Genomic DNA, 144,179 nt, shown 5'->3' with positions numbered 1-144,179 from the left:
GTAACTGTGTTTATCAAAATCAGTTACATGCCAAAAAAACAGACTCACTACTTCCAGGAAATAGCATGATGCTAGACACTAAAAAAATGAACTCGCTATTTCTTGGAAAAAGGTACAATTAAGTAAAGAATTATTATTTTTTATAATGTTTGCTTAAATAAACGAATGCTGGTTGCATATATATATACAGTAGCGTCCAAAAGTTAAGGGCTAGTAGTTTCAAGACAAGTTTAAGTACTTTTTAAGAAAAACCGTTCATTTAAAATACTTAATATGCATATATACTTATAGATATACTCATCACTCATGTCTCGCCTAAATTTCATAAGCATCCGTTGGCTATTTTTGAAGTTATGACTAATAACACAAAAGTTTGTCCAAATTCTCATGGTCCAAAAGTTAAGGGCTAGGCGGTATAATCTTTAATTATTATAACAGTAAGGTACTGTATAGGTGGACAGGAGTTATCGCCCCTAAACATACTTTACATAAGTGGAGTTTCCAACGGGTAAGAGTTATCGCCCCTGGCTCATAACTTTACATTTGTGGACTTCGCTCTCCTATAAAAAGAGAGAGAAACGTCCATCTTCATTTTGAAATCGACACACGTCGTTTCGCTGTCAGACAGGTACTATGAATAATCTTACTTCAAATATTTACTAAAGAACATTAAAATTATTGTAATTGGGTAAAAGAAATGAGTGTTTGTATCGCACTAGTACAACATGGCAGCAAAACAACGTCGTCCCGTTTCTGTCGAAGAAAAACAGATCATTATTCATCTTCATAGTAATGGCAAGAAAACTTCTGAGATTGTTGACACCGTAGGAAGGTCTCCTAGTGTAGTAAAGCGTATTGTGGCACATTTCAAGCAGTCAGGATCAGTGGCAGCTGCCCCAAAATCTGGTAGACCTCAAATCACAACTGCTCGACAGGATCGTCTTATTGTCAAAATGTCACTTAAAGACAGATTAAACACTGCTTCTAAAATATCTCGAGAACTAAAGCAAAGGTCTATTGTTCAAGCGTCTCGGCAAACTGTTACACGCCGGTTGCACGCTTCTGGATTGCAATCTCGAGTGCCAGCAAGGAAGCCTCTTATCTCCAAAAAGAATCAGAAACTCCGCCTCGCTTTTGCCCAAGAACACGTTGTGTGGACAACCGAAAACTGGTCCCGTGTGCACTATAGTGATGAATCGAAGTTTAACGTTATCGGATCTGATGGCAACACGTATCTCCGGCGAAGAACTGGTGAGAGATTGGAGGTTAAGTGCGTGAAAAAAACTGGAAATTTGGAGGAGGAAGTATAATGGTTTGGGGCGTTATGTCAACTGCAGGCTGTGGACCACTGATTCGTCTGTAAGGTGGAATAAATGCAGAAGTTTATAAGCAGATTCTACGGCAGCATGCAGTTCCTAGTCTTCGGTCGTCGCTCTATCAACCTGCAATTTTCATGCAGGATAACGCTCCTTGTCACACTGCTAAGAAAGTAAAAACATTTTTAGACAAGGAAGAAGTTGAAACGATGCGTTGGCCCCCTCAGAGTCCAGATCTTAATCCTATTGAGAATATCTGGAAAATAGTTATTGAACGTGCTCAACTTCAGTGCCCAAAAAATCAAGAAGAACTCTGGCAGTGCTTACATGCTGAATGGAGTGCGATAACGCCAGCGTTTTGCAAGAAGTTGGTGGATTCCTGTGCCAAGAAGTGTCAAGAAGTCATAAATAGCAAGGGTTTATTTACCAAATACTAGTTAGTTGGTAATTTCAGCCATTCACAGCAAGGACAAAAGCCGCAATCGTGTTAGCCCTTAACTTTTGGACACACAAATTTTGAACAATTTTATTTAAAATGGTAGTTATTCAAAAAATACTTAGTGTAGGCTAACGAAATTATGACCCATTGAAGATATACATGTTATCTATATAATTGTGAAGTAATTTTTTGTTGTTCGTGTGTATTTGTTTCAAATACATGGCTAAACTTGCTGAGGTTTTACTAGCCCTTAACTTTTGGACGCTACTGTATATATATTAGCTAATTCAAAAGAGTTTTTCCCAAAGTCAAACTCTTCTGATGAATTTAAAATTATTTTGCTACATATCTGATCCAGCAGATCAAAGCAGATGTTAATATTATTTAAACAAAAAAAAAAATCCAACTATTTTTCTCATCCAAACAAAAAAAAAAAAAAAAAAACTATTCAAATTTATATGTATGAAAGAAATTTCTTAGATCATAAATATAAACTTTGCAACTTGAAAAATTTGTTTTTCTTTTAAATATTTATAAATTATTGAACATTTCATTGCATTAATCTCTCCGTTTCTTTTATTTATAATATATATGTAATTATATATTTTATATTTACAGACAAGCGCTTGTTTATAAGTAATCTACTATTATATAAAAGTCACTTTGTGTGTGTGAGTTCCTTCCTCATAGGTTACGGAACGGCTGAGCCTATCTTTTGCAAATTTCACACAAAGCTAATTTATGTCTGGCAGTGTTCTTAGATATGTTTCGTACAGAAATTCATCCAACAAGTATCGAAAATCAAAAAAATCCGATCTTGAAATGACCTTTTCACTCTTATATGTAAAAAAGAATAATTTTTACAGGGGAATAGTTTACATTACACCGGTCAAGGGAGATAATAAATAATAAGCTGATCATTTCTTCTTAAAAAACAGATTTATTATAATTTGGAGATATAGCTTAGTGGTAGAGTATTCGACCACACATCGAATGATCTCACCATTTTATTTTAATTGTTGTTTATTAATGAATTCAATTTACAATAAAAGAAGAGGCACCATTTTAAATTACCACAAATCATTTCTTTGTCTGTATATTTTAAAACGAAACATTAACCGGCATTCATCATCAAGGCCAAGTATCAGCTGATGTGATATTGTCAACAGACGCAGACGAAATTTAATGAATGACATTTTTTTTTTATTTTATTGCGAATTAATCCTCATAATATATGATAATCAACAGAGAATATAATAATACATGCATACATACATACATACACAATCTGCATAAATTAAAATATGTTTAAGTGTATTGTATGACTGGGCAATGCTGGGATGCCAGCTAGTATATATATAATCAAATATGAATTTTTATAACACAAAGTTTTTGTTTTTTTTTTCTTTTCAAATAATTCAACAGTGTAGGACCAGGGTTATAAATACTTTTATATCATATGAATTACCAGGGAACAGACTCATACAAATTCACCAAAAACTCATTTGCTATTCATAATATACAATTGATTAGACCTACCACCAAAATATTTATGATGTTCACAATATATGATGTATTTATCTTTTTCTTGTTGTTAAAGCCATCCTCAGAGATCATGCAAACAAATAAAATGGCAACCCTCCACACATACAATAACGTAATAAATTCTTTAAAGTTACAAAATAAACATTTGTAACTGTATATTCTAGATTGCGATTATTGTAATTAAGTTTATTCTAATTTATTTACCTACACACAAGAGCAGAGTTAGAAAATAGATGGGCTTTTAATGTGGAGAAAATCCAGCTCCCACAAAAAGGCATTGTGAAATAGGACAAATTATAAAAAAAAAAAAAAAAGCTGTTTTTGATTGAATTAAAGAATGCTTTTAAGTGATGAGGTTTTGTAGAACTGAAAGTGTATCCACATTTTTTTTATTATTATTACTCATATTCAACCCAAACAAGGCACATTGCCACTTAAACGCAAGGTGCTAGTGCATATTAGAGACAGTCAGGAGTTGAGCTATGAGATATGCATTACATTTAAATTTTTGCATGATAGCACAATCAAGGAAGCTGGGAAGAAGAGAAGGATTTGAAAGTCTAGCAGTTTGAGGGAAGAAAAAATTAGGATAATATATAAATTAGTTTGAGGGAAGAAAAAATTAGGATAATATATAAATTAGTTTGAGGGAAGAAAAAATTAGAAAACTTTCCAACATCTGTGGATTTTGCTGCTTATTTGATTAATCTGGGATTTTTATGTGAAGGCCACCAGTACAGCAAGTTAAATGCCGCACATTCCAATAAAGTGCTTGTAAAACAAACACACAATAATGCAACATACTGAAGTGATGAGACAGGACAGAGCTTGGTTGAAGACTCCTTTTTCTTTTTTTTTCTTTTAAATAGAGACTAGTGGTAGATATACCAGCCCATATGTAGTAACAATATTCCACTCGTGAGCAGATGGTGGCCTTGTACAGGTATAAGATATTGGGAAGTGTGAGTAGTTTCTAGAACGGTAGAGGGAACCTACCGTGTTTGCAGCAGATTAGAAAATGTATCTGTCTACTTGTATCAAGAAGAATCTAATTATATCAAGTATTCATCCAGTAATGCAATACATTTAATTTTCATAAGACTTCTGCAAGACCTTGTCAAAGGCCTTGGATATATTAAATGCTACTGCCCTAGCTTTTCTTGACTTGTCCAATGCATGATATGTGCGTTCTCAGATGATCATTAAGATATCTGCTGTAGAATGAGCTTGCCTAAAGCCTGTCTGACAGAAAGTTTAGCATTTACAAAGTTGTGGATTATTGACAAAACAATTTTAATGAAGAAAGGGAGGAGACTAGTGGGGCGATATTTGAGCAGGTTAGTTCTTTCATGAACATTCTTGAAGACCACAGAGGCAATTTTTCAGCTATCAGAGAAAGAAGATTTTGCAAGGGGCACTTCAGACGACAAGCAATGAACTTGGCCCATCTGAAAACCAGGTGGTAAGGACTATGAGGCTGAACCTACTGAATGATACCCAAGCGGCATATCTCAGTTTGACAGGTACTGGGCCAATTCCCGGCCCCACACCTGACAGGCTGAGTGTCAAGAATGAATTCTTGATGAGTAATTTCTACCCAGTCTCCAAAGCTGCAAGAAGACTCATCCCACCATGAATAATATTGGTATGCTCTCTCAGAGTTGGGAGATTCTATTTATAAACACTGCTGCTAGGAACTGATGAATCAAATTAATTCACATTCTGCTCAATCAGAAACCAGAATTGTTCCATAAAAATTCAACCTTTCAGCAACCTTGCACACATTTTTTTTTTCGTGTCAACACGAGAAGGATCTTTTGCTCTTTGGCTGCAAAATTATAAAGTCCGGAACTTGTACAGAACAGCTGCCCACTGATAAATTGTCATCTCCAGGACTTGTATTGAATAATTACCTACCGGAAACTCTTCTGAAACTATAAACATTTCTTACGACTTAAGGAATATTGACAAATTTGTCTTGAATACTTTGTTTAAAGAACTAAGCAATGTGCCTAAAAGCAGGTTAAGTCTTAGGACGTCTAGGCAGGAAATGAGGAAGAATTCTGATCTTAATTCTAGACCACATGTTATGAGGATTGCTATAGGATCTGATGTTCATGAAAAAAATTTGGGACTACCATTTTTTACTTAGGGATATTACGCCCTTTTGACTAAGGGGTATAACTCTAGGTTAGGAAATAATTTCTCTACAAAGGGAGATGACTGGTTCTTACATCAGTTTATATATGTATTTTTTTTTTTTTTTTTTTTTTTTTTTTTTTTTACACAGTGATCACCACTTATCAAGGCCCGGAAGCCACTCAGGGATAAGGGTTATTGCAATTTGAATGGCTTAAGGTGTTTCCATTACTTTATGAGCGAAAATTGCATGTATTGTTTTTGCTATTAAGCATGACAAAGATGGAGCACTCACACAAGAAATATTGTGAGTTATTCTGATTCTTTAAATAATTTTGGAAATTAATGATAATTACCTCCACCAAGATTATTTTTTAGCCAAGTTTGTTTGTGTACAATTGTCACCAGGCTTGTTGAATATATCAAAGTTTGACTTAAAACCGATTTAATTTTTGGATATTTACATCAAGGAAAAGGTAAAAGTTATACTTTTGGGAATAACTTCTTGTTCATCGTAGAGACTTGCTACTAGTCAATGAAATTCTGCATCTTATTTCATCTTGACCTTTGACTTTACCTAGAAATGTTTGGTCTTTGTTGAATTTTTTTTCAACTTTGATGTATGGATCTAGTGCTCTTTAATAACAATAATTGCCATACAAAATTTTAACATGATCAGATAAATAGTTTCCATGGAATAACTTTGAGAATACTTCGTATAATATGGAGAAATAAGGCCCAGTTAAGACTTTGGCTCATCATTGTATTGTCAGGTGGAGGCATGAACTTTCATAATTGACTTTTCTCCCTATTTTATTTGTTTTCATCAACTAAAATTTTTGAATCTTTTGAACAAATCTTAACACATTTGTTACACACGAATAGTTTGTGTCAAACACATTTGTTTAAACACAAAACTCTTTGTGAAGGGATTAAGATTTCAATTTTAAAAATTGGAGATGGCTGTTCATAAGAAAAATAAAGAACATGTAGGTACATGACGTCATGATATGACCACCGCACACATAAAACAAAAGGAACTATGTTATGCTCCCTCACGTAGAAATACAGTGAACAGGCTGGAATGTTCGAGAAGGCTTGTATATAAAGTTTTGCCTGCCAAAAACCAAATCTGTTTCCTCTTCAATTTCTCAAGAACAGGAGCTATTCAGGATAACTCCCTCTGTGGGAGACGTTAAAACCTCCATCCTGAATTTACACGTAATGCACATGAACTTTAATTCCCATCATGGAAAGTTACCACATCAAACGAGAATTAAAATTTTTTTTAAACAATTTTATTTCAAACTACTGTATGAACACACACATACGCATTTACTTATATGATTTTCAAACTGTTCTTCTCAAAACTAGCCACATGTACATTTAAGCCTATGTGTGGCACTCTGATCATAGAAAATTAGTAATTTCAAACCTTGTGCTATTCTCACAAAAATCCTCACTTCATTAATCCTTCATTATGAACATTCCACTCAAGAAAACACTTATGTTGGAACAATTTAAACTAATATTTCTAACATGTAAATGTTTTTTTCATGTTAATACAGTGATTTTGTGTTCTTTGTCGAGTGTAGTTAATTCACATGAAACCAAGATGAATGAATTAAAAAAATAGCTGTTAACTTAATGCTGAGTTATCTATCCCTGACCTGAGCTCTCCATAAGTGGAGGAGAGGAGTGCACTATCATGGCGGAGTCAATAAAAGATTTTATGTGCATCGTAAATGAATAACCAAACGTTTGTGTCCTGTTATTTCATTGTTATGTAATGTTCCTATATCATAACTATGCATGGTGTCAGAAGTCTGATTAAAACAAAAATGAAAGGAAGATACAACTTATTCGCATTTAGGAACAAAAAAAATGTAACAAAGCCAAATGATGCATATTCACACCACAAGATAAATTTTAATAATATCTCAAAATGTCTAACCCAAACAAACCTCCAAGGCACATTGAAGTTGACCCGATGAGTTTCATGTTGTTTCAGCTTGGTAATGCAAGAAGAAATTACAAACCATCTCAAAATATTAGTTGAGGCATCAGAGACTTCTCATCACCGATGGATATTACAGGATATAGATCTTTGGTCTGATCAACCAAGTTTCATATGCATTTGCCCAGGGACCAGTCATGTCACCTTCCAGAAAACTTCTGAAACATAACAGCAAGTTTTACTGGGATGATATATTAGAACAATTCTTTCAACAGTCCAAGGATAAAAATCCAAGACAGCATCCAGGACGGCATTCAAAATAAATCACTTAACATGCCTGACCACAGATTGGAGTCAAACAGGAATAGGATTTACTCTACTTCAAAAACATTGTGGATGCCCATCTACAATGGACCATCTTTGTGGGCCAAGTCACTGGAAGGTTATATATGCTGGCTCCCGATTCACTAGACCTGCTGAAAGGTGTTACACAATAATTGAGGGAGAAGCTTGAAAAGCTGCAAAATGTTTGTTTTGGGCGGCACCTACCTGATACTATCAATCGCAAACACCTTGTGCCGATATTCAACAAGCGTAGCTTAGACGAAATTAAAAATCCCAGATCCTGACGTACCAATTCAAGGCCATATCAATATCAAGTAACACCAATGGTGGGGCAAATGCCATATACCTGCACCTACCATTATTAAGGTATTGCAAAGATTGCGTTTTGTTTTCATGTACATAATTGATTAACATTTAAATCTCGCCTAAGATAATTGGACTTTATGGTTCAAAAATTCTATGAAATGTGAATTTGATGAAAAATTATTGAACTTTATAAGACATCAGATTGATAGCTCAGGAAAAATTCTGTTAAGTGTTGAGACATTATGTTGAACAGAGTGCAGTCTTGATACTGAGTGTGAAGTAATTTCCAGTAATTTGAGGTACGCCACCTGGGTAATACCTAGGAGGTCCATCCTCCCAGGCCTTGCCACTGGAGTAAGTTCATTGCTTACTGCCTGAGGCGCCCCGACCGGGGAATGCCGACGGGGTTACTCAGGCAATTTTTACAATTGCAGGAGTGCCCCTCCTTTAGGGGAGCCTGCTGGATCCCCACTTTCCGTCTTGTGCCACATTTTGTCGAGGTGGGCAGCAAATAAATAACTTCCCTCATTAGTTCGTCTGATGGGGGAAGGTCTCCTGGCGTATTTGGCTGCAGGCAGAGAGGGTAGAAGTACTTATCAATGATCGACAGGTGAGGGACTGGGAACTGACCCAGCACCTGTCGGACTGAGGTACACCCTCCCAGGCCGGTGGGGTAAGTTAATTGCTTGTTGCCTGGGGCGCTCCTACTGGGGAATGCCGACGGGGGTGCCCAGGCAATTTTTGTTGAGGCGAGAGTGCCCCTTCTTTAAGGGAGCTCGCCTGTTCTCCACCTTCCGGCCTTGTGCCACATTTTGCTGTGGTGGGCAGCAAATAAATATCCACCCCCAGTAGGAGTCAAAAACATTTTACACACCCCCTTTTTTGATATAATGGAAAAATCCTTTCGGATTCAATTTTGGTTTGACTTGTGAAAAAGGAAAGAAAAATAAATAAAAATAAACAAATAAATGAACAACTAAAAATAAACCAATAAAATAATTGTTTTTTTGGGGGAGGGGATTTGTCTTTATTCTCATTCGTCAAAAAGAATTAATATATTGGTATAATGTGGGCAAAAAGAAGCCATTTTTTTTTTGTAAATCACATTGAGTTTTTTTTTCTTTTTGATACATATAAAAATAAACACTTTTCAAATATATATACAAACATACAAATAGAATCCTATTCAAATACATATAAACATATATGCACAAAAATTCACAAATATACATTTTTTTTTTTTTCAACAAAAACTGGAAACATTATGTTAAGTATTAGTTGGTTAATAAGATAGAAATGGTCACAGTTTAACGTCGTTCCTGGGACAGTTTACAATTTTTTTATTTTTATTTTTGGTATGATTTCGACTGTTCATGCTTCTCTTTTTGAGTTTCTGAAAAGAGATTTATTCATAATTAGATTCCAAAAAGTTCGGTTATAAAATGTTTTAATTTTATTCTTTTTATAGGTTTAGTGAAAATGTCGGCTATATTATTTTCAGACGTCACATAAGTAAGAGTAATAGATTTTTTACTCATTTCATCCCTTATAAAATGATATCTGATATCAATATGCTTTGACCTTTGATGAATTATAGAATTATTTGCTAATAAGATGCTGCTCTGATTGTCACAATGAATTACTAAAGGTTTTTTACTTAGATCAGGTTTTAAAATAGATTTTAGAAGGGTGTTCAGAAAAATTGCCTCCTGCGCGGAATGGGTGAGTGCCACAAATTCTTCTTCACAAGTAGAAAGGCCAACAATTTGTTGCTTTTTAGTTTTCCAAGAGACCATAGGTCCAGTTTTTGATAAGCTAAAACAATACCCCGCTATACTCTTTCTATCCTCAGAGTTACTGCAATCTGAATCTCCTTCTAAATTTAGAGGATATGTAGACTTTTTAAATCTTAAAGATTGTTCCTTGGTCCCTTTTAGATAACGAAGGATTTGTTTTGCACCATTAAAGTCCTTAATTGTTGGTCTCGATAAGTGTTTAGATAGCTTTGTTACAGTGTAACATATGTCAGGCCAAGTTGCAGTCATCAAATAGATGAGGCTTCCAACCATTTCTCTATATAATCGATTATCTATGGATTTTGTTTCGGTCTCTATATTTTTATTTATGTCCATTTCGACGGGAGTTATACGCGATTTGCAATCTTGCATTCCGAACTTGAGAAGTTTTTCAATGTATTGTGATTGGTTCATAGTTATAGTTTCATTTTCACAGGTAAATTTTATACCGAGGAACCATGACAGTCGTCCAAGATCGGCCATTTTTTATTTTTTATTTAATTTATTTTTAACATCTTTTAAAGTGTTGTCACAGTTTGAGGCGAGTAATATATCATCAACCAAAAAAAAAAAAAAAAAAAAAAAAATCAACAATTTATTACCTACATTTTTGGTATACATGCGTGCGTCTACGGGACATTGCTTGAATTCCTGTTCTATTAAATAATTATGGAGTGTTAAATTCCAATTGTGAGCACTTTGTCTTAGTCCATATAACGATTTATTCAGTTTCCACACGCAATTTTTATTTTTCATTTTAAATCCCTCTGAAAGGTAAATATAGATTTCACAGTGAATCGGAGTATTTAAATAAGTATTTTTTACATTCATTTGATGTATTTTTAAATTGTATTGAGCGGCAAGTTGTAATAAAATTCTAATTGCCGTTAAATTTCTCATTGGTGAAAATGTTGCAAAATATTCCACTCCAGAAATTTGTGTAAAAAACCTTTTGCAACAAATCTTGCTTTAAAAGTTTCATTGCCAGAAGCTGTGATTTTTTTTTAAAAAACCAAGCGTGAAGAAATTATATTTTTATCTGTTGGTTTTGCCACTATTTCGTATGTGTTATTTTCAGATAAAGCTTTCAATTTGGATATCATAGCTTGTTTCCATTCTTGGTGATTTTCTGAATTAATCACCTCATTATAACTTTCCAGTGTGCTTTTCAATGAGTAACAGTAATCCACTGCGTAGTCTTGTATCTTTTCAACTTGTAAGAAGTCTGGGCTTTTTCGTTTCCTTATTGGGTATCAACGTGTCTGGTTAATATTTTTGTCAGTAGTTCTACTGTAATTATCATCATTATTAATATTTTCATTGTGATCGATTAAGATGCTAGGTGATATTTCTTCACGTTTTTCATCCACTGGATCGGCATTTTTAAAATTTAATGCATCATTGATTTTTACACATCTAACCCTTTTTATGGCATTTTGGCCTGGAAAGTAGATTAAATATGCTGGACTGTTTTTATCGTAACCTACGAAAATACCTTTTTCGCTTTTAGTATACTGGTATTTTCTATAAATACAAAACAATCAGAACCAAATAGATGCATTCGGTTCATTTTAGGTTTTACACCGCAAAATGCTTCATACGGTGTTTTGCCTAATCTTGCATTGAACGATCTATTTCTGATATGCTTTTAATGGCAGCAGCATATAAGTCCATAAACTATGCACTAATTTCGATTCAATAAGTAGGCATCTTGTCATTTCAAAAAGGGTTCGCCATGCCCTTTCAGCGGTGCCATTTTGAAAGAGGGAATATGGTGCAGATTTCGTGTTTAATACAGTGGTTAATTAATAGAAGTTCAAAATCTTTACTAGTAAATTCAGTCCCATTGTCTGAGCGAATACATTTTACCGAGCCGTACAGGGCCATATCAGCTAAATATTTCTTAATAGCGAGGATAGTGTCGGATTTGTTTTTTATAAAATAAACTATAATTAAACCGGAAAAATCATCAATAAAGTTCAAAACGTACCTTAGATTATTTCTCCCCATCGGGCTGATCGGACCTGCTAAGTTACAATGCACAAGTGAGAGAATTTTCATGGCCTTCTTTTCTGGCGTTCTGCTTATATCTTCTTGTCATTTTCCTCTGTGCACACACATCACAATTTGGGAGATCGTTGGAAGGTATTATTTTCATGCCTTTGACTACATTTGGTAATTTTTTAATATCAGCTGTATTGCAGTGTCCTAGAATTTTATGCCAGGTTTCCAAGTCATGACAGGCAGTTTTGAGGGAACAATACTTTTTAAATAATATAGTTGGCCATGTTCTTTAATGTCAAATACAGTTCCATTGGAGTATGTCAATTTTGATGTATTTTGACCAAATTGTATATTCGCGTCTTGTTTAATTGCAGCCTGCACGGAAAATATGTCTTGCTTAAATGTAGGTATGAACAGAGCATTTTTTAGAATACAGTTACAGATTTCGCCTTTATTATTCTTTAGAGATATTTTAGCATCGCCTCTTTTCAAGACTATATCATTTATTTGACTACCGTCGGCACGTTCGACAAAATGACTTTAAGATTAAAATTTAAGTCAAAATTAATAAAATCAGATTCCTTGGTGATAACGTGTGCAGTAGCATCACAGTCTACAAGGAGATTTTTACCGTTTGTGATATTGTCAAATTACATGTGAATAGAAATGTATGTTCTTCCTCAAAGTTCTCCACGTTTTTTATGGAGTCCATTTTAGAGCATTTATATCGACATGGGAAACTTTTGTGGTTGGGTCGTTCACAATTATAGCAGATAATTTTATTCTTTTTCTTGGGAAAATTACTTTTGGGGAATACATTGCGGTGAGTTGCGTAATTTGGTGGTGTCTGCTTTCGAGAAGCATTTTTGAACTTCATAATATTGCTGGAGTTATTATTGTCCACGAGCATACGATTAGTCTCTTCGTAACTGCGCAATGTCACTTTAAATTCGCTGAAATTTATGGGTTTATCTTTCTGAGTTATAACAGTTGTAAATGGTTTAAAATCGGCTGGAAGTCCCTTGAGGGTCATTGATATCAACAAGCTATCGCTTATTATTTCATCTGAGAGTTTTAAGGCATTGGCGGTTGTTTCTGCCCTTATAACGTAGTCGATAATCGTTTCATCCTCGTTACATTTCAAAGAGGTTAATTCTGTATATAGGGATATTATTTTCGGTTTCCCTTTTGATAAATAATGTTCTCGTAATATGTTCAATGCTTTCTGTGTCATCCAATGCATCTCTTATAATCAGAGACAGACTTCTATCGTCTAAACATTGAATCAGTTCTGCAAAAACAGTCGCATTTTTTTCGAGAAATTCGGGGTCGTTTGGATTCTCTGTTGTAGATTGTATGACTGTAGTTTTCGAATCCTTAGATATCCCAGAAATTTTACTTGCCACAATTCGAATTTAGATTCCGATCCGTCAGAGAAAAGACAGTGGCTGGGCGCATAACCTGTTAAGTTTTGAGACATTGTGTTGAACAAAGATGGCGGCGTAGTTCAGATCAGTAATCAAGATGGCGGTGAACAATTAAATGCGGTCCGTAACGTAGAAAATGGCGAACTGATTGAATCCAAAATTCGACGATTATTATAATAATTTTGCGACGTTTTGAATACAGCCGTTGGTTATAAAAATGATTGGCGAATCCATTCGTCTCATATCCCCATTAGAAGTCAAAAACATTTTACAGCAATAAATACATTACCACTAAAATGCAATAAATACATTATCATTAAAATGCAATAAATACATTACCATTAAAATGCGATAAATACATTACCATTAAAATGCGATAAATACATTACCACTAAAATGCGATAAATACATTACCACTAAAATGCGATAAATACATTACCACTAAAATGCAATAAATACATTATCATTAATATGCAATAAATACATTATCATTAATATGCAATAAATACATTACCATTAAAATGCAATAAATACATTACCACTAAAATGCAATAAATACATTATCATTAAAATGCAATAAATACATTATCATTAAAATGCAATAAATACATTATCATTAAAATGCAATAAATACATTACCATTAAAATGCAATAAATACATTACCACTAAAATGCAATAAATACATTACCACTAAAATGCAATAAATACATTACCACTAAAATGCAATAAATACATTATCATTAATATGCAATAAATACATTACCACTAAAATGCAATAAATACATTATCATTAAAATGCAATAAATACATTATCATTAATATGCAATAAATACATTATCATTAAAATGCAATAAATACATTATCATTAAAATGCAATAAATACATTATCATTAAAATGCAATAAATACATTATCATTAATATGCAATAAATACATTACCACTAAAATGCAATAAATACATTATCATTAAAATGCAATAAATACATTACCACTAAAATGCAATAAATACATTATCATTAAAATGCAATAAATACATTATCATTAAAATGCAATAAATACATTACCACTAAAATGCAATAAATACATTATCATTAAAATGCAATAAATACATTATCATTAAAATGCAATAAATACATTATCATTTAAAAGCAATAAATACATTATCATTTAAAAGCAATAAATACATTATCATTAAAATGCAATAAATACATTACCACTAAAATGCAATAAATACATTATCATTAATACGCAATAAATACATTACCACTAAAATGCAATAAATACATTATCATTAATATGCAATAAATACATTACCACTAAAATGCGATAAATACATTATCATTAAAATGCAATAAATACATTATTAAAATGCAATAAATACATTATTAAAATGCGATAAATACATTATTAAAATGCGATAAATACATTATCATTAAAATGCGATAAATACATTATCATTAAAATGCGATAAATACATTATCATTAAAATGCGATAAATACATTACCATTAAAATGCGATAAATACATTACCACTAAAATGCAATAAATACATTATCATTAAAATGCAATAAATACATTATCATTAAAATGCAATAAATACATTACCACTAAAATGCAATAAATACATTATCATTAAAATGCAATAAATACATTATCATTAAAATGCAATAAATACATTACCACTAAAAAGCAATAAGTATATTACCACTAAAAAGCAATAAATACATTACCATTAAAAGTCAAAAAGCACATTACCACCCAAATGCAATACATATATTACCATTAAAATGCAAAAAGCACATTACCACCCAAATGCAATACATATATTACCACTCAAAGGCAATAAATACATTACCACTAAAATGCAATAAATACATTACCACTGAAATGTAAAAAGGGCATTACCACCCAAATGTAATAAATATATTATCACTACAATGCAATAAATACATTACCACTAAAATGCAAAAAGCACATTACCACTCGAATGCAATAAATATATTACCACTAAAAAGCAATAAATATATTACCATTAAGATGCAATAAATATATTACCATTAAGATGCAATAAATATATTACCATTAAGATGCAATAAATACATTGCCACTAAAATGTAATAAGTATATTACCACTAAAATTCAATAAATTCATTGCCACTAAAATGCAATAAATATATTACCATTAAAATCCAATAAATATATTACCACTAAAATGTAATAAATATATTATAACTAAAATGCAATAAGTACATTATCACTAACATGGAATAAATACATTACAATTAAAATGCGGTTGGTAGACGTTGAATCTTTATGGTTCTAGGTGAGAATTGTCTGAAGGTAGCGGTTTCAATCCTACCCAAAGCCAGCCAGTGTCTTACTTGACCAAAAACGTGGTGAGACTACAACAACTATGGAATGCTGTAATTGCAGGGAATGCACTCAGGAGATTCAGAGTTCCTATCCATCACGGTTACCACCTGACGAAGACCAGAGGAATAGTTGGCCAAAAAGATGAGAATTATAGTCCGCAATAAATAAAAAAATTAATAATTAATACTCATCTAAATTAATTGTAGTGGAGTCGGGAAAGATGAAAGTAGGAAAACACGATGACTGGTGAGAATACAAAGAACATTTATACCCAGAACAGGGTTAGTGATACAGGAAGATTAGTAAGTGCGTGGAGGAGTCGTCTCTGCACGACATCCGGATAGCTCTCATTAAGCGGTCTATACTTGCTGCTTATATGGCTAATGGATAAGTCCACCTTAGTGATTATAAGGGTGTGTATGTTCCCACAACACCCCCCTTCCACGCTTTTTTGTTCCGGGGGAAAAAAACGTCGTCACTAATAAAAAATCTATATGATTCTTATTAAGTACTAACCTTCAAATCGCACATATCGAAATTTGAGCCGAATCGGATTATTAGATTACAAATTACAAATATTTAAGTGAAACTACTGTTTCAAATTTTAAAAACAATGGGAAGAAAACTGAATTTCATGTGTTGCTTTGTAGGAAAACAATAACGGTTAAGATGTGCTATACTAGTTGTAGTGGAGTCGGGAAAGTTTAAAGTAGGAAAACACGACGACTGGTTATATCCAGAACAGGGTTAGTGATGCAGGAAGATTAGTAAGTCCGTGGGGAGTCGTCTATGTACGACATCCGGATAGCTCTCATTGAGCAGTCTATACTTGCTGCTTATATGGCTAATGGATAAGTCCATCTTAGTGATTATAAGGGTGTGTATGTCCCCACAACAATAATACAAATTATAATAATACGAAGAAAAATAATACAAATTACGATGATACAACACCCTCCTCCCACGCTTTTTTGTTCCGGGGGAAAAAACGTTCATATTTCTTCCTTTTTGGATCGATGATAAAGGGTTCAGTAACCTTTCTCTTCCTTGTCGATCGGCACTGTTCTAAGTTTGCTTCGGGAGGCTCGATATAGAACATATCATATAACATATCGCCAGCTTCTTCCTTGATTTGAAGTGAGTCTTTGCCATCGTTACGACGACGTCTAATTTGATTTATGTGTCTCTTGTGAGTGGTGGTAGGGCCTAGAACGATGTAGGTTGTGTTTCCAATTATTTTGTTAATTGTTCCCTGTTCCCAAAACGATGTATTGTTTCCGTATTCTTTAAAGAAAACTTTTTCACATGGGTTATACTTTTTTGTGGGAACGGTGGTAGTCCTACCTGAATTTGCTTGTTTTGGCAATAGTTTTTTGAATACTGGTCGTATTTTTCATGCAAACATGGTCTCTATAGGAGACGTTGCTTCAGGGGTATTCGGGTTTAGTGTGATCCTGTAAACCTGTAAGAACTATTGTAAGGCCTTATCTGAAAGTGTTCCTGAATCTTTCTTCAATGCTCTTTCCAAAGTGTCTGTGAAACGTTCTGCCTGTCCATTTGATTTTGGATGATACGGAGGTATATTAATGTGTTTTATTTGAAAACTGTCGCAGAATTCCTTAAAATCAGTTGATGTGAACTGTGTCCCATTGTCGCTAACTAAGCAATCGACAATGCCAAATTGGGCAAAAATTTCATGGAGGAAAGAGATAGTGACCCCTGTGGTGGGTCTCTTGCACCTGAGTACTTCTGGCCATTTTGAATAGCTATCTACTACAATCAAGTAGTAAACATCCTCCACTGGTCCTGCGAAATCCACATGTATTCTCGACCAAGGTTGGTCTGTCTTTGGCCATGGTTTGTAAGTGATTGGTGGTGCTTTAGCTGCTAGAGAACAACCCTTGCAAGAATCCACCAAATTTGAGATGTCTAAATCCATATGCGGCCAGTATACATAACTCCGCATAAGGCTTTTCATCCTATTCTTCCCTGGATGTCCTGCGTGAAAATCTTAGTATTCGTTCTTGCAAATTCTTGGGTATAACCACCCTTTCACTATATACTAGTACGTTGTCACACAAGGAGAAAATTTCCGCTATCTGTCAATGTTTTTCCATGATTTTCTGTTTTGTGGATCAAATGAATTTGTCTTCTTGGGCTTCGCATTTTATTTCCTGTAGGGTAACTGGTAGTTCTTTAATCACGTTAAACATCAGATTTTTGATCTCGTCGTCGTTTTTTAAAGAAGTGATCACAGTGTCTTCTAGTGGTTTGCTTTGACTTGGAATTACCCTTGACAATCCGTCAGTATGACCAATTTTTTGTGAGGGTAGGTATTCTAACTTAAAGTTATAGTTAAGTAAGATCGTACCCCATCTCAGCATTCTGTTTGCTGTATACACAGGTAGTCCTTTCTTCGATCTGAAGACAGGAACGGTTTATGGTCAGTTTGCAAATTAAAAAATCTTCCATGCAAATAACGATGCTACTTTGTTACTGCGAATATTATTGCGAGGGATTCCTTCTGGATCTGCGAGTAATGTTTTTCCGAAGGTAATAACGTGCATGACGCATGTGCCACTGGTTTCTTGCTTCCATCCGGCATTCTGTGTAGTATGCAAGCGCCTATGCCATGAGATCTTGCGTCGCTTGCAACTATGATACCTAATTCTGGATTTTAATGTGTAAGAGATAGGTCGGACGTCAGTGCAGTTTTTATTTTGTTGAATACCTCCTGGCATTCAGATGTCCATTCCCAAGTACTGTCTTTCTTCAAAAGTTTGTTAAGTGGGGCCAGAAGATTATGCATGTTGGGAATAAATGACTGGTAATAGTTGCCCAGTCCTAGAAAGCGTTGTAGTTCGGTGACGTTCCCAGGAGTTGGCATGTTCTTTATTGCAGTTGTCCTGTCATGATCTGGTCTCCTTCCTTTGCCAATTATGTATCCTAGGTATTTAATTTCTTCTTGGAAAAATTCGCACTTTCCTTCCTTAACTTTGAAACCGAAATCCTGTATCCGTGAAAATACTTTTAGTATGTGCTCTCTATGTTGTTCCTTGGATTTGCTGATGATAATTATATCGTCCAAGTATGCAGTTGCGAAATCGAGTCAGTCTAGCATAATATCCATTATTTCTTGAAAAATCGCCGGAGCGACCTTAACTTCAAATGCTAATCTCTCAAATTTGTATAAACCCCTGTGGGTGTTTATGCAAAGTAGCTTTGAGCTATTTTCCACAACCGGAATCTGAAGATAAGCCTCACTGAGATCGATCTTAGAGAAGATCTTACTTCTGTTCAGTTTTGCAAAAATCTCCTCGGGACTAGGCAGTGTATAATGGAAGTCTTTCAAGACAGTGTTTAGCCCAGTCGAAAAGTCAGTGCAAACACGGATTTCCTTCGATTTCTTTTGACATACATGGTAGGAGCTGCCCATTGGCTGAATTCCACTTTTGATAAGATGCCGGTCTTGACTAGTCTATCAAGTTCCTCATTAATTTTCTCTAGCGAAGTGAATGGTACATTTTTTTTTTTTTCATATTAACTGGTTCTGCATTGGGTATCAGTTCAAATTTGGCTGTTGCTTGCCTACATTTACTCAAGCCCGCTGAAAAAATTTCAGGGAAAAGCTTTTTTAGATCCACTTTAAATTCTTGTTTTTCTGTAGAAAACGATTCTACTTTTTGGCAAAAGGTGTTGATCGGTACATCCCACAGATTAAATTCCTGAAACCAATTGGTCCCAAACAAATTTTCTGTGTTCTTAAGCACAAATAATTTAAGTTTTTTTCGTTGTACTATAACACCCTTCTTATGAAGTTTGCTAGGACCCCTTTGTCTTGGAAACTTTGGCTCGGATCGTCTGGTTCTTCTCAGACGGTCGTTACATTGAATCCTATATGCTGAAAGCGAATACCGAAGCCGCAGGCAGAAAGAAAAACAGTCACGTAGAATTTAATTCTACGAGAATTAATTCACGAAATATGTATAAATGTTTTTACAAATATCGTTCAGTTCTTAGTAAGTTTTCAAAAGTCACAGACAGCGTCAGACAGGTTTGGAGGAGGCGGGGGTCACGTCCCAGGGAGTGGTGTGATTACTTCGAGTTTCACGCACAAACTCTCGCTGGAACTGCTTCGAAACTGAGTAATTTTGCGTGACACTAGTATTAATATGAGTGTGGGTGGTCAAGGTGGAAGTTTCCCCAGCCAATCAGATCATGCCACGAAATTAGGGAAAACCCCCTAATCTTGCGGATGTGCAATTCAGTCTGCGATCTGAGATTCAAGTCAATATTAAATTCTCATGACCCCTAAGGTCACACTGTCAGTCCAACATCTGGCCTTGAGTTTATCGAGGCCAGACAATGTTATGTTATTGTTCTAAGTTTCCTGTCATCAATTTTAAATGCAAAATATATCTCTCTGACTTCCAAACAATATCTATTTTGACGGTGAAATAAAATATATTTTTATATCCCTCACTTTAAGTCTTCGGGATATCTGCTGTTACCCGGGATCGATTAAAGCTATCTTAGCATACCCGGTTCCCCAATGAGGGCAATTCGCTCCCTCAGGTCGATTACATTACAGTAAAATTACATAAAAGTGACATTCATAGTTCAAATTTATTTTTTCTCCAGTTACCGTTTTTGCTAACTTGCCAGTTTTATGCATCGTTGGCTTATTTAAATTTCTCCACGACTGTAAATTTATTATCGATAAGTCCGTCCCTGAGTCTAACTGTAATTTAACGTCCTTGTTTAAAATTATAACTAACTTTCGAGTGTTATTTTCGTCTTATTCATTCTCGTTTGTTGAACCCGAATTTTACTTTTCTTCTGCCATTTGCAGTGTGAGCTTTTTTGTCCTAGTTTTTTGCAATTGAAACATTCTTTGGTACGAAAAAGACAATCCTTTGACCAATGCAAGTTTCCACAACGAAAACAAGAGGTTGAAGGCTTTTGGGTACCTTGTCTTTCGTGCTTAAGTGGAAGATAGCGTCTAGTTTCCATTTTGTTTTTTGGAGAGTACCCCTTAGTTATTCTCTATGTTCTTTATGTGTGCAATACCAGCTTCTTCGATATTCTTTGAGTCTTTCTTGATACTAATGATTCTTTTGCAATCTTCCGCCAGCTTTTGCACAGTTAAGCCTGGTTCACTTTCCAGTCTTGACAAAACTCTTCGACAGATCTCAGAGTCTCTTGTCGAAGTTAACCTCTGGACGAATATGAGGCACTTGAAATCATCGGCACTCAATTCTGACAATTCAAAATCGTCACAGCGTTTGTTAACAATCGTCTTTTTTCGTTAGGTTTAAGCATGTCCACCGTCTATGGAACAGCGATGATTTCGAACTAAATAGTTCAGTTAGTCGTTTAATGGTTTCCATAAATGTCAGATGGCTAGTCTTTTCTGGCAAGATATAGTTGACGAATTTGTCGTGTTCCGTAGCCTCTAATTTGCTGAGTAACAAACGGAAAATTTTTTTGGTCTGCCCAATTTCCACAGTCGATATTGTACAGATCTTCATACCGTCTGAAAACGTTTCAAATGTTTGATTTTTCTTCAGGACAGTAGATGAAATTATTTATTGTACTTAGTACCGCACTCTGAGAAAACGCTGTATCGCTCTCTGTAGCTTGATTCTTATTCATTAAAACCTGGAGTAGTGCTTCAGTTCTCTCTTTCTGCTGTTTGCAATGCAAAAATATGTCATCAGCTCTCTTTTGCATTTGGATCATTTTTTCTTCTTCCTGCTGTAGTCTATCGTCAGCTCTTCTTTGCTGTTCCATTTGAAATTCAATTAGACGGGTTATCGTCTCTTTCACATCTTCCATTGTGTCTTTTTATTTTATTTTCTCGAAGAGAATTTTTTTTTTTTTAAATTCTTTTAAGGGTATTTGTAACTTAACGGAAGTCACAGCAAGGGAAAACTTTTATAATTTATGAAAAAGCATACTCTTCAGTAGAAGTGCAAAAATTATAGATTAATTTTGCATACACTTATTTTCTCGTTGACACGTGTTCCTTTTGTCTCTGATATGCCAATAGTTCAGAAATGGGGATGGATTTTTGTTTTACCGTAGAGAAAAAGGTAGTACAATATACTACATACACCATGCAATATACAACATGAAATATACAATGCAATATAAAATATACAATATTATACATGCAATATAAAATATACAATATTACACATGCAATATAAAATATACAAGTGGACTTGTGTTCAGCAAAGTTACGGTTTGAAAAAAAATTGTTCCGAGTTCCAGTTTTCAATAATAGATATCGTTATGAGAGCAGTATTTTCCTCACTCTGGCGAGAAAAAGTTTAACCAACCGAAAGAGAGTCTTTATTTTAAAGTGCTTTAAAAATTGGACAGGTGTAAAAAAAAAAAAAAAAAAAAAAAATAGAAGGTATCATTTCCTTTCAGTGTGCGTGCATGCCGTTGCAAAAAAAAAAAAAAAAAAAAAATGGCTTCCCAGCCCGTAAAAAGAATATTTGCCTTTTTCACACTGTCTCTTTTCCTTTTCCCCTCTCGGTATAGTTCAAACAAACAACTAGTCGGTCACAATAACCACTTTGTTATAAAACAAGAACTCATTTCCCGAAATTTCTGTGACAGGAAAAAAAAAAAATCTTCAACATAAAGTCCATATGTAATTTGCATAAACAATTGCATCGACCCGTTTTACAGCAAATTAAACCAAGGCTGCTTTTTCTTTCTTTCTTTTTTAGCAAGCATGAAAAAAAAATTCTACTTACAATTTCTTTGAATAGATAAATTTAAGTGTTTTCTTTTTTATGTTGCAATTTTTCGTCGTTGAACTTTTGAGATTTTGTGTTGTAACTTAGAGAGTTTGCAATTGACTATTTCGTTCAGTTGGAGAGTTGAAGTTTTTGTGCGTGAATTCTTTTTAAAAAAAAAAAATTTTTTTTTTTTTTTTACATCCTTGTCGCCATTGTAGTGGAGTCGGTAAAGGTGAAAGTAGGAAAACACAACGACTGGTGAGAATACGAAGAACATTTAAATCCAGAACAGAGTTAGTGATACAGGAAGATTAGTAAGTCCGTGGAGAGTCGTCTCTGTACGACATCCGAATAGCTCTCATTAAGCGGTCTATACTTGCTGCTTATATGGCTAATGGATACGTCCATCTTAGTGATTATAAGGGTGTGTATGTCCCCACAACATTAATTCCAATTAAAAAAAAAATATATATATATATATATATATATATATATATATATATATATATATATATATATATATATATATATATATATCATTCGGTACGGACTCGACCGTGGAAGATCAAATAATAAACATGCATTTATAAGACCAAAAAATTCAACCTTGATTGCCCTTCGAGGCCCGTGGCACAGTGGATAGAGACGTTGAATCTCTACGGTTCCAGGTGAGAATTGTCTGAAGATAGCGATCTCAATCCTACCCTAAGCCGGCCAGAGGCTTACTTTGGCCAAAAACGTGGTGAGACAACAACTATGGAAGGCAGTAATTGCAATGAATGCAGTCAGGAGGTTCAGAGTTCCTATCCATCGCGGTTACCACCTGACGAAGGCCAAAGGAATAGTTGGCCGAAACATCGTGAAACAACTAATAAAAGGTGAGGATAATAGTCCACAATAAATAAGGAATTAATAAATAATACTCATCTCAATGAATTCCAATTAAAAAAAATAATATGGTTTTTTTTTTCATTCTTTTTTTTCTATGTATTATGAACACTCAGCAGAGGTGGATGTGGGGTTGGAAGGGGAAGCCTGTGCTGCAGTAATTTTATCAGCAGTGAATCTTTTTTTTTTCGCACACAAACTAATCTTTGCTTTGTTTATGCAAAAATATATGTGGCGAAAATGTTTGCCTGTGAGCTAGAGCTATTAACAGCAGAATCTCAATTAAGACGTGGTCAGAGGCGTTTTTTTAGGAACTGGCTTCAACTGTACTAAACTGGCCTAGACTCTCAACGAACCTAAACTCTTATCTCTCCTCGTTTTAGTTAAAAACTGCCATTTTTCTTTGTTTTGGGTTGCCTCGTCAACCCAATAAATGGAGTCAGCAAGGTAATCGAGAATTGCTCGGAATTGTTCACATAAGAAAAGCTCTAACTTAACTCTATTTTATTATTTTAATTAATAAATTGTTCACATAAGAAAAGCTCTAACTTAACTCTATTTTATTATTTTAATTAATGAATTGTTCACATAAGAAAAGCTCTAACTTAACTCTATTTTATTATTTTAATTAATGAATTGTTCACATAAGAAAAGCTCTAACTTAACTCTATTTTATTATTTTAATTAATGAATTGTTCACATAAGAAAAGCTCTAACTTAACTCTATTTTATTATTTTAATTAATGAATTGTTCACATAAGAAAAGCTCTAACTTAACTCTATTTTATTATTTTAATTAATGAATTGTTCACATAAGAAAAGCTCTAACTTAACTCTATTTTATTATTTTAATTAATGAATTGTTCACATAAGAAAAGCTCTAACTTAACTCTATTTTATTATTTTAATTAATGAATTGTTCACATAAGAAAAGCTTTAACTTAACTCTATTTTATTATTTTAATTAATGAATTGTTCACATAAGAAAACTTAACTCTATTTTATTATTTTAATTAATGAATTGTTCACATAAGAAAACTTCACTCTATTTTATTATTTTAATTAATGAATTGTTCACATAAAAAAAGCTTTAACTTAACTCTATTTTATTATTTTAATTAATGAATTGTTCACATAAGAAAACTTAACTCTATTTTATTATTTTAATTAATGAATTGTTCACATAAGAAAACTTAACTCTATTTTATTATTTTAATTAATGAATTGTTCACATAAGAAAACTTAACTCTATTTTATTATTTTAATTAATGAATTGTTCACATAAGAAAAGCTTTAACTTAACTCTATTTTATTATTTTAATTAATGAATTGTTCACATAAGAAAACTTAACTCTATTTTATTATTTTAATTAATGAATTGTTCACATAAGAAAAGCTTTAACTTAACTCTATTTTATTATTTTAATTAATGAATTGTTCACATAAGAAAACTTAACTCTATTTCATTATTTTAATTAATGAATTGTTCACATAAGAAAACTTAACTCTATTTTATTATTTTAATTAATGAATTGTTCACATAAGAAAACTTAACTCTATTTTATTATTTTAATTAATGAATTGTTCATATAAGAAAACTTAACTCTATTTTATTATTTTAATTAATGAATTGTTCACATAAGAAAAGCCCTAACTTAACTCTATTTTATTATTTTAATTAATGAATTGTTCACATAAGAAAACTTAACTCTATTTTATTATTTTAATTAATGAATTGTTCACATAAGAAAAGCTTTAACTTAACTCTATTTTATTATTTTAATTAATGAATTGTTCACATAAGAAAACTTAACTCTATTTTATTATTTTAATTAATGAATTGTTCACATAAGAAAAGCTTTAACTTAACTCTATTTTATTATTTTAATTAATGAATTGTTCACATAAGAAAACTTAACTCTATTTTATTATTTTAATTAATGAATTGTTCACATAAGAAAAACTCTAACTTAACTCTATTTTATTATTTTAATTAATGAATTGTTCATATAAGAAAACTTAACTCTATTTTATTATTTTAATTAATGAATTGTTAACATAAGAAAAGCCCTAACTTAACTCTATTTTATTATTTTAATTAATGAATTGTTCACATAAGAAAACTTAACTCTATTTTATTATTTTAATTAATGAATTGTTCACATAAGAAAAGCTTTAACTTAACTCTATTTTATTATTTTAATTAATGAATTGTTCACATAAGAAAACTTAACTCTATTTTATTATTTTAATTAATGAATTGTTCACATAAGAAAACTTAACTCTATTTTATTATTTTAATTAATGAATTGTTCACATAAGAAAAGCTTTAACTTAACTCTATTTTATTATTTTAATTAATGAATTGTTCACATAAGAAAAGCTCAAACTTAACTCTATTATTTTAATTAATGAATGGTTCACATAAGAAAACTTAACTCTATTTTATTATTTTAATTAATGAATTGTTCACATAAGAAAACTTAACTCTATTTTATTATTTTAATTAATGAATTGTTCACATAAGAAAAGCTTTAACTTAACTCTATTTTATTATTTTAATTAATGAATTGTTCACATAAGAAAAGCTCTAACTTAACTCTATTTTATTATTTTAATTAATGAAATGTTCACATAAGAAAAGCTTTAACTTAACTCTATTTTATTATTTTAATTAATGAATTGTTCACATAAGAAAACTTAACTCTATTTTATTATTTTAATTAATGAATTGTTCACATAAGAAAACTTAACTCTATTTTATTATTTTAATTAATGAATTGTTCACATAAGAAAACTTAACTCTATTTTATTATTTTAATTAATGAATTGTTCACATAAGAAAACTTAACTCTATTTTATTATTTTAATTAATGAATTGTTCACATAAGAAAACTTAACTCTATTTTATTATTTTAATTAATGAATTGTTCACATAAGAAAAGCTTTAACTTAACTCTATTTTATTATTTTAATTAATGAATTGTTCACATAAGAAAACTTAACTCTATTTTATTATTTTAATTAATGAATTGTTCACATAAGAAAACTTAACTCTATTTTATTATTTTAATTAATGAATTGTTCACATAAGAAAACTTAACTCTATTTTATTATTTTAATTAATGAATTGTTCACATAAGAAAACTTAACTCTATTTTATTATTTTAATTAATGAATTGTTCACATAAGAAAACTTAACTCTATTTTATTATTTTAATTAATGAATTGTTCACATGAGAAAACTTAACTCTATTTTATTATTTTAATTAATGAATTGTTCACATAAGAAAAGCTCTAACTTAACTCTATTTTATTATTTTAATTAATGAATTGTTCACATAAGAAAAGCTCTAACTTAACTCTATTTTATTATTTTAATTAATGAATTGTTCACATAAGAAAACTTAACTCTATTTTATTATTTTAATTAATGAATTGTTCACATGAGAAAACTTAACTCTATTTTATTATTTTAATTAATGAATTGTTCACATAAGAAAAGCTCTAACTTAACTCTATTTTATTATTTTAATTAATGAATTGTTCACATAAGAAAAGCTCTAACTTAACTCTATTTTATTATTTTAATTAATGAATTGTTCACATAAGAAAACTTAACTCTATTTTATTATTTTAATTAATGAATTGTTCACATGAGAAAACTTAACTCTATTTTATTATTTTAATTAATGAATTGTTCACATAAGAAAAGCTCTAACTTAACTCTATTTTATTATTTTAATTAATGAATTGTTCACATAAGAAAAGCTTTAACTTAACTCTATTTTATTATTTTAATTAATGAATTGTTCACATAAGAAAAGCTCTAACTTAACTCTATTTTATTATTTTAATTAATGAATTGTTCACATAAGAAAACTTAACTCTATATTATTATTTTAATTAATGAATTGTTCACATAAGAAAAGCTTTAACTTAACTCTATTTTATTATTTTAATTAATGAATTGTTCACATAAGAAAAGCTTTAACTTAACTCTATTTTATTATTTTAATTAATGAATTGTTCACATAAGAAACGCTCTAACTTAACTCTATTTTATTATTTTAATTAATGAATTGTTCACATAAGAAAACTTAACTCTATTTTATTATTTTAATTAATGAATTGTTCACATAAGAAAAGCTTTAACTTAACTCTATTTTATTATTTTAATTAATGAATTGTTCACATGAGAAAACTTTACTCTATTTTATTATTTTAATTAATGAATTGTTCACATAAGAAAAGCTCTAACTTAACTCTATTTTATTATTTTAATTAATGAATTGTTCACATAAGAAAAGCTCTAACTTAACTCTATTTTATTATTTTAATTAATGAATTGTTCACATAAGAAAAGCTTTAACTTAACTCTATTTTATTATTTTAATTAATGAATTGTTCACATAAGAAAACTTAACTCTATTTTATTATTTTAATTAATGAATTGTTCACATAATAAAACCTAACCCTATTTTATTATTTTAATTAATGAATTGTTCACATAAGAAAACTTAACTCTATTTTATTATTTTAATTAATGAATTGTTCACATAAAAAAAGCTTTAACTTAACTCTATTTTATTATTTTAATTAATGAATTGTTCACATAAGAAAACTTAACTCTATTTTATTATTTTAATTAATGAATTGTTCACATAAGAAAACTTTACTCTATTTTATTATTTTAATTAATGAATTGTTCACATAAGAAAAGCTTTAACTTAACTCTATTTTATTATTTTAATTAATGAATTGTTCACATAAGAAAACTTAACTCTATTTTATTATTTTAATTAATGAATTGTTCACATAAGAAAACTTAACTCTATTTTATTATTTTAATTAATGAATTGTTCACATAAGAAAACTTAACTCTATTTTATTATTTTAATTAATGAATTGTTCACATAAGAAAACTTAACTCTATTTTATTATTTTAATTAATGAATTGTTCACATAAGAAAACTTAACTCTATTTTATTATTTTAATTAATGAATTGTTCATATAAGAAAACTTAACTCTATTTTATTATTTTAATTAATGAATTGTTCACATAAGAAAAGCTTTAACTTAACTCTATTTTATTATTTTAATTAATGAATTGTTCACATAAGAAAACTTAACTCTATTTTATTATTTTAATTAATGAATTGTTCACATAAGAAAAGCTTTAACTTAACTCTATTTTATTATTTTAATTAATGAATTGTTCACATAAGAAAACTTAACTCTATTTTATTATTTTAATTAATGAATTGTTCACATAAGAAAAGATCTTACTTAACTCTATTTTATTATTTTAGTTAATGAATTGTTCACATAAGAAAACTTAACTCTATTTTATTATTTTAATTAATGAATTGTTCACATAAGAAAAGCTTTAACTTAACTCTATTTTATTATTTTAATTAATGAATTGTTCACATAAGAAAAGCTTTAACTTAACTCTATTTTATTATTTTAATTAATGAATTGTTCACATAAGAAAAGCTTTAACTTAACTCTATTTTATTATTTTAATTAATGAATTGTTCACATAAGAAAAGCTCTAACTTCACTCTATTTTATTGTTTTATTATAAACGTTATTAATGAAAAATTCGACCACCATAGTTCGTTGGGTCACAAAGTCAAATTTATTTTGTTTTTCAATTTTTAGTCTGAAAGAAATTGTCAAAACCAGATTTAAAATGTAATCTCTATATATAAAAGGCAAAATGGGCGCGCATATTTTTGTATGTTTGTTAAAGGCTTTTATCGCCGGCGTTCTCAGGGGGGGGGGAACTATTTTCTACAACTTTTTATATACTCCCTAGATTATAATATCTACAATTTGCGAAGGAACGTCGTATCTACATTTATTTTGATTTACGTTTTTTAAAAAAAAAACTAGTTTCAGGTGTTTGTTTGTCTTTCTCATAAATAAAGTGAAAACTGAATCGAAAGAAAGCACGTCTTGAAGGCAATCAGTTTTGATCACTGTTGGGAATACCCTTCATATCAGACAATTGCTATTCATTAAGACACTACCAGAGTTCCCACTCTGGGGGGGGGCTGGTTTTCCCCAACATCAAGCTGAAAGCTTAACTGGCTGTAGGCCACTTTAGCTAAATTTCAATGCTTTACACTTCCGCTCCCATCTTGGCATAGTGGTAACATCTCACGTTTTCTTTCATTTTCTTTTCCACCTTCACGTCGCATGTTCGGGTTCGAGCCTACCTTCTATTTTCAAACACCCGGCCAACGCCGGGCACTCCACTAGTAATAACATAAAATTCTTTTTTGAAGTATTTTGATTTTATGGAATTCTATCTATGTACCCACCCTTCATATCTTTTGAACATTCTTTTCACTACCAGTAACATGTAAAAGGAAAAAGAAAGAACTGACATGAATGTCTTAGATAAATTATATAGATGTGTAAAATCAAATGCTCAAAAAACTAAGAAGAGGTGTTAACTTGTGATATATTTAATGACCGGTCTAAATTGATCAACATCAGACAAAGTTTTTATGTATCTGAGTGTTTTACCAATAAAAATGTTATTTCAATCATTTTATCAAAAGCGTGACATACATAGAAAGATAGGTTGATAGCTATATAGGTATCTGTCTTGTTCGATCAATGCAAGTTGTTTATATTAGCATCGAGCCTTATTATAGATGCTTTTCCAAAAATCTCAAGTTGTCTAATCCCAACATTGATATTCCTTGTTTATAAACTATACAATCGCTAGATTTCCTTAAATGTTTTATGATATCCTGAACGTTTGAATATACATGTTATATGTATAATCTATTTCTCTCTCAACTTAATTAGTTTTAAAATTACAAATGATTACTCTGGAATAATGAAAAGCAATATATCTACTGGTATGCAAATCCAGTGTATATCGGTCTTACAAAATATTTATACTTATTAAACTGTATTCTTTGTTAATTTTCAAGTATAAATATTTTTTATTGTTTGCAAACAATAAAAAAAAATTTATATTTGAAAATTAACCTTTTCAAATTATAAAATTTAAGTACCTAAATTATGATATATATTTCAGATATGTTGACGACACTTTTGCTCTTTTTCCATCGTAAAGTGAAGCGTCGATATTTTTTGAGAGGTTGAATTCTTTGCATGGAGCTCTAAAGTTCACTATGGAAAGTGAGAAGGACAATTCGCTTCCCTTCTTGGATGCTCTTGTCGGACGTTCAGGGGGGGGGGCTTTCTCACTACAATTTATAGGAAGCTGACATTTACTGGCCTATACGTGAACTGGTTGTCTTTTGTACCAAAATCACGTAAGGTCGGCTTAATTAATACTTTGGTACATAGATCCCTGATGATTTGTTCACCTAACAGATTGGACGCCGAACTCGATAAGATCAGGGAAATATTCATCAATAATGGTTATCCTGTTGACCTTATTGATGACAGTATTTTCAAAAAGGTTGCGGATTTTAAATCTCCTAAAAAGTTTGTACCTTTGAAATGCCCGGTTTATTTAAAATTACCGTGGATTGGGGAAAAGAGTAACAGACTTTCCAAACAGATTCGCAGAAGTATTTATGACTGCTTTTATTCAGTGTCCTTGCGTTTGGTATATACTACGAGACCTGCATTTCCTTCTTTTCGCAAGGATAGTTTGCCTTACATCCAAAATAGCAATATTGTATATCAATTCAAATGCCAATGCGATGCTGTTTATGTTGGGCGAACATCCTTGCATCTTTTGACTCGTATAAACCAGCATGTTCCATCGAAGATCAGACAAGGGAGGATGGGGTCTGGTAGTCTCCCTCCTTCTGCAGCCTTGGACTTTGCTATTGGCCAGCATTTGGTTGACAACCCGTGCTGTGCCGATAGATATAAAATTGAATGGTTTGAAGTGCTACATAGAGCGGATTCCAGAAACCATTTAAAGATTTTGGAGTCTGTCCCTATTGCGGTGCGGAAACCTTCTTTGTGCCGGCAGAAAGAAACATTTAACGCATTGTTTCTCTTTGGGGAACTGTGAATCTTTTCTCCCGTTGTTTTTTTTTTTTTTTCCTCGTTGTGCCATTGTTTTAATCGTTTTTTTAAATGTTAGTAAACTTTATTTTAGTGTCCCCGTAACTTTTGGCACATTCAATAGTTCCCCATCAGAACTCTTTACTTTCGACATAGTATTATTATTTTTACGCTATCGATTTTCTCCTGATGAGATGATAGCTGAAAGAGCTCTCCTCTCGAGAGACTTCCGCCCATTATATTTAAAACTTTATTTAAATTCTGTACCTCTAAACATTTATATATATATATATATATATATATATATATATATATATATATATATATTAAGTAATGTGATTGATAATTTAAAATTTAAAAATCAAATTATAATTAAGTTAAAAATCCGTTTCATTTTAATTTAATTATAATTTGATTTTTAAATTTTAAATTATCAATCACATTACTTAATATTGAATTAGCTCTAGGATATTTACCTATCGAGCTTACTATATATCTAAATTACAACGAGCACTTTCTCTTTCCTGTATTTTAATTAAACTAGTAATTTCACTGTTACATTGAAATACACTCAGCTCTTTAGACTATTGTTCTAATCTCCTTTAAATTATATATATATATATATATATATATATATATATATGCATTCAGTAGCGTCCAAAACTAAGGGACAACCTTTTAAACCTAATATTTGTTAGAAATAACAATTGTGAAAAACTGAAATTTTGACAACTGGTAGTCGTTATCATCCATAATAACATATTAAAATTTGAATCATTTGCAAAAGATAGAAAAAGAATTATAACAATTATTTATTTATTTTCAAAATAGAAACGTCAAAAAGTAAGGGACAAAATTGAGAAAAACAATGTAAACTGCCAAAAAACAATAAAAATAGATGTACAATCAATATTTAGTAAATGAGCCCTTGTTCTCAATGACAGCTGCACATCTTCGACTACAAAGACGAATCAGTTCTTGATAATCCTCGATACTAATTTTAGCCCATTCTTCTTGAAGCTTCACTCACAAATCCTCCGTGTTAGTGTGATTTCTTTCCATAATTTTCACTCCTAAGGTCTTTCAAAGATTTTCTATTGGATGTAAGTCAGAACTTTGCGGTGGCCAATCCATAATTTCGAAATCTTGCTCGCTAAGGTAACCCATTACCATCTTTGCCTTGTAGCATGGGGCATTATCTTGCATAAAGGTAGCCCTATCGAAACCTGAATTCTGTATGATTGGCACAACAGTATCTTGAACAATGTTTTTATAGATCTGCGCGTTTACACGAGTTTGTAACCGGACAAGAGACGTTGTACCTTGGCTAGAAAACATTCCAAATACCATGACGCTTCCGCCTCCAAACTTGACAGTTTTCTTGGTGCACTTTGCACTTAATCTTTCACCAATACGTCTCTTTACATTGTTTTTTTCCATCATTTCCAAATAAATTAAACTTGTTTTCATCACTGAAAAATACTTTTTCCCAATTTTCATATGTCCCCATTACATACCTGTTTGCAAACTCTAATCCCTTATTCTTCAAACTAACAAGTGATTTCTTTCCCGGGGTTCGATTAAACACCCCTATTTCTTGCAGTCGTCTAGAAACAGTCTGTCTTGACACTTAAACACATGAGATACTATTCATTATTCATAACCCTTTTAATTTCTGTGCAAGACTTAAAACGGTCCTTTAATGACATATACTGCATTATTCGATCTTCTCTAGTCAAAGTTTTGCGGGGTCTGCTGGTTTTAAAAGCAATAACTATTTTGCCAGTATCATCGTAGGATTTAACAACCCTGCCTACAACACTCTTGGAATGTTTCACTTTCTCTGAAATCTCTCTAATTTTTTATTTATTTTACTTTTGTTAGTTTGAAGAGATCAAGGGGCTCTTTCCTGGGGCTAACACTTGATTCTATTATATTTTAAATTTATATCCGAGAGCTCTTTTAAGAATAGACGCTGTTCCATTTATGGCTGCTATCTGTATTTCCTTATAGCTTGGTTTTCCAGGGATTGCTTCTAAGTATTTATGAAGGTTCTTTTTTATTAGGCCAGTCGCTCCTGTCACAACTGGTATGATGTTTATTACTTTCAGAGACCATGTTGTTTTTAGATCATTTTTTAGGTCCTGATATTTTGTTATCTTTTCCCGTTCTGCTCTATTAAAGCCAAAGTCGTTTGGAACTGTGACGTCGATAATGAGTGCAGTCCTTTCGGGCTTGTTCCATATTACTATATCTGACTTGATGGTCTTGTCTTTTATGTATCTGCCTGCCTGTATGTCTTTGTCGTAGAACACTGTCACTTTTTCATTTGATGTTATCGGTGGTGGTTCATGTTCCCAGGTGTTCGACGACCTATCTAGTTGCATCTCTCCACAGATCTTCCAATGTAAGTATCTACATACTTTGTTGTGGCGAGCAGTGTAATGACCATCGGCTAGAAGGATCTTGCATCCAGACACAAGGTGGCTTGGGCTTTCAACAACTGAGTGACAGAATCTGCATTGGTCTGTTTTTTGTAGACCAGCCATTTTCTTGAAAATCCATTTGTGAGTAAGCCTTGGTCTTGTGCAGCTATAATTAATCGTTCTTCATCAAATGGAAATTTGTCACTTTTAAGCCATTGTAGTGAAGCCTCCTTGTCAATGTAGTTTTGGTTCAGTTCTTCCATGAACCTGCCTGCTCTCTTATGTTGTTGCCATCCTTCTAGTCTTGTCTTCAGTTCCCTTTTAGTATACTCCTTTCTCTTCTTTCGGGTGATTAGGATTGCTGGGTTGTCAAATTCTTCTATTGTGGTGTTCAGTGTGTTACCACTGAAATTTTCACTGAGCTTTGTAGTTGCCGTCTGCTGGGGCAAACATTTGGTGTGATGTTCATTCACCATTTTTATTTTTGGGTCAGAAGAACATTTGATATATTGGCCTATGCTTACCATTGAAGCTCGGTATGCATGGTTAATTTCAGTGAGGCCTAAACCACCTTCTTTCCGTGATAAGTACAGCCTGTCCATGCACTGATGTTTGTAAATGACTTTATGAAGGGCCAGCATTTTCCGAGTTTTTACGTCAAGATTATTGATGCAGTTTTGTGGCCAATTGATTATGCCAAATCCATAAGAGACAATGGGTACTGCCAATTGATTGATGGCAGTAATTTTGTTTTTTGGTGATAGTTCTGATGAGAGAATTTTTTTAAGTCGCTTGAAGTATTCTCCCTTCAGTTTTTCTCTCATCTTTCCATGTTCAAGTGTCTCATTCTCCTCTACTCCCAGGTATTTATAGACAGCATCCTCTTCAAGGTCTTCAATAGAGCCATTGTCAAGATTAAGATGTTCTGATGCTGTCTTTCTTCCCTTCCTTATGCTGCACAGCGCATTTGTCGAATCCAAATTCCATGCAGATGTCCTCTGTATAATTTTTAACAATGTAATTTTTGTAATCAATCCAGGCCATTAACAGATTTCTTTGTCTTCTGCAGTCATCTAATATGGTTCTATTTACAAGGAGTTGGTCTTTTGTGCCTAGCTTTTTCCTCGTACACCCCCTCTGTTCACTTTCAAGGTAATCACCAGCAATGAGATGGTCGTATGTTGCATCGGCGATTATCCCTGTTAGGAGCTTGTAGGTTGTTGTGAGGCAGCAGATTGGTCTATATTTGCTAGCCATGTGCGTGTCCTCATTTTTGGGAATAAGTGATGTACTGCCTACAGTAAGCCACTCAGGCGGCTTTTCATCTCCACTAATGATGTTATTGAATGCGTTGGCATAGTGATGATGAAGTGCGCTCAGCTTTTTCAGCCAGAAATTTGGCATTTGGTCTATTCCTGGGGTCTTGAAATTACTGCATTGAGCTACCTTCTTGGAGACAGCTTCCTTGTTAATTTTTAGAGCTGGCATCTTTTTTTTCTCCTTGTTATCTTCTTTGATGGCATCTATCCAATTGTTTTCTTTATGTATTTTAGTGTCCTCATAGATTGGCCTCCAGAAGTTTTCAACTTCTTCTTGTGTTGGTGGGGAGCTCACCTCTATTTCGTCTTTAACGAGGCTCATATAGACAATTCTTGGGTTTGTTGCAAAAAGTTTATTTATCCTTTTTGCTTCAAAGCTTTTGGTTTTATTTTTTATTTGTGCAGCTAAGGCTTTTATCTCAGCCTGATGTTCTTCCATCTTAGCTCTTAGCTGTGCTTGGTCTTGGAGGGAATAGTAAGTTTTCAACTTATTCACCTTCTTATTTAGTTTTTTGCCTGGGGTTTCACAGGATAGGAATGCATATATCTGGGCAGTTTCCTTTTGGAGTCTATTTTCTGCTGGAGTTTTCGTTTCCAGACTGCGTTATATGATTTAGCCTTCATGTTCCCTCTTTTACTCTCTTGGTGTTTGGGTAAGAGTTTTAATTGAATAAACCATGCTGCCCCGTATGTTATATGATTTATTTCACTCAATGGTGCGTTAATTGGAGTGATTCTTTTGAGGGCATCGTTGACTTTTGAAACAAGCACCTTGAAGGCTTTGTTCATACTAATTTTTATCAGTCTGGGCCGATCCTCAACAGCCAGTGCTATTTCTATCCTGTTTGCCAGCTCTTCCTCTAGTTCCAATTGGTCTGCGTCCAATGTCACATGTTGAAGTGGGATATACTGTTGACATGTCTGCCCATGTTTAAATTGTGTTGGATCTGTTGGGGGTGATTCCTGGGGAGATGTTGCATTATTTGATGGAGTGGCATGTCGGGTATATTTCTGGTTTGTTTTTGGTAGACATCTAAGATTTGGATTTGTTGACATTGTCTCAGGGAGCTGTGTCAGGTGAGAATTTGTTGTAGTGTCTTTGTAGTAAAAAAAAAAAAAAAAAAAAAAAAAATCGTGCAAATCTTTTACCACTGGCAACGCCCGCTTCAGAGAGTGAAAGAAGAAAGAAGAAGAAGAGAATGGCCACTGCGTCTATTTATAGACTAGAGATCATGGGAAGAGTATGCAAATAACTTTGGACGGTTTTGTCCTATAAAAAGCCTGTATTTGGGAGAGAGAGAGTGTCTTTTTTGTTTGGCAGAAGCAATTGCTGTCAGAAGTGCATTGGACTGCAGGATTGAAGAGTGAAGATTGAGTTGTGGGGTCATTGTATTTAACCACAGTCTTCTTGTTTGGTTTGGCAGATCTTGGGTATAGGGAGGGGATTGCTGATTGGGCAAATGTTGTTTTTAGCCATTTCATGGACATCTTTTTTAGCTGGGATATTTGCTAACCAGAAAAGACATTGTTTCTCAGAAAATAGGATTTCTGGCATGTTAACTTTTCTTTCTGAATCCCCTTCTTGCTTGGGCAGTGAAGAATAATTTTTTCTCCTCAAGAGATCACTTGACTTGGTTATAGTGTCTTTTCTTAGTGGTTCTTGTTTGGTCTTGCCGGATTCCAGGACTAGAATTTGACTGGTCTGGTGGAGTGTCCAGCTTAGTGTTTTTATTTGTGGAAACATCACAAGAAGGTGCACCATTATTTTCCTCATATGGCCCAGTGCCTAGCCATGCTGAGGGGATCTTTTTATCCTGGGCGACATCCTGCCAGTTTGATGAGTTTGATTTAGTTTTATTTTTCATTTTGATTTAAATTCGAATATTTGGTCAGGGTTTACTTTAAATTAAAACTGAAAGTATTCTCATACCAGAGTCCCTGGTAAACCCCTGTACAGAAAGACCGAAGACACCCGAGGTTGGTGTCTAGTAGGCATTCAATTCTTGCTTTTCCTTGTGTAGCTTCACAATACGTTTTTGGAAAAAAGTGCCAGAAAATAACGATCACCTCTATCATTTTAAATAATTAAATCCAAACCAATTTTTTTAGGTTGATTTTGTATTTGCAATATTTATTATCTCAAGAGTCATATATTCTATTATATGAATATATTTCTTTTAATATTGGAAACCTGTTATAAAAAAATCTTTGTTTAAACTTCATATCGTGTAATATTTAAATTTAATATCATTTAAAGCTTTTTAAAAATAATTACTTTTTAGAATTATGTTTTTTTGTTGTAATTCAAATAATTATATTACCGAGAAAAAAAATTATCAAGAAAAATTGTTTATTTTTTTTTTAAATATTAATATTGATTTTATTCCAATTTTATTTACAACCTGAATGCAAGTGAAATAAATAACGGGATTTTATAAATATATAAAAATAACTATTTCTTAATTATTTGATCTTTTCAGGTTTAAAAAATGTTGAAATTTTTATCGACCTACATTTATTTTGTTTAGTTTGGCATAACATGAAATAGGGAGATGTAGAACACCTAAAAAAGAAATATTTCTTCTAATATATTTAACGAAACCTACTTTTATTATGTAAGTTTATTTAATAATGAATAAATATCGAAAATTTCAGGAAAGTGTGACGATTATTTTATTTTTGCTAGATTTTTAAAACATGGGTATCTCTACGGCTTCAAAAACATCACTACATAGGAACATTGTTTTAAAGCGTCAATAATGTAAACACGATTTTCGTCTCACATTTTCAATATTTTTGTATGCTGTAAAAATTTTTTTTAAAGTATTAGCAGTTTATTTGAAGCTTCGTCTGGTAAAAAAAAAGTTAGGATGATAATATGAAATTAAATTACAATTACATCGTGTTACATACAGCAGGGGTTAAAACTGTGGCGCGTGTTGGAGGTACCTATTGAACAAGTTCATAGTTTATGTCTTCTACTATGCGACAAAGCAGATTTTTTTTAAACCCTAAACACTACTTTCCATGCCCGGTTGGGAGCAATAAAAGGACCCTAAAAATTTAAATTTAAATACAAAAACGCTTTTTAAAAAGGCATAAATAAATAAGAAATAATGCCCTGGGCGACAAACCAAACTTTTCTTAAAGTGAAAAGTCGAAAAAAAAAAAGAAAAGAAAAAGAAAATGAAATTATAATAATAGCAGGGGGTGGGCTGAAGGAACCAATGTCAAATCGGGGCTGCAAATTGGAATGTTCACATGTTGCTAGACAGTGATGATTAATTCAAGAGAAAGACAGCATTAGTTGCAAAAGTATGAAACAATGCATCAGTGACGTTGTTGTTGCCTTGTCTGAGACACATTTCCTCTGATCAGGAGAAATAACAGAGGTCGGTGAAAGCTGTACATTCATTCTTTTTGTCTGGTCAATAGGAAGGCATTGTTTAAGTGTTGGTATATATATATATATATATATATATATATATATATATATATATATATATATATATAAATAAGATAGTCATGCACTTTTTGAAGACATTTATTTTTAAAGTAAAATTTGAAGTGTCGAATATAATGATAAAATCATTTTTATTTACTGATTTTATTTTTGTAAGTCCGATATTTCGCTAATAGATAGCCTCATCAAGGTCGAAAGTCCGGTTCATGAATTTTTTTTTTGTTTTTCTTCATTTTGGTGTTATGGCCAAGAGAAGAGAATTTACGTGTTGTTCCGGTGATTTCAATCTTCGCCATAACACCAAAATGAGGCTATGTATTAGCGAAATATCGGACTTACAAAAAAAAATAATCAGTAAATAAAAATTATCATCCAAATTCCAACCAAAGTAGGGTAGAAAATGCCCAGTCAACTTATTAATTTACTTGGTCGAATTAATTCAACCTTGCAAGCGAACTATAGGCCCTGGACCATTGGTACTAATAATGCCCCACACCAAAACTGAACCTCCACCACCTTGCAGCATTGAAACTGAGCACCTAGGATTAAATTCTTTGTCTTTCCTCTGACGGATGTACTGCCTACCATCACTACCTAGCCTATTGAACTTGCTTTCATTGCTAAAAAGCACTTTTGACTAATATGAAGAGTCATGATCTTCATTGCATCTGACGAAGTCCAAACGGCGCTTTCTGTTCTTTACAGAAATCATTGGCTTGCGTCCTGCAACATTTACTCGCAAATTAAATTCCTTTAATCTGTTCTTGACAGTAGAAAGAGAGCACTTTTTAACAAGATTGTACTGTTGTTGGATTTGGGGAGCTGTTTCAAATCTGTTTCTTACGAGGACGTGCAATAAGTAATGCGCTGACCCATTTCCAGTTGTCTGATCTAGCTGAAATTTTGCATGTGCATTAATTTATATCTCTACGGGTTATGTGGCAAATTACAGCTCTGAACTAATTGTGGTTTCTATTTACAGGTGTTTAAACTGAGTCAGGTGTGAAATGGAGCCTGTTGAATATCGAGCAGTGATCCAGTTTTTGTATTTGAAAGGATGCACACCACAGGAGACTTTTGATGAAATGAAAGAAAATTATGGTGATAATGCCCCATCATATGACCCTGTAAAACGCTGGCATCGTGAATTCAAACATGGCCGGAAGTCTATGGAAACAGCTCCCAGACCTGGTCGCCCCCTTCTGCTATTAATGAGGCATCTGTCAGTCGTTGAGGCTTCCATTTTGGAAGATTGGCGCATTACTATTCGCCAAATAGCCCAAGATGTTAACATTAGTACAGGGTCTGTGGAAACTATCATTCATGACTATTTGCATATGCATAAGGTGTCTGCCAGATGGATTCCCAGGTTGCTCACACCATTCCAGAAGTGAGAACGCGTCAAGTGCTTGAGGATGAATTTGGAGATGTGCCAAGAAGATGAGTCAAAGTTTTTCAAAAGACTGATTACACAGGATGAAACCTGGGTCCGTCACTATGATCTAGAGACCAAAACCCAATCAATGCAGTGGAAGCACTTGGACTTACCACCTCCAAAGAAGGCAAGGGTACAGCCCTCCGCTGGCAAGGTCATGCTCACAGTCTTCTGGGATCAGGACGGAGTAGTGATGACAGATTTCCTGACACCACAATTGCAGGAGCCTATTATGCTTCACTTTTGAGGAAATTAAGGGAAGTTATTGTAGAGGCCAGAAAGGAGTTATCTCCCTTTCGCTCAGACTTTGCATAAGTGGAGTTATCCCCCTTATAAAAGGACAGGCGAATCGTCATTATTTGTTTACACTCGTTCACGGCGACATGCTGTCGGATTGGAAAACCAGCTTGCTTAACGCAAACCTTACAGTTATCAAAATCAAGAGGCGGGGGCAAGATCAGCAAATGTACCCACCTCCTGCAGGACAACGCTCTGGTCCACAACTCGCATGTCGCCAGATCAGAAGTACGAGTGTGTGGTTATGAAATCCTCCCCCATCCTCCCGACTCTCCTGACCTTGCCCTCTCTGACTTTCACATCTTCCCAGCCATGAAGTTTTTTTTGAAAGGAAAGCGTTTCCCAGATGATGCAGCCTTGATTTCTGAAGTCACGTGGTTGGAAGACCAACCTGGGGTGTTCTACAAAAACGGTCTCCAGAGCTGCACCAAACGATGGGAGAAATGCATAACTCTGGGTGGTTCCTATGTAGAGAAAGACTAATAACTGTGCCAAGTTTCGTTGCTCTACTGCTATGGGAAGTGGGCCAGGGGCATTACATTGCACGCCCCTCGTAGGCTGCGGATCTTGATAACATTGTCTTCCCTGTTAGAACTAACTCTAATATGACCAGATTTAGGGGCATCACGAACACTGTCGGTGTTTTGGTGCTTTTGCACAGTCTTTTGTGCCGTTTTCTCATCACATTTTAATCTGCAGCCGATTTCTCGATTGGATAAACCAGAAAGGTGGAGATTAATGAACTCATGACGATCACTAAGAGAAATGGACTAAATGTTACGTTGTATAACCTGGAGCATGAGCAATTACGATTAGAGATGCCTTGTTGCTTGTTGGTGGATATTTTAAACTAATTTAGAGGCGATAATTTAAGCTTGTTTTAAGTGAATTTGTTGCTGCAGACTTTTTTTTTATCTCCTCAATTTGAAGTTTTTTTTTAAATTGACGTGAATACTAGACTATTTCAATTAAAAGTCAAATATGAACAGGTAAAATTATAGACGAATAAAAGGTCAATCAAATGAGGTATAGGTTGTTTAAACAGTTACATTAAATTTAGCTTAAATTTGCAGTGTTTGGAAAAATTACAAGTGCGGACTTTCTTTTTGCTGGCACTGTATATTTCAACATGTAAGTATAATAATTTTTCAGTTAATCTTAATATCAATATACGTTAATTTTTTTATTACAATAGATCTGCAGAGCCAAGAAGTCTTGCAGCTTCATGGAAGCCTTGTGGCCCCCTAGAGTGTTATATTATTGTATTAATCGGTCAGGATGGCTGCAATAATTAATGGATAAAACGAGAGCTGGATAAATACAGGTGCCATTATATGAAGAACAATAATAACTAAGGGCAATAGCTGTTCTCAGCTTCAGAGACAAGGGGACATAACTACAATTTTCCTTTTACAATTGAGAGTGAACTCATCTAATTACTTATCAAAATTTTATTAATTTATTATTATTTTTTTTTTGTTAATGGGAGAATATAGAGTCTATTTTTCTAAAAGTATGGGGAGCTTTATAGATCTAATCTTTGTGGGGCCTTTATATATCTTTGGGATCTTCTTGGCTCGGGGGTAGGTCTGCGGGATTAGGTGTATCAGAATTTTTGACACCCCTAACATGAAACTGCAAATAAGATATAAAAAACTCGTAATTTCTCTTTTAAAAGTGGGTTGTTTATTTTCTTTATGGAATATACTTTAGGGAGTTGAGTTAGTGCTTTTCAGGCACTCCCTAATAAAATAAATAATTTGACACAAGCTATTGAATAAATGAACAAACAATTTCGTAAAACTTAACAAGGAAAAGGTTTATTGAAACGAGTCAGGGTAAGATGGCAAAAAGATATAACTAGGATAAAACTTGTCTGCCTTTGCCCGGTAGTTATTCCCAAGTGGGAATTGTCGATACCAGTGTAGGCAGAGAGAGAGAGAGAGAGAGAGTGAAGAAACAGGTCCGCTCTCTTTGGCCTCTGGCTGGAAAAGGAGGATTGTTTTCTCGTCCGGAACGGAAGCAGTTAGAGTTCCTTAGGGGGTAAGGAAGGTCGCTGTGCTATGCCTCTGATTGGTCAGTATGTGCCATATCGCACATTCAGCACAAGAAAAGAGTTCTATTTGTTTCTGCTACATAACCCCCTGCTTAGGCTGAAAGCCAACAGAGAAAAAGGACGCAGAACAAATAGCAAAAAAAAAAAAATTAAATAAAAATGTCAATTTAGTTAAGTTATTTTTTTGTTTTTTGTAGAAAGGGGAGAAAGAAAAGTTTCTTTTTTAACAGAAATATACAGTTTTACATAGTTTCTTTGTCCAATGTACCCGTCGGCCACTACGTGTAGTGGTCACATAATTGTTCTCACGTGGAGCATTTACCTCAGGTGTATGATGATGCTGTGTGTATGTTGGAGGAATGTGTGGCTCAGGTGTTAATGTGTCCGGAAAGGCTCTTTTTACCCTATCTATGGATGAAAACTGTCTCTTTTTTATCACTAACGTCAGGGATAAAAGTTTTATCAGTGCGTGAAAGCACGCAATAAGGGCCAGTGTAGGAAGGAGTTAGGGGAGCTTTTACTGCGTCCTTTCTAAGGAACACGTGAGTCCATGTTGATATGTCCTTTGGGACCAAAGATTTTATGGTCTGTTCCCTAGGGTGCATCGGTGGTAGCTTACTGAGATAGGCTCGTAGTCTGTTGACATACAGAGCTGAGTCAGTTGTTGTATCCTCTATCGGTGTCAGCATCTGACCTGGCAACGATAGAGGTGCTCCATAGACTAGTTAGGCCACAGAATATCCCAAGTCCTCTTTAATTGAGGCATGACAGCCAAGAAGGACAACCGGTAAGTACTCGCTCCATCGCTGTTGGTCAGAGTAAGCACGTAATGCTGCTTTCAATTGGCGATGGAAGCGTTCTATCATCCCGTTAGAAGCTGGGTGATAGCTCGTTATCCAAATGTGTGTGATCCCTAGGATCCTGGACAGTTCCTGGAATAGATGGGATTCGAATTGTACGCCACGATCAGTGGTGATGGTGGTAGGAACTCCGTAACGCGATATCCAGCCTGATATAAGGGCTCGCACTACAGATTCAGCCGAAATGTCATTTAGGGGAATAGCTTCAGGCCACCGTGTGAAACGGTCTATGCAGGTCAGGAGATAAGTAAATCCCTGATGGTCCAACCAAGTCTATATGAACATGGCTAAACTGAGCATCTGGGGTGCTGCATGTTCCAAGGGGTGCACGGATATGCTCGCATACCTTTGACTTTTGGTAGGATACACAGGAACGTGTCCAAGCAGTGATATCACGCCTCATATTTGGCCAGAAAAATTTAGCTGTAATTAGCTCCACTGTGGCTTTGCATCCGGGGTGTTCCAGGTTGTGTAAAGTGTCAAAAACAACTCAATGATGAGTTTTTGGAACAAATGGTCGAGGTGAATCCGTTGAGGTGTCACAGATGATCTGCGTGTCCGAGGTAGGTACGGGCAGGTATGCGAATTTGCAAGTCGCAAATTCAGGTGACGATCGATCCAACGTGTCCAGACTAGGCTGGTCTAAGGCCATCTGCTGTAAATCGATATCTGATGGTGAAGACAGAGAATTAATGGGAAGGCGAGACAAGGCGTCTGCCGCTGCATTCTGCTCATCCAAGATATGTCGGATATCGTTGGTAAATTGTGAAACAAAATCCAAGTGGCATGTTTCGCGGGGAGAATATTTGTCCGGCTTAGAACGAAGTGCGTATGTAAGTGGACAGTAATCAGTGTTATATTCGCATATCTCTCCACATTTCCATGAATAAACCGGAAATCAGCAAGGCAATGACGGCAGCAACAATGGCGACCCTAAGACAAATCTGTTCGCCGTTACAATGTAGTCAAACACAATAATACACAGGACAATTTCAAATCCCATCTCTTTAGATACACACATCACTAAAATAACTCGCACCTTACTTCAACATAGAAAACCTCCAGAGAAAGTTGCACAGCAAAAGAAAAAACCTAAATAAAAAATCACAGACACTACCGTAAACGCAACTCAGATAGCATAAAAACGCAAATAATGATTCCACAAAACACCCCAACAATACGACACCGACTAGGTTACATTCACAACTTTCTCAGCTTTAAATCGATGTAACACATGCATACACACACCAAACAGATAATTCTCTACAATTCATTAAAGCACAAAAAACAAACACAAATAAAAAATACGACGGCCATTTTGACGCCGGAGCCGATGTGCCTTTTACTACGTCCGCACGTGCTGTATAAATAAGCCGGCCGTCAGAGAAAAAGTCAGTCTTCCAGCAGATCGCTGGCCAGAGCAGGTCGCCTCGCTACCAGTAGAAGCGGATACAGCTGTTCCCCTCAACCCTTTGCACCATACCAGCGACAGCCGTTTCCTTCAGCTCCAGCCAGCAGCAGCAGCTCAGCGACAGCCGTTCCCCTCAACTTTCTGGCAGCAGCAGTAGCCATTCCCTTCAGCTCCATCCAGCAGCAGCAGCTCAGCGACAGCCGTTCCCCTCAACTTCTAGCAGCAGCAGCGGCAGCAGCAATAGCTGTTTCCTTCAGCTCCATCCAGCAGCAGCAGCTCAGCAACAGCCGTTCCCCTCAACCTTCTAGCAGCAGCAGCAGCAACAGCCGTTCCCCTCAACTTTCTAGCAGCAGCAGCGGCAGCAGCAATAGCCGTTCCCTTCAGCTCCATCCAGCAGCAGCAGCAGCGACAGCCATTCCCCTCAACTTTCTAGCAGCAGCAGCGGCAGCAGCAATAGCCGTTCCCTTCAGCTCCATCCAGCAGTAGCAGCGGCAGCTCAGCGACAGCAGTTTGATTCAAGGCGCCTAGTCACCATATCACCGCTTGTTCCAGTCCCGGACGTCATCCCTAGACCGTACCAGCATCTAGGCCCCTGTACCTGCCCGAACCTGATCAGGCCAGGATCCCTACCTCTCTAATCCCTATTCCGGCCTTCCTGACGCCCGGCTGACCGTTCCGGCTTTGATTGAGGATATATATTCTTATTCACTTTGACCCTCAATAAAGGTTGAAACCAAATTACTTCGTTTGTTCTCCTTGCTTCCATACGCTCGTGTTATTTTATAACAACTGGTGTCAGAGCGTTCAGCAAGATGAGTACAGACAGCTACGAGGGTTTCACGCGGTTAGAACTATCCACACTGATCAAAGAACAGAAGCATCTGCTGTTCAACCTGAGGACAAGCTCAACACAACCATCAGAAGAGGCACTTCAGGAGATCCGAAATGACATAGATGCCATGACAACCGCCCTGAGATCAACAGCAATAACAACAGCCACCACCCCCCACACAAGCAGCGACTACAGTATGCTTATGCGCCAGCAAACAATTCGGGACGCCATGAGACAACAGAAGCCCTTCCGCCCTGGACAGGACGTAAACCAGTTCATATCAGCGCTCACCAAAATATACGCAATACACATCTTACCGGAGGGAGCAACATACCCAAGCCTGGAGGGCGAATTTGTCAAGGCCGCGAAAGACATGCTGGACCAGGGTATATTTCAGCAAATGCTGGATTCTGCACAAGATACATCCACCTTCAACAACCTGAAGGAGTATCTACTAACAACACACGGCAGCCAAATGACCACCTTCCAACATCTAAGCAAGGCCTGGGACTTAGAACGACATGACGGCGAAAAACTAACCGACTTTGCCGGTCGACTCGAAACCACACTCAGGGAAGCGGCCGTCCACATCAAGGCAAAACACAGAAAGGACAGAAACAATGAACTATCCGTTGACGGACTCATAGCAATCATAGGCGCAATGCTTATGAGTGAAAAGGTGAAAGCATGGAACACAAATATCTACCCGCACCTCGTCAGAACAATGGACAACCACTATACGGCAACTGGTATAGCGGCTGAAGCACAGCGATACCTGGATCGCGGCATAAAATCCGATGTCACCAATTCCCAAGACTCCGCACTCCTCTCTCAAGAGCACCACTTGAGCCAAAGAAAACCTTACCATGTAACAAACATGCACACCCACTCTAGTGGACGCAAGCGCTCGAACTTGATAGACGCACACAAGAAAACTGATCAACGTCAACATCAGCAGCAAGAAGCTCGCGGGCAAACAGTAAGTTTCCCTGTATGCCAGAGATATCTCAGAGGCCTATCCTGCTTTAGGCAAAATTGCAGATACCGTCACCCACCCCGCACCCAAACACAAGCCCTTGTCGCAACAACAGGCAACAACATGCCGGAGACAGAGGACCAGGATTTTCACTTCGGTCAGGACGAGATGTGATGCCCCGCCCGACCCGCTCCAATATCAGCCATCACGTCTTCAACTTTCAAGAGCAATCTAACTATTCACCACTTGTCTACTCCACCTTTTACATTGGCGACACAAAGTTCTCAGACATCGCGATGCTCGACTCAGGATGCTCGACCTGCATCATACCAGCATCACAACTACCAGACGAAGCCAAGAAGCACATAAAATGCTCGGACGTCAAAGTGAGGGGCATCAATGGCAGCATTACCGCGCTTGGCCAACTAACATGCGACATTGTAATCGGCAACCAGAACACACCCGCATTCTGTGGCATAAACGCCCTAATAACGGCACAATCTACACCAATCCTGATCGGCCAAAACATCCTATGCCATGATACCCTCATCTCGTACACGGTCGACAACGAAAAAGCGAAAGTGGAGTTCAAACGCACACTTGCCCAAGGAGGCTCCACACACACAGCTAACATCGTACGGCAGACGTCGTCACCAAACAGTCCCACAGACGACTCCCAGACCAAGGTCATCCAGGACTACCTAGCTATCGGACCCCATCCCGAACTCCACACCTTGGATGAAAAGCTTACATGGCTAAAACACAACACAGGACTCACACTACCAAACCATCCCAACCGTGATGAACTAGAGGCCACCACCAACCTACTAATCCGCTATGCCGACATCATCAGTACTGAGAATGGCGACAAGGGCACATTCATCCGTCCCATTCGGATACCAACCAACGGCCAATCACGCAGCCAAAAACAACATCCGATTGCTCAAGCCCTGGAAGAGGAGGTCAATGCCGAGATTGGCCGCATGGCAAGCAAAGGCATCATTGAAGCCTGCAGCGACCCCAAAGGTTTCAACAGTCCAGTATTCGCCGTACGTAAGAAAAATGGGTCAATTCGCGTTGTTGCAAACTTTAAAAGAACGCTAAACAAAGTGCTAGTCGATCTGGACCCCTACCCAATACCCAGGATGGATCACCTGCTCAACAAAATCGGCAAGGGCAACAGGTATTTTGCATCTCTGGACCTGCGTAGTGGATATTGGCAGATTGAAATAGATGAGCAGGACCGGCACAAAACAGCCTTCACATGGAAGGACAAATGCTACCAGTACACACGCCTGGCCTTTGGTCTCACTTCGGCCGGACAAATCTTTTCCCGTTGCGTAGCAGAGGCCTTAGCCACGGTCACATCTCGCAGCAACATATCATCTTACATCGACGACAACCTGGTGCATGCTAAGACATTCAAGGAGTACATCATCGCGCTAGAACAACTGTCCATGGCCCTCCAAAAGTTTGGACTTAAGCTGAACCCAGACAAATGCTCCTTCCTCGCACTTGAGGCCAAATTTCTCGGCCGCATAATAAACAGCGAAGGGTTCAAGGCCGACCCCGAATATGTTCGTGCCATAGGAGAAATGAAACCCCCAACCTCAAGAAAGGAACTCCAAAGTCTCATCGGCTGCTTGGTCTGGATCAGACAATTCCTTGAGACGCGCCTTCATGAACAAATCAGATCAAGCATGTTCTCAAAACTCATGGCTCCTATACACGAGCTCAACAAGGTCAACAAGCCATTCCACTGGACCGAGAATGCAGACAGAGCATTCAGGAAGATCAAGAACCGATTATCCTCCCCGCCGGTTATCTCATTTCCAGACTTCTCCATGCCCTTCACGCTCACTACTGATGCCAGTGATGTCGCATGCGGAGCAATCCTGATGCAAGAGTCCAGCAACGGGAAGAAGAACATTGTCGGAGTCGCGTCCCACTCCTTCAATACAACAGAGCAAAACTGGTCTACAACGGAACGCGAGGCATATGCAGTGAAGTGGGCGATACTGAAATTTGACTACTTTCTACGTAACCGTCCCTTCGTGGTGTTCACTGACCACAGATCTCTGACATATCTTGACCAACGGGAATTCAACAATGCAAAAATACGAAGATGGCAGGATGAGATATCGTGCTACAAATTCGTATTAGAATACGTGGAGGGCGAATCTAACGTTTGGGCTGATATGCTCAGCAGAGGCTGTGGACAGAAGAAGATCAAGACTCCCAGCGACCCCAATCCAGCAGGAAGGACATTCATACTGGATGGCTCAAGCTTATGCATCTACGTCCCATCATGGTGCATCAATGACATCGACAGTCTGAAACTTATTCCCAAGACGCACACACCACGGAACGCCCACACGCAAAGACGCATCAGCGACGCGTTTTTCGCATACCACACCTACTCCTCCATTCCTGCTGAACAAATCTGTGAACACCTGGATATTGCAACTGAACAACAGAAGGATGAGACCCTGACCGGAATCATACACGCACTCCAAACATCATACCCGGACGGCCCACAAATTGACCCCGATGACCACCGAGCTAAGTTATTCAAGAGAAAGCTACATCAATTCTTCTTAGAACCAGGAACCACGGTCCTAATGATAAGAGACCACAAACATTCCCCTAGGCTGGTCGTACCATACAAGCTCAGACCCAAATACCTGCATCAAGCACACGACGCCAACAACCACTCAGGCATAACACGGATGCAGGAACTCCTCTCCGGTTACTGGTGGGAGTCCAAGAACAACGACATCAAGGCTTATGCTGATTCCTGCATCACATGTGCAAAATGCAAGGGAAATTATGGCAGACGAACCCGCTGGCCTATGGGCCACTGCAAGCGGGGTAAGAGACCATTTGAACTCATCTTTGTTGACTTTGTCACAATGCCCAACTCAAAGGGGAAAAGATATATACTTACGATACTGGACAGCTTCAGCCGGCATCTCACAGCTATACCATGTGCAAGAGACCGTGCCATCGACGCCGCCCGTGGTTTATACCAGTTCTTCCTCCGACACAGAGAAATCCCACGCATAGTGTCCTCCGACCGAGGTACACACTTCACAGGGGAAGTCTATCGACAGTTCTGCAAACAAATGGCCATCACACAGGAACTGCATTGCCCGTGGCGCCCACAAAGCTCAGGGAACATAGAGAGACAACATCGGACAATGAAGAACGCCATCTACATGCTGTGTGAAGACAGGAATTGCGAGTGGACAGATGTTCTCGAATCTGTTGTGTCTTCCATGAACGCCACAATCAACAAGGCCACCGGTGTCTCCCCGCATTTCACAGTCACGGGCCGCCACCCTAGCATCGGCTTGCCAACACCCCACAGAAAGGAAGCCAGGAGCGATGACCCAGGTGCATATGGCATGCAAATCAACGCCCTGCTAAGACAGGTTCATCACCGTGTCGCCCTGGCCAATGATGAAGCAGATCATAAAATGGAGAACCGCGAAAAGCACTTCTCCCATGAGAACCCGCTACAAGTAGGAGACAAGGTCCTACTTCACCGTCCTCAATCAGCCACGGCCCAATCAACACACATGCAATGGATAGGAAGCTTCACTATCACCAAAACCAACAGCTTGATGTACCAAGTACAAGATGAGAGCGGCATCACAACCTGGGTACACCGGGCGCACATCCGACGAATAGCACCACGCCCGCCGCACCTGTCTATCACAAACCTCCCACCCCCACCCAGCATCACCGACGAACAGCATTCCACGAACGGCCCCACATGCAATCCGGACGAGAATCGGACGCCATCCTCACAAGCCAGCCAACCCAGGAGATTACCAGCCAGAACAACAAGAGGACAACTCCCTACACGCTTCAGAGACTTTATCATGTAAATATGATCGAGATCTGGGGGAGCATTGTTATATTCGCATATCTCTCCACATTTCCATGAATAAACCGGAAATCAGCAAGGCAATGACGGCAGCAACAATGGCGACCCTAAGACAAATCTGTTCGCCGTTACAACGTAGTCAAACACAATAATACACAGGACAATTTCAAATCCCATCTCTTTAGATACACACATCATTAAAATAACTCGCACCTTACTTCAACATAGAAAACCTCCAGAGAAAGTTGCACAGCAAAAGAAAAAACCTAAATAAAAAATCACAGACACTACCATAAACGCAACTCAGATAGCATAAAAACGCAAATAATGATTCCACAAAACACCCCAACAATACGACACCGACTAGGTTACATTCACAACTTTCTCAGCTTTAAATCGATGTAACACATGCATACACACACCAAACAGATAATTCTCTACAATTCATTAAAGCACAAAAAACAAACACAAATAAAAAATACGACGGCCATTTTGACGCCGGAGCCGATGTGCCTTTTACTACGTCCGCACGTGCTGTATAAATAAGCCGGCCGTCAGAGAAAAAGTCAGTCTTCCAGCAGATCGCTGGCCAGAGCAGGTCGCCTCGCTACCAGTAGAAGCGGATACAGCTGTTCCCCTCAACCCTTTGCACCATACCAGCGACAGCCGTTTCCTTCAGCTCCAGCCAGCAGCAGCAGCTCAGCGACAGCCGTTCCCCTCAACTTTCTGGCAGCAGCAGCGGCAGCAGCAGTAGCCATTCCCTTCAGCTCCATCCAGCAGCAGCAGCTCAGCGACAGCCGTTCCCCTCAACTTCTAGCAGCAGCAGCGGCAGCAGCAATAGCTGTTTCCTTCAGCTCCATCCAGCAGCAGCAGCTCAGCAACAGCCGTTCCCCTCAACCTTCTAGCAGCAGCAGCAGCAACAGCCGTTCCCCTCAACTTTCTAGCAGCAGCAGCGGCAGCAGCAATAGCCGTTCCCTTCAGCTCCATCCAGCAGCAGCAGCAGCGACAGCCGTTCCCCTCAACTTTCTAGCAGCAGCAGCGGCAGCAGCAATAGCCGTTCCCTTCAGCTCCATCCAGCAGTAGCAGCGGCAGCTCAGCGACAGCAGTTTGATTCAAGGCGCCTAGTCACCATATCACCGCTTGTTCCAGTCCCGGACGTCATCCCTAGACCGTACCAGCATCTAGGCCCCTGTACCTGCCCGAACCTGATCAGGCCAGGATCCCTACCTCTCTAATCCCTATTCCGGCCTTCCTGACGCCCGGCTGACCGTTCCGGCTTTGATTGAGGATATATATGCTTATTCACTTTGACCCTCAATAAAGGTTGAAACCAAATTACTTCGTTTGTTCTCCTTGCTTCCATACGCTCGTGTTATTTTATAACATCAGTGTAGATCACAAATTGACGACTCTCGAGTGAATGTTGAAAGTGTTTCACTGCGAGGTACATTGCCAGCAGTTCACGGCCAAACGTGCTGTAATGTTGTTTTGCCGGTTTCAGTTGTCGCGAAAAATATGCGAGAGAAAACTATTTAAGTGAGATTTGCTCATTTTCTTCTTCCTGTTACGGTCGGAAAAAGGAATTAGAAGATCCGCACAGTGTGGGATAAAACGTCTGTAGTAGTTCAACAGACCGAGGAAGTGCCTTAGTTGGCGAAGTGAAGTAGGTGGTTGAAGGTCTTGCAGAGCCTTCACCTTTTCCGGTAACGAAGATATACCGTCTGGGCTGATAATGTGACCCAGGAAAATTAGTGACAAAGCACCAAAAACACATTTACCAGGGTTAATCCTCACCTGGTATTGCTGAAACCGTTCGAACAGTAGGTGAAGGTGAGTGACATGTTCCTCAGGTGAGGCACTTGCCACAAGAATGTCGTCTATATAGTTCTAGACAAAGTCCAAATCACGCACTACTTCGTCCATGAAGTGCTGAAAAGTACTAGCGGCATTACATAAATTGAAAGGCATAGTTAAATATTCAAATGCTCCAAATGGAGTTGTTACTGCCGTCTTTGGTATGTCGGCCGGATTTACTGGGATTTGATGGTAAGCCTTGACCAAATCTAGTTTGGAAAAGGTCTTACAACCATGCAATGAGGAAGCAAAATCCTGTATATGTGGGATTGGGTAACGATCAGGTACCGTCATGGCATTGAGTCGTCGGTAGTCCCCAGTCAGACGCCAATCTTCGTCGCGTTTTCGGACCATATGCAAAGGGGAAGCCCATGGACTGGACGAGGGGGATATTATTCCCAATTGTAGCATATGATTGAATTCAGCCTTCGCTGCTTTAAGTTTATCAGCAGGGAGGCAACGAGGGCATTAGAACACAGGAGCACCTGTGATTTTGATGTGGTGTTTTATGGTGTGTGTGGGTTTGCTCACCACAAAATTTAGGTTTGTTAATTCCGGGTAGGAGTGTAGCAACTCGTGGTAAGGGTCATTTGAAGCGGCAATGAAAAATACCGGGCTGATAGATGGGACATTTGGCATTATGCCAGGGATGGAAAGTTCCGTACTAGCATCTATCAGCCGGCGTCTGCGCATGTCTACCATTAAATTAAAATGATGCAGGAAGTCCGCGCATAGGATGGGGTAAGGTAAATCTGCTATGGTAAAAACCCATGTAAAGTCTCTCCGTAATTCCAAGTCCAAAGAACGTGAAATTTGACCGTACGTGGGAATGGGGGAGTGATTTACCGCCTGCAATGTGTTGGACGATACTGGAGGCTTCTCTGTGAGAAGTTTCAATGGCCGAATACTGCAGGCCGCTCCAGTATCAACCAAGTAACATGCTTGGGATAGGGAGTCTGTGATGAAATAGGCACGGTTGTTGAAAATATCCCATGGAGAACCTGCCATGCTCAGCTCCCCAGACCTTAGTTTCCCTGGTTCATGTATGAACAGGGGTTTTTGCATTTCCACACCTCCATACCAAAACGACTGTGATAAAAGCACAGTTTCGGCTTGTTTGAGTGGCGGCGGTGGCGACGATAGTGGCCTGAATGTAAGGAGTTAGCCTGGAGTCGGTGCCTGCTCAACTGCGGGTCCAGCTTGCTAAATTTTTTTACCTTGTGGGTGAGTCTTTATAATAGCCATACCTACAATGTCGTTAGGTTGTGACTTCATTGCAAAGGCTTGCGCCAACTATTTTATATACTCGTATATATAAAGAAAGCGACAACAGACCAAAATAAAATTAACTATCCAAAATATAGGTAGGACATTGTTGAAGGACCAGATGCGGAAAAAGGGAGAAATATTTAGAGAAAATATTTAGACAGAGGCAAAAATAAGAAAAATATTTAACAGGCTAAAAAGAGAGAAAAAAAATGTTTACAAGAAAATAAAGTAGAAAAATGGTTCAAAAGAGTAGTGGTAAAAAAAAATGGACAATATGTGTGTGTGGGTGTTTTTTTTTGTTGTTTTTTTTTGTGCCTGTATGTGTAACCTATAAGCTGGAGGTAAATGAATTCTTTAAATGGGTACTTACGTTTTGGTCGATACGTGAAAGCAAGTTTTTTTTTTTTTTTTTTTTAGTAAAAGTGCTCTCATATATTTCGCGGAATTAACTGTCCCTTGAATTACTTGTCTCCTGTTCGCATTTGTGTGCTTTCTGGTGTCGTTTTCCCCAAGAAGGGGGGGGGGAACTTTTAGTACTTTTTTTTTTTTTTTTTGGTTTTCAATTCATTTACAACGAACGGTTATCTGTGTCTCTCGCCTTCTTTTTCCTAGGATATCCACCACGCGCGTCAAGAGTTTGGTGCAGGAAATAATGTCTTCTTTTTTCGTTTTTTTTTTTTTTAAATATGCCTTTGTGAAGTCTCTCGAGAAAAGTTTTTTTTTTTTTTTTTTAATACGGTGACAAAAAAAAATGTTTCTGTGACAAATTTTTTTTTTTCTCAGAGGCGTGAAGTTTGTCCGTATAGTATTACTTTTCTTGAGAAAAGTATTTCACAAGAATTTCTGTTCGCCGCCTTTTCCTTGCTTAAACAGGGAAGAAGTAAGGCTCGCCATTCAGTAAACTTGTGTACAAGTCGGGTCACCATTTAAGGGAGTTGAGTTAGTGCTTTTCGGGCACTTCCTAATAAAATAAATAATTTGACACAAGCTACTGAATAAACGAGCAAACAACTTCGTAAAACTTAACAAGGGAAAGGTTTATTGAAACGAGTCAGGGTAAGATGCCAAAAAGATATAACTCAGATAAAACTTGTCTGCCTTTGCCTGGTAGTTATTCCCAAGTGGGAATCGTCGATACCAGTGTACGCAGAGAGTGAGGAAACAGGTCCGCTCTCTTTGGCCTCTGGCTGGAAAAGGAGGATTTTTTTCTCGTCCGGAATGGAAGCAGTTAGAGTTCCTTAGGGTGTAAGGAAGGTCCCTGTGCTATGCCTCTAATTGGTCAGTATGTGCCATATCGCACAGTCAGGGGAGGCACTGACGCATAAGAAAAGAGATTCTATTTGTTTCTGCTACAATACTTCTAAAATAAACTATTAAAGTTGTATAAAATATAATAGAAATATTATTTTTTATTTTTTAAAAAACAGTGTTTACAAAATGTTTACAAAGTGCCGGCGTGCCTTCATGTAGCCAATTTCTTATGTAATGAAATCAATTGAATTTTACGAGTTATTTTTTTTTCAATTTTTAAACTTTAAAAATCTGTCAAAATTTTTCTATTGCCTACACTGGTATTGAATTCGTTTCACAACTACGACAGTTGATTAACACACATGTCGAACTTCTAAAGCTTGAATTCGTTTCACAACTACGGCAGTTGATTAACACACATGTCGAACTTCTAATCACACTGATGCAGTTGATACACACTATCGTCGATCTTCTGAACATACTCCTTTTATTGTCCAAACGTTCGTCATCAGCCAATCGGCGGCCAGAAAAACAGTCACATGAGGCCTGACGTCATCGCTAAATAATCTTACAAAAACCACAGCCGCCATTTTTAATTTCTGCCCTCCCTGTGATCCTCCCAGCAGGTAAGACAACACGCGCAGACACATGGTCGCTTTCTTCCTTCATTCTGTTCGACTTTACACCCCCTGGTCTCAAGATCACACATGCGGCATTGTGGCCGCGGTCGTTTGTTACAGGCACACCTATGGAGGGGAATTAGCTAGACCTCTTCGTCTTCATCAATGCTACTTGGGTCAGTGTCCATAGTCCTACTATCCGGCTGCGCTCCATCTCCATCCGAGCTCTCAGAAGGGGTAACAGACCTGTCGCCATTAACGTTGCCAGCAGTCCTTCCATCAAGCTGGGCGCCATCGTCATTGGGGCTCTCAGAAGTGGCGCTGGAACTATCGCCATCTGTGCTTAAGGTCTCAGCCATGTCATCACGGCAATGGGGCATAGGTCGGATCCACATTTCATCATTGGATGATTCATCACTTTCGCTGTTCGCCATTTGGTTTGTATCAAGGGCAGGCCGGACATCCCTCACATGCCGTGGAGTACCATCAACCAGCACAGCCTGCTCACTAATTACGCCGGTGATCTGTCCTCTTCTGAAACTGGTCATACATCGGTTATTGGGAGGCCTTACCCAGACAGTGTCCCCTAACTTGTACCGTCCTTGCGTCCTCTTCTGATTAGGCAGGCAGGCGTCAATGCCCTTAACACGCACTCGATAGCAATGTATCGCATTAGCAGGTGCACTTTTAGCAGTCGCGTCATCCTTTGGTGTTGTATTGTACTTATATACTGCCTCTGCAATCGTACATTGCTTCCTTGCTGCTATCCTCTTCACAGTTCGGTGGCACCGCTCCGCTATACCGTTGCCACTCGGTACATATGCACACCTGTGTCTAAGCTGGATCCCCCACTCGTCTACGAAATGCCTGAATTCTCCGCTGCAAAAGGCTGTGTCGTTGTCAGTGAGAATCTCTTCAGGTATCCCCCGCTCCTAAAATATGGACTCTAATTGACGGATGACACTAGCCGAGTTCTGTCTTGTTAATAGTCGCCAGATCGCAAACCTCATTGGTCCGCAATCGATCAGTGTGAGGAAGTGCTGACCACGATAATGAGTTATGTCCATGCCCAGTCGGCTCCAATTCTCGTCGACTTCCAGCCGACCTTTCTGCCATTTGGTGGGAACAGGGTCGATTGACTGGCATATTTGGCAATCCTTGCTTCTACTTTGCTTTTGAACACTGATGGGTTGGTTAAGTGTACGAAATAATATGTCCGTCTCACTCCGGGGTGTCCACTGTCATGGTGTACCTTCTTGATTTTATCCGTCTCCTCAACAGAGGCAGCACATAAAGACCCTGGTTCGACTTCTTTCTTCATTGCATCGAACCATCTCTGGGGCACATGGGTAAGTCTATCAGCAAGATTGCAGGTTGAAGTGACAAGCACCGCATTCACCGATAGGTCGTACTCTTCCACCAACTTCCTTATTGTCTCCAACCTTCGTCTGATTAGCATTTTGGTAGCCGCCTTGGTGCGCACTCTCGTTTTGCCTGTTAGTGTGTCAACTATCCAGTGGTATACGCACAGCGAATCTGTGCATATGCATAATTCTTTGACTTTCCACTGGAGTGCCAAGTTTATTCCTTTTATTACCGCATCCAACTCTGCCAGGTTGATGGGAGCAGCATTATCCATTGGTCGCAACCAGCAGGCGTCCTCAATCACAGACCCGTTCATCTCCAATAGCGCCCCAATCGCAAGGGAGCTCGCATCCACCCACACATTTATCCTGTCTCCCTGGATGCACCAATCTCCTTTAGCGGGGTACTCTTGTGATGGTCTGCATCACCATGCGCAGCAACAGATTGCCCACCATTTCATCATCCCAGCCTTTGGTAACTGCACTCGCCCTCCTCTTCATGATGGCTGTCGCGACCCGAGTCCATCCACCTACTGGTAAATGTCCCAACAGTTTTCCACACAGGGAAAATATAGCCCGCCTCGTGAGGACATGGGGCACTTCAGGAACTGCAGTTCCGCGCCCCCACTTCAAGGTCCCTCGCTCCTGTGTAACGTTCAACCCCAAGACACGAGCACCATCATCCAAGCGTTCTGGATCCTTACACATCAGTCCAAGTTCGGCTAGCTTGGCCCTCACATGTGATGATGGCACAATGTCTTCATTCACGTATATGTCGTCAAGGTATGCTGATGTCCCCTCTTTTATGGTCTTATCCTGGGACAATACAGCATTGACGATCGTCTTCATTATTTGGGGAGCAACGTTCAGCCCAAAGCCCAGTCTTGTGAGGCAATACCTCCTACCGGCAAACACTACTGTCTGAAATGGCCACATTGTCTCGCTAACCCGGACCTGCAGATATGCTCTTCTCAGATCCAACAGGGACACATTAGAACCCAGCTGGCGCCACTCTCGTAGTTTTCTAGCACACACGTCAGCATCAGCTGTGAACACATCAACATATGAGTTCAGTTCTCGGTAGTCCATTACCGGCCTGACTTTGGCTTTGTTGTGCTGAGCAACCACCATTAATGGGATCAGACCCTTAGGAGGTCCAAGTTTCTTGTAGGGGTAGGGAATCAGCCAGCCATCCTCGATCCATTTGCGAAGTTCTTCTTCGTACGCGGGCCTCATGTGGTCGGGTACATGGTATTAAGTTATTCCATTCTGCAGTTTAGCTGGTTCCCGGTTTTCCGACCACTTCCATGAGGCAGTTCAAGCCCTCTTTTGCTCGTCAAATTCGACGCTGAAGTCTGGTTGGTCGATCCTTAGCGCAGCACACACTGCGGTTTTCTCCTGAAAACGTACTGCCCCTGTCGCCGTTATATAGACACCACCAAGGGCTCTGATGGCATCATATCCTAGGAGCAGGTCAAAACTCAAGGGTTTTTCGAGCACTACCAGCGCCTCTAGGTTAGTGGAGCTTCCATTTTTCGTCCGAATGTTTACATTGCCCACCCCGCAACATGTGCGCCTCTCTCCACTGATGGTAGTCACTCTGACGTTCTTCTTTCTCCAAATGTGGCAGAGATCTGCACATACGATAGTGCGGGAGCACCCGGAATTGAGGAGTGCTGAGCACAGTGTTTCGTTGATATATATCGGGATGATCGGCAGCGTCCCATTTAATTTCTGCGTGGGTAAGAGGTCGACGCTGACACCTTGCCCCCGGTTCTGTTTTCCGGACAGTCTTGAGCTATATGGCCAGTTTCCTTACACCGGTAGCAGCGAACAGCCGTTGGTTGTTGCTGGCAGTTCCTTGCAATGTGGCCCTGTCCATTACATCTGTAGCATATGATTCCACCACGTGGACCGGGTCCCTGATACGGTTTCTTATCATTCAGTGTGGACTGAGCAGCAGCAATTACTGGTTCCCTCATCTCGGAGTAATTCTTCATTACAGTCCTGGCCCGATCTACTAGGTCATTAAGGGGCAACGAATCTGCACTCGAGCTAGTTCGTAGTAGTTGCTTTGCTCCTGTCAGGAGTCCTGCTAGGAATTTGTATGCTAAAGTCCGCTCAGGCAGTCCACCAAACAACACTGTCAACTTCGTCAGCTCTGCCAAGTACACGTCGACCGTTTCGCCTGGACGTAAGGTCCTTGCCTCAAGTTGCTCTCAAGCAGTGGTGGGGTCAATTGCAAACGCCTTGAACAGCGCCGCCTTGATTTTCTCGTAGTCTTGTTTGCTCTCATGGCTGAGCTGTTGATACACCACAAAGGCGCCGCCGGACAAATGCAGAGGAACAACATGTTCGAAGTTTTTTACGCCAGACAAAAGGCAATGTAATTCCACCTTTTCCACCCAGTCAATTACCGGGGTCAATCCATCAAACTCTGGTATTAATTTGAGGTCAATTTTTTCCCCCATTTCACCGAAATAGCTTGAATTCGTTTCGCAACTACGGCAGTCGATTAACACGCACGTTGAACTTCTAATAACACTGAAGCAGTTGATACACACTGTTCTTGATCTTCTGAACATACTCCTTTTATTGTCCAAGCGTTCGTCATCAGCGAATCAGTGGCCAGAAAAACAGTCACATGAGGCCTGACGTCATCGCTCCCAGTAGGTAAGACAACACGCGCAGATACGTAGTCGCTTTCTTCCTTCATTCTGTTCGACTTTACACCAGTGTAGGCAGAGAGTGAGGAAACAGGTCCGTTCTCTTTGGCCTTTGGCTGGAAAAGGAGGATTTTTTTCTCATCCGGAATGGAAGCAGTTAGAGTTCCTTAGGGTGTAAGGAAGGTCCCTGTGCTATGCCTCTAATTGGTCAGTATGTGCCATATCGCACAGTCAGGGGAGGCACTGACGCATAAGAAAAGAGATTCTATTTGTTTCTGCTACAATACTTCTAAAATAAACTATTAAAGTTGTATAAAATATAATAGAAATATTATTTTTTATTTTTTAAAAAACAGTGTTTACAAAATGTTTACAAAGTGCCGGCGCGCCTTTATGTAGCCAATTTCTTACATAATGAAATCAATTGAATTTTACGAGTTATTTTTTTTTCAATTTTTAAACTTTAAAAATCTGTCAAATTTTTTCTATTGGTTCAATTTTTACGATATTTTCAGGGTCAATGTGACATTTTATGCTCTTTCCAATAAACCGAATATATTTTAGACAAACGTTTTTTTTTTATATTCACCCCCGTCTATTTTGAAATGTCTATTAAAATTTTAATAATTAATTTACTCACCGAATTTTTATATATCACAAATTGAAGATAAAAGATTAATAAATAATATATTGTAAATTAAAACAAAACAAAAAAAAGAAGTGTTTTTTGGAAATTTACCTGTAAAGTCTGAAGTGTAAAACCTTTTCTTTTAAAAAAACTCGTTGAATTTTTTTTTTTTAAATTGGAAGCCTATGTTCTGCTTATATTGTACTGTAAGTATTGGACGCTGATGACAATTTTTCTATTTCATTCAATGTTTTCTTTTTTTAGATATTTAAAAAAAATCACTTGATAAAGTAGAATTAAAATATATTAAATCAAAAATTTATGTATTTCTTTGAGAAAAGAAAAAAAAAATTCCTCGACTGTCTTTTTTTTTAAAAACAAAAATAGATAAGTAAAATTTGACTATTTTGAAACTATGGGAACACATATTTCTTCACGGGCAATGCTAGACAAGTAATGCGAATGTGTGGTTTTTACTTCCTTCTGTCCATCCGTAGTTCAAAACAATAAAAAAAAACTACTTCCGTTTTTTCGATAAGAACGTAAAATGCTTACGTAATGTCCGCCTTTTTCAAATAGGCGTTTTAAAATTCTTTTATTTAATAAATAAATTGAATTTAAAATATAAATATTGATAAATTCTTAACAATGAAGAATGGAACTACACATTGATTAGTAATTTTTATAGGTAAGTGATTTTTTGAATTTATATCGATTTTTTATAATCTACCTAAGTAAAATTTTGTTGATTTTCTTCAAATCTTTTTTAAAGAAAACCGATTTAAAAAAACAAATATTGCATAATTTGTTATTAAACATGTTATTTTTGTTAAATTTGGTCTTTGCTCCTTTAATTGAAAAAAAAATTTAGGGTTTGAATTACATTTTTCAAGTAGTTATAAGCTTGGAAAGATAGGTCGAATTATTCAATTTTTTTCATGCATTCTTAAGCTCGACACCTTACTGCAGGATCCATTGGTGTGCAATGTCATGGTCTGCTGCTTTTTCCATCTAGGTGATACCTAGTCCCCAGGTCTGATGGATGCTCGCAAAGGGTCTAGGGATGGCCTGTTCTGTCGTGTGTGTGTATTGTTGAAACATTGTTGATATGCAGTTCCCTTGGTGATGCAATTTCTTTGGTTAGATCTACCTTGAAGTATTAAGCTTTTTCTAGCTAGTCTGATCGATTGCCTATTCCTTCAGAAGATGTTACCACTTTCAGACTCAACTATGTATGATCTTGGTGCCATAGCAGAATGCCAAACGATCCCAGGATCCCTTCGCTTTGTCTTCTTATGCTGGACATAGACTTTCTACCTCGCATGTAAAAGTGAGTATTGTCTGTTGTACTGTTTGTCACAACATTTCTTTGATTTCTCCTTGTACTGTTGTAATGCTGTTCTAGTCTGCTTGTTACCAAGTCACTGTTTGGATACTAGTGGTATATGTATTTGTAAACCACTGAGCAATTATGCTGAAGATAAGTCGTTTGTAGACAACGACTTCAATGTCTGTGAAGTCTTGATCAAAAGATCGACTCGACTTGATTGCGATATAAATTGCATATGTCCTTCAAGTTTTCCAACCTGAGGATTCTGAAGATCTGTTCCATCTCTTCCAACACATCAGAATTTAGAGATAAATCATTTTTTTTTTTTTTTTTTTTACACAGTGATCACCACTTATCAAGGCCCGGAAGCCACTCAGGGATAAGGGTTATTGCAAGTACATTACGTTAGTGTGGAGATTTGATGAAGTGTTTACTCAAGGGGGCGGTTCATTAGGAATTTGTTAACATTGGACTTGAAGACATCCAAGTTGTAGTCCGGTGGGAAGCAGGCAGACGGAACATTAATTCAGAAAATGCCCACAATGCATCACCCCCAATTTTCTGTGTAAAATTGGTCTTGAAACATACGGATGTCAAGTCTGAATTTAATGAATTGAGAAGCTGAGGGCTGAGAGCCAGCAATACAATTTTGTGTACTTAGTCGGATTTGGACCTTAGAACCCTTGTCTATTCGTTCATTCCCGAAATTCTCAATGACTACTCATTACATTTTTTTGAAATTTTGCATGAAGTTACAACTAGGTAAGAAAGGAAATATAACATTCTCAGATTTTTGATAAAAATTTTGGTTGTGTCCCCAGGGGGTTAAAAGGGGTCAAAATGGCCAAAAATAGCACTTTTCGGGATATAAAATATTTTCCGGCCATGAGCTTTTGCTAAAAATTACCCAAAAGCAAGACCACTTAGATATACATCTGGAAACGTAATATTTGACGATGGAAAAATTCTAGTTTATATTTTGATGCATGGGGTAAAAAGAAAATGGATTTTTTAAAATCAAAATTAAAAAATCTGATTTATTTTTTTCTCAGAAATTTTTTTAGGTTATTTCCCTTTGATTGTTAAGCTTTTATTTGATTTTAAATACTAACAGTTCCACCCGACTTTGCTCGGGCCCTATATACTGTTCATAACTTTTTGTGCATATGTATATATTATAAAGTGTGAATATGTACGGTAATGCCTTTCTATATAATAGGCTTCTTTAACTACCATAGAAAAAAGTTGGTAGATGTCCAAGTAATCTACATCTAAAAATTCAAGTGTTTAGACCCAAAATTGGCGGAGGAATTTGGTAGAGTCTGCAAAGGTTAACTCTGTAAACTTTGACCTCTTGCCAGCTAAATTTTTGCACAAAAACTGATTAAAAAGCTTGCTGCATGTCTGAATACTCTTTATGTAAAATTTCAAATGTTTAGACCCAAAATTGGCTGAATAGTTTGCTAGAGACCAAAAAGGTAAAATCTTTTGAACTCTGACACCTTGGAAGCTAAATTTTTAGCAAAAAAAAAAAAAGATTAAAAAGCTTGCCCTATGTCTGGATACACTTTATGTAAAATTTCAAATGTTTAGACCAAAAAATTGGTTGAGTAATTTGGTAGAGACTGCAGAGGTCAATTTTTTAAAAACTTTGACCCTATTTATGACCCCTTAACACTTACTGTTTTGGGCTCAAATCAAATTATAAAGTTAGATCCATGCCCAAATAACCTATATCTAAAATTTCAAGTGTTTAGACCCAAAATTGGCGGATGAGTTTCTTAGAGTTCTCAAAGGTCAAATCGTGGAACTTTGACTCCTTAACAGCCAAATTTCTGGCCGAAAACCGATTAAAAAGATTTTCCCAAATCACCCCTTACGTCAAATCTCGAGTCTGTAGACCGAAAATTGACAGAGTTACTTGATAGTGAAGTATACACACACACACACACAGACATTTTCACTTTTATATATAGATTGTTCCTATTTACTTGCCTCCCCACAAGAGCAGAGTTAGCAACAAAGTCTGTTATTAATGTGGGGAAAATCTAGCTTCCCAAAAAGGGGCACTCTGGATAAGAACAAAAATAAAAATTCCCCCAGTCTAGAAGGATATTAATTGTACGTTGAATTTGAACGAAAATTGTTTTTTTTTTGCCACTTATACATTATATGGACGGCGCCATTGTTATTGGCGATAACTCCAATTTCTCCTTGGAATAGTTACAAAATTATTATGTTTGTAAATAATAATGTTAAAAAAGAGCATCATGCTTAAACTTTACATTTACCAAAAAAAAGTTATTGAATCATCTAAATTTCATAAAACATCATTTCTTGGTTAAATAACATGCAATATGAATAAAAAAATAAATAAATAACACTAAAATTCTTGAAAGCCAAAAGTTATTCTATAAAAATGCATCAAAATATAATTTTAAAAACATTTATTGAAAAAATACATTTTTTTAATTAAAACAAGATTACGATCTTGTGGCTAGGAGCAAAGTGTAGTATCTGTTCTGATACTACACATCCTCTTTTCTGTCCTCAGTCAGTGAAGGAGTAATCCTTCTTGACTGAGGCAATTTTTATTTTTGTTCCTTTCCCCACATTAAAAACCGACCTTGTGTATAACTCTGCCTTCGCGGGAAGGCAAGTAAATAGGAACATTGGATTTTTTTAAAACAATTTAATGGAAACTCATCATAAGAAAATAAAATTTTAATAAAAATTAAAGCAACATTGGATTTTTTTAAAACAATTTAATGGAAACTCATCATAAGAAAATAAAATTTTAATAAAAATTAAAGCAACATTGGATTTTTTTAAAACAATTTAATGGAAACTCATCATAAGAAAATAAAATTTTAATAAAAATTAAAGCAACATTGGATTTTTTTAAAACAATTTAATGGAAACTCATCATAAGAAAATAAAATTTTAATAAAAATTAAAGCAACATTGGATTTTTTTAAAACAATTTAATGGAAACTCATCATAAGAAAATAAAATTTTAATAAAAATTAAAGCAACATTGGATTTTTTTAAAACAATTTAATGGAAACTCATCATAAGAAAATAAAATTTTAATAAAAATTAAAGCAACATTGGATTTTTTTAAAACAATTTAATGGAAACTCATCATAAGAAAATAAAATTTTAATAAAAATTAAAGCAACATTGGATTTTTTTAAAACAATTTAATGGAAACTCATCATAAGAAAATAAAATTTTAATAAAAATTAAAGCAACATTGGATTTTTTTAAAACAATTTAATGGAAACTCATCATAAGAAAATAAAATTTTAATAAAAATTAAAGCAACATTGGATTTTTTTAAAACAATTTAATGGAAACTCATCATAAGAAAATAAAATTTTAATAAAAATTAAAGCAACATTGGATTTTTTTAAAACAATTTAATGGAAACTCATCATAAGAAAATAAAATTTTAATAAAAATTAAAGCAACATTGGATTTTTTTAAAACAATTTAATGGAAACTCATCATAAGAAAATAAAATTTTAATAAAAATTAAAGCAACATTGGATTTTTTTAAAACAATTTCATGGAAACTCATCATAAGAAAATAAAATTTTAATAAAAATTAAAGCAACATTGGATTTTTTAAAAACAATTTAATGGAAACTCATCATAAGAAAATAAAATTTTAATAAAAATTAAAGCAACATTGGATTTTTTTAAAACAATTTAATGGAAACTCATCATAAGAAAATAAAATTTTAATAAAAATTAAAGCAACATTGGATTTTTTTAAAACAATTTAATGGAAACTCATCATAAGAAAATAAAATTTTAATAAAAATTAAAGCAACATTGGATTTTTTTAAAACAATTTAATGGAAACTCATCATAAGAAAATAAAATTTTAATAGAAATTAAAGCAACATTGGATTTTTTTAAAACAATTTAATGGAAACTCATTATAAGAAAATAAAATTTTAATAAAAATTAAAGCAACATTGGATTTTTTTAAAACAATTTAATGGAAACTCATCATAAGAAAATAAAAATTTAATAAAAATTAAAGCAACATTGGATTTTTTTAAAACAATTTAATGGAAACTCATCATAAGAAAATAAAATTTTAATAAAAATTAAAGCAACATTGGATTTTTTTAAAACAATTTAATGGAAACTCATCATAAGAAAATAATAATTTTAATAAAAATTAAAGCAACATTGGATTTTTTTAAAACAATTTAATGGAAACTCATCATAAGAAAATAAAATTTTAATAAAAATTAAAGCAACATTGGATTTTTTTAAAACAATTTAATGGAAACTCATCATAAGAAAATAAAATTTTAATAAAAATTAAAGCAACATTGGATTTTTTCCAAACAATTTAATGGAAACTCATCATAAGAAAATAAAATTTTAATAAAAATTAAAGCAACATTGGATTTTTTCCAAACAATTTAATGGAAACTCATCATAAGAAAATAAAATTTTAATAAAAATTAAAGCCACATTGGATTTTTTCCAAACAATTTAATGGAAACTCATCATAAGAAAATAAAATTTTAATAAAAATTAAAGCAACATTGGATTTTTTCCAAACAATTTAATGGAAACTCATCATAAGAAAATAACATTTAAATAAAAATTAAAGCAACATTGGATTTTTTCCAAACAATTTAATGGAAACTCATCATAAGAAAATAAAATTTTAATAAAAATTAAAGCAACATTGGATTTTTTTAAAACAATTTAATGGAAACTCATCATAAGAAAATAAAATTTTAATAAAAATTAAAGCAACATTGGATTTTTTTAAAACAATTTAATGGAAACTCATCATAAGAAAATAAAATTTTAATAAAAATTAAAGCAACATTGGATTTTTTTAAAACAATTTAATGGAAACTCATCATAAGAAAATAAAATTTTAATAAAAATTAAAGCAACATTGGATTTTTTTAAAACAATTTAATGGAAACTCATCATAAGAAAATAAAATTTTAATAAAAATTAAAGCAACATTGGATTTTTTTAAAACAATTTAATGGAAACTCATCATAAGAAAATAAAATTTTAATAAAAATTAAAGCAACATTGGATTTTTTTAAAACAATTTAATGGAAACTCATCATAAGAAAATAAAATTTTAATAAAAATTAAAGCAACATTGGATTTTTTTAAAACAATTTAATGGAAACTCATCATAAGAAAATAAAATTTTAATAAAAATTAAAGCAACATTGGATTTTTTTAAAACAATTTAATGGAAACTCATCATAAGAAAATAAAATTTTAATAAAAATTAAAGCAACATTGGATTTTTTAAAAACAATTTAATGGAAACTCATCATAAGAAAATAAAATTTTAATAAAAATTAAAGCAACATTGGATTTTTTTAAAACAATTTAATGGAAACTCATCATAAGAAAATAAAATTTTAATAAAAATTAAAGCAACATTGGATTTTTTTAAAACAATTTAATGGAAACTCATCATAAGAAAATAAAATTTTAATAAAAATTAAAGCAACATTGGATTTTTTTAAAACAATTTAATGGAAACTCATCATAAGAAAATAAAATTTTAATAAAAATTAAAGCAACATTGGATTTTTTTAAAACAATTTAATGGAAACTCATCATAAGAAAATAAAATTTTAATAAAAATTAAAGCAACATTGGATTTTTTTAAAACAATTTAATGGAAACTCATCATAAGAAAATAAAATTTTAATAAAAATTAAAGCAACATTGGATTTTTTTAAAACAATTTAATGGAAACTCATCATAAGAAAATAAAATTTTAATAAAAATTAAAGCAACATTGGATTTTTTTAAAACAATTTAATGGAAACTCATCATAAGAAAATAAAATTTTAATAAAAATTAAAGCAACATTGGATTTTTTTAAAACAATTTAATGGAAACTCATCATAAGAAAATAAAATTTTAATAAAAATTAAAGCAACATTGGATTTTTTTAAAACAATTTAATGGAAACTCATCATAAGAAAATAAAATTTTAATAAAAATTAAAGCAACATTGGATTTTTTTAAAACAATTTAATGGAAACTCATCATAAGAAAATAAAATTTTAATAAAAATTAAAGCAACATTGGATTTTTTTAAAACAATTTCATGGAAACTCATCATAAGAAAATAAAATTTTAATAAAAATTAAAGCAACATTGGATTTTTTAAAAACAATTTAATGGAAACTCATCATAAGAAAATAAAATTTTAATAAAAATTAAAGCAACATTGGATTTTTTTAAAACAATTTAATGGAAACTCATCATAAGAAAATAAAATTTTAATAAAAATTAAAGCAACATTGGATTTTTTTAAAACAATTTAATGGAAACTCATCATAAGAAAATAAAATTTTAATAAAAATTAAAGCAACATTGGATTTTTTTAATACAATTTAATGGAAACTCATCATAAGAAAATAAAATTTTAATAGAAATTAAAGCAACATTGGATTTTTTTAAAACAATTTAATGGAAACTCATTATAAGAAAATAAAATTTTAATAAAAATTAAAGCAACATTGGATTTTTTTAAAACAATTTAATGGAAACTCATCATAAGAAAATAAAAATTTAATAAAAATTAAAGCAACATTGGATTTTTTTAAAACAATTTAATGGAAACTCATCATAAGAAAATAAAATTTTAATAAAAATTAAAGCAACATTGGATTTTTTTAAAACAATTTAATGGAAACTCATCATAAGAAAATAATAATTTTAATAAAAATTAAAGCAACATTGGATTTTTTTAAAACAATTTAATGGAAACTCATCATAAGAAAATAAAATTTTAATAAAAATTAAAGCAACATTGGATTTTTTTAAAACAATTTAATGGAAACTCATCATAAGAAAATAAAATTTTAATAAAAATTAAAGCAACATTGGATTTTTTCCAAACAATTTAATGGAAACTCATCATAAGAAAATAAAATTTTAATAAAAATTAAAGCAACATTGGATTTTTTCCAAACAATTTAATGGAAACTCATCATAAGAAAATAAAATTTTAATAAAAATTAAAGCCACATTGGATTTTTTCCAAACAATTTAATGGAAACTCATCATAAGAAAATAAAATTTTAATAAAAATTAAAGCAACATTGGATTTTTTCCAAACAATTTAATGGAAACTCATCATAAGAAAATAACATTTAAATAAAAATTAAAGCAACATTGGATTTTTTCCAAACAATTTAATGGAAACTCATCATAAGAAAATAAAATTTTAATAAAAATTAAAGCAACATTGGATTTTTTTAAAACAATTTAATGGAAACTCATCATAAGAAAATAAAATTTTAATAAAAATTAAAGCAACATTGGATTTTTTTAAAACAATTTAATGGAAACTCATCATAAGAAAATAAAATTTTAATAAAAATTAAAGCAACATTGGATTTTTTTAAAACAATTTAATGGAAACTCATCATAAGAAAATAAAATTTTAATAAAAATTAAAGCAACATTGGATTTTTTTAAAACAATTTAATGGAAACTCATCATAAGAAAATAAAATTTTAATAAAAATTAAAGCAACATTGGATTTTTTTAAAACAATTTAATGGAAACTCATCATAAGAAAATAAAATTTTAATAAAAATTAAAGCAACATTGGATTTTTTTAAAACAATTTAATGGAAACTCATCATAAGAAAATAAAATTTTAATAAAAATTAAAGCAACATTGGATTTTTTTAAAACAATTTAATGGAAACTCATCATAAGAAAATAAAATTTTAATAAAAATTAAAGCAACATTGGATTTTTTTAAAACAATTTAATGGAAACTCATCATAAGAAAATAAAATTTTAATAAAAATTAAAGCAACATTGGATTTTTTAAAAACAATTTAATGGAAACTCATCATAAGAAAATAAAATTTTAATAAAAATTAAAGCAACATTGGATTCTTTTAAAACAATTTAATGGAAACTCATCATAAGAAAATAAAATTTTAATAAAAATTAAAGCAACATTGGATTTTTTTAAAACAATTTAATGGAAACTCATCATAAGAAAATAAAATTTTAATAAAAATTAAAGCAACATTGGATTTTTTCCAAACAATTTAATGGAAACTCATCATAAGAAAATAAAATTTTAATAAAAATTAAAGCAACATTGGATTTTTTTAAAACAATTTAATGGAAACTCATCATAAGAAAATAAAATTTTAATAAAAATTAAAGCAACATTGGATTTTTTTAAAACAATTTAATGGAAACTCATCATAAGAAAATAAAATTTTAATAAAAATTAAAGCAACATTGGATTTTTTTAAAACAATTTAATGGAAACTCATCATAAGAAAATAAAATTTTAATAAAAATTAAAGCAACATTGGATTTTTTTAAAACAATTTAATGGAAACTCATCATAAGAAAATAAAATTTTAATAAAAATTAAAGCAACATTGGATTTTTTTAAAACAATTTAATGGAAACTCATCATAAGAAAATAAAATTTTAATAAAAATTAAAGCAACATTGGATTTTTTTAAAACAATTTAATGGAAACTCATCATAAGAAAATAAAATTTTAATAAAAATTAAAGCAACATTGGATTTTTTTAAAACAATTTAATGGAAACTCATCATAAGAAAATAAAATTTTAATAAAAATTAAAGCAACATTGGATTTTTTTAAAACAATTTAATGGAAACTCATCATAAGAAAATAAAATTTTAATAAAAATTAAAGCAACATTGGATTTTTTTAAAACAATTTAATGGAAACTCATCATAAGAAAATAAAATTTTAATAAAAATTAAAGCAACATTGGATTTTTTTAAAACAATTTAATGGAAACTCATCATAAGAAAATAAAATTTTAATAAAAATTAAAGCAACATTGGATTTTTTCCAAACAATTTAATGGAAACTCATCATAAGAAAATAAAATTTTAATAAAAATTAAAGCAACATTGGATTTTTTTAAAACAATTTAATGGAAACTCATCATAAGACAATAAAATTTTAATAAACATTAAAGCAACATTGGATTTTTTCCAAACAATTTAATGGAAACTCATCATAAGAAAATAAAATTTTAATAAAAATTAAAGCAACATTGGATTTTTTAAAAACAATTTAATGGAAACTCATCATAAGAAAATAAAATTTTAATAAAAATTAAAGCAACATTGGATTTTTTTAAAACAATTTAATGGAAACTCATCATAAGAAAATAAAATTTTAATAAAAATTAAAGCAACATTGGATTTTTTTAAAACAATTTAATGGAAACTCATCATAAGAAAATAAAATTTTAATAAAAATTAAAGCAACATTGGATTTTTTTAAAACAATTTAATGGAAACTCATCATAAGAAAATAAAATTTTAATAAAAATTAAAGCAACATTGGATTTTTTCCAAACAATTTAATGGAAACTCATAATAAGAAAATAAAATTTTAATAATAATTAAAGCAACATTGGATTTTTTTAAAACAATTTAATGGAAACTCATCATAAGAAAATAAAATTTTAATAAAAATTAAAGCAACATTGGATTTTTTTAAAACAATTTAATGGAAACTCATCATAAGAAAATAAAATTTTAATAAAAATTAAAGCAACATTGGATTTTTTTAAAACAATTTAATGGAAACTCATCATAAGAAAATAAAATTTTAATAAAAATTAAAGCAACATTGGATTTTTTTAAAACAATTTAATGGAAACTCATCATAAGAAAATAAAATTTTAATAAAAATTAAAGCAACATTGGATTTTTTTAAAACAATTTAATGGAAACTCATCATAAGAAAATAAAATTTTAATAAAAATTAAAGCAACATTGGATTTTTTTAAAACAATTTAATGGAAACTCATCATAAGAAAATAAAATTTTAATAAAAATTAAAGCAACATTGGATTTTTTTAAAACAATTTAATGGAAACTCATCATAAGAAAATAAAATTTTAATAAAAATTAAAGCAACATTGGATTTTTTTAAAACAATTTAATGGAAACTCATCATAAGAAAATAAAATTTTAATAAAAATTAAAGCAACATTGGATTTTTTTAAAACAATTTAATGGAAACTCATCATAAGAAAATAAAATTTTAATAAAAATTAAAGCAACATTGGATTTTTTTAAAACAATTTAATGGAAACTCATCATAAGAAAATAAAATTTTAATAAAAATTAAAGCAACATTAGATTTTTTCCAAACAATTTAATGGAAACTCATCATAAGAAAATAAAATTTTAATAAAAATTAAAGCAACATTGGATTTTTTTAAAACAATTTAATGGAAACTCATCATAAGAAAATAAAATTTTAATAAAAATTAAAGCAACATTGGATTTTTTTAAAACAATTTAATGGAAACTCATCATAAGAAAATAAAATTTTAATAAAAAATAAAGCAACATTGGATTTTTTTAAAACAATTTAATGGAAACTCATCATAAGAAAATAAAATTTTAATAAAAATTAAAGCAACATTGGATTTTTTTAAAACAATTTAATGGAAACTCATCATAAGAAAATAAAATTTTAATAAAGATTAAAGCAACATTGGATTTTTTTAAAACAATTTAATGGAAACTCATCATAAGAAAATAAAATTTAAATAAAAATTAAAGCAACATTGGATTTTTTTAGAACAATTTAATGGAAACTCATCATAAGAAAATAAAATTTTAATAAAAATTAAAGCAACATTGGATTTTTTTAAAACAATTTAATGGAAACCCATCATAAGAAAATAAAATTTTAATAAAAATTAAAGCAACATTGGATTTTTTTAAAACAATTTAATGGAAACTCATCATAAGAAAATAAAATTTTAATAAAAATTAAAGCAACATTGGATTTTTTTAAAACAATTTAATGGAAACTCATCATAAGAAAATAAAATTTTAATAAAAATTAAAGCAACATTGGATTTTTTTAAAACAATTTAATGGAAACTCATCATAAGAAAATAAAATTTTAATAAAAATTAAAGCAACATTGGATTTTTTTAAAACAATTTAATGGAAACTCATCATAAGAAAATAAAATTTTAATAAAAATTAAAGCAACATTGGATTTTTTTAAAACAATTTAATGGAAACTCATCATAAGAAAATAAAATTTTAATAAAAATTAAAGCAACATTGGATTTTTTTAAAACAATTTAATGGAAACTCATCATAAAAAAATAAAATTTTAATAAAAATTAAAGCAACATTGGATTTTTTCCAAACAATTTAATGGAAACTCATCATAAGAAAATAAAATTTTAATAATAATTAAAGCAACATTGGATTTTTTTAAAACAATTTAATGGAAACTCATCATAAGAAAATAAAATTTTAATAAAAATTAAAGCAACATTGGATTTTTTTAAAACAATTTAATGGAAACTCATCATAAGAAAATAAAATTTTAATAAAAATTAAAGCAACATTGGATTTTTTTAAAACAATTTAATGGAAACTCATCATAAGAAAATAAAATTTTAATAAAAATTAAAGCAACATTGGATTTTTTTAAAACAATTTAATGGAAACTCATCATAAGAAAATAAAATTTTAATAAAAATTAAAGCAACATTGGATTTTTTTAAAACAATTTAATGGAAACTCATCATAAGAAAATAAAATTTTAATAAAAATTAAAGCAACATTGGATTTTTTAAAACAATTTAATGGAAACTCATCATAAGAAAATAAAATTTTAATAAAAATTGAAGCAACATTGGATTTTTTCCAAACAATTTAATGGAAACTCATCATAAGAAAATAAAATTTTAATAAAAATTAAAGCAACATTGGATTTTTTTAAAACAATTTAATGGAAACTCATCATAAGAAAATAAAATTTTAATAAAAATTAAAGCAACATTGGATTTTTTTTAAAACAAGTTAATGGAAACTCATCATAAGAAAATAAAATTTTAATAAAAAGTAAAGCAACATTGGATTTTTTTAAAACAATTTAATGGAAACTCATCATAAGAAAATAAAATTTTAATAAAAATTGAAGCAACATTGGGTTTTTTCCAAACAATCTAATGGAAACTCATCATAAGAAAATAAAATTTTAATAAAAAGTAAAGCAACATTGGATTTTTTTAAAACAATTTAATGGAAACTCATCATAAGAAAATAAAATTTTAATAAAAATTAAGGCAACATTGGATTTTTTTAAAACAATTTAATGGAAACTCATCATAAGAAAATAAAATTTTAATAAAAATTAAAGCAACATTGGATTTTTTTAAAACAATTTAATGGAAACTCATCATAAGAAAATAAAATTTTAATAAAAATTAAAGCAACATTGGATTTTTTTAAAACAATTTAATGGAAACTCATCATAAGAAATTAAAATTTTAATAAAAATTAAAGCAACATTGGATTTTTTCCAAACAATTTAATGGAAACTCATCTTTAGAAAATAAAATTTTAATAAAAATTAAAGCAACATTGGATTTTTTTAAAACAATTTAATGGAAACTCATCATAAGAAAATAAAATTTTAATAAAAATTAAAGAAACATTGGATTTTTTCCAAACAATTAAATGGAAACTCATCATAAGAAAATAAAATTTTAATAAAAATTAAAGCAACATTGGATTTTTTTAAAACAATTTAATGGAAACTCATCATAAGAAAATAAAATTTTAATAAAAATTGAAGCAACATTGGATTTTTTCCAAACAATTTAATGGAAACTCATCATAAGAAAATAAAATTTTAATAAAAATTGAAGCAACATTGGATTTTTATCAAACAATTTAATGGAAACTCATCATAAGAAAATAAAATTTTAATAAAAATTAAAGCAACATTGGATTTTTTTAAAACAATTTAATGGAAACTCATCATAAGAAAATAAAATTTTAATAAAAATTAAAGCAACATTGGATTTTTTCCAAACAATTTAATGGAAACTCATCATAAGAAAATAAAATTTTAATAAAAATTAAAGCAACATTGGATTTTTTAAAAACAATTTAATGGAAACTCATCATAAGAAAATAAAATTTTAATAAAAATTAAAGCAACATTGGATTTTTTTAAAACAATTTAATGGAAACTCATCATAAGAAAATAAAATTTTAATAAACATTGAAGCAACATTGGATTTTTTCCAAACAATTTAATGGAAACTCATCATAAGAAAATAAAATTTTAATAAAAAGTAAAGCAACATTGGATTTTTTCCAAACAATTTAATGGAAACTCATCATAAGAAAATAAAATTTTAATAAAAATTAAAGCAACATTGGATTTTTTTAAAACAATTTAATGGAAACTCATCATAAGAAAATAAAATTTTAATACAAATTAAAGCAACATTGTTTTTTTTCCAAACAATTTAATGGAAACTCATCATAAGAAAATAAAATTTTAATAAAAATTAAAGCAACATTGGATTTTTTCCAAACAATTTAATGGAAACTCATCATAAGAAAATAAAATTTTAATAAAAATTAAAGCAACATTGGATTTTTTTAAAACAATTTAATGGAAACTCATCATAAGAAAATAAAATTTTAATAAAAATTGAAGCAACATTGGATTTTTTCCAAACAATTTAATGGAAACTCATCATAAGAAAATAAAATTTTAATAAAAATTAAAGCAACATTGGATTTTTTTAAAACAATTTAATGGAAACTCATCATAAGAAAATAAAATTTTAATAAAAATTAAAGCAACATTGGATTTTTTTAAAACAATTTAATGGAAACTCATCATAAGAAAATAAAATTTTAATAAAAATTAAAGCAACATTGGATTTTTTTAAAACAATTTAATGGAAACTCATCATAAGAAAATAAAATTTTAATAAAAATTAAAGCAACATTGGATTTTTTTTAAAACAAGTTAATGGAAACTCATCATAAGAAAATAAAATTTTAATAAAAAGTAAAGCAACATTAGATTTTTTTAAAACAATTTAATGGAAACTCATCATAAGAAAATAAAATTTTAATAAAAATTGAAGCAACATTGGGTTTTTTCCAAACAATCTAATGGAAACTCATCATAAGAAAATAAAATTTTAATAAAAATTAAAGCAACATTGGATTTTTTTAAAACAATTAAATGGAAACTCATCATAAGAAATTAAAATTTTAATAAAAATTAAAGCAACATTGGATTTTTTCCAAACAATTTAATGGAAACTCATCTTTAGAAAATAAAATTTTAATAAAAATTAAAGCAACATTGGATTTTTTTAAAACAATTTAATGGAAACTCATCATAAGAAAATAAAATTTTAATAAAAATTAAAGAAACATTGGATTTTTTCCAAACAATTAAATGGAAACTCATCATAAGAAAATAAAATTTTAATAAAAATTAAAGCAACATTGGATTTTTTTAAAACAATTTAATGGAAACTCATCATAAGAAAATAAAATTTTAATAAAAATTAAAGCAACATTGGATTTTTTTTAAAACAAGTTAATGGAAACTCATCATAAGAAAATAAAATTTTAATAAAAAGTAAAGCAACATTGGATTTTTTTAAAACAATTTAATGGAAACTCATCATAAGAAAATAAAATTTTAATAAAAATTGAAGCAACATTGGGTTTTTTCCAAACAATCTAATGGAAACTCATCATAAGAAAATAAAATTTTAATAAAAAGTAAAGCAACATTGGATTTTTTTAAAACAATTAAATGGAAACTCATCATAAGAAATTAAAATTTTAATAAAAATTAAAGCAACATTGGATTTTTTTAAAACAATTTAATGGAAACTCATCTTTAGAAAATAAAATTTTAATAAAAATTAAAGCAACATTGGATTTTTTTAAAACAATTTAATGGAAACTCATCATAAGAAAATAAAATTTTAATAAAAATTAAAGAAACATTGGATTTTTTCCAAACAATTAAATGGAAACTCATCATAAGAAAATAAAATTTTAATAAAAATTAAAGCAACATTGGATTTTTTTAAAACAATTTAATGGAAACTCATCATAAGAAAATAAAATTTTAATAAAAATTAAAGCAACATTGGATTTTTTCCAAACAATTTAATGGAAACTCATCATAAGAAAATAAAATTTTAATAAAAATTGAAGCAACATTGGATTTTTATCAAACAATTTAATGGAAACTCATCATAAGAAAATAAAATTTTAATAAAAATTAAAGCAACATTGGATTTTTTTAAAACAATTTAATGGAAACTCATCATAAGAAAATAAAATTTTAATAAAAATTAAAGCAACATTGGATTTTTTTAAAACAATTTAATGGAAACTCATCATAAGAAAATAAAATTTTAATAAAAATTAAAGCAACATTGGATTTTTTTAAAACAATTAAATGGAAACTCATCATAAGAAATTAAAATTTTAATAAAAGTTAAAGCAACATTGGATTTTTTCCAAACAATTTAATGGAAACTCATCTTTAGAAAATAAAATTTTAATAAAAATTAAAGCAACATTGGATTTTTTTAAAACAATTTAATGGAAACTCATCATAAGAAAATAAAATTTTAATAAAAATTAAAGAAACATTGGATTTTTTCCAAACAATTAAATGGAAACTCATCATAAGAAAATAAAATTTTAATAAAAATTAAAGCAACATTGGATTTTTTTAAAACAATTTAATGGAAACTCATCATAAGAAAATAAAATTTTAATAAAAATTGAAGCAACATTGGATTTTTTCCAAACAATTTAATGGAAACTCATCATAAGAAAATAAAATTTTAATAAAAATTGAAGCAACATTGGATTTTTATCAAACAATTTAATGGAAACTCATCATAAGAAAATAAAATTTTAATAAAAATTAAAGCAACATTGGATTTTTTTAAAACAATTTAATGGAAACTCATCATAAGAAAATAAAATTTTAATAAAAATTAAAGCAACATTGGATTTTTTCCAAACAATTTAATGGAAACTCATCATAAGAAAATAAAATTTTAATAAAAATTAAAGCAACATTGGATTTTTTAAAAACAATTTAATGGAAACTCATCATAAGAAAATAAAATTTTAATAAAAATTAAAGCAACATTGGATTTTTTTAAAACAATTTAATGGAAACTCATCATAAGAAAATAAAATTTTAATAAAAATTAAAGCAACATTGGATTTTTTTAAAACAATTTAATGGAAACTCATCATAAGAAAATAAAATTTTAATAAAAATTAAAGCAACATTGGATTTTTTTAAAACAATTTAATGGAAACTCATCATAAGAAAATAAAATTTTAATAAAAATTAAAGCAACATTGGATTTTTTTAAAACAATTTAATGGAAACTCATCATAAGAAAATAAAATTTTAATAAAAATTAAAGCAACATTGGATTTTTTTAAAACAATTTAATGGAAACTCATCATAAGAAAATAAAATTTTAATAAAAATTAAAGCAACATTGGATTTTTTTAAAACAATTTAATGGAAACTCATCATAAGAAAATAAAATTTTAATAAAAATTAAAGCAACATTGGATTTTTTTAAAACAATTTAATGGAAACTCATCATAAGAAAATAAAATTTTAATAAAAATTAAAGCAACATTGGATTTTTTTAAAACAATTTAATGGAAACTCATCATAAGAAAATAAAATTTTAATAAAAATTAAAGCAACATTGGATTTTTTTAAAACAATTTAATGGAAACTCATCATAAGAAAATAAAATTTTAATAAAAATTAAAGCAACATTGGATTTTTTTAAAACAATTTAATGGAAACTCATCATAAGAAAATAAAATTTTAATAAAAATTAAAGCAACATTGGATTTTTTTAAAACAATTTAATGGAAACTCATCATAAGAAAATAAAATTTTAATAAAAATTAAAGCAACATTGGATTTTTTTAAAACAATTTCATGGAAACTCATCATAAGAAAATAAAATTTTAATAAAAATTAAAGCAACATTGGATTTTTTAAAAACAATTTAATGGAAACTCATCATAAGAAAATAAAATTTTAATAAAAATTAAAGCAACATTGGATTTTTTTAAAACAATTTAATGGAAACTCATCATAAGAAAATAAAATTTTAATAAAAATTAAAGCAACATTGGATTTTTTTAAAACAATTTAATGGAAACTCATCATAAGAAAATAAAATTTTAATAAAAATTAAAGCAACATTGGATTTTTTTAAAACAATTTAATGGAAACTCATCATAAGAAAATAAAATTTTAATAGAAATTAAAGCAACATTGGATTTTTTTAAAACAATTTAATGGAAACTCATTATAAGAAAATAAAATTTTAATAAAAATTAAAGCAACATTGGATTTTTTTAAAACAATTTAATGGAAACTCATCATAAGAAAATAAAAATTTAATAAAAATTAAAGCAACATTGGATTTTTTTAAAACAATTTAATGGAAACTCATCATAAGAAAATAAAATTTTAATAAAAATTAAAGCAACATTGGATTTTTTTAAAACAATTTAATGGAAACTCATCATAAGAAAATAATAATTTTAATAAAAATTAAAGCAACATTGGATTTTTTTAAAACAATTTAATGGAAACTCATCATAAGAAAATAAAATTTTAATAAAAATTAAAGCAACATTGGATTTTTTTAAAACAATTTAATGGAAACTCATCATAAGAAAATAAAATTTTAATAAAAATTAAAGCAACATTGGATTTTTTCCAAACAATTTAATGGAAACTCATCATAAGAAAATAAAATTTTAATAAAAATTAAAGCAACATTGGATTTTTTCCAAACAATTTAATGGAAACTCATCATAAGAAAATAAAATTTTAATAAAAATTAAAGCCACATTGGATTTTTTCCAAACAATTTAATGGAAACTCATCATAAGAAAATAAAATTTTAATAAAAATTAAAGCAACATTGGATTTTTTCCAAACAATTTAATGGAAACTCATCATAAGAAAATAACATTTAAATAAAAATTAAAGCAACATTGGATTTTTTCCAAACAATTTAATGGAAACTCATCATAAGAAAATAAAATTTTAATAAAAATTAAAGCAACATTGGATTTTTTTAAAACAATTTAATGGAAACTCATCATAAGAAAATAAAATTTTAATAAAAATTAAAGCAACATTGGATTTTTTTAAAACAATTTAATGGAAACTCATCATAAGAAAATAAAATTTTAATAAAAATTAAAGCAACATTGGATTTTTTTAAAACAATTTAATGGAAACTCATCATAAGAAAATAAAATTTTAATAAAAATTAAAGCAACATTGGATTTTTTTAAAACAATTTAATGGAAACTCATCATAAGAAAATAAAATTTTAATAAAAATTAAAGCAACATTGGATTTTTTTAAAACAATTTAATGGAAACTCATCATAAGAAAATAAAATTTTAATAAAAATTAAAGCAACATTGGATTTTTTTAAAACAATTTAATGGAAACTCATCATAAGAAAATAAAATTTTAATAAAAATTAAAGCAACATTGGATTTTTTTAAAACAATTTAATGGAAACTCATCATAAGAAAATAAAATTTTAATAAAAATTAAAGCAACATTGGATTTTTTTAAAACAATTTAATGGAAACTCATCATAAGAAAATAAAATTTTAATAAAAATTAAAGCAACATTGGATTTTTTAAAAACAATTTAATGGAAACTCATCATAAGAAAATAAAATTTTAATAAAAATTAAAGCAACATTGGATTTTTTTAAAACAATTTAATGGAAACTCATCATAAGAAAATAAAATTTTAATAAAAATTAAAGCAACATTGGATTTTTTTAAAACAATTTAATGGAAACTCATCATAAGAAAATAAAATTTTAATAAAAATTAAAGCAACATTGGATTTTTTTAAAACAATTTAATGGAAACTCATCATAAGAAAATAAAATTTTAATAAAAATTAAAGCAACATTGGATTTTTTTAAAACAATTTAATGGAAACTCATCATAAGAAAATAAAATTTTAATAAAAATTAAAGCAACATTGGATTTTTTTAAAACAATTTAATGGAAACTCATCATAAGAAAATAAAATTTTAATAAAAATTAAAGCAACATTGGATTTTTTTAAAACAATTTAATGGAAACTCATCATAAGAAAATAAAATTTTAATAAAAATTAAAGCAACATTGGATTTTTTTAAAACAATTTAATGGAAACTCATCATAAGAAAATAAAATTTTAATAAAAATTAAAGCAACATTGGATTTTTTTAAAACAATTTAATGGAAACTCATCATAAGAAAATAAAATTTTAATAAAAATTAAAGCAACATTGGATTTTTTTAAAACAATTTAATGGAAACTCATCATAAGAAAATAAAATTTTAATAAAAATTAAAGCAACATTGGATTTTTTTAAAACAATTTAATGGAAACTCATCATAAGAAAATAAAATTTTAATAAAAATTAAAGCAACATTGGATTTTTTTAAAACAATTTAATGGAAACTCATCATAAGAAAATAAAATTTTAATAAAAATTAAAGCAACATTGGATTTTTTTAAAACAATTTAATGGAAACTCATCATAAGAAAATAAAATTTTAATAAAAATTAAAGCAACATTGGATTTTTTTAAAACAATTTAATGGAAACTCATCATAAGAAAATAAAATTTTAATAAAAATTAAAGCAACATTGGATTTTTTTAAAACAATTTAATGGAAACTCATCATAAGAAAATAAAATTTTAATAAAAATTAAAGCAACATTGGATTTTTTTAAAACAATTTAATGGAAACTCATCATAAGAAAATAAAATTTTAATAAAAATTAAAGCAACATTGGATTTTTTTAAAACAATTTAATGGAAACTCATCATAAGAAAATAAAATTTTAATAAAAATTAAAGCAACATTGGATTTTTTTAAAACAATTTAATGGAAACTCATCATAAGAAAATAAAATTTTAATAAAAATTAAAGCAACATTGGATTTTTTTAAAACAATTTAATGGAAACTCATCATAAGAAAATAAAATTTTAATAAAAATTAAAGCAACATTGGATTTTTTTAAAACAATTTCATGGAAACTCATCATAAGAAAATAAAATTTTAATAAAAATTAAAGCAACATTGGATTTTTTAAAAACAATTTAATGGAAACTCATCATAAGAAAATAAAATTTTAATAAAAATTAAAGCAACATTGGATTTTTTTAAAACAATTTAATGGAAACTCATCATAAGAAAATAAAATTTTAATAAAAATTAAAGCAACATTGGATTTTTTTAAAACAATTTAATGGAAACTCATCATAAGAAAAGAAAATTTTAATAAAAATTAAAGCAACATTGGATTTTTTTAATACAATTTAATGGAAACTCATCATAAGAAAATAAAATTTTAATAGAAATTAAAGCAACATTGGATTTTTTTAAAACAATTTAATGGAAACTCATTATAAGAAAATAAAATTTTAATAAAAATTAAAGCAACATTGGATTTTTTTAAAACAATTTAATGGAAACTCATCATAAGAAAATAAAAATTTAATAAAAATTAAAGCAACATTGGATTTTTTTAAAACAATTTAATGGAAACTCATCATAAGAAAATAAAATTTTAATAAAAATTAAAGCAACATTGGATTTTTTTAAAACAATTTAATGGAAACTCATCATAAGAAAATAATAATTTTAATAAAAATTAAAGCAACATTGGATTTTTTTAAAACAATTTAATGGAAACTCATCATAAGAAAATAAAATTTTAATAAAAATTAAAGCAACATTGGATTTTTTTAAAACAATTTAATGGAAACTCATCATAAGAAAATAAAATTTTAATAAAAATTAAAGCAACATTGGATTTTTTCCAAACAATTTAATGGAAACTCATCATAAGAAAATAAAATTTTAATAAAAATTAAAGCAACATTGGATTTTTTCCAAACAATTTAATGGAAACTCATCATAAGAAAATAAAATTTTAATAAAAATTAAAGCCACATTGGATTTTTTCCAAACAATTTAATGGAAACTCATCATAAGAAAATAAAATTTTAATAAAAATTAAAGCAACATTGGATTTTTTCCAAACAATTTAATGGAAACTCATCATAAGAAAATAACATTTAAATAAAAATTAAAGCAACATTGGATTTTTTCCAAACAATTTAATTGAAACTCATCATAAGAAAATAAAATTTTAATAAAAATTAAAGCAACATTGGATTTTTTTAAAACAATTTAATGGAAACTCATCATAAGAAAATAAAATTTTAATAAAAATTAAAGCAACATTGGATTTTTTTAAAACAATTTAATGGAAACTCATCATAAGAAAATAAAATTTTAATAAAAATTAAAGCAACATTGGATTTTTTTAAAACAATTTAATGGAAACTCATCATAAGAAAATAAAATTTTAATAAAAATTAAAGCAACATTGGATTTTTTTAAAACAATTTAATGGAAACTCATCATAAGAAAATAAAATTTTAATAAAAATTAAAGCAACATTGGATTTTTTTAAAACAATTTAATGGAAACTCATCATAAGAAAATAAAATTTTAATAAAAATTAAAGCAACATTGGATTTTTTTAAAACAATTTAATGGAAACTCATCATAAGAAAATAAAATTTTAATAAAAATTAAAGCAACATTGGATTTTTTTAAAACAATTTAATGGAAACTCATCATAAGAAAATAAAATTTTAATAAAAATTAAAGCAACATTGGATTTTTTTAAAACAATTTAATGGAAACTCATCATAAGAAAATAAAATTTTAATAAAAATTAAAGCAACATTGGATTTTTTAAAAACAATTTAATGGAAACTCATCATAAGAAAATAAAATTTTAATAAAAATTAAAGCAACATTGGATTCTTTTAAAACAATTTAATGGAAACTCATCATAAGAAAATAAAATTTTAATAAAAATTAAAGCAACATTGGATTTTTTTAAAACAATTTAATGGAAACTCATCATAAGAAAATAAAATTTTAATAAAAATTAAAGCAACATTGGATTTTTTCCAAACAATTTAATGGAAACTCATCATAAGAAAATAAAATTTTAATAAAAATTAAAGCAACATTGGATTTTTTTAAAACAATTTAATGGAAACTCATCATAAGAAAATAAAATTTTAATAAAAATTAAAGCAACATTGGATTTTTTTAAAACAATTTAATGGAAACTCATCATAAGAAAATAAAATTTTAATAAAAATTAAAGCAACATTGGATTTTTTTAAAACAATTTAATGGAAACTCATCATAAGAAAATAAAATTTTAATAAAAATTAAAGCAACATTGGATTTTTTTAAAACAATTTAATGGAAACTCATCATAAGAAAATAAAATTTTAATAAAAATTAAAGCAACATTGGATTTTTTTAAAACAATTTAATGGAAACTCATCATAAGAAAATAAAATTTTAATAAAAATTAAAGCAACATTGGATTTTTTTAAAACAATTTAATGGAAACTCATCATAAGAAAATAAAATTTTAATAAAAATTAAAGCAACATTGGATTTTTTTAAAACAATTTAATGGAAACTCATCATAAGAAAATAAAATTTTAATAAAAATTAAAGCAACATTGGATTTTTTTAAAACAATTTAATGGAAACTCATCATAAGAAAATAAAATTTTAATAAAAATTAAAGCAACATTGGATTTTTTTAAAACAATTTAATGGAAACTCATCATAAGAAAATAAAATTTTAATAAAAATTAAAGCAACATTGGATTTTTTTAAAACAATTTAATGGAAACTCATCATAAGAAAATAAAATTTTAATAAAAATTAAAGCAACATTGGATTTTTTCCAAACAATTTAATGGAAACTCATCATAAGAAAATAAAATTTTAATAAAAATTAAAGCAACATTGGATTTTTTTAAAACAATTTAATGGAAACTCATCATAAGACAATAAAATTTTAATAAACATTAAAGCAACATTGGATTTTTTCCAAACAATTTAATGGAAACTCATCATAAGAAAATAAAATTTTAATAAAAATTAAAGCAACATTGGATTTTTTAAAAACAATTTAATGGAAACTCATCATAAGAAAATAAAATTTTAATAAAAATTAAAGCAACATTGGATTTTTTTAAAACAATTTAATGGAAACTCATCATAAGAAAATAAAATTTTAATAAAAATTAAAGCAACATTGGATTTTTTTAAAACAATTTAATGGAAACTCATCATAAGAAAATAAAATTTTAATAAAAATTAAAGCAACATTGGATTTTTTTAAAACAATTTAATGGAAACTCATCATAAGAAAATAAAATTTTAATAAAAATTAAAGCAACATTGGATTTTTTCCAAACAATTTAATGGAAACTCATAATAAGAAAATAAAATTTTAATAATAATTAAAGCAACATTGGATTTTTTTAAAACAATTTAATGGAAACTCATCATAAGAAAATAAAATTTTAATAAAAATTAAAGCAACATTGGATTTTTTTAAAACAATTTAATGGAAACTCATCATAAGAAAATAAAATTTTAATAAAAATTAAAGCAACATTGGATTTTTTTAAAACAATTTAATGGAAACTCATCATAAGAAAATAAAATTTTAATAAAAATTAAAGCAACATTGGATTTTTTTAAAACAATTTAATGGAAACTCATCATAAGAAAATAAAATTTTAATAAAAATTAAAGCAACATTGGATTTTTTTAAAACAATTTAATGGAAACTCATCATAAGAAAATAAAATTTTAATAAAAATTAAAGCAACATTGGATTTTTTTAAAACAATTTAATGGAAACTCATCATAAGAAAATAAAATTTTAATAAAAATTAAAGCAACATTGGATTTTTTTAAAACAATTTAATGGAAACTCATCATAAGAAAATAAAATTTTAATAAAAATTAAAGCAACATTGGATTTTTTTAAAACAATTTAATGGAAACTCATCATAAGAAAATAAAATTTTAATAAAAATTAAAGCAACATTGGATTTTTTTAAAACAATTTAATGGAAACTCATCATAAGAAAATAAAATTTTAATAAAAATTAAAGCAACATTGGATTTTTTTAAAACAATTTAATGGAAACTCATCATAAGAAAATAAAATTTTAATAAAAATTAAAGCAACATTAGATTTTTTCCAAACAATTTAATGGAAACTCATCATAAGAAAATAAAATTTTAATAAAAATTAAAGCAACATTGGATTTTTTTAAAACAATTTAATGGAAACTCATCATAAGAAAATAAAATTTTAATAAAAATTAAAGCAACATTGGATTTTTTTAAAACAATTTAATGGAAACTCATCATAAGAAAATAAAATTTTAATAAAAAATAAAGCAACATTGGATTTTTTTAAAACAATTTAATGGAAACTCATCATAAGAAAATAAAATTTTAATAAAAATTAAAGCAACATTGGATTTTTTTAAAACAATTTAATGGAAACTCATCATAAGAAAATAAAATTTTAATAAAGATTAAAGCAACATTGGATTTTTTTAAAACAATTTAATGGAAACTCATCATAAGAAAATAAAATTTAAATAAAAATTAAAGCAACATTGGATTTTTTTAGAACAATTTAATGGAAACTCATCATAAGAAAATAAAATTTTAATAAAAATTAAAGCAACATTGGATTTTTTTAAAACAATTTAATGGAAACCCATCATAAGAAAATAAAATTTTAATAAAAATTAAAGCAACATTGGATTTTTTTAAAACAATTTAATGGAAACTCATCATAAGAAAATAAAATTTTAATAAAAATTAAAGCAACATTGGATTTTTTTAAAACAATTTAATGGAAACTCATCATAAGAAAATAAAATTTTAATAAAAATTAAAGCAACATTGGATTTTTTTAAAACAATTTAATGGAAACTCATCATAAGAAAATAAAATTTTAATAAAAATTAAAGCAACATTGGATTTTTTTAAAACAATTTAATGGAAACTCATCATAAGAAAATAAAATTTTAATAAAAATTAAAGCAACATTGGATTTTTTTAAAACAATTTAATGGAAACTCATCATAAGAAAATAAAATTTTAATAAAAATTAAAGCAACATTGGATTTTTTTAAAACAATTTAATGGAAACTCATCATAAAAAATAAAATTTTAATAAAAATTAAAGCAACATTGGATTTTTTCCAAACAATTTAATGGAAACTCATCATAAGAAAATAAAATTTTAATAATAATTAAAGCAACATTGGATTTTTTTAAAACAATTTAATGGAAACTCATCATAAGAAAATAAAATTTTAATAAAAATTAAAGCAACATTGGATTTTTTTAAAACAATTTAATGGAAACTCATCATAAGAAAATAAAATTTTAATAAAAATTAAAGCAACATTGGATTTTTTTAAAACAATTTAATGGAAACTCATCATAAGAAAATAAAATTTTAATAAAAATTAAAGCAACATTGGATTTTTTTAAAACAATTTAATGGAAACTCATCATAAGAAAATAAAATTTTAATAAAAATTAAAGCAACATTGGATTTTTTTAAAACAATTTAATGGAAACTCATCATAAGAAAATAAAATTTTAATAAAAATTAAAGCAACATTGGATTTTTTAAAACAATTTAATGGAAACTCATCATAAGAAAATAAAATTTTAATAAAAATTGAAGCAACATTGGATTTTTTCCAAACAATTTAATGGAAACTCATCATAAGAAAATAAAATTTTAATAAAAATTAAAGCAACATTGGATTTTTTTAAAACAATTTAATGGAAACTCATCATAAGAAAATAAAATTTTAATAAAAATTAAAGCAACATTGGATTTTTTTTAAAACAAGTTAATGGAAACTCATCATAAGAAAATAAAATTTTAATAAAAAGTAAAGCAACATTGGATTTTTTTAAAACAATTTAATGGAAACTCATCATAAGAAAATAAAATTTTAATAAAAATTGAAGCAACATTGGGTTTTTTCCAAACAATCTAATGGAAACTCATCATAAGAAAATAAAATTTTAATAAAAAGTAAAGCAACATTGGATTTTTTTAAAACAATTTAATGGAAACTCATCATAAGAAAATAAAATTTTAATAAAAATTAAGGCAACATTGGATTTTTTTAAAACAATTTAATGGAAACTCATCATAAGAAAATAAAATTTTAATAAAAATTAAAGCAACATTGGATTTTTTTAAAACAATTTAATGGAAACTCATCATAAGAAAATAAAATTTTAATAAAAATTAAAGCAACATTGGATTTTTTTAAAACAATTAAATGGAAACTCATCATAAGAAATTAAAATTTTAATAAAAATTAAAGCAACATTGGATTTTTTCCAAACAATTTAATGGAAACTCATCTTTAGAAAATAAAATTTTAATAAAAATTAAAGCAACATTGGATTTTTTTAAAACAATTTAATGGAAACTCATCATAAGAAAATAAAATTTTAATAAAAATTAAAGAAACATTGGATTTTTTCCAAACAATTAAATGGAAACTCATCATAAGAAAATAAAATTTTAATAAAAATTAAAGCAACATTGGATTTTTTTAAAACAATTTAATGGAAACTCATCATAAGAAAATAAAATTTTAATAAAAATTGAAGCAACATTGGATTTTTTCCAAACAATTTAATGGAAACTCATCATAAGAAAATAAAATTTTAATAAAAATTGAAGCAACATTGGATTTTTATCAAACAATTTAATGGAAACTCATCATAAGAAAATAAAATTTTAATAAAAATTAAAGCAACATTGGATTTTTTTAAAACAATTTAATGGAAACTCATCATAAGAAAATAAAATTTTAATAAAAATTAAAGCAACATTGGATTTTTTCCAAACAATTTAATGGAAACTCATCATAAGAAAATAAAATTTTAATAAAAATTAAAGCAACATTGGATTTTTTAAAAACAATTTAATGGAAACTCATCATAAGAAAATAAAATTTTAATAAAAATTAAAGCAACATTGGATTTTTTTAAAACAATTTAATGGAAACTCATCATAAGAAAATAAAATTTTAATAAACATTGAAGCAACATTGGATTTTTTCCAAACAATTTAATGGAAACTCATCATAAGAAAATAAAATTTTAATAAAAAGTAAAGCAACATTGGATTTTTTCCAAACAATTTAATGGAAACTCATCATAAGAAAATAAAATTTTAATAAAAATTAAAGCAACATTGGATTTTTTTAAAACAATTTAATGGAAACTCATCATAAGAAAATAAAATTTTAATACAAATTAAAGCAACATTGTTTTTTTTCCAAACAATTTAATGGAAACTCATCATAAGAAAATAAAATTTTAATAAAAATTAAAGCAACATTGGATTTTTTCCAAACAATTTAATGGAAACTCATCATAAGAAAATAAAATTTTAATAAAAATTAAAGCAACATTGGATTTTTTTAAAACAATTTAATGGAAACTCATCATAAGAAAATAAAATTTTAATAAAAATTGAAGCAACATTGGATTTTTTCCAAACAATTTAATGGAAACTCATCATAAGAAAATAAAATTTTAATAAAAATTAAAGCAACATTGGATTTTTTTAAAACAATTTAATGGAAACTCATCATAAGAAAATAAAATTTTAATAAAAATTAAAGCAACATTGGATTTTTTTAAAACAATTTAATGGAAACTCATCATAAGAAAATAAAATTTTAATAAAAATTAAAGCAACATTGGATTTTTTTAAAACAATTTAATGGAAACTCATCATAAGAAAATAAAATTTTAATAAAAATTAAAGCAACATTGGATTTTTTTTAAAACAAGTTAATGGAAACTCATCATAAGAAAATAAAATTTTAATAAAAAGTAAAGCAACATTGGATTTTTTTAAAACAATTTAATGGAAACTCATCATAAGAAAATAAAATTTTAATAAAAATTGAAGCAACATTGGGTTTTTTCCAAACAATCTAATGGAAACTCATCATAAGAAAATAAAATTTTAATAAAAATTAAAGCAACATTGGATTTTTTTAAAACAATTAAATGGAAACTCATCATAAGAAATTAAAATTTTAATAAAAATTAAAGCAACATTGGATTTTTTCCAAACAATTTAATGGAAACTCATCTTTAGAAAATAAAATTTTAATAAAAATTAAAGCAACATTGGATTTTTTTAAAACAATTTAATGGAAACTCATCATAAGAAAATAAAATTTTAATAAAAATTAAAGAAACATTGGATTTTTTCCAAACAATTAAATGGAAACTCATCATAAGAAAATAAAATTTTAATAAAAATTAAAGCAACATTGGATTTTTTTAAAACAATTTAATGGAAACTCATCATAAGAAAATAAAATTTTAATAAAAATTAAAGCAACATTGGATTTTTTTTAAAACAAGTTAATGGAAACTCATCATAAGAAAATAAAATTTTAATAAAAAGTAAAGCAACATTGGATTTTTTTAAAACAATTTAATGGAAACTCATCATAAGAAAATAAAATTTTAATAAAAATTGAAGCAACATTGGGTTTTTTCCAAACAATCTAATGGAAACTCATCATAAGAAAATAAAATTTTAATAAAAAGTAAAGCAACATTGGATTTTTTTAAAACAATTAAATGGAAACTCATCATAAGAAATTAAAATTTTAATAAAAATTAAAGCAACATTGGATTTTTTTAAAACAATTTAATGGAAACTCATCTTTAGAAAATAAAATTTTAATAAAAATTAAAGCAACATTGGATTTTTTTAAAACAATTTAATGGAAACTCATCATAAGAAAATAAAATTTTAATAAAAATTAAAGAAACATTGGATTTTTTCCAAACAATTAAATGGAAACTCATCATAAGAAAATAAAATTTTAATAAAAATTAAAGCAACATTGGATTTTTTTAAAACAATTTAATGGAAACTCATCATAAGAAAATAAAATTTTAATAAAAATTAAAGCAACATTGGATTTTTTCCAAACAATTTAATGGAAACTCATCATAAGAAAATAAAATTTTAATAAAAATTGAAGCAACATTGGATTTTTATCAAACAATTTAATGGAAACTCATCATAAGAAAATAAAATTTTAATAAAAATTAAAGCAACATTGGATTTTTTTAAAACAATTTAATGGAAACTCATCATAAGAAAATAAAATTTTAATAAAAATTAAAGCAACATTGGATTTTTTTAAAACAATTTAATGGAAACTCATCATAAGAAAATAAAATTTTAATAAAAATTAAAGCAACATTGGATTTTTTTAAAACAATTAAATGGAAACTCATCATAAGAAATTAAAATTTTAATAAAAGTTAAAGCAACATTGGATTTTTTCCAAACAATTTAATGGAAACTCATCTTTAGAAAATAAAATTTTAATAAAAATTAAAGCAACATTGGATTTTTTTAAAACAATTTAATGGAAACTCATCATAAGAAAATAAAATTTTAATAAAAATTAAAGAAACATTGGATTTTTTCCAAACAATTAAATGGAAACTCATCATAAGAAAATAAAATTTTAATAAAAATTAAAGCAACATTGGATTTTTTTAAAACAATTTAATGGAAACTCATCATAAGAAAATAAAATTTTAATAAAAATTGAAGCAACATTGGATTTTTTCCAAACAATTTAATGGAAACTCATCATAAGAAAATAAAATTTTAATAAAAATTGAAGCAACATTGGATTTTTATCAAACAATTTAATGGAAACTCATCATAAGAAAATAAAATTTTAATAAAAATTAAAGCAACATTGGATTTTTTTAAAACAATTTAATGGAAACTCATCATAAGAAAATAAAATTTTAATAAAAATTAAAGCAACATTGGATTTTTTCCAAACAATTTAATGGAAACTCATCATAAGAAAATAAAATTTTAATAAAAATTAAAGCAACATTGGATTTTTTAAAAACAATTTAATGGAAACTCATCATAAGAAAATAAAATTTTAATAAAAATTAAAGCAACATTGGATTTTTTTAAAACAATTTAATGGAAACTCATCATAAGAAAATAAAATTTTAATAAACATTGAAGCAACATTGGATTTTTTCCAAACAATTTAATGGAAACTCATCATAAGAAAATAAAATTTTAATAAAAAGTAAAGCAACATTGGATTTTTTCCAAACAATTTAATGGAAACTCATCATAAGAAAATAAAATTTTAATAAAAATTAAAGCAACATTGGATTTTTTTAAAACAATTTAATGGAAACTCATCATAAGAAAATAAAATTTTAATAAAAATTGAAGCAACATTGGATTTTTTCCAAACAATTTAATGGAAACTCATCATAAGAAAATAAAATTTTAATAAAAATTAAAGCAACATTGGATTTTTTTAAAACAATTTAATGGAAACTCATCATAAGAAAATAAAATTTTAATAAAAATTAAAGCAACATTGGATTTTTTTAAAACAATTTAATGGAAACTCATCATAAGAAAATAAAATTTTAATAAAAATTAAAGCAACATTGGATTTTTTTAAAACAATTTAATGGAAACTCATCATAAGAAAATAAAATTTTAATAAAAATTAAAGCAACATTGGATTTTTTTTAAAACAAGTTAATGGAAACTCATCATAAGAAAATAAAATTTTAATAAAATGTAAAGCAACATTGGATTTTTTTAAAACAATTTAATGGAAACTCATCATAAGAAAATAAAATTTTAATAAAAATTGAAGCAACATTGGGTTTTTTCCAAACAATCTAATGGAAACTCATCATAAGAAAATAAAATTTTAATAAAAAGTAAAGCAACATTGGATTTTTTTAAAACAATTTAATGGAAACTCATCATAAGAAAATAAAATTTTAATAAAAATTAAGGCAACATTGGATTTTTTTAAAACAATTTAATGGAAACTCATCATAAGAAAATAAAATTTTAATAAAAATTAAAGCAACATTGGATTTTTTTAAAACAATTTAATGGAAACTCATCATAAGAAAATAAAATTTTAATAAAAATTAAAGCAACATTGGATTTTTTTAAAACAATTAAATGGAAACTCATCATAAGAAATTAAAATTTTAATAAAAATTAAAGCAACATTGGATTTTTTCCAAACAATTTAATGGAAACTCATCTTTAGAAAATAAAATTTTAATAAAAATTAAAGCAACATTGGATTTTTTTAAAACAATTTAATGGAAACTCATCATAAGAAAATAAAATTTTAATAAAAATTAAAGAAACATTGGATTTTTTCCAAACAATTAAATGGAAACTCATCATAAGAAAATAAAATTTTAATAAAAATTAAAGCAACATTGGATTTTTTTAAAACAATTTAATGGAAACTCATCATAAGAAAATAAAATTTTAATAAAAATTGAAGCAACATTGGATTTTTTCCAAACAATTTAATGGAAACTCATCATAAGAAAATAAAATTTTAATAAAAATTGAAGCAACATTGGATTTTTATCAAACAATTTAATGGAAACTCATCATAAGAAAATAAAATTTTAATAAAAATTAAAGCAACATTGGATTTTTTTAAAACAATTTAATGGAAACTCATCATAAGAAAATAAAATTTTAATAAAAATTAAAGCAACATTGGATTTTTTCCAAACAATTTAATGGAAACTCATCATAAGAAAATAAAATTTTAATAAAAATTAAAGCAACATTGGATTTTTTAAAAACAATTTAATGGAAACTCATCATAAGAAAATAAAATTTTAATAAAAATTAAAGCAACATTGGATTTTTTTAAAACAATTTAATGGAAACTCATCATAAGAAAATAAAATTTTAATAAACATTGAAGCAACATTGGATTTTTTCCAAACAATTTAATGGAAACTCATCATAAGAAAATAAAATTTTAATAAAAAGTAAAGCAACATTGGATTTTTTCCAAACAATTTAATGGAAACTCATCATGAGAAAATAAAATTTTAATAAAAATTAAAGCAACATTGGATTTTTTTAAAACAATTTAATGGAAACTCATCATAAGAAAATAAAATTTTAATACAAATTAAAGCAACATTGTTTTTTTTCCAAACAATTTAATGGAAACTCATCATAAGAAAATAAAATTTTAATAAAAATTAAAGCAACATTGGATTTTTTCCAAACAATTTAATGGAAACTCATCATAAGAAAATAAAATTTTAATAAAAATTAAAGCAACATTGGATTTTTTTAAAACAATTTAATGGAAACTCATCATAAGAAAAAAAAATTTTAATAAAAATTGAAGCAACATTGGATTTTTTCCAAACAATTTAATGGAAACTCATCATAAGAAAATAAAATTTTAATAAAAATTAAAGCAACATTGGATTTTTTTAAAACAATTTAATGGAAACTCATTATAAGAAAATAAAATTTTAATAAAAATTAAAGCAACATTGGATTTTTTTAAAACAATTTAATGGAAACTCATCATAAGAAAATAAAATTTTAATAAAAATTAAAGCAACATTGGATTTGTTTAAAACAATTTAATGGAAACTCATCATAAGAAAATAAAATTTTATTAAAAATTAAAGCAACATTGGATTTTTTCCAAACAATTTAATGGAAACTCATCATAAGAAAATAAAATTTTAATAAAAAGTAAAGTAACATTGGATTTTTTCCAAACAATTTAATGGAAACTCATCATAAGAAAATAAAATTTTAATAAAAATTAAAGCAACATTGGTTTTTTTCAAAACAATTTGATGGAAACTCATCATAAGAAAATAAAATTTTAATAAAAATTAAAGCAACATTGGATTTGTTTAAAACAATTAAATGGAAACTCATCATAAGAAAATAAAATTTTAATAAAAATTAAAGCAACATTGGATTTTTTTAAAACAATTTAATGGAAACTCATCATAAGAAAATAAAATTTTAATAAAAATTAAAGCAACATTGGATTTTTTTAAAACAATTTAATGGAAACTCATCATAAGAAAATAAAATTTTAATAAAAATTAAAGCAACATTGGATTTTTTCCAAACAATTAAATGGAAACTCATCATAAGAAAATAAAATTTTAATAAAAATTAAAGCAACATTGGATTTTTTCCAAACAATTTAATGGAAACTCATCATAAGAAAATAAAATTTTAATAAAAATTGAAGCCACATTGGATTTTTTCCAAACAATTTAATGGAAACTCATCATAAGAAAATAAAATTTTAATAAAAATTAAAGCAACATTGGATTTTTTTAAAACAATTTAATGGAAACTCATCATAAGAAAATAAAATTTTAATAAAAATTGAAGCAACATTGGATTTTTTCCAAACAATTTAATGGAAACTCATCATAAGAAAATAAAGTTTTAATAAAAATTAAAGCAACATTGGATTTTTTTAAAACAATTTAATGGAAACTCATCATAAGAAAATAAAATTTTAATAAAAATTAAAGCAACATTGGATTTTTTTAAAACAATTTAATGGAAACTCATCATAAGAAAATAAAATTTTAATAAAAATTAAAGCAACATTGGATTTTTTTAAAACAATTTAATGGAAACTCATCATAAGAAAATAAAATTTTAATAAAAATTGAAGCAACATTGGATTTTTTCCAAACAATTTAATGGAAACTCATCATAAGAAAATAAAATTTTAATAAAAATTAAAGCAACATTGGATTTTTTCCAAACAATTTAATGGAAACTCATCATAAGAAAATAAAATTTTAATAAAAAGTAAAGCAACATTGGATTTTTTTAAAACAATTTAATGGAAACTCATCATAAGAAAATAAAATTTTAATAAAAATTGAAGCAACATTGGGTTTTTTCCAAACAATCTAATGGAAACTCATCATAAGAAAATAAAATTTTAATAAAAATTAAAGCAACATTGGATTTTTTTAAAACAATTTAATGGAAACTCATCATAAGAAAATAAAATTTTAATAAAAATTAAGGCAACATTGGATTTTTTTAAAACAATTTAATGGAAACTCATCATAAGAAAATAAAATTTTAATAAAAATTAAAGCAACATTGGATTTTTTTAAAACAATTTAATGGAAACTCATCATAAGAAAATAAAATTTTAATAAAAATTAAAGCAACATTGGATTTTTTTAAAACAATTAAATGGAAACTCATCATAAGAAATTAAAATTTTAATAAAAATTAAAGCAACATTGGATTTTTTCCAAACAATTTAATGGAAACTCATCTTTAGAAAATAAAATTTTAATAAAAATTAAAGCAACATTGGATTTTTTTAAAACAATTTAATGGAAACTCATCATAAGAAAATAAAATTTTAATAAAAATTAAAGAAACATTGGATTTTTTCCAAACAATTAAATGGAAACTCATCATAAGAAAATAAAATTTTAATAAAAATTAAAGCAACATTGGATTTTTTTAAAACAATTTAATGGAAACTCATCATAAGAAAATAAAATTTTAATAAAAATTGAAGCAACATTGGATTTTTTCCAAACAATTTAATGGAAACTCATCATAAGAAAATAAAATTTTAATAAAAATTAAAGCAACATTGGATTTTTTTAAAACAATTTAATGGAAACTCATCATAAGAAAATAAAATTTTAATAAAAAGTAAAGCAACATTGGATTTTTTCCAAACAATTTAATGGAAACTCATCATAAGAAAATAAAATTTTAATAAAAATTAAAGCAACATTGGATTTTTTTAAAACAATTTAATGGAAACTCATCATAAGAAAATAAAATTTTAATAAACATTAAAGCAACATTGGATGTTTTCCAAACAATTTAATGGAAACTCATCATAAGAAAATAAAATTTTAATAAAAATTAAAGCAACATTGGATTTTTTTAAAACAATTTAATGGAAACTCATCATAAGAAAATAAAATTTTAATAAAAATTAAAGCAACATTGGATTTTTTCCAAACAATTTAATGGAAACTCATCATAAGAAAATAAAATTTTAATAAAAATTAAAGCAACATTGGATTTTTTCCAAACAATTTAATGGAAACACATCATAAGAAAATAAAATTTTAATAAAAATTAAAGCAACATTGGATTTTTTTAAAACAATTTAATGGAAACTCATCATAAGAAAATAAAATGTTAATAAAAATTAAAGCAACATTGGATTTTTTCCAAACAATTTAATGGAAACTCATCATAAGAAAATAAAATTTTAATAAAAATTAAAGCAACATTGGATTTTTTTAAAACAATTTAATGGAAACTCATCATAAGAAAATAAAATTTTAATAAAAATTAAAGCAACATTGGATTTTTTTAAAACAATTTAATGGAAACTCATCATAAGAAAATAAAATTTTATTAAAAATTAAAGCAACATTGGATTTTTTCCAAACAATTTAATGGAAACTCATCATAAGAAAATAAAATTTTAATAAAAAGTAAAGCAACATTGGATTTTTTCCAAACAATGTAATGGAAACTCATCATAAGAAAATAAAATTTTAATAAAAATTAAAGCAACATTGGATTTTTTTTAAACAATTTAATGGAAACTCATCATAAGAAAATAAAATTTTAATAAAAATTAAAGCAACATTATATTTTTTTAAAACAATTTAATGGAAACTCATCATAAGAAAATAAAATTTTAATAAAAATTAAAGCAACATTGGATTTTTTTAAAACAATTTAATGGAAACTCATCATAAGAAAATAAAATTTTATTAAAAATTAAAGCAACATTGGATTTTTTCCAAACAATTTAATGGAAACTCATCATAAGAAAATAAAATTTTAATAAAAAGTAAAGTAACATTGGATTTTTTCCAAACAATTTAATGGAAACTCATCATAAGAAAATAAAATTTTAATAAAAATTAAAGCAACATTGGATTTTTTTAAAACAATTTAATGGAAACTCATCATAAGAAAATAAAATTTTAATAAAAATTAAAGCAACATTGGTTTTTTTCCAAACAATTTGATGGAAACTCATCATAAGAAACTAAAATTTTAATAAAAATTAAAGCAACATTGGATTTTTTTAAAACAATTTAATGGAAACTCATCATAAGAAAATAAAATTTTAATAAAAATTAAAGCAACATTGGATTTTTTTAAAACAATTTAATGGAAACTCATCATAAGAAAATAAAATTTTAATAAAAATTAAGGCAACATTGGATTTTTTTAAAACAATTTAATGGAAACTCATCATAAGAAAATAAAATTTTAATAAAAATTAAAGCAACATTGGATTTTTTCCAAACAATTAAATGGAAACTCATCATATAAAAATAAAATTTTAATAAAAATTAAAGCAACATTGGATTTTTTTAAAACAATTTAATGGAAACTCATCATAAGAAAATAAAATTTTAATAAAAATTGAAGCCACATTGGATTTTTTCCAAACAATTTAATGGAAACTCATCATAAGAAAATAAAATTTTAATAAAAATTAAAGCAACATTGGATTTTTTTAAAACAATTTAATGGAAACTCATCATAAGAAAATAAAATTTTAATAAAAATTGAAGCAACATTGGATTTTTTCCAAACAATTTAATGGAAACTCATCATAAGAAAATAAAGTTTTAATAAAAATTAAAGCAACATTGGATTTTTTTAAAACAATTTAATGGAAACTCATCATAAGAAAATAAAATTTTAATAAAAATTAAAGCAACATTGGACTTTTTTAAAACAATTTAATGGAAACTCATCATAAGAAAATAAAATTTTAATAAAAATTAAAGCAGCATTGGATTTTTTTAAAACAATTTAATGGAAACTCATCATAAGAAAATAAAATTTTAATAAAAATTGAAGCAACATTGGATTTTTTCCAAACAATTTAATGGAAACTCATCATAAGAAAATAAAATTTTAATAAAAATTAAAGCAACATTGGTTTTTTTCCAAACAATTTGATGGAAACTCATCATAAGAAAATAAAATTTTAATAAAAATTAAAGCAACATTGGATTTTTTTAAAACAATTTAATGGAAACTCATCATAAGAAAATAAAATTTTATTAAAAATTAAAGCAACATTGGATTTTTTCCAAACAATTTAATGGAAACTCATCATAAGAAAATAAAATTTTAATAAAAAGTAAAGCAACATTGGATTTTTTCCAAACAATGTAATGGAAACTCATCATAAGAAAATAAAATTTTAATAAAAATTAAAGCAGCATTGGATTTTTTTAAAACAATTTAATGGAAACTCATCATAAGAAAATAAAATTTTAATAAAAATTAAAGCAACATTGGATTTTTTTAAAACAATTTAATGGAAACTCATCATAAGAAAATAAAATTTTAATAAAAATTAAAGCAACATTGGATTTTTTTAAAACAATTTAATGGAAACTCATCATAAGAAAATAAAATTTTATTAAAAATTAAAGCAACATTGGATTTTTTCCAAACAATTTAATGGAAACTCATCATAAGAAAATAAAATTTTAATAAAAATTAAAGCAACATTGGTTTTTTTCCAAACAATTTGATGGAAACTCATCATAAGAAAATAAAATTTTAATAAAAATTAAAGCAACATTGGATTTTTTTAAAACAATTTAATGGAAACTCATCATAAGAAAATAAAATTTTAATAAAAATTAAAGCAACATTGGATTTTTTTAAAACAATTTAATGGAAACTCATCATAAGAAAATAAAATTTTAATAAAAATTAAAGCAACATTGGATTTTTTTAAAACAATTTAATGGAAACTCATCATAAGAAAATAAAATTTTAATAAAAATTCAAGCAACATTGGATTTTTTCCAAACAATTAAATGGAAACTCATCATAAGAAAATAAAATTTTAATAAAAATTAGAGCAACATTGGATTTTTTTAAAACAATTTAATGGAAACTCATCATAAGAAAATAAAATTTTAATAAAAATTGAAGCCACATTGGATTTTTTCCAAACAATTTAATGGAAACTCATCATAAGAAAATAAAATTTTAATAAAAATTAAAGCAACATTGGATTTTTTTAAAACAATTTAATGGAAACTCATCATAAGAGAATAAAATTTTAATAAAAATTGAAGCAACATTGGATTTTTTCCAAACAATTTAATGGAAACTCATCATAAGAAAATAAAGTTTTAATAAAAATTAAAGCAACATTGGATTTTTTTAAAACAATTTAATGGAAACTCATCATAAGAAAATAAAATTTTAATAAAAATTAAAGCAACATTGGATTTTTTTAAAACAATTTAATGGAAACTCATCATAAGAAAATAAAATTTTAATAAAAATTAAAGCAACATTGGATTTTTTCCAAACAATTTAATGGAAACTCATCATAAGAAAATAAAATTTTAATAAAAATTAAAGCAACATTGGATTTTTTCCAAACAATTTAATGGAAACACATCATAAGAAAATAAAATTTTAATAAAAATTAAAGCAACATTGGATTTTTTTAAAACAATTTAATGGAAACTCATCATAAGAAAATAAAATGTTAATAAAAATTAAAGCAACATTGGATTTTTTCCAAACAATTTAATGGAAACTCATCATAAGAAAATAAAATTTTAATAAAAATTAAAGCAACATTGGATTTTTTTAAAACAATTTAATGGAAACTCATCATAAGAAAATAAAATTTTAATAAAAATTAAAGCAACATTGGATTTTTTTAAAACAATTTAATGGAAACTCATCATAAGAAAATAAAATTTTATTAAAAATTAAAGCAACATTGGATTTTTTCCAAACAATTTAATGGAAACTCATCATAAGAAAATAAAATTTTAATAAAAAGTAAAGCAGCATTGGATTTTTTCCAAACAATGTAATGGAAACTCATCATAAGAAAATAAAATTTTAATAAAAATTAAAGCAACATTGGATTTTTTTAAAACAATTTAATGGAAACTCATCATAAGAAAATAAAATTTTAATAAAAATTAAAGCAACATTGGATTTTTTTAAAACAATTTAATGGAAACTCATCATAAGAAAATAAAATTTTAATAAAAATTAAAGCAACATTGGATTTTTTTAAAACAATTTAATGGAAACTCATCATAAGAAAATAAAATTTTATTAAAAATTAAAGCAACATTGGATTTTTTCCAAACAATTTAATGGAAACTCATCATAAGAAAATAAAATTTTAATAAAAAGTAAAGTAACATTGGATTTTTTCCAAACAATTTAATGGAAACTCATCATAAGAAAATAAAATTTTAATAAAAATTAAAGCAACATTGGATTTTTTTAAAACAATTTAATGGAAACTCATCATAAGAAAATAAAATTTTAATAAAAATTAAAGCAACATTGGTTTTTTTCCAAACAATTTGATGGAAACTCATCATAAGAAAATAAAATTTTAATAAAAATTAAAGCAACATTGGATTTTTTTAAAACAATTTAATGGAAACTCATCATAAGAAAATAAAATTTTAATAAAAATTAAAGCAACATTGGATTTTTTTAAAACAATTTAATGGAAACTCATCATAAGAAAATAAAATTTTAATAAAAATTAAAGCAACATTGGATTTTTTTAAAACAATTTAATGGAAACTCATCATAAGAAAATAAAATTTTAATAAAAATTAAAGCAACATTGGATTTTTTCCAAACAATTAAATGGAAACTCATCATAAGAAAATAAAATTTTAATAAAAATTAAAGCAACATTGGATTTTTTTAAAACAATTTAATGGAAACTCATCATAAGAAAATAAAATTTTAATAAAAATTGAAGCCACATTAGATTTTTTCCAAACAATTTAATGGAAACTCATCATAAGAAAATAAAATTTTAATAAAAATTAAAGCAACATTGGATTTTTTTAAAACAATTTAATGGAAACTCATCATAAGAAAATAAAATTTTAATAAAAATTGAAGCAACATTGGATTTTTTCCAAACAATTTAATGGAAACTCATCATAAGAAAATAAAGTTTTAATAAAAATTAAAGCAACATTGGATTTTTTTAAAACAATTTAATGGAAACTCATCATAAGAAAATAAAATTTTAATAAAAATTAAAGCAAAATTGGACTTTTTTAAAACAATTTAATGGAAACTCATCATAAGAAAATAAAATTTTAATAAAAATTAAAGCAGCATTGGATTTTTTTAAAACAATTTAATGGAAACTCATCATAAGAAAATAAAATTTTAATAAAAATTGAAGCAACGTTGGATTTTTTCCAAACAATTTAATGGAAACTCATCATAAGAAAATAAAATTTTAATAAAAATTAAAGCAACATTGGATTTTTTTAAAACAATTTAATGGAAACTCATCATAAGAAAATAAAATTTTAATAAAAATTAAAGCAACATTGGATTTTTTTAAAACAATTTAATGGAAACTCATCATAAGAAAATAAAATTTTAATAAAAATTAAAGCAACATTGGATTTTTTAAAAACAATTTAATGGAAACTCATCATAAGAAAATAAAATTTTAATAAAAATTAAAGCAACATTGAATTTTTTTAAAACAATTTAATGGAAACTCATCATAAGAAAATAAAATTTTAATAAAAATTGAAGCAACATTGGATTTTTTCCAAACAATTTAATGGAAACTCATCATAAGAAAATAAAATTTTAATAAAAAGTAAAGCAACATTGGATTTTTTCCAAACAATTTAATGGAAACTCATCATAAGAAAACAAAATTTTAATAAAAATTAAAGCAACATTGGATTTTTTTAAAACAATTTAATGGAAACTCATCATAAGAAAATAAAATTTTAATAAAAATTAAAGCAACATTGGATTTTTTTAAAACAATCTAATGGAAACTCATCATAAGAAAATAAAATTTTAATAAAAATTAAGGCAACATTGGATTTTTTTAAAACAATTTAATGGAAACTCATCATAAGAAAATAAAATTTTAATAAAAATTAACGCAACATTGGATTTTTTTAAAACAATTTAATGGAAACTCATCATAAGAAAATAAAATTTTAATAAAAATTAAAGCAACATTGGATTTTTTTAAAACAATTTAATGGAAACTCATCATAAGAAAATAAAATTTTAATAAAAATTAAAGCAACATTGGATTCTTTTAAAACAATTAAATGGAAACTCATCATAAGAAAATAAAATTTTAATAAAAATTAAAGCAACATTGGATTTTTTCCAAACAATTTAATGGAAACTCATCATAAGAAAATAAAATTTTAATAAACATTAAAGCAACATTGGATTTTTTTAAAACAATTTAATGGAAACTCATCATAAGAAAATAAAATTTTAATAAAAATTAAAGCAACATTGGATTTTTTCCAAACAATTAAATGGAAACTCATCATAAGAAAATAAAATTTTAATAAAAATTAAAGCAACATTGGATTTTTTTAAAACAATTTAATGGAAACTCATCATAAGAAAATAAAATTTTAATAAAAATTGAAGCAACATTGGATTTTTTCCTAACAATTAAATGGAAACTCATCATAAGAAAATAAAATTTTAATAAAAATTAAAGCAACATTGGATTTTTTTAAAACAATTTAATGGAAACTCATCATAAGAAAATAAAATTTTAATAAAAATTGAAGCCACATTGGATTTTTTCCAAACAATTTAATGGAAACTCATCATAAGAAAATAAAATTTTAATAAAAATTAAAGCAGCATTGGATTTTTTTAAAACAATTTAATGGAAACTCATCATAAGAAAATAAAATTTAAATAAAAATTGAAGCAACATTGGATTTTTTCCAAACAATTTAATGGAAACTCATCATAAGAAAATAAAATTTTAATAAAAATTAAAGCAACATTGGATTTTTTTAAAACAATTTAATGGAAACTCATCATAAGAAAATAAAATTTTAATAAAAATTAAAGCAACATTGGATTTTTTCCAAACAATTTAATGGAAACTCATCATAAGAAAATAAAATTTTAATAAAAATTAAAGCAACATTGGATTTTTTAAAAACAATTTAATGGAAACTCATCATAAGAAAATAAAATTTTAATAAAAATTAAAGCAACATTGGATTTTTTTAAAACAATTTAATGGAAACTCATCATAAGAAAATAAAATTTTAATAAAAATTGAAGCAACATTGGATTTTTTCCAAACAATTTAATGGAAACTCATCATAAGAAAATAAAATTTTAATAAAAATTAAAGCAACATTGGATTTTTTTAAAACAATTTAATGGAAACTCATCATAAGAAAATAAAATTTTAATAAAAATTAAAGCAACATTGGATTTTTTTAAAACAATTTAATGGAAACTCATCATAAGAAAATAAAATTTTAATAAAAATTGAAGCAACATTGGGTTTTTTCCAAACAATTTAATGGAAACTCATCATAAGAAAATAAAAATTTAATAAAAATTAAGGCAACATTGGATTTTTTTAAAACAATTTAATGGAAACTCATCATAAGAAAATAAAATTTTAATAAAAATTAAAGCAACATTGGATTTTTTCCAAACAATTTAATGGAAACTCATCATAAGAAAATAAAATTTTAATAAAAATTAAAGCAACATTGGATTTTTTCCAAACAATTTAATGGAAACACATCATAAGAAAATAAAATTTTAATAAAAATTAAAGCAACATTGGATTTTTTCCAAACAATTTAATGGAAACTAATCATAAGAAAATAAAATTTTAATAAAAATTAAAGCAACATTGGATTTTTTCCAAACAATTTAATGGAAACTCATCATAAGAAAATAAAATTTTAATAAAAATTAAAGCAACATTGGATTTTTTTAAAACAATTTAATGGAAACTCATCATAAGAAAATAAAATTTTAATAAAAATTGAAGCAACATTGGATTTTTTCCAAACAATTTAATGGAAACTCATCATAAGAAAATAAAATTTTAATAAATATTACAGCAACATTGGATTTTTTTAAAACAATTTAATGGAAACTCATCATAAGAAAATAAAATTTTAATAAAAATTGAAGCAACATTGGATTTTTTCCAAACAATTTAATGGAAACTCATCATAAAAAAATAAAATTTTAATAAATATTAAAGCAACATTGGATTTTTTTAAAACAATTTAATGGAAACTCATCATAAGAAAATAAAATTTTAATAAAAATTAAAGCAACATTGGATGTTTTCCAAACAATTTAATGGAAACTCATCATAAGAAAATAAAATTTTAATAAAAATTAAAGCAACATTGGATTTTTTCCAAACAATTTAATGGAAACTCATCATAAGAAAATAAAATTTTAATAAAAATTAAAGCAACATTGGATTTTTTTAAAACAATTTAATGGAAACTCATCATAAGAAAATAAAATTTTAATAAAAATTAAAGCAACATTGGGTTTTTTCCAAACAATTTAATGGAAACTCATCATAAGAAAATAAAATTTTAATAAAAATTAAAGCAACATTGGATTTTTTCCAAACAATTTAATGGAAACTCATCATAAGAAAATAAAATTTTAATAAAAATTAAAGCAACATTGGATTTTTTCCAAACAATTTAATGGAAACACATCATCAGAAAATGAAATTTTAATAAAAATTAAAGCAACATTGGATTTTTTCCAAACAATTTAATGGAAACTCATCATAAGAAAATAAAATTTTAATAAAAATTAAAGCAACATTGGATTTTTTCCAAACAATTTAATGGAAACTCATCTTTAGAAAATAAAATTTTAATAAAAATTAAAGCAACATTGGATTTTTTTAAAACAATTTAATGGAAACTCATCATAAGAAAATATAATTTTAATAAAAATTAAAGCAACATTGGATTTTTTTAAAACAATTTAATGGAAACTCATCATAAGAAAATAAAATTTTAATAAAAATTAAAGCAACATTGGATTTTTTCCAAACAATTTAATGGAAACTCATCATAAGAAAATAAAATTTTAATAAAAATTAAAGCAACATTGGATTTTTTCCAAACAATTTAATGGAAACACATCATAAGAAAATAAAATTTTAATAAAAATTAAAGCAACATTGGATTTTTTCCAAACAATTTAATGGAAACTCATCATAAGAAAATAAAATGTTAATAAAAATTAAAGCAACATTGGATTTTTTCCAAACAATTTAATGGAAACTCATCATAAGAAAATAAAATTTTAATAAAAATTAAAGCAACATTGGATTTTTTTAAAACAATTTAATGGAAACTCATCATAAGAAAATATAATTTTAATAAAAATTAAAGCAACATTGGATTTTTTTAAAACAATTTAATGGAAACTCATCATAAGAAAATAAAATTTTAATAAAAATTAAAGCAACATTGGATTTTTTTAAAACAATTTAATGGAAACTCATCATAAGAAAATAAAATTTTAATAAAAATTAAGGCAACATTGGATTTTTTTAAAACAATTTAATGGAAACTCATCATAAGAAAATAAAATTTTAATAAAAATTAAAGCAACATTGGATTTTTTCCAAACAATTTAATGAAAACTCATCATAAGAAAATAAAATTTTAATAAAAATTAAAGCAACATTGGATTTTTTTAAAACAATTTAATGGAAACTCATCATAAGAAAATAAAATTTTAATAAAAATTAAAGCAACATTGGATTTTTTCCAAACAATTAAATGGAAACTCATCATAAGAAAATAAAATTTTAATAAAAATTAAAGCAACATTGGATTTTTTTAAAACAATTTAATGGAAACTCATCATAAGAAAATAAAATTTTAATCAAAATTAAGGCAACATTGGATTTTTTTAAAACAATTTAATGGAAACTCATCATAAGAAAATAAAATTTTAATAAAAATTAAAGCAACATTGGATTTTTTCCAAACAATTTAATGGAAACTCATCATAAGAAAATAAAATTTTAATAAAAATTAAAGCAACATTGGATTTTTTTAAAACAATTTAATGGAAACTCATCATAAGAAAATAAAATTTTAATAAAAATTAAAGCAACATTGGATTTTTTTAAAACAATTTAATGGAAACTCATCATAAGAAAATAAAATTTTAATAAAAATTAAAGCAACATTGGATTTTTTCCAAACAATTTAATGGAAACTCATCATAAGAAAATAAAATTTTAATAAAAATTAAAGCAACATTGGATTTTTTTAAAACAATTTAATGGAAACTCATCATAAGAAAATAAAATTTTAATAAAAATTAAAGCAACATTGGATTTTTTAAAACAATTTAATGGAAACTCATCATAAGAAAATAAAATTTTAATAAAAATTAAAGCAACATTGGATTTTTTTAAAACAATTTAATGGAAACTCATCATAAGAAAATAAAATTTTAATAAAAATTAAAGCAACATTGGATTTTTTTAAAACAATTTAATGGAAACTCATCATAAGAAAATAAAATTTTAATAAAAATTAAAGCAACATTGGATTTTTTTAAAACAATTTAATAGAAACTCATCATAAGAAAATAAAATTTTAATAAAAATTAAAGCAACATTGGATTATTTTTAAACAATTTAATGGAAACTCATCATAAGAAAATAAAATTTTAATAAAAATTAAAGCAACATTGGATTTTTTTAAAACAATTGAATGGAAACTCATCATAAGAAAATAAAATTTTATTAAAAATTAAAGCAACATTGGATTTTTTCCAAACAATTTAATGGAAACTCATCATAAGAAAATAAAATTTTAATAAAAATTAAAGCAACATTGGATTTTTTTAAAACAATTTAATGGAAACTCATCATAAGAAAATAAAATTTTAATAAAAATTAAAGCAACATTGGATTTTTTCCAAACAATTTAATTGAAACTCATCATAAGAAAATAAAATTTTAATAAAAATTAAAGCAACATTGGATTTTTTAAAAACAATTTAATGGAAACTCATCATAAGAAAATAAAATTTTAATAAAAATTGAAGCAACATTGGATTTTTTCCAAACAATTTAATGGAAACTCATCATAAGAAAATAAAATTTTAATAAAAATTAAAGCAACATTGGATTTTTTTAAAACAATTTAATGGAAACTCATCATAAGAAAATAAAATTTTAATAAAAATTAAAGCAACATTGGATTTTTCCAAACAATTTAATGGAAACTCATCTAAGAAAATAAAATTTTAATAAAAATTAAAGCAACATTGGATTTTTTTAAAACAATTTAATGGAAACTCATCATAAGAAAATAAAATTTTAATAAAAATTAAAGCAACATTGGATTTTTTCCAAACAATTTAATGGAAACTCATCATAAGAAAATAAAATTTTAATAAAAATTAAAGCAACATTGGATTTTTTAAAAACAATTTAATGGAAACTCATCATAAGAAAATAAAATTTTAATAAAAATTAAAGCAACATTGGATTTTTTCCAAACAATTTAATGGAAACTCATCATAAGAAAATAAAATTTTAATAAAAATTAAAGCAACATTGGATTTTTTTAAAACAATTTAATGGAAACTCATCATAAGAAAATAAAATTTTAATAAAAATTAAAGCAACATTGGATTTTTTTAAAACAATTTAATGGAAACTCATCATAAGAAAATAAAATTTTAATAAAAATTAAAGCAACATTGGATTTTTTTAAAACAATTTAATGGAAACTCATCATAAGAAAATAAAATTTTAATAAAAATTGAAGCAACATTGGATTTTTTCCAAACAATTTAATGGAAACTCATCATAAGAAAATAAAATTTTAATAAAAATTAAAGCAACATTGGATTTTTTCCAAACAATTTAATGGAAACTCATCATAAGAAAATAAAATTTTAATAAAAATTAAAGCAACATTGGATATTTTTAAAACAATTTTTTAATATTTTTTTAATTGAAGTATCGTTGGATTTTTTTTCAAACAATTTAACTGAAAGAAGTCGCCTTAGTGAAAAACAGAATTTTAATAAAAAAAATATTTGAATTAAAGTAAAACTATAACAAAATATAATTTTAATTATTGTCACTGTTGAATTAGGTTGAAAAGTTGCGTCCCCTATCGACTGTTTAATGAAACCCAACAAAACAAAATGGCTCCGCCCGTGTAGTGCCTCATTGTTGAATTAGGTTGAAAAGTTGCGTCCCCTATCGGTCGTTCAATGAAACCTAACAAAACAAAATGGCCTCGCCCATATAATGCATAAGTGTCTTAAATTTGGATATAATAAATGGTTTTACAATCTTATTTTGATAAAATAAATGTTGTATGGTACTTTTGCCATTTAACGACCCACGCTATTTGTTAAATAGTATTTATAAGTTAAATTCAAGTTTTACAATATCATTTTTATTAAATTGTTAGGTGAAAATGCAAAATAGTTACAAAACACCCTTTCCCTCCCTCCCTATGTTAAATAATAGGTTTCTTAATATTAACGTTATTATTTCAGCGTGGGTCGTTAAATACAAAAGTACATGTTATTTTTTGTCGCATTTCGCTCATAAACACAAATTTCACAAATTTCTTTTTTTTATTAATAATTAATCTACTATCTCCTCGTTTTTTGTAATTTTTGGATATGTTAGTATTTTCGCCAATGACAACTACGTAAGTACCATTTGTTTTACGTGAAATTCAATATTTCGTTCGCTCAAATAATATAGAAATACCCATTGCCTGTTAATCACAAAAATGTAGCTTCTTTTTTGAATTTACCTTTTTTTCTTAAACATTTGGCCTTGAAAAATAATCATAGTCTGGTAATTGTATATCTTGATCCATCTACAAATCTATATATATAAAAGCAAAAATGTGTGTTTGTATGTATGTGTGTTTGTTTGTATGTATGTGTGTATATATGTGTGTTTGTATGTCTCGCAAAAACTTTCAACACGGGTCACGGATTTTTGCCAGATCAGTATCATTTTATACTTCCAACCTTTGCCCGACAAATATCGAAAGATTGGCCAAAAACGTTAATTTCTTCACCCTGAAATCAGCAGTTTCCTACGGGGGGGGGGGTCAGCAAAAATCGTCCTCTCGTGACGAGTTCGGTTCTACGCATGCTTTACTTTAAATATTTGAAAAACTGACAGAATTTCGTGGACGTTGTTTTAGCTTTGAGCGTGGTCTCATTATCTAAAAGTTTTGGGTTCGAATTGTGATGTGAGATGTCTTTTTTTTTTAAATTTTGATATTGAAGCATGTTTATTTAAGCCATTTTTCACGTGTTTTCAGATTTTTACATTTAACATCGTTCGTTTGCCTTAAGTTAGTTTTTTTTACTTCACTTATTCTTAGGTTTTCATTACCCCCCCCCCCATCCCCGTCCGAGCACACACACCTACAAACACCCGGGCAACGCCGGGTACCTCCGGGGTTATTTAAGCCATTTTTTACCTGTATTTTTGTTTTTATTTTCCAGATTTTTTAAAGAAGTTTTAACGTTCTTTTTACTGTTTTCTTTTTCACGTTTTCTTTTTTTGTTTTTCCCATTTTTACATTTAACATCGTTCGTTTGCCTTATGTTAGTTTTTTTTTGTTTATTTTTTTTCAATTTTTTAAAGTTTTAAAATATTTACTTCACTTATTCTTATGTTTTGATTTACACCCCGCCCGAGCACACACACCTCGAAACACCCGGGCAATGCCGGGTATCCCCCGCTAGTGTCATACATAAGTGGCAAATTATTCTTTTTAAGTTATCATTTTTATTATTATTACAAACATGGTTTAAGCAGAGATAATTTGTTTGGAAGAAAAAAATTTATGTGACTGAAATAAGAAGGCGGCAATCCGGCAAATTATTATTATTTTTGTATTTTTTCATTTTTTTTTCATTAAATAACAAAAATTATCAGCATTACTTAGGTTTTTCTAAAGTTTTCAAATTTATTTCTTTTTCATTTGAACAAATTTTCTATAAATATGATCTATTCCGGTTAGATAACTTGTTTTAACTTTTTTTGAGATGAGGATTGGTATTAATTTTGATTGTTTGGACTATCAATCTCATCTTGGTAGTTGTTCTTACAATAGAATATTTTCCGACCCTTACATTTTGCTGAAAATTACCCAAAAGCAAGATCATATAAATATACACCTGAAAACATAATATTTTACCCTGGGAAAATTGTGGGGCTTGAGTCCCGGGATGTTTTAGGGATAAAAAACACCCCTTTTGGAGCTAATTTTTATTTTTCTTCAAAAATTCATACGTGTCTAAAGAGGGGTTTTAAATAGTACCAAATTCAAATTAATGCATCGTTTATCATGAAACGGTGTAATTTGGCTGTTTTACCCTGATGTTTCACACCAGGTGAGAGGTTTAAATGGGGAAAATAACCAAAATCAGTTGGGGACCATATAGTTTTTCCAGTGTTGCATGACAAAATTTTCCTTTCTTCCACAATTCACCGATATTCACCGACATGCTACTCTGATGGTTATGAGTGACATAGGAATGAATCAGAATTTTAACAGGTTTTACATCGTTCTAGCACCATTTCGAGCTGTGAAGAGACCTTGTAGTGAGGGTCAGAAATTTAAGTGAGATTAAATTTCCTCGCTCCAAACAAATAATTAAAAAAAAACGAATGAGAATGAAACGAACGACACCTCCTTCTGATTTAAATGAACCGCATTTATTTTTTAAACAACAGCAATAAGGTAATTACACAAAGGTACATAAATGAACAGGTTGTTTTCTTTGTGACTGGTGACTGAGGTAATTAAACGTGTTTATGTAAAGAAGAAAACTATTCTTTTTAAGGAAGAATTAATCAATATAAAAGTCCCTTGCTTACTTAGTGGAAAGATAGAAAAGGGTAAAAAGTCCATTAGGGTAGCAAGTCCGTCTCCATTGTGGAGGAATTAATTGTCGGGCGTACGCGTGTTTAACGTGCAACGCGGACGGGTCGACATTGATGTCTACATCATGCTGCTCGCTGCTCAAAAGGTCGACTGACTCGTTTGGACACAAAATGCTCTTTTTATAGATCCAGACCGGCTCCAGAGAGCATTAGCTTCTGCTGATATTTTGGCGTTTGGAAATTCGTTAAAAAGATTATTTTCTTAATTTTCTCATTGGTTGGTGGTGTCACGTGATAGTGCTTTCACCTACATCTGCTAAACATGCTATTTTTTACTTGTGTTGTGTGAGTAAAGTGTGTGGGCGTATTTGAAATTGTGCCGTTGCTGAGAGATTATGTTTTTTTTTCAAAATGCGAGGGGAAAATTGCAATGAATAATAGTTCGGTATTTGCCCTCGTGTGTGTGTGTGTGTGTGTGTGTGTGTGTGTGTGTGTGTGTGTGTGTGTGTGTGTGTGTGTGTGTGTGTGTGTGTGTGTGTGTGTGTGATTTTACAGTTAAGTTTAGGGTCACTAATCCTAACTCCTGTGATATAATTCTAGCAATATTGGTAAACATTGGAATGTTGCCCCAACAAATCTTACTCCTCGCAAGTCAAGGTTTCTTCTTATTTATTCTCTTTATTGTTGTTCTACCACAATAAATCACCTTTATTGTTGTTCTGTCACAATAAATTAACTTTATTGTTGTTCTGTCACAATAAATTAACTTTATTGTTGTTCTGCCACAATAAATTAACTTTATTGTTGTTCTTCCACAATAAATTAACTTTATTGTTGTTCTTCCACAATAAATTAACTTTATTGTTGTTCTGTCACAATAAATTAACTTTATTGTTGTTCTGCCACAATAAATTAACTTTATTGTTGTTCTGCCACAATAAATTAACTTTATTGTTGTTCTGTCACAATAAATTAACTTTATTGTTGTTCTGCCACAATAAATGTACTTTATTGTTGTTCTACCACAATAAATTAACTTTATTGTTGTTCTGCCACAAAAAATTAACTTTATTGTTGTTCTGTCACAATAAATTAACTTTATTGTTGTTCTGCCACAATAAATTAACTTTATTGTTGTTCTACCACAATAAATTAACTTTATTGTTGTTCTGTCACAATAAATTAACTTTATTGTTGTTCTGTCACAATAAATGAACTTTATTGTTGTTCTGCCACAATAAATTAACTTTATTGTTGTTCTGTCACAATAAATTAACTTTATTGTTGTTCTGCCACAATAAATTAACTTTATTGTTGTTCTGCCACAATAAATGAACTTTATTGTTGTTCTGCCACAATAAATTAACTTTATTGTTGTTCTGCCACAATAAATTTACTTTATTGTTGTTCTGCCACAATAAATTAACTTTATTGTTGTTCTGTCACAATAAATTAACTTTATTGTTGTTCTGCCACAATAAATTAACTTTATTGTTGTTCTGCCACAATAAATTTACTTTATTGTTGTTCTGCCACAATAAATTAACTTTATTGTCGTTCTGCCACAATAAATTAACTTTATTGTCGTTCTGCCACAATAAATTAACTTTATAGCAGTCACTTTGAGCTTGGACAATAGCACCTTGCTCATAGCACCTGTGTCGACTTTTACATTGATACCTATCTGCATTTGATTGTTGCCAATTTTTAACTGTCTCTGTAAGAGTTGATGATTACTGCTGAATGGTGTGGAAATATAAATCTTCACTCAAACCACTAGAATTATTTCATTTTGTGTCGCCATGTGGATTCTCCTGTTTTTGTGCTACAGTGACTGTTTGTTTTTTATCTCCCATGTTGGCGTTACAAACATTAGCAAAATTTCCTTTTTTGTTGAATATCATGCACGATATTCCTTTTGCCGTGCATTATTCTTGAGGATGGTTTTTGCCGCAACAACCAAAACCTGTGTTGCTTTTATTGATCGTTGCTTTTTTAATGATGGTTGCTTTTTACTGATCGTTGTTTTTTATTGATCGTTGTTTTTTAGTGATCGTTGCTTTTTATTGATCGTTGCTTTTTATTGATCGTTGCTTTTTATTGATCGTTGTTTTTTATTGATCGTTGTTTTTTATTGATCATTGCTTTTTATTGATCGTTGCTTTTTATTGATCGTTGCTTTTTATTGATCGTTGTTTTTTATTGATCGTTGTTTTTTATTGATCGTTGTTTTTTAGTGATCGTTGCTTTTTATTGATCATTGTTTTTTATTGATCGTTGTTTTTTAGTGATCTTTGCTTTTTATTGATCGTTGCTTTTTATTGATCGTTGTTTTTTATTCATCGTTGTTTTTTATTGATCGTTGTTTTTTATTGATCGTTGTTTTTTAGTGATCATTGTTTTTTATTCATCGTTGCTTTTTATTGACCGTTGTTTATTATTGATCGTTGCTTTTTATTCATCGTTGTTTTTTATTGATCGTTGTTTTTTATTGATCGTTGTTTTCTATTGATCGTTGCTTTTTATTGATCGTTGCTTTTTATTGATCGTTGTTTTTTATTGATCGTTGTTTTTTAGTGATCGTTGCTTTTTATTGATCATTGCTTTTTATTGACCGTTGCTTTTTATTGATCGTTGCTTTTTATTAATCTTTGCCTTTTTATTGATCGTTGCTTTTTATTGATCGTTGTTTTTTAGAGATCGTTGCTTTTTATTGATCGTTGTTTTCTAATTGATCGTTGCTTTTTATTGACCGTTGCTTTTTATTATCCGTTGCTTTTTATGATCGTTGCTTTTTATTGATTGTTACTTTTTATTGATCGTTGCTTTTTATGAGTTCGCTGCTTTTTATTAATCGTTGCCTTTTTATTGATCGTTGCTTTTTATTGATCATTGTTTTCTACTTGATCGTTGCCTTTTATTGATTGTTGCTTTTTATTGATCGTTGCTTTTTATTGTTCGTTGCTTTTTATTGATTACGGCCTTTTTATTGATCGTTGCTTTTTATAGTTCGTTGCTTTTTATTGATCGTTGCTTTTTATAGTTCGTTGCTTTTTATTGATCGTTGTTTTTAGTGATTGTTGCTTTTTATTGATCGTTAATTTTTATTGATCGTTGTTTTTTAGTGATCGTTGCTTTTTATAGATCGTTGCTTTTTATTGCTCGTTGCTTTTTATTGATCGTTGTTTTTAATTAATCGTTGTTTTTTATTCATCATTAATTTTTATTAATCATTGTTTTTTAGTGATCGCTGTTTTTTATTCATCGTTGATTTTTATTATTCGTTGCTTTTTATTGATCGTTGTTTTTAAGTGATCAATGCTTTTTAGTGATCGTTGCTTTTTAGCGATCGTTGCTTTTTATTGATAGTTGTTTTTTTAGTGATCGTTGATTTTAGTGATCGTTGCTTTTTATTGATCATTGTTTTTTATTGATCGTTATTTTTTAGTGATCGTTGTTTTTTATTGATCGTTGTTTTTTATTGATCGTTGTTTTTTAATTGATCGTTGTTTTTTATTCATCATTAATTGTTATTCATCGTTGTTTTTTAGTGATCGTTGTTTTTTATTCATCGTTGCTTTTTATTATTCGTTGCTTTTTATTGATCGTTGTTTTTTATTGATCATTGTTTTTTAGTCATCGTTGTTTTTTATTGATCGTTGTTTTTTTATTGATCGTTACTTTTTATTGATTGTTGCTTTTTATTGATCATTGTTTTTTAGTGATCGTTGTTTTTTAGTGATCGTTGCTTTCTATTGATCGTTGCCTTTTATTAATCGTTGTTTTTTATTCATCGTTGTTTTTATTCATCGTTGTTTTTTAATCATCGTTGTTTTTTATTCATCGTTGCTATTTATTGATCGTTGTTTTTTATTCATCGTTGTTTTTTATTGATCGCTGTTTTTTATTCATCGTTGTTTTTTATTCATCGTTGTTTTTTATTGATCGTTGTTTTTTAGTGATCGTTGTTTTTTATTAATCGTTGTTTTTTATTCATCGTTGTTTTGTATTGATCGTTGTTTTTTATTGATCGTTGCTTTTTATTGCACCTTGTTTTTTATTCATCGTTGTTTTTTATTCATCATTGTTTTTTAGTCATCGTTGTTTTTTATTGATCGTTGTTTTTTATTCATCGTTGTTTTTTATTCATCGTTGTTTTTTATTCATCATTGTTTTTTATTCATCGTTGTTTTTTATTCATCGTTGTTTTTTATTGATCGTTGTTTTTTAGTGATCGTTGTTTTTTATTCATCGTTGTTTTTTATTCATCGTTGTTTTGTATTCATCGTTGTTTTTTATTGATCGTTGCTTTTTATTGATCCTTTTTTTTATTCATCGTTGTTTTTTATTCATCGTTGTTTTTTATTCATCGTTGTTTTTATTCATCGTTGTTTTTTATTCATCGTTGTTTTTATTCATCATTGTTTTTTAGTCATCGTTGTTTTTTATTCATCGTTGTTTTGTATTGATCGTTGTTTTTTATTGATCGTTGCTTTTTATTGATCCTTGTTTTTTATTCATCGTTGTTTTTTATTCATCGTTGTTTTTTATTCATCGTTGTTTTTTATTCATCGTTGTTTTTTATTCATCGTTGTTTTTTATTCATCATTGTTTTTTATTCATCGTTGTTTTTTATTCATCGTTGTTTTTTATTCATCGTTGTTTTTTATTCATCGTTGTTTTTTATTCATCATTGTTTTTTATTCATCGTTGTTTTTTATTCATCATTGTTTTTTATTCATCGTTGTTTTTTATTCATCGTTGTTTTTTATTCATCGTTGTTTTTTATTCATCGTTGTTTTTTATTCATCGTTGTTTTTTATTCATCGTTGTTTTTTATTCATCGTTGTTTTTTATTCATCGTTGTTTTTTATTCATCGTTGTTTTTTATTCATCGTTGTTTTTTATTCATCGTTGTTTTTTATTCATCGTTGTTTATTATTCATCGTTGTTTTTTATTCATTATTGTTTTTTATTCATCGTTGTTTTTTATTCATCGTTGTTTTTTATTGATCGTTGTTTTTTATTCATCGTTGTTTTTTATTCATCGTTGTTTTTTATTCATCGTTGTTTTTTATTCATCGTTGTTTTTTATTCATCGTTGGTTTTTATTTATCGTTGTTTTTTATTCATCGTTGTTTTTTATTCATCGTTGTTTTTTATTCATCATTGTTTTTTATTCATCGTTGTTTTTTATTCATCGTTGTTTTTTAGTCATCGTTGTTTTTTATTCATCGTTGTTTTTTATTCTCGTTGTTTTTTATTCATCGTTGTTTTTTATTCATCGTTGTTTTTTATTCATCATTGTTTTTTATTCATCGTTGTTTTTTAGTCATCGTTGTTTTTTAGTCATCGTTGTTTTTTATTCATCGTTGTTTTTTATTCATCGTTGTTTTTCATTCATCGTTGTTTTTTATTCATCGTTGTTTTTTATTCATCGTTGTTTTTTATTCATCGTTGTTTTTTATTCATCGTTGTTTTTTATTCATCGTTGTTTTTTAGTCATCGTTGTTTTTTATTGATCGTTGTTTTTTATTGATCGTTGCTTTTTATTCATCGTTGTTTTTTATTGATCGTTGTTTTTGATTGATCGTTGTTTTTTATTGATCGTTGTTTCTTATTCATCGTTGTTTTTTGTTGATCGTTGTTTTTTAGTCATCGTTGTTTTTTATTCATCGTTGTTTCTTATTGATCGTTGTTTTTTATTCATCGTTGTTTTTATTCATCGTTGTTTTTTATTCATCGTTGTTTTTTAGTGATCGTTGTTTTTTATTCATCGTTGTTTTTTATTCATCGTTGTTTTTTATTCATTAATAGTTGTTTTTTATTGATCGTTGCTTTTTATTGATCGTTGTTTTTTATTGATCGTTGCTTTTTATTGATCGTTGTTTTTTAGTGATCGTTGCTTTCTATTGATCGTTGTTTTTTATTAATCGTTTTTTTTATTCATCGTTGTTTTTATTCATCGTTGTTTTTTAATCATCGTTGTTTTTTATTCATCGTTGCTATTTATTGATCGTTGTTTTTTATTCATCGTTGTTTTTTATTCATCGTTGTTTTTTATTGATCGTTGTTTTTTATTGATCGTGGTTTTTTAGTGATCGTTGTTTTTTATTCATCGTTGTTTTTTATTCATCGTTGTTTTGTATTGATCGTTGTTTTTTATTGATCGTTGCTTTTTATTGATCCTTGTTTTTTATTCATCGTTGTTTTTTATTCATCATTGTTTTTTAGTCATCGTTGTTTTTTATTCATCGTTGTTTTTTAGTCATCGTTGTTTTTTAGTCATCGTTGTTTTTTATTCATCGTTGTTTTTTATTCATCGTTGTTTTTTATTCATCGTTGTTTTTTATTCATTGTTGTTTTTTATTCATCATTGTTTTTTATTCATCGTTGTTTTTTATTCATCATTGTTTTTTATTCATCGTTGTTTTTTATTCATCGTTGTTTTTTAGTCATCGTTGTTTTTTATTCATCGTTGTTTTTCATTCATCGTTGTTTTTCATTCATCGTTGTTTTTTATTCATCGTTGTTTTTTATTCATTCATCGTTGTTTTTTTTGATCGTTGTTTTTTTTTATCGTTGTTTTTTATTCATTGTTGTTTTTTATTCATCGTTGTTTTTTAGTGATCGTTGTTTTTTATTCATCGTTGTATTTTATTCATTGTTGTTTTTTATTGATCGTTGTTTTTTATTGATCGTTGTTTTTTATTCATCGGTGTTTTTTTATTCATCGTTGTTTTTTATTGATCGTTGTTTTTTATTGATCCTTGTTTTTTAGTGATCGTTGTTTTTTATTCATCGTTGTTTTTTATTCAAAGTTGTTTTTTATTCATCATTGTTTTTTATTCATCATTGTTTTTTATTCATCATTGTTTTTTATTCATCGTTGTTTTTTATTCATCATTGTTTTTTATTCATCGTTGTTTTTTATTCATCGTTGTTTTTTATTCATCGTTGTTTTTTATTCATCATTGTTTTTTATTCATCATTGTTTTTTATTCATCGTTGTTTTTTATTCATCGTTGTTTTTTATTCATCATTGTTTTTTATTCATCGTTGTTTTTCATTCATCGTTGTTTTTTATTCATCGTTGTTTTTTATTCATCGTTGTTTTTTATTCATCGTTGTTTTTTATTGATCGTTGCTTTTTATTCATCGTTGTTTTTTATTGATCGTTGTTTTTGATTGATCGTTGTTTTTTATTGATCGTTGTTTCTTATTCATCGTTGTTTTTTGTTGATCGTTGTTTTTTAGTCATCGTTGTTTTTTATTCATCGTTGTTTCTTATTGATCGTTGTTTTTTATTCATCGTTGTTTTTATTCATCGTTGTTTTTTATTCATCGTTGTTTTTTAGTGATCGTTGTTTTTTATTCATCGTTGTTTTTTATTCATCGTTGTTTTTTATTCATTAATCGTTGTTTTTTATTGATCGTTGCTTTTTATTGATCGTTGTTTTTTATTGATCGTTGCTTTTTATTGATCGTTGTTTTTTAGTGATCGTTGCTTTCTATTGATCGTTGCTTTTTATTAATCGTTTTTTTTATTCATCGTTGTTTTTATTCATCGTTGTTTTTTAATCATCGTTGTTTTTTATTCATCGTTGCTATTGTTTGATCGTTGTTTTTTATTCATCGTTGTTTTTTATTCATCGTTGTTTTTTATTGATCGTTGTTTTTTATTGATCGTTGTTTTTTAGTGATCGTTGTTTTTTATTCATCGTTGTTTTTTATTCATCGTTGTTTTGTATTGATCGTTGTTTTTTATTGATCGTTGCTTTTTATTGATCCTTGTTTTTTATTCATCGTTGTTTTTTATTCATCATTGTTTTTTAGTCATCGTTGTTTTTTATTCATCGTTGTTTTTTAGTCATCGTTGTTTTTTATTCATCGTTGTTTTTTATTCATCGTTGTTTTTTATTCATCGTTGTTTTTTATTCATTGTTGTTTTTTATTCATCATTGTTTTTTATTCATCGTTGTTTTTTATTCATCATTGTTTTTTATTCATCGTTGTTTTTTATTCATCGTTGTTTTTTATTCATCGTTGTTTTTTGTTGATCGTTGTTTTTTATTCATCGTTGTTTTTATTCATCGTTGTTTTTTATTCATCGTTGTTTTTTAGTGATCGTTGTTTTTTATTCATCGTTGTTTTTTATTCATCGTTGTTTTTTATTCATTCATCGTTGTTTTTTTTTATCGTTGTTTTTTTTTATCGTTGTTTTTTATTCATTGTTGTTTTTTATTCATCGTTGTTTTTTAGTGATCGTTGTTTTTTATTCATCGTTGTATTTTATTCATTGTTGTTTTTTATTGATCGTTGTTTTTTATTGATCGTTGTTTTTTATTCATCGTTGTTTTTTATTCATCGTTGTTTTTTATTGATCGTTGTTTTTTATTGATCGTTGTTTTTTAGTGATCGTTGTTTTTTATTCATCGTTGTTTTTTATTCATCGTTGTTTTTTATTCATCATTGTTTTTTATTCATCGTTGTTTTTTATTCATCGTTGTTTTTTATTCATCATTGTTTTTTATTCATCGTTGTTTTTTATTCATCATTGTTTTTTATTCATCATTGTTTTTTATTCATCGTTGTTTTTTATTCATCGTTGTTTTTTATTCATCGTTGTTTTTTATTCATCATTGTTTTTTATTCATCATTGTTTTTTATTCATCGTTGTTTTTTATTCATCATTGTTTTTTATTCATCATTGTTTTTTATTCATCGTTGTTTTTTATTCATCATTGTTTTTTATTCATCGTTGTTTTTTATTCATCATTGTTTTTTATTCATCATTGTTTTTTATTCATCGTTGTTTTTTATTCATCATTGTTTTTTATTCATCATTGTTTTTTATTCATCGTTGTTTTTTATTCATCGTTGTTTTTTATTCATCATTGTTTTTTATTCATCATTGTTTTTTATTCATCGTTGTTTTTTATTCATCATTGTTTTTTATTCATCGTTGTTTTTTATTCATCGTTGTTTTTTATTCATCATTGTTTTTTATTCATCGTTGTTTTTTATTCATCATTGTTTTTTATTCATCGTTGTTTTTTATTCATCGTTGTTTTTTATTCATCGTTGTTTTTTATTCATCGTTGTTTTTTATTCATCGTTGTTTTTTATTCATCGTTGTTTTTTATTCATCATTGTTTTTTATTCATCGTTGTATTTTATTCATCATTGTTTTTTATTCATCGTTGTTTTTTATTCATCATTGTTTTTTATTCATCATTGTTTTTTATTCATCGTTGTTTTTTATTCATCGTTGTTTTTTATTCATCGTTGTTTTTTATTCATCATTGTTTTTTATTCATCTTTGTTTTTCATTCATCGTTGTTTTTTATTGATCGTTGTTTTTGATTGCTCGTTGTTTTTGATTGATCGTTGTTTTTTATTCATCGTTGCTTTTTATTCATCGTTGTTTTTTATTGATCGTTGTTTTTGATTGATCGTTGTTTTTTATTGATCGTTGTTTCTTATTCATCGTTGTTTTTTGTTGATCATTGTTTTTTAATCATCGTTGTTTTTTATTCATCGTTGTTTCTTATTGATCGTTGTTTTTTATTAATCGTTGTTTTTATTCATCGTTGTTTTTTATTCATCGTTGTTTTTTAGTGATCGTTGTTTTTTATTCATCGTTGTTTTTTATTCATCGTTGTTTTTTATTCATTAATCGTTGTTTTTTATTGATCGTTGGTTTTAATTGATCGTTGTTTTTTATTGATCGTTGCTTTTTATTGATCGTTGTTTTTTAGTGATCGTTGCTTTCTATTGATCGTTGCTTTTTATTAATCGTTTTTTTTATTCATCGTTGTTTTTATTCATCGTTGTTTTTTAATCATCGTTGTTTTTTATTCATCGTTGCTATTTATTGATCGTTGTTTTTTATTCATCGTTGTTTTTTATTCATCGTTGTTTTTTATTGATCGTTGTTTTTTATTGATCGTTGTTTTTTAGTGATCGTTGTTTTTTATTCATCGTTGTTTTTTATTCATCGTTGTTTTGTATTGATCGTTGTTTTTTATTGATCGTTGCTTTTTATTGATCCTTGTTTTTTATTCATCGTTGTTTTTTATTCATCATTGTTTTTTAGTCATCGTTGTTTTTTATTCATCGTTGTTTTTTATTCATCATTGTTTTTTATTCATCGTTGTTTTTTATTCATTGTTGTTTTTTATTCATCATTGTTTTTTATTCATCGTTGTTTTTTATTCATCATTGTTTTTTATTCATCGTTGTTTTTTATTCATCGTTGTTTTTTAGTCATCGTTGTTTTTTATTCATCGTTGTTTTTCATTCATCGTTGTTTTTCATTCATCGTTGTTTTTTATTCATCGTTGTTATTTATTCATCGTTGTTTTTTATTCATCGTTGTTTTTTATTCATCGTTGTTTTTTATTGATCGTTGCTTTTTATTAATCGTTGTTTTTTATTGATCGTTGCTTTTTATTCATCGTTGTTTTTTATTGATCGTTGTTTTTGATTGATCGTTGTTTTTTATTGATCGTTGTTTTTTATTCATCGTTGTTTTTTGTTGATCGTTGTTTTTTATTCATCGTTGTTTTTTATTCATCGTTGTTTCTTATTGATCGTTGTTTTTTATTCATCGTTGTTTTTATTCATCGTTGTTTTTTATTCATAGTTGTTTTTTAGTGATCGTTGTTTTTTATTCATCGTTGTTTTTTATTCATCGTTGTTTTTTATTCATTCATCGTTGTTTTTTTTGATCGTTGTTTTTTTTTATCGTTGTTTTTTATTCATTGTTGTTTTTTATTCATCGTTGTTTTTTAGTGATCGTTGTTTTTTATTCATCGTTGTATTTTATTCATTGTTGTTTTTTATTGATCGTTGTTTTTTATTGATCGTTGTTTTTTATTGATCGTTGTTTTTTATTGATCGTTGTTTTTTATTGATCGTTGTTTTTTATTCATCGTTGTTTTTTATACATCGTTGTTTTTTATTGATCGTTGTTTTTTAGTGATCGTTGTTTTTTATTCATCGTTGTTTTTTATTCATCGTTGTTTTTTATTCATCATTGTTTTTTATTCATCGTTGTTTTTTATTCATCATTGTTTTTTATTCATCGTTGTTTTTTATTCATCATTGTTTTTTATTCATCGTTGTGTTTTATTCATCATTGTTTTTTATTCATCGTTGTTTTTTATTCATCATTGTTTTTTATTCATCGTTGTTTTTTATTCATCATTGTTTTTTATTCATCATTGTTTTTTATTCATCGTTGTTTTTTATTCATCGTTGTTTTTTATTCATCGTTGTTTTTTATTCATCGTTGTTTTTCATTCATCGTTGTTTTTTATGCATCGTTGTTTTTTATTCATCGTTGTTTTTTATTCATCGTTGTTTTTTATTCATCGTTGCTTTTTATTCATCGTTGTTTTTTATTGATCGTTGTTTTTGATTGATCGTTGTTTTTTTATTGATCGTTGTTTCTTATTCATCGTTGTTTTTTGTTGAGCGTTGTTTTTTAGTCATCGTTGTTTTTTATTCATCGTTGTTTCTTATTGATCGTTGTTTTTTATTCATCGTTGTTTTTATTCATCGTTGTTTTTTATTCATCGTTGTTTTTTAGTGATCGTTGTTTTTTATTCATCGTTGTTTTTTATTCATCGTTGTTTTTTATTCATTAATCGTTGTTTTTTATTGATCGTTGCTTTTTATTGATCGTTGTTTTTTATTGATCGTTGCTTTCTATTGATCGTTGCTTTTTATTAATCGTTTTTTTTATTCATCGTTGTTTTTATTCATCGTTGTTTTTTAATCATCGTTGTTTTTTATTCATCGTTGCTATTTATTGATCGTTGTTTTTTATTCATCGTTGTTTTTTATTCATCGTTGTTTTTTATTGATCGTTGTTTTTTATTGATCGTTGTTTTTTAGTGATCGTTGTTTTTTATTCATCGTTGTTTTTTATTCATCGTTGTTTTGTATTGATCGTTGTTTTTTATTGATCGTTGCTTTTTATTGATCCTTGTTTTTTATTCATCGTTGTTTTTTATTCATCATTGTTTTTTAGTCATCGTTGTTTTTTATTGATCGTTGTTTTTTACTCATCGTTGTTTTTTATTCATCGTTGTTTTTTATTCATCGTTGTTTCTTATTCATCGTTGTTTTTTATTCATCATTGTTTTTTATTCATTGTTGTTTTTTATTCATCATTGTTTTTTATTCATCGTTGTTTTTTATTCATCGTTGTTTTTTATTCATCGTTGTTTTTTAGTGATCGTTGTTTTTTATTCATCGTTGTTTTTTATTGATCGTTGTTTTTTATTGATCGTTGTTTTTTAGTGATCGTTGTTGTTTATTCATCGTTGTTTTTTCTTGATCGTTGTTTTTTATTCATTGTTGTTGTTTATTCATCGTTGTTTTTTATTCATCGTTGTTTTTATTGATCGTTGTTTTTATTCATCGTTGTTTTTTATTCATCGTTGTTTTTTATTCATCGTTGTTTTTTAGTGATCATTGTTTTTTATTCATCATTGTTTTTTATTCATCGTTGTTGTTTATTCATCGTTGTTTTTTATTCATCGTTGTTTTTTATTCATCGTTGTTTTTTATTCATCGTTGTTGTTTATTCATCGTTGTTTTTTATTCATCGTTGTTTTTATTGATCGTTGTTTTTATTCATCGTTGTTTTTTATTGAGCTTTATTTTTTATTGATCGTTGTTTTTTATTCATCGTTGTTTTTTATTGATCGTTGTTTTTTATTCATCGTTGTTTTTTATTGATCGTTGTTTTTTATTCATCGTTGTTTTTTATTCATCGTTGTTTTTTATTGATCGTTGTTTTTTATTCATCGTTGTTTTTTATTGATCGTTGTTTTTTATTCATCGTTGTTTTTTATTCATCGTTGTTTTTTATTCATCATTGTTTTTTATTCATCGTTGTTTTTTATTGATCGTTGTTTTTTATTCATCATTGTTTTTTATTCATCGTTGTTTTTTATTCATCGTTGTTTTTATTGATCGTTGTTTTTTATTCATCGTTGTTTTTTAGTGATCATTGTTTTTTATTCATCATTGTTTTTTATTCATCGTTGTTTTTTATTCATCGTTGTTTTTTATTCATCGTTGTTTTTATTGATCGTTGTTTTTATTCATCGTTGTTTTTTATTCATCGTTGTTTTTTATTCATCGTTGTTTTTTAGTGATCATTGTTTTTTATTCATCATTGTTTTTTATTCATCGTTGTTGTTTATTCATCGTTGTTTTTTATTCATCGTTGTTTTTATTGATCGTTGTTTTTATTCATCGTTGTTTTTTATTCATCGTTGTTTTTTATTCATCGTTGTTTTTTAGTGATCATTGTTTTTTATTCATCGTTGTTTTTATTCATCGTTGTTTTTATTGATCGTTGTTTTTATTCATCGTTGTTTTTATTCATCGTTGTTTTTTATTCATCATTGTTTTTTATTCATCGTTGTTGTTTATTCATCGTTGTTTTTATTGATCGTTGTTTTTATTCATCGTTGTTTTTTATTCATCGTTGTTTTTTATTCATCGTTGTTTTTTAGTGATCATTGTTTTTTATTCATCGTTGTTTTTATTCATCGTTGTTTTTATTGATCGTTGTTTTTATTCATCGTTGTTTTTATTCATCGTTGTTTTTTTATTCATCATTGTTTTTTATTCATCGTTGTTGTTTATTCATCGTTGTTTTTTATTCATCATTGTTTTTATTGATCGTTGTTTTTATTCATCGTTGTTTTTTATTGATCGTTGTTTTTTATTCATCGTTGTTGTTTATTCATCGTTGTTTTTTATTCATCGTTGTTTTTATTGATCGTTGTTTTTATTCATCGTTGTTTTTTATTCATCGTTGTTTTTTATTCATCGTTGTTTTTTAGTGATCATTGTTTTTTATTCATCGTTGTTTTTTATTCATCGTTGTTTTTTATTCATCGTTGTTTTTTATTCATCGTTGTTTTTTATTCATCGTTGTTTTTATTGATCGTTGTTTTTATTCATCGTTGTTTTTTATTCATCATTGTTTTTTATTCATCGTTGTTGTTTATTCATCGTTGTTTTTTATTCATCGTTGTTTTTTATTCATCATTGTTTTTTATTCATCGTTGTTTTTTATTCATCGTTGTTTTTTATTCATCGTTGTTTTTTATTCATCATTGTTTTTTATTCATCGTTGTTTTTATTCATCGTTGTTTTTATTGATCGTTGTTTTTATTCATCGTTGTTTTTATTCATCGTTGTTTTTTATTCATCATTGTTTTTTATTCATCGTTGTTGTTTATTCATCGTTGTTTTTTATTCATCGTTGTTTTTTTTGATCGTTGTTTTTATTCATCGTTGTTTTTTATTGATCGTTGTTTTTTATTCATCGTTGTTGTTTATTCATCGTTGTTTTTTATTCATCGTTGTTTTTATTGATCGTTGTTTTTATTCATCGTTGTTTTTTATTCATCGTTGTTTTTATTGATCGTTGTTTTTATTCATCGTTGTTTTTTAGTGATCATTGTTTTTTATTCATCGTTGTTTTTTATTCATCGTTGTTTTTTATTCATCGTTGTTTTTTATTCATCATTGTTTTTTATTCATCATTGTTTTTTATTCATCGTTGTTTTTTATTCATCGTTGTTTTTTATTCATCGTTGTTTTTTATTCATCATTGTTTTTTATTCATTGTTGTTTTTTATTCATCATTGTTTTTTATTCATCGTTGTTTTTTATTCATCGTTGTTTTTTATTCATCGTTGTTTTTTATTCATCGTTGTTTTTATTGATCGTTGTTTTTATTCATCGTTGTTTTTTATTCATCGTTGTTTTTTATTCATCGTTGTTTTTTATTGATCATTGTTTTTTATTCATCATTGTTTTTTATTCATCGTTGTTGTTTATTCATCGTTGTTTTTTATTCATCGTTGTTTTTATTGATCGTTGTTTTTATTCATCGTTGTTTTTTATTCATCGTTGTTTTTTATTCATCGTTGTTTTTTAGTGATCATTGTTTTTTATTCATCGTTGTTTTTATTCATCGTTGTTTTTATTGATCGTTGTTTTTATTCATCGTTGTTTTTTATTCATCGTTGTTTTTTATTCATCGTTGTTTTTTAGTGATCATTGTTTTTTATTCATCATTGTTTTTTATTGATCGTTGTTTTTTATTCATCGTTGTTTTTTATTCATCGTTGTTTTTTATTCATCGTTGTTTTTTATTCATCGTTGTTTTTTATTCATCGTTGTTTTTTATTCATCATTGTTTTTTATTGATCGTTGTTTTTTATTCATCGTTGTTTTTTATTCATCGTTGTTTTTTATTCATCATTGTTTTTTATTCATCATTGTTTTTTATTCATCATTGTTTTTTATTCATCGTTGTTGTTTATTCATCGTTGTTTTTTATTGATCGTTGTTTTTTATTGATCGTTGTTTTTTATTCATCGTTGTTTTTTATTCATCGTTGTTTTTTATTCATCGTTGTTTTTTATTCATCGTTGTTTTTTATTCATCGTTGTTTTTATTCATCGTTGTTTTTTATTCATCGTTGTTTTTTATTGATCGTTGTTTTTTATTCATCATTGTTTTTTATTCATCGTTGTTTTTTATTCATCGTTGTTTTTATTGATCGTTGTTTTTTATTCATCGTTGTTTTTTAGTGATCATTGTTTTTTATTCATCATTGTTTTTTATTCATCGTTGTTTTTTATTCATCGTTGTTTTTTATTCATCGTTGTTTTTATTGATCGTTGTTTTTATTCATCGTTGTTTTTTATTCATCGTTGTTTGTTATTCATCGTTGTTTTTTAGTGATCATTGTTTTTTATTCATCATTGTTTTTTATTCATCGTTGTTGTTTATTCATCGTTGTTTTTTAGTGATAATTGTTTTTTATTCATCGTTGTTTTTATTGATCGTTGTTTTTATTCATCGTTGTTTTTTATTCATCGTTGTTTTTTATTCATCGTTGTTTTTTAGTGATCATTGTTTTTTATTCATCGTTGTTTTTATTCATCATTGTTTTTATTGATCGTTGTTTTTATTCATCGTTGTTTTTATTCATCGTTGTTTTTTATTCATCATTGTTTTTATTCATCGTTGTTGTTTATTCATCGTTGTTTTTATTGATCGTTGTTTTTATTCATCGTTGTTTTTTAGTGATCGTTGTTTTTTATTCATCGTTGTTTTTTAGTGATCATTGTTTTTTATTCATCGTTGTTTTTATTCATCGTTGTTTTTATTGATCGTTGTTTTTATTCATCGTTGTTTTTATTCATCGTTGTTTTTTATTCATCATTGTTTTTTATTCATCGTTGTTGTTTATTCATCGTTGTTTTTTATTCATCATTGTTTTTATTGATCGTTGTTTTTATTCATCGTTGTTTTTTATTGATCGTTGTTTTTTATTCATCGTTGTTGTTTATTCATCGTTGTTTTTTATTCATCGTTGTTTTTATTGATCGTTGTTTTTATTCATCGTTGTTTTTTATTCATCGTTGTTTTTTAGTGATCATTGTTTTTTATTCATCGTTGTTTTTTATTCATCGTTGTTTTTTATTCATCGTTGTTTTTTATTCATCGTTGTTTTTATTGATCGTTGTTTTTATTCATCGTTGTTTTTTATTCATCATTGTTTTTTATTCATCGTTGTTGTTTATTCATCGTTGTTTTTTATTCATCGTTGTTTTTTATTCATCATTGTTTTTTATTCATCGTTGTTTTTTATTCATCGTTGTTTTTTATTCATCATTGTTTTTTATTCATCGTTGTTTTTATTCATCGTTGTTTTTATTGATCGTTGTTTTTATTCATCGTTGTTTTTATTCATCGTTGTTTTTTATTCATCATTGTTTTTTATTCATCGTTGTTGTTTATTCATCGTTGTTTTTTATTCATCATTGTTTTTATTGATCGTTGTTTTTATTCATCGTTGTTTTTTATTGATCGTTGTTTTTTATTCATCGTTGTTGTTTATTCATCGTTGTTTTTTATTCAACGTTGTTTTTATTGATCGTTGTTTTTATTCATCGTTGTTTTTTATTCATCGTTGTTTTTTATTCATCGTTGTTTTTTAGTGATCATTGTTTTTTATTCATCGTTGTTTTTTATTCATCGTTGTTTTTTATTCATCGTTGTTTTTTATTCATCATTGTTTTTTATTCATCATTGTTTTTTATTCATCGTTGTTTTTTATTCATCGTTGTTTTTTATTCATCGTTGTTTTTTATTCATCGTTGTTTTTTATCCATCATTGTTTTATATTCATTGTTGTTTTTTATTCATCATTGTTTTTTATTCATCGTTGTTTTTTATTCATCGTTGTTTTTTATTCATCGTTGTTTTTTATTCATCGTTGTTTTTATTGATCGTTGTTTTTATTCATCGTTGTTTTTTATTCATCGTTGTTTTTTATTCATCGTTGTTTTTTAGTGATCATTGTTTTTTATTCATCATTGTTTTTTATTCATCGTTGTTGTTTATTCATCGTTGTTTTTTTTTCATCATTGTTTTTATTGATCGTTGTTTTTATTCATCGTTGTTTTTTATTCATCGTTGTTTTTTATTCATCGTTGTTTTTTAGTGATCATTGTTTTTTATTCATCGTTGTTTTTATTCATCGTTGTTTTTATTGATCGTTGTTTTTATTCATCGTTGTTTTTATTCATCGTTGTTTTTTATTCATCACTGTTTTTTATTCATCGTTGTTGTTTATTCATCGTTGTTTTTATTGATCGTTGTTTTTATTCATCGTTGTTTTTTATTCATCGTTGTTTTTTATTCATCGTTGTTTTTTAGTGATCATTGTTTTTTATTCATCGTTGTTTTTATTCATCGTTGTTTTTATTGATCGTTGTTTTTATTGATCGTTGTTTTTATTCATCGTTGTTTTTTATTCATCATTGTTTTTTATTCATCGTTGTTGTTTATTCATCGTTGTTTTTTATTCATCATTGTTTTTTATTCATCGTTGTTTTTTATTGATCGTTGTTTTTTATTCATCGTTGTTGTTTATTCATCGTTGTTTTTTATTCATCATTGTTTTTATTGATCGTTGTTTTTATTCATCGTTGTTTTTTATTGATCGTTGTTTTTTATTCATCGTTGCTTTTTATTGATCGTTGTTTTTTATTCATCGTTGTTTTTTATTCATCATTGTTTTTTATTGATCGTTGTTTTTTAGTCATCGTTGTTTTTTAGTCATCGTTGTTTTTTATTCATCGTTGTTTTTCATTCATCATTGTTTTTTATTGATCGTTGTTTTTTAGTCATCATTGTTTTTTATTCATCATTGTTTTTTATTGATCGTTGTTTTTTATTGATCGTTGTTTTTTATTCATCGTTGTTTTTTATTCATCGTTGTTTTTTATTGATCGTTGTTTTTTATTTATCGTTGTTTTTTATTCATCGTTGTTTTTTATTGATCGTTGTTTTTTATTCATCGTTGCTTTTTATTGATCGTTGTTTTTTATTGATCGTTGTTTTTTATTGATCGTTGTTTTTTATTCATCATTGTTTTTTATTGATCGTTGATTTTTAGTCATCGTTGTTTTTTATTCATCGTTGTTTTTTATTGATCGTTGTTGTTTATTCATCGTTGTTTTTATTGATCGTTGTTTTTATTCATCGTTGTTTTTTATTCATCGTTGTTTTTTATTCATCGTTGTTTTTTATTCATCGTTGTTTTTTATTTATCGTTGTTTTTTATTCATCATTGTTTTTTATTCATCGTTGTTGTTTATTCATCGTTGTTTTTTATTCATCATTGTTTTTATTGATCGTTGTTTTTATTCATCGTTGTTTTTTATTGATCGTTGTTTTTTATTCATCGTTGTTGTTTATTCATCGTTGTTTTTTATTCATCGTTGTTTTTATTGATCGTTGTTTTTATTCATCGTTGTTTTTTATTCATCGTTGTTTTTTATTCATCGTTGTTTTTTAGTGATAATTGTTTTTTATTCATCGTTGTTTTTTATGCATCGTTGTTTTTTATTCATCGTTGTTTTTTATTCATCGTTGTTTTTTATTCATCGTTGTTTTTTAGTGATCATTGTTTTTTATTCATCGTTGTTTTTTATTCATCGTTGATTTTTATTCATCGTTGTTTTTTATTCATCGTTGTTTTTTATTCATCGTTGTTTTTTATTCATCGTTGTTTTTATTGATCGTTGTTTTTATTCATCGTTGTTTTTTATTCATCATTGTTTTTTATTCATCGTTGTTGTTTATTCATCGTTGTTTTTTATTCATCGTTGTTTTTTATTCATCATTGTTTTTTATTCATCGTTGTTTTTTATTCATCGTTGTTTTTTATTCATCGTTGTTTTTTATTCATCATTGTTTTGTATTCATCGTTGTTTTTATTCATCGTTGTTTTTATTGATCGTTGTTTTTATTCATCGTTGTTTTTATTCATCGTTGTTTTTTATTCATCATTGTTTTTTATTCATCGTTGTTGTTTATTCATCGTTGTTTTTTATTCATCATTGTTTTTATTGATCGTTGTTTTTATTCATCGTTGTTTTTTATTGATCGTTGTTTTTTATTCATCGTTTTTGTTTATTCATCGTTGTTTTTTATTCATCGTTGTTTTTTAGTGATCATTGTTTTTTATTCATCGTTGTTTTTTATTCATCGTTGTTTTTTATTCATCGTTGTTTTTTATTCATCATTGTTTTTTATTCATCATTGTTTTTTATTCATCGTTGTTTTTTATTCATCGTTGTTTTTTATTCATCGTTGTTTTTTATTCATCGTTGTTTTTTATTCATCATTGTTTTTTATTCATTGTTGTTTTTTATTCATCATTGTTTTTTATTGATCGTTGTTTTTTATTGATCGTTGTTTTTTATTCATCGTTGTTTTTTATTCATCGTTGTTTTTTATTCATCATTGTTTTTTATTCATTGTTGTTTTTTATTCATCATTGTTTTTTATTCATCGTTGTTTTTTATTCATCGTTGTTTTTTATTCATCGTTGTTTTTTATTTATCGTTGTTTTTTATTCATCGTTGTTTTTTATTCATCATTGTTTTTTATTCATCATTGTTTTTTATTCATCATTGTTTTTTATTCATCATTGTTTTTTATTCATCGTTGTTTTTTATTCATCATTGTTTTTTATTCATCGTTGTTTTTTATTCATCGTTGTTTTTTATTCATTGTTGTTTTTTATTCATCGTTGTTTTTTATTCATCATTGTTTTTTATTCATCATTGTTTTTTATTCATCATTGTTTTTTATTCATCGTTGTTTTTTATTCATCGTTGTTTTTTATTCATCGTTGTTTTTTATTCATCGTTGTTTTTTATTCATCATTGTTTTTTATTCATTGTTGTTTTTTATTCATCATTGTTTTTTATTCATCGTTGTTTTTTATTCATCGTTGTTTTTTATTCATCGTTGTTTTTTATTGATCGTTGTTTTTATTGATCGTTGTTTTTATTCATCGTTGTTTTTTATTCATCGTTGTTTTTTATTCATCGTTGTTTTTTAGTGATCATTGTTTTTTATTCATCATTGTTTTTTATTCATCGTTGTTGTTTATTCATCGTTGTTTTTTATTCATCGTTGTTTTTATTCATCGTTGTTTTTATTGATCGTTGTTTTTATTCATCGTTGTTTTTATTCATCGTTGTTTTTTATTCATCACTGTTTTTTATTCATCGTTGTTGTTTATTCATCGTTGTTTTTATTGATCGTTGTTTTTATTCATCGTTGTTTTTTATTCATCGTTGTTTTTTATTCATCGTTGTTTTTTAGTGATCATTGTTTTTTATTCATCGTTGTTTTTATTCATCGTTGTTTTTATTGATCGTTGTTTTTTATTCATCGTTGCTTTTTATTGATCGTTGTTTTTTATTCATCGTTGTTGTTTATTCATCGTTGTTTTTTATTCATCATTGTTTTTATTGATCGTTGTTTTTATTCATGGTTGTTTTTTATTGATCGTTGTTTTTTATTCATCGTTGCTTTTTATTGATCGTTGTTTTTTATTCATCGTTGTTTTTTATTCATCATTGTTTTTTATTGATCGTTGTTTTTTAGTCATCGTTGTTTTTTAGTCATCGTTGTTTTTTATTCATCGTTGTTTTTCATTCATCATTGTTTTTTATTGATCGTTGTTTTTTAGTCATCATTGTTTTTTATTCATCATTGTTTTTTATTGATCGTTGTTTTTTATTGATCGTTGTTTTTTATTCATCGTTGTTTTTTATTCATCGTTGTTTTTTATTCATCGTTGCTTTTTATTGATCGTTGTTTTTTAGTCATCGTTGTTTTTTATTCATCGTTGTTTTTTATTGATCGTTGTTTTTTATTCATCGTTGCTTTTTATTGATCGTTGTTTTTTATTGATCGTTGTTTTTTATTCATCATTGTTTTTTATTGATCGTTGATTTTTAGTCATCGTTGTTTTTTATTCATCGTTGTTTTTTATTCATCGTTGTTGTTTATTCATCGTTGTTTTTTATTCATCGTTGTTTTTATTGATCGTTGTTTTTATTCATCGTTGTTTTTTATTCATCGTTGTTTTTTATTCATCGTTGTTTTTTATTCATCGTTGTTTTTTATTCATCATTGTTTTTTATTCATTGTTGTTTTTTATTCATCATTGTTTTTTATTCATCGTTGTTTTTTATTCATCGTTGTTTTTTATTCATCGTTGTTTTTTATTTATCGTTGTTTTTTATTCATCATTGTTTTTTATTCATTGTTGTTGTTTATTCATCGTTGTTTTTTATTCATCATTGTTTTTTATTCATCATTGTTTTTTATTCATCGTTGTTTTTTATTCATCGTTGTTTTTTATTCATCGTTGTTTTTTATTCATCGTTGTTTTTTAGTGATCATTGTTTTTTATTCATCGTTGTTTTTTATTCATCGTTGTATTTTATTCATCGTTGTTTTTTATTCATCGTTGTTTTTTAGTGATCGTTGCTTTTTATTCATCGTTGTTTTTTATTAATCGTTGGTTTTTATTCATCGTTGCTTTTTATTCATCATTGTTTTTTATTCATCGTTGTTTTTTATTCATCGTTGTTTTTTATTCATCGTTGTTTTTTATTCATCGTTGTTTTTTATTCATCGTTGTTTTTTATTAATCGTTGTTTTTTATTCATCGTTGTTTTTTAGTGATCATTGTTTTTTATTCATCGTTGTTTTTTATTCATCGTTGTTTTTTATTCATCGTTGTTGTTTATTCATCGTTGTTTTTTATTAATCGTTGGTTTTTATTCATCGTTGTTTTTTATTCATCGTTTTTTTTAGTGATCGTTGCTTTTTATTCATTGTTGTTTTTTATTAATCGTTGGTTTTTATTCATCGTTGTTTTTTATTCATCATTGTTTTTTATTCATCGTTGTTTTTTATTCATCATTGTTTTTTATTCATCATTGTTTTTTATTCATCGTTGTTTTTTATTCATCGTTGTTTTTTATTCATCGTTGTTTTTTATTCATCGTTGTTTTTTAGTGATCATTGTTTTTTATTCATCGTTGTTTTTTATTGATCGTTGTTTTTTATTCATCGTTGTTTTTTATTCATCGTTGTTGTTTATTCATCGTTGTTTTTTATTCATCGTTGTTTTTTATTCATCATTGTTTTTTATTCATCATTGTTTTTTATTCATCGTTGTTTTTTATTCATCGTTGTTTTTTATTAATCGTTGTTTTTTATTCATCGTTGTTGTTTATTCATCGTTGTTTTTTATTCATCGTTGTTTTTTATTCATCGTTGTTTTTTATTCATCATTGTTTTTTATTCATCGTTGTTTTTTATTCATCATTGTTTTTTATTCATCATTGTTTTTTATTCATCGTTGTTTTTTATTCATCGTTGTTTTTTATTCATCGTTGTTTTTTATTCATCGTTGTTTTTTATTCATCATTGTTTTTTATTCATCGTTGTTTTTTATTCATCGTTGGTTTTTATTCATCATTGTTTTTTATTCATCATTGTTTTTTATTCATCGTTGTTTTTTATTCATCATTGTTTTTTATTCATCGTTGTTTTTTATTCATCGTTGTTTTTTATTCATCATTGTTTTTTATTCATCATTGTTTTTTATTCATCGTTGTTTTTTATTCATCGTTGTTTTTTATTCATCGTTGTTTTTTATTCATCGTTGTTTTTTAGTGATCATTGTTTTTTATTCATCGTTGTTTTTTATTCATCGTTGTTTTTTATTCATCGTTGTTTTTTATTCATCGTTGTTTTTTAGTGATCGTTGTTTTTTATTCATCGTTGTTTTTTATTCATCGTTGTTTTTTATTCATCGTTGTTTTTTAGTGATCGTTGCTTTTTATTCATCGTTGTTGTTTATTAATCGTTGGTTTTTATTCATCGTTGTTTTTTATTCATCGTTGTTTTTTATTCATCGTTGTTTTTTAGTGATCGTTGTTTTTTATTCATCGTTGTTTTTTATTCATCGTTGTTTTTTATTCATCGTTGTTTTTTAGTGATCATTGTTTTTTATTCATCGTTGTTTTTTATTCATCGTTGTTTTTTATTCATCGTTGTTTTTTATTCATCGTTGTTTTTTAGTGATCGTTGTTTTTTATTCATCGTTGTTTTTTATTCATCGTTGTTTTTTATTCATCGTTGTTTTTTAGTGATCGTTGCTTTTTATTCATCGTTGTTGTTTATTAATCGTTGGTTTTTATTCATCGTTGTTTTTTATTCATCGTTGTTTTTTATTCATCGTTGTTTTTTAGTGATCGTTGTTTTTTATTCATCGTTGTTTTTTATTCATCGTTGTTTTTTATTCATCGTTGTTTTTTAGTGATCGTTGCTTTTTATTCATCGTTGTTTTTTATTCATTGTTGTTTTTTATTCATCGTTGTTTTTTATTCATTGTTGTTTTTTATTCATCGTTGTTTTTTATTCATCGTTGTTTTTTATTCATCGTTGTTTTTTATTCATCGTTGTTTTTTATTCATCATTGTTTTTTATTCATCATTGTTTTTTATTCATCGTTGTTTTTTATTAATCGTTGTTTTTTATTCATCGTTGTTGTTTATTCATCGTTGTTGTTTATTCATCGTTGTTTTTTATTCATCGTTGTTTTTTATTCATCATTGTTTTTTATTCATCGTTGTTTTTTATTCATCATTGTTTTTTATTCATCATTGTTTTTTATTCATCGTTGTTTTTTATTCATCGTTGTTTTTTATTCATCGTTGTTTTTTATTCATCGTTGTTTTTTAGTGATCATTGTTTTTTATTCATCGTTGTTTTTTATTCATCGTTGTTTTTTATTCATCATTGTTTTTTAGTGATCGTTGCTTTTTATTCATCGTTGTTTTTTATTAATCGTTGGTTTTTATTCATCGTTGCTTTTTATTCATCATTGTTTTTTATTCATCGTTGTTTTTTATTCATCGTTGTTTTTTATTCATCGTTGTTTTTTATTCATCGTTGTTTTTTATTCATCGTTGTTTTTTATTAATCGTTGTTTTTTATTCATCGTTGTTTTTTAGTGATCATTGTTTTTTATTCATCGTTGTTTTTTATTCATCGTTGTTTTTTATTCATCGTTGTTTTTTATTCATCGTTGTTGTTTATTCATCGTTGTTTTTTATTAATCGTTGGTTTTTATTCATCGTTGTTTTTTATTCATCGTTGTTTTTTAGTGATCGTTGCTTTTTATTCATCGTTGTTTTTTATTAATCGTTGGTTTTTATTCATCGTTGTTTTTTATTCATCATTGTTTTTTATTCATCGTTGTTTTTTATTCATCATTGTTTTTTATTCATCGTTGTTTTTTATTCATCGTTGTTTTTTATTCATCGTTGTTTTTTAGTGATCATTGTTTTTTATTCATCGTTGTTTTTTATTCATCGTTGTTTTTTATTCATCGTTGTTTTTTATTCATCGTTGTTGTTTATTCATCGTTGTTTTTTATTCATCGTTGTTTTTTATTCATCATTGTTTTTTATTCATCATTGTTTTTTATTCATCGTTGTTTTTTATTCATCGTTGTTTTTTATTAATCGTTGTTTTTTATTCATCGTTGTTGTTTATTCATCGTTGTTTTTTATTCATCGTTGTTTTTTATTCATCGTTGTTTTTTATTCATCATTGTTTTTTATTCATCGTTGTTTTTTATTCATCATTGTTTTTTATTCATCATTGTTTTTTATTCATCGTTGTTTTTTATTCACTGTTGTTTTTTATTCATCGTTGTTTTTTATTCATCGTTGTTTTTTATTCATCATTGTTTTTTATTCATCGTTGTTTTTTATTCATCGTTGGTTTTTATTCATCATTGTTTTTTATTCATCATTGTTTTTTATTCATCGTTGTTTTTTATTCATCATTGTTTTTTATTCATCGTTGTTTTTTATTCATCGTTGTTTTTTATTCATCATTGTTTTTTATTCATCATTGTTTTTTATTCATCGTTGTTTTTTATTCATCGTTGTTTTTTATTCATCGTTGTTTTTTATTCATCGTTGTTTTTTAGTGATCATTGTTTTTTATTCATCGTTGTTTTTTATTCATCGTTGTTTTTTATTCATCGTTGTTTTTTATTCATCGTTGTTTTTTAGTGATCGTTGTTTTTTATTCATCGTTGTTTTTTATTCATCGTTGTTTTTTATTCATCGTTGTTTTTTAGTGATCGTTGCTTTTTATTCATCGTTGTTGTTTATTAATCGTTGGTTTTTATTCATCGTTGTTTTTTATTCATCGTTGTTTTTTATTCATCGTTGTTTTTTAGTGATCGTTGTTTTTTATTCATCGTTGTTTTTTATTCATCGTTGTTTTTTATTCATCGTTGTTTTTTAGTGATCATTGTTTTTTATTCATCGTTGTTTTTTATTCATCGTTGTTTTTTATTCATCGTTGTTTTTTATTCATCGTTGTTTTTTAGTGATCGTTGTTTTTTATTCATCGTTGTTTTTTATTCATCGTTGTTTTTTATTCATCGTTGTTTTTTAGTGATCGTTGCTTTTTATTCATCGTTGTTGTTTATTAATCGTTGGTTTTTATTCATCGTTGTTTTTTATTCATCGTTGTTTTTTATTCATCGTTGTTTTTTAGTGATCGTTGTTTTTTATTCATCGTTGTTTTTTATTCATCGTTGTTTTTTATTCATCGTTGTTTTTTAGTGATCGTTGCTTTTTATTCATCGTTGTTGTTTATTAATCGTTGTTTTTTATTCATCGTTGTTGTTTATTAATCGTTGTTTTTTATTCATCGTTGCTTTTTATTCATCGTTGCTTTCTATTGATCGTTGCTTTTTATTGTTCGTTACTTTTTATTGTTCGTTACTTTTTATTGATCATTGCTTTGTATTGATCTTTGCTTTTTATTGATCGTTGTTTTTTATTGATCGTTTTTTTTTATTGATTGTTGGTTTTTATTGATCGTTGTTTTCTAATGATCGTTGCTTTTTAGTGAGCATTACTTTTTTTTATCATTGCTTTTTATTGCTCGTTGTTTTTTAGTGATCGTTGCTTTTTAGTGATCGTTGCTTTTTATTGATCGTTTTTTTTATCGATCGCAGCATACTGCTCTTTTCTGCTAGGGTGAGTATAGCTTCAACTTGCTTACAAGTCACCACCTCTGTCTCTTGTATGCAGAGTGTTCTGGCTATTGTGAGATTATTACCTTACTTAATCAAGGACTTCTGCACCGAAGATTGGCTATAAGAGTGTTTTCCACCATTTTGTCGTATTTACATTGTCGTGTGGAGATATGTAAAAAAAATTATTATCACACGCAGTAGTACAGCTGGACAATAAACATAAACTGAACATTTCTATCTACATGACTCAAAACAGAAAATACTGGCGATATGACGCGGCACAGTTCCAAACAGTTCCGTCAAAACGATTCAACATGATCCCGAACAACTCCATCGAAATGACACATACAGAGCAACCCCAGCAGTCACTCAATGCAAGTCATTCAGTGAGTGGCTCACTCACTGAATGACTGTGGCATCGACTTTTTATAGCCCTCAGACGAACTCATTTTCATCGTAAATAGGCGCGACTAAGACATTGATGTTTCGTCGGGTCCCTGTAATTTCTATGCTACCACGTGGTGACCGCTGCTATTACATTTAAGAGGAGGAAGGAAAGAACCAGAAACGCGTCCGTTCACATCAAATACTTTATTTAGACTCCCCCTGATATTAACCAAGGGCAAGTAACTCTTTATTATTAGACATCTCCGTTTGTTGAGATCCTTTTTTTTTCCTTTTTTTTTTCTTCTTTATTTACACACAGTTTTAAGCCATTAATGCGAGAAATATGTCTGGCTGTCGTAATATTCTTTTCGCAATTTTCACTGTGCTTTCAGCAGCTCCATTCGCCTGAGGGAAATGCGGACTCACTGTGGTGTGTGTGAATCCATATTGTTTTGCAAATTCTTTGAAATATGTGCTTCTGAACTGTCCTCCATTATCACTTACGATCTCCTGAGGTATTCCCCATTGAGCAAATATTTCTTGTAATTTCCCAATCATCGTTTTGTTGGTTAGTGGATTTAATCTCGCGATTTCCAAGTAACGGGAGGAATAGTCTGTTACGACTAAGTAATATTCTCCCTCCAATTTTAGGATGTCTGTCCCCAATTTCTGCCACGGTCTATCTGGCAAAGTAGTTGGTTTCAACGTTTCATTGGGATTTGCAGCACGATGACTATTGCAAAAATCACATGGTCTAATGAGATCTTCTATTTCTTGTGATATTCTCGGCCACCATACTGACATTTTGGCTCGTTTTTGGCATTTGTTTAACCCCAGATGTCCTGTATGTATTGCTTGTAATATTTCTGCTCTGAGATTTTGTGGAACCACTATTTGATCTTAATAAAATAAAATTTTCTGATGAACTGATGGATCATTCCTAAAGTTAAAGTAAGGTTTAACTCCCTTGTTTAATCTATCCTCCTTGCTCGGCCAACCATTTGATGTTAAATGGATAATCTCCTGTAGTTTTGAATCCTTAGATGTAGCATTCCTAATTTCTTTTAATTTTCTATCAGTAGCTGATCTGGTCTTTATGATAGTGTCTATATATATTTCTACATCTTTCTCCATGGTACTTTCTGCTTTTTCGGTTGGACTTCTAGACAGTGCATCTGATTCCAGCAAAAGTTTCCCAGGAACATACTCTGCTATAAGATTGTATCTACTAAGTCTCATCAACAGTCTTTAACATCTCAAAGGAGTGTTATTCAGATCCTGAGTATTTATCAACGGTACCAAAGGTTTATGATCCGTTAGAAGACAAAACTGATCTAGTCCCGCGATGTATCTGTCAAATTTCTCACAGGCCCATACGCTCGCTAAACATTCTTTTTCAATTTGAGCATAGTTTTGTTTTGTTTGTGTCAGCGTATGAGAGGCATAAGCTATGACTCTCAATATTTTATTTTCTTCTTGGAAAATGGCAGCGCCAAGTCCGTAGCTGCTCGCATCTGCACTAATCGTGATGGGCTTTTTTGGATCATAATAAGTCAATATCGGTGCCTGTGTCTTTAACGCTTTGGAATGACTTTTCTTGAGGTTCATTCCAAGCCCAAACCGTATCTTTTTCCAATAATTCCAGCATTGGTTGTAATGCCGCTGCTAAGTTAGGCACGAATTTCCCTAGATACTGATTCATTCCCAAAAATCTTCTGAGCTCTGTGACTGATGTAGGGGCAGACAACTTTTTTTATCGCTTCTTCAGTGGGTTGTATCCCCTTAGTTGATATGCTGTGTCCGAAGTATTTTATAATACTTTTCCTGAATTCGCACTTCTCTTTGTTTAATTTTATTCCTGCTTGCTCTATTATTTTTAGTGCTACTGTAAGCCTTCTATCGTGTTCCTCCATCGTTTTTCCATGAATTAATATGTCATCTATTATGACGTGAACACCTTCCACATTTTCTAGAAGCTTGGACATTTTCCGTTCAAAAATTTCCGGTGCTGATATTCCAAAGGGCAAACTTTTAAAACAATATCTCCCGAATGGGGTTATGAAAGTCGTAAGCAACCGACTCTCTTTTGCCAATGGAATTTGGTGAAACCCACTGGCTGCGTCCAGTTTCGAAAATATCACTGAGCCGTTCAATTTGGGTGATATATCCTCTAGATTCGGCAGCATATAATATTTGCGTTTTACTGCTGAATTTAATTTTTTTAGATCGACACACAACCGGCGTACTTCTCCGTTTTGTTTTCTCACCGGAACGATTGGACTGCACCAATCCGTTGGTTGTGTGACTTTCTCGATCACACCATCGTCCTCTAAACGTCGAAGTTCCTTCTTTACTTTTGGCATAATGGGAAATGCTATCCGTCTAGCCGTCGGGGTACAATACGGTTTCACACCGTCTTTTAACGCTATTTCCACTGGGTCTGTTTTCATGACTCCAGTTACCTCCCCTTTGTTTACATTAGACACAAATTTAACCAAATTCATTCGATATACGCTGTTTCTCTCGATAGCAAGTTGTCTGTACTGCTATCAATAACATGTATTTCGAATGAGTATCTGCTATCCTTATGTCTCGTATCAACCGTAAACTTCCCTATACAGTTCAATATACCTCCGGGGCTTTTGTATATGCCATATGCTGGTTTCAAAACAGGGTTTTTTCTCAAGCTATGAAACGTTTTGTAACTGATAACATTTATGTCCGCTCCGGTGTCGATTTTAAAAATTAAATTATTTTCACATACCTTTAACCGCACGTGCCATGGGTCTATTGCATTTTCTCTGAATTCTTTTCTTTTATAAATAGCCCCAAGAAAGTATTCCTCTGTCGTATGTTTTTCCACTTGTCTGACATTATGGGCTTTGAATCTGCAACTTTGGCCTTTTCCAATGTTTCTTACATTTGTTTATTATTTATTATTTATTAATTAATTTTACTATTATTGTGGGGAAAAGAAGTAAAGAGAGCAAGACAGAGAGTCGAATTTACGATGTTCTTTCGTAGAAAATATATCAACAAAACAAATACAGTTAACTCTCAATTTATAAAAAAAGATTTATTACTTTTTAGGAAATATTTCAATGAAAATAATAGTTCATTTACGAGTGAACAAAAGGGGGGAATTAGTTGAGATTAAGGAAGTTTTAAAATAATTATTTACATAAAATTAATTAAAAATGAGCATGCGATAATAAAAGGGGGAATACAAAAGTTAGTTACTGTGTCTGTGTGTTCGCCCACATTGTTTTATCAGCCGACTCGCCTGCTACGTTCACAGTGTTGTCGCGTTAGTTTTGAGCTGCAGACAGTAGTGATATATATATCTTTCAACACTATCTCTGAATTTTTGTTAACTGCCTTTTTTTTGGAAAATACAGAGGTTTTTAAAGATTTTCACCGGCTCCCAGACACATAATTTCCGACAGCCCGGAAAACTCTCTGATTGGTCAAAACAAAATCAAAACATTGAACCTCCAGAGCAATTCAGTAAAAAGAAAAAGGGCGCCTCTAGCCGCTTGCGCAGAAAACGTCTCGGGGCACTTGAATTTCCGGCAGCGAAAGAGTGAACATCGTAGCTCACCATACAACATATCGCGAAGTGATTTATTTTGTCACAGTTTCGACATCGTTTTCCGTTCGCTGGACAATAATCTTGCCGTTTGTGTTTTTTGTTACATTTTCCACATCTCTGTTGCTGCGTTTCTTTTTGTGGATAATTTTGTTTCCATTCGTTTTGTTTTACTGCGTCAACCGATTTTTCCTTCATTTCAGCCATTTGCTGTCTCACTTGTTCGTAGCTGCGTGCTATTTCTATAGCCTTTTCCAAGCTTAGGTCGTCTCTAAGTTGTAGTTTTTCGGATAGCTCTCCACTTCTTAACCCGATGACCAGCCTGTCTCTTATTTGGTCATTTTTGTGTGGAAAATCACAGTTTTTCGATAGTTCGTGAAGTCCCCGAATAAATTGTTCTATCGATTCGCCTTCCCTTTGTGTTCTGAGGTGAAATTTTGCGCTCGTGCATAATATTTTTTTTCGGCATGAAGTGGCCTTCAAATTTGTTCAGTATCACGTCGAAACTCTTTTCATCTTCCTTTTTCTTGAAAGAGAAACGACTTATATATCTGTTCAGCGTCCGGTCCCATACAATACACAAGCGTGCTAATTTGTGTATTGGGCGATTCTTCATATAATTTTGTCGCACTCCGAAAACGTTGAAATCGCTCTCGCCATGTCCTCCACTGGTTCGGTTGCGTAAAGTCAAAACGCTCTGGGGGCTGAAGTCTAAACATATTTCTTTTTGAAATAGTTGACGTTAATCCTTTTTTTTTTTTCTCATTATAAGGTTTCCTTACCCAAAGAAAAAAATTTATCCCAATCTGACACCATGTTTCGTCGGGTCCCTGTAATTTCTATGCTACCACGTGGTGACCGCTGCTACTACATTTAAGAGGAGGAAGGAAAGAACCAGAAACGCGTCCGTTCACATCAAATACTTTATTTAGACTCCCCCTGATATTAACCAAGAGCAAGTAACTCTTTATTATTACACAATTGACACACCATTCTTGAGCGCTTCCACGTATGTTCGTCACAAACCGTTTCATGAACGAATGTGCCGATTCATCTGAATTTTGTTTGTATTGGAACAATCTGTGTCTTGCCACATGAAAATTCGACCTTGGGTTGACATATTGTCTGAAGTGTTCAATGTATGTTTCAACAGTGCTTTCTCCTACGTGCCGAAAAACAAATGTGTCACGTATTTCCGCTTTCTCAACACTGGTCTATAATAAAAGATATCTGAGCTTGAAGACGTCGTCAGGATCATGCATGGGACCTTCAAAATAAAGTTTGACTTGTCAAACAACTCTGTCCATTGATTTGGTAAGGTTTGCGCTGAACCAATCTATTGTTGGTGGAGGTATTTGAGATGTAGCTGCCATGCTAAATCTTATATCTTTTTTGTTTAACGTGTTCGTTTTTTTGTTTGTTTGTTTGTTTTTAATCCTCGTGGAGAAAAACAAATGTCACCGCTAATTTGTTATTGCTAGGTAAGGGCAAAATGAATGCCGACGCTCAAAATGCATAAACATTTTGACTCCTCCCTTTACTTAAAAAAATCACTAAAAATCAGGAAATTAACCAATTTTAATAAAATTTTCAGAAATTATCAAATACTGATCTCGGAATATAATGAATTATTTTTATTTAAATCTTTGTGAAAATGTATTATTTTGTTTAAACAAAAAATACCTTTACTAAATTTATTGTTTTCATTAGTAAATAAAAAACGCAAGAATTTATTTTTGCTTTTTTTATGTAAATAAAGCATCGTAATTTGTGGCAATAAAATAAAAATAAAATAATTTTTACATGAACATTACGAAAAAAGCCCCTGAATCCGTATTAATGAATTCGATATAACTCGAAGAAAAATTAATTTCTCGAACTACCAATATTATCATTGATTTAAGCATTGTTTATTTAATATTTTCACACAAAAAAAATTATAATTGCAAAAATTATGTCTACTTTTTTTTACGCTTACATTTTTAACATAATCTTTTCATGTAAGATTCTAATATTTCCATTGCACGCAAGTGTTTCATTATATTTACATGCAGATTCCCATTAATGAAAACAACACAACGCGTACACGTGGTTTACAGGCATCTTATTTATTCTCGCACCATGATCTCCAATACAGGTCCGTCACCGCCAAGGGACATTACTCTAGCGTTGTAACCTGAGATTAGTTCCTCATGCAACAGCAAGACCGTATAATTATCAACGTAAAATAATGTTTATATGATTTTGGAAAATAAAGTAAAAAAAATTAACAGGAACATAGAAAAATAATTTAATTAAAAAATGGCAAAAAATTATACGAACGTTCTATGTCGATAAGTACGGATGCGCAGAGTTGAAAAGAAAACCAGTTTGTTTTGCTCACCCTCCTCCTCTTTTCAACTACCCGCCTGTTTGTGTTTATCAACTTTAAATTTCACGTAAACATTATGTAAATTTTAACGTAAGTCTGTAATTTTTTAGTGTGTAATATTTTCAATGATTATAAATTGTTTTCTTAACCAATTGTAATTCTGTATTAATATTAATAAATAATGGTGCTAACTTTTTTTTCAAAGAAAATATTGTCAGTAGTATAATTAATGAATTTAATTAACTTTTATGCCTTTTTAAATGAAGGAAGGAGGGTCTGCGACTCAAAAAAAAAAAAAAGAAAGAAAGAAAAAGTCGCTCGGTATGCCGGAATAATGTTAAAGAAAGACATAAATTATGTCTAATTTGTCCTTCCATACATATTTGAATTTTGCCGCCAGAGTTTTTTTATACGATGAACAAGTCTCGTTCCTACCAGTGATACATTTTTGGATAATTATTACTTTTTTTTATCAAAAGTTAAGTACATTTATTGTA

Source organism: Euprymna scolopes, chromosome 31 (genome assembly GCF_053919585.1).
Source record: "Euprymna scolopes isolate OS-2025 chromosome 31, ASM5391958v1, whole genome shotgun sequence".
Lineage (NCBI taxonomy): Eukaryota > Metazoa > Mollusca > Cephalopoda > Sepiida > Sepiolidae > Euprymna > Euprymna scolopes.
Note: the sequence above shows the minus strand (reverse complement) of the source record.